At 39.8% G+C, this 136,503-nt stretch overlaps 2 protein-coding genes and 1 long non-coding RNA gene across 7 annotated transcripts; 2 read left to right on the top strand and 1 right to left on the bottom strand.

Moving 5' to 3' along the window:
• The first annotated feature begins 23,582 nt into the window (after window positions 1-23,582).
• fgf8a (fibroblast growth factor 8a) lies at window positions 23,583-37,166 on the top strand. Of its 2 annotated transcripts, none has more exons than XM_088421919.1 (5): window positions 23,583-24,206; window positions 24,284-24,320; window positions 24,882-25,029; window positions 35,424-35,530; window positions 36,135-37,166. In XM_088421919.1, the coding sequence occupies exons 1-5, from the start codon at window positions 24,178-24,180 to the stop codon at window positions 36,417-36,419; spliced, it is 606 nt and encodes a 201-aa protein (XP_088278045.1). In that variant the 5' UTR covers window positions 23,583-24,177; the 3' UTR covers window positions 36,420-37,166. The 2 variants fall into 2 exon arrangements, with proteins under 2 accessions (XP_088278045.1, XP_088278044.1); XM_088421918.1 differs by having other exon boundaries at window positions 24,849-25,029.
• A 1,913-nt stretch (window positions 37,167-39,079) lies between these two features.
• Window positions 39,080-54,789, bottom strand: LOC148420532 (uncharacterized). 2 transcript variants are annotated; one of them, XR_015866441.1, is made up of 3 exons: window positions 54,743-54,789; window positions 51,566-51,714; window positions 39,080-41,385 (listed from the first exon to the last, which is right to left on the bottom strand). It is a non-coding gene; the product is annotated as an uncharacterized LOC148420532 (long non-coding RNA). The 2 variants fall into 2 exon arrangements; XR_015866442.1 differs by lacking the exon at window positions 54,743-54,789 and adding an exon at window positions 53,209-53,417.
• Window positions 54,790-54,817: 28 nt separating this feature from the next.
• Window positions 54,818-129,410, top strand: fbxw4 (F-box and WD repeat domain containing 4). 3 transcript variants are annotated; one of them, XM_088421643.1, is made up of 10 exons: window positions 55,007-55,155; window positions 56,057-56,201; window positions 56,341-56,436; window positions 57,629-57,814; window positions 58,848-58,980; window positions 59,147-59,232; window positions 104,927-104,992; window positions 124,815-124,955; window positions 127,997-128,138; window positions 129,242-129,410. In XM_088421643.1, the coding sequence occupies exons 2-10, from the start codon at window positions 56,110-56,112 to the stop codon at window positions 129,377-129,379; spliced, it is 1,080 nt and encodes a 359-aa protein (XP_088277769.1). In that variant the 5' UTR covers window positions 55,007-55,155; window positions 56,057-56,109; the 3' UTR covers window positions 129,380-129,410. The 3 variants fall into 3 exon arrangements, with proteins under 3 accessions (XP_088277767.1, XP_088277768.1, XP_088277769.1); XM_088421641.1 differs by lacking the exon at window positions 56,057-56,201 and having other exon boundaries at window positions 54,818-55,155; XM_088421642.1 differs by lacking the exons at window positions 56,057-56,201; window positions 104,927-104,992 and having other exon boundaries at window positions 54,818-55,155.
• The last annotated feature ends 7,093 nt before the right edge of the window (window positions 129,411-136,503 follow it).

The raw sequence follows: 136,503 nt of genomic DNA, 5'->3' as shown, positions 1-136,503 counted from the left end.
CTGCTTTTCCCTCCTGAGGTGCCTCATGATACGTTTGGGTCTACCAGGTCTGACTGGCATCCTCGGTTGTGATCAAATGAAAGATTCGCCTCTCTTATCGATGGAGTATCCAAAACATGTGGCCGCAAATCCGATGATAATCGATCATTGAAATGCAGCCTAGGGTGTCCTGGTACCAAAAGAACATATGGACACCTTTGTGTTTAAACATGGTTTTCTTTATGGACAATCGTTGATGAGCACATAAGTCCAGTAACAAAGCTCGCTTGGGTTGGGATTGGGGGAACCATTCCTCCCAATCAAGTTTATCCAGGTCACCGTCATTGTCCAGGTGAGCACTGAAGTGTCCCAGCAGAATGAGTTCCCAGAGGGAGTGTTCCCCAACAACCCCCCCAAGCACTCCAAAAAGAGTGGGTTCGCTGAGTTGTTGTTTGATGCGTAAGCACAAGCAACAGTCAAGACTTGTCCCCTCACCCAAAGATGTAGGGTGGCTACCTTTGCAGTGACCTTCAATGTACAGACACTGAGTTGGAGGCCAAAAAATATGCCCACACCTGCTCTGCACCTCTCACTGCGGGCTACTCCAGGGTGGAAGAGAGTCCAACCACTCTCAAGAGGACTGGTGCCAGAGACCAAGCTGTGTGTAGAGGCTAGTCCGACTATATCTAGTCTCAACTTCTTGATCTCGCATACCAGGTCATGCTTCTTTCCCGTCGGAAAGGTTACATGTCCCTAGAAGCTAGATTATGTAGCCGTGAATCAGTGCGCCAAGGTCCTCACCCTTGGTTGCCACCCAACTCTCTTTGCACCTGACCCTTTTTGCCCCTCCCACAGGTGTTTAACCCATGAGAGGGGGCAAACCACATTGCCTCATTGGGTGGTACCCAGCCAGAGGGGGGCCCTGGTGGTCCGCGTCCAAGCAAGGGAAAACCTTATCCAATAATTTTACTCATCATATAAAATCAGTGAGCTGTGCTTAGTCTGGTCCGTCACCTAGGACCAGTTTGCTATGGGAATCCCTACCAGGGGCATGAAGCCCCAGACAACTTAGCTCCTTGGATCATTGGGGCCCCTCCACCATGGTAATGTGACAGCAAAAGGAGGGATACAAATGTATCTTGATCTTGAAATGAAGGAATACTTGAAGTGAAGCAAAAGAAATAATAAAACAATTGGTAACTACTGATAATATATTTGTAAATGAACATTTTTATGACCGGTGATGTGGACTTTTAATTCCTGAATAAATATTCTTTTTGGTTCGTTAAACATAATGTCTAATATACAATAAATAAAAATAGAAATATGATATATAATATGAATATGAACTCACGTTTAGCTGCAAATAAACTCCAGTGCCATCATCATGGTCTATTACCACTTCTCTGAGCACAGACATAGTCAAACTGTTGACCGCTTTTCTTTTCCTCAGAAAACATGCAGTAAGTATCGTGGCAACCTGACAAGTGTTCTGCATCTGCAGGTTTGCCTGAGCCCATGGCAGATGTCATAAGCACTGTTCAGGTACTGCGCTCAAACTCTAACTACAAGCATGACATGTGGTCAAATCATCACAGCTAGCATCTCTTTGAAGGAGGGGGCAGAGGAAAACACAACATCTCTGAAGATGATGATATGTATTCCTTTTCAAGCTTTTCTCTTTTTTCTCTTGCCCTACTCTACACTCTGGTTTTTCACTTTGTTTCTCCCTGTTTTTTTTTTTTTTTTTAATTCTCACTCCAAACCTGCAGTTAAAATCTGCATTTGGCCAGTGGTAGTCACCCTAACCCTAATATGAAAATAACTGGGGCTCATTTTTAGCTGTTAACAACATTATGTTAGTTACATTAAGTTTTGATTTTACTTCTAAATTACATCACACTCATAAAAGGTCCACAACAATTAAGTAATATGTTGCATATGAGGAAAGTACTAAACACTGTGTGTCCATGTGTGTGCGTGCGTGCGTGTGTGTGTGTGTGTGTGTGTGTGGGGGGGGGGGGGGGGGGGGGGGGGTTGTTCATATGCGCGTGTGGGAATACACATGTTGCTCCACTCATCACCATGCCCATTTGGTGGTTGGATGTCCAGGAATTTAAAGACTGCAGTCCCCACGAGCTCATTCTAATGTCATTGTCACTATGCACCATCTTTTAAAGTTACACATTGCACCAAACTACAAATTCTGGAGAGAGTATGCAATTCCGTTCTTATGTTTGTTTATTAGTTGGATTTTTGTCATTATTGTTCATGAACGGAAATAGCATTATACTTTTAGCGAAACAAGTTCAGTTTCACTATGGTAGTTCATGTTCTTGATGACACATAGTTTTCAAAAAAGATTGTGAGACTACAAACTACATTTTTTGTTTGGACTGTAAGTAAAGAAAACGTACAAATAATAGCTTGACACTGACAAGATTGAAAGTTGCTCGTATGATAGATTCACGTAGACAGAGAGACCTTTGGGCCAACTTTTTTGGTTTGTTTGTTTTAATTGGGATCCTGCTCAGTTGTTCAACTGTAGGCTATCAATTTGTTCTTCCATTCACACTACCACAACGTTTTTCTATGTTCATATTCAGTATATGTTGCAATTACAACAAGTACAAAATGCTGCAGCCACACCTCTTGACTGGGTCTAGAAAGTTTTTCATTTTTCCATTAGCCCAGAGATAGCCTTGCTTGGTCCTAAGTGGTTGTATTTCCTTTAGACATTTTGTGCGGCTAAGCAGTTATATCGGAAACGCTTTTCAAACCAATCTCGATGGTGATTCCAAAGCAGGGATTGCAAACTTTTTGATGTGCAGGCTACAATAATTTCTAAAATTTGGCTAGGAACATTTCAATAAAGCATTTCAGCCAGATAAACTACATCAAAGTGAGAAACCCTTAAATTCTCTTATGGGTTTTTTAAACACGTGCAAATGTACAACCCAATTTAGAACAATGTGCGATGATCTATAAAATCTGAAAGTTTCATCTGTAGTTAATATGTTTAAATTGCGCTGGTCTGATTAGTCCATATTAATAATGAAATATACCGGTAAATAGAAAAAGAGCCACGACCTGTACACGCGCCATCTTGTAGCACTATTTACAGGACAATACAGAACTGTATCATAGCAAACATTTAACATTAAAAAACGTTTCATATAAGATTCAAACATTTGAAGAGGAAGTCAACCCCCAAATGCTTATTACCTCCCTACTAGTATTAACCTGGTATTCTGATTAAAATTGTCCATGGAATATGAATCACACATCAAAATCCACCTGTTTTAATTCATCTGGGGAACAGCCATTTTTCATGGCTCAGGTCGTGAATGTCACAGGGCTTGAGTCCGCAATCAGGTGTGCCATGATTTGTCATTTACCTGAGTCCTGAGTGACTGTGATCCAAATTTTTGTTGGCAGCATGAAGCAAAATGACAGTCTGAGAAAAAAAATGGTTGATTTAGCCACAATTCATATAAAACAAGCGCAATAACAATTACAATACTGGGTTGTTGTATGGGGTTGAATGGAACATATTTTTGTAAAATAAAACTTTTTGGGTTGAATTTCCCTTTACAGAGGAAAAACAAAACAAAACAAAACTCCAATCTACCAAATTTAAGATGCATCCGTGCTTAAGATGCACCCTTAATTTGGGGTGCAAATTCTGATATTTTCTATGTTACCATGTAGAAGACGCACCAACACGCAGCAATGTAAAAACTGGAGCAAAACAGAATAAACTGAATAAACAGAATAACAGAGTAAACTCTTCATATGTTCTTGTGTTTAGATCTGTAAGTTACATATTTGTTGCGTGTGTTCCATATATTCATATATTGTCTTTCCTTTTCCTCATTATGCAGTTCAAGTTAATTTTACCATAAATCACTGCAATTAAGCTTTATCCGCGTTGGACTTATCGTATTTTCCAGACTATAAGGCGCACCAGTATATAAGCTGCAGCAGCAAAAATTGAGCAAAAAAAAATATCATCTTTTAACATGGATGAGCAGCACTATAGGCCGCAGGTATATGGTGGTAATATGAAACTTAAAGGTTCTTTTTTTTTTTTTTTTTTTTTTTAATTGTCTACAAACTGCAACATCCTCTCTTCAACAGACTGAACATGCCTTCTATATTTAGTTCCAACATTATATTTATAGAAAATAGATTGATGGGTATTACCAACAGAATACTGCAGTGTTAAATAGCAGTTCAAACTAGAAATCAATACATCAATAGCATTCTGTCTCCCGTTGTTTAATTAATAGATTGTTTTAGTGGACATTGCACACACTGAAAATAAATAATATATACAATCATAAATTTATAAATACAACCATGTATACTGTATACCGTATATCAAATTTCTATTTTGTTCTATTTCATAGTTGTTCCATAAACTGACTCCTTGACAACACATTTGGTTGATCAGTGGGAAAAACAAGCAGATAAACCGCACTGGACTATAAGCCACAAGGCTCAAATCATGATGAAAAAATCGTAGCTTATAGTCCGAAAAATACAGTAGTTTATGATTGTGTGTATATGCCAAAAGAACACAATTAATAAACGTGTCAAATGAATTACCTTCCCGTGTTCTCCTGCCAGTGGACTCTTAATTGAATTAGCTGGAGAAGTCATCACTTTTCCTCTCGGTTTGAGTAAGTGTGAACAAGGAAGGACTCGGACATTGGTTAAGTCTGCCCACTTCTTTTTTTGAAAAATAATGCCGTAAGAACCTCAGCTAACACGAGCTGCTGTTGTTGCTAACAGCCAACTAACCCCGCCCCCCCACCCCAGTAAGATCTTTCCATGAAAATTCTATTGGTTCCAGTCACACTCCTAATGAAATTCTAAAAAAACTTTTAATTGAAGATTTGAAGAGGCTGTGATATTATGGCCAATGAATGTTTTTCGCCTTCTTTCAAGAAGGAACTTGGACTGAGGTCATCTCCAAGTAAGTACTCAAGTCGTGAAACATATGTGAGGCTCTCTATAGAATCTTTGCAGACCTTTGTATCAACATGACCCTCTGACATCATTCCTGGCTACATGAATGCGTCAAAGGACAGCTTCCGAGACCAGTGTGTAGGTCTGGATGTGTAATTAGATGAGTGTGTGCGTGACAAGGACACTGTGGTGGTCATCAACCCCCATGCCGTAATTTGATGATACCCACACATTGGAAAATCATTACGAGCAATTAATTCATTAACAAATATGTTACTTCTTCCTCATCAACAGCCTAAGAGTTGATCTGTCATAATGTTGACATGGTGAAATTGTGGTAGATTTTTTTTTTTTTTAAAGAAGGAATTTGATCTTTGTACTTCTAATTTGACTAGTAGGAGGGTAAATCTAAGTCCAACATTTTCTGGTTGTAAATGTTGTACATCTCACAAAATATAACATGGGATTTCCTTTTTGTATCTTGACCTTGTGGAAGCATTTAGAATGGAAATTATGTCAATAAATTTGAGGTAACAAAGTCATATTAAAAGAAACCACAGACGGAAAAATCTCATTTGATTTAAATCATACACCTCATGCATCTGTCTAAATTGTGTTGTGACTAATCTCCCTTTATTTAAAAAATATGCTTTTGTAAAAAAAAACATAAAATAAAAAAAATAAAAAATATACAACTTTAAAACAGTCTCACCATGTTTACAATAGTTGAGATCAGTGGTGAACCGTCAGGGCCAGCAAAGCCTTCTCTGCTAGCCTTATATACCCTGACATTATCATAACTATAAACTATAATAATTAAAGTAACTATAATAAAAGTCAATTTAATTTTACATTTACTTTTACTTTATATATATATATATATATATATATATATATATATATATATATATATATATATATATATATATATATATATATATATATAATTCTTTTTAATTCCAACAAGTGCTGCAGTTTTAGTGTAGAGTTTTTAGCCAATTAGAATTCAGCTAACATGTGTCGCCAGGCAGACTTCATGTCTGCCTGAGCCCGAAGGTGTTGCACATTCGCTTGAACAGTTGAAGTCTTCTGTGCAGTGTGCAATAACATGTTGTGTACGGGCCCATCATTTTTTGTAAGACAGCTGCAATAGCCAATCGAGTCATAAGATCACCATCTAGAGGCCTCACGTGGACACTCACTGCAGGAAGGCGGTGCTATATTGATCCACCAAGTTTAATGTTGGAAGCAGTTAAATAAAGTTATTTCAGAAAAAAAATAAGAAAAAAAAGAAAAAAAGGTGGCCCAATCAGCTAACGTTGGCTCGTGCGCATAGCATACATAGAAGTCAGACCCGCGGACGCTTATTTATTTATTTATTTAATTTTTAAACCCGCAATAGCTGAAGAAGAGCAAAATGGAAATTGGACTCACACGACTTTCAGCATTGGCGTCCATGTCAATACAAAAGGATTTATCATTGGAAATGAAACGTGAAGACAAACTCTACAAGCAAGGCAACAGCCGTTTTGGGTGAGTTCAAAGGTTTTTGTCCTTTTATGTCATTCATATTCAATTTTCATGCTTAGTTGGGTTTGGTTGTTTTGGGTTAAGGGGGTTTTGTTCATGTTTCTGCTCCACTTTATTCCCTTTATTGTCTGCGTTATTGTTAGTTTGATTTGGTCCACGTCTTTGGTGAAACTATGTCCAGTTTTGCTCCCGATTCAGACCTTCCTCATTTCCTTGATAAAATTTCCTTTATGGAGCCACATATTTCTTAGTACAGTGAGCCGTCGCTCTATCACGGTTCATCTTTCACGGCTTCGCTACGTCATGGATTTTTTACAGTGTGGATATTTTTTACAGCGCATTGTGCTCTGAAGCTTGACGTGACTCGTAGGCGTGCCGAGAGCAAACGCACACACTAATGTAGGCACACAGACAGCAACAGAGAAATGCACATCTTTGGAAATCTGACTTTAACCTAGATTTCTTTTGTTATAAGTTAAAATTTCAAGTGTATTGTTATAAAAGGCTTAACTTCACTTCGCTATAAACGAGGGATCACTGTATTCCTGCATTTTTTGGGTCCACTTCCTTCCTCCTCCCAACTCACCATGCCCAGACGCAGTGGCGGTCCATGACTTTCACACGTCCACCTTCTGTGATGTCTCTCGACTCTCGAATAAATACCCCGAATGCGCACACGTATGCATTACTGGGCTACACAGGCTATTTTCGGGAGCTTTTTAATGTCAATAAACCCACATCAGCCATTAAAACTTGTCATTACACTTGATGCTATCAAAACATAAAAAAATTAATAAATTAAAATAAATATCCACAAAAGTGTCTGAAGACCAAATTACAAATCGCAGTTTAATATAAAAACATGTTTATTACTTGACTATTAATTGGATACAAATGAAATAAAATAACACGAAACCATAAACAAAGAAAAGGCTTGCATTCACAAAAACAAACAGTGGTCACAATCGATCAGTCTTTCAGTATCTCATGATTTTTCTTGACCTCTTCATGCTCTCTTTCTCTTCGCAATGAGATACAGTGTATTCACTGGGGTGTTCCCAAAAGTTTTTTTTAAAAGCAGCATAGCGCATTGAGGAGCTCTCTTTACCTTCAAACTGAGAAGTACAATACTGTATATCCACTCGGGTGTACCCATAAGTATTTAAAAGCACCGTAGCATGTGTGTCCAACCGTGCTTTGGTGTCCTGTTCCTGCCTTGTTTAACAATTTAATTTTGCAAATCCAGTGTAGCTCCAAACACCAAATCGATCCTTTGCTAACAAAAGGCATTCCCAGCAGAACCATTTGCCAGTGTTAGTTGTACAGAGCTTGGTAGCGTGGTAGCCCAGTCAGAAGTACGGCCAAGTCGGAACAGGTTAGCTAATAGCTACGCTACGCCTCTAAAGCAATCAGGCAAAGCCAACACCGCGTAGCTTGTTGGTTGAGCATTGCACCGCCTTCCTGCAGTGAGCATCCACTCACGTCACGTTCGATGTGAGGCCTCTAGATGGCAATCTTATGACTCGGTTGGCTATTACAACTGTCTATTAAGTCATACAGGCCGTTCACATATCCATCTGCGCTTGCACAGAAGCCCGCAACGGTTGACGCGAATGCCCTAGTGCCTCCGTGAGCATGCAGATTTCATACAGCCTGGTGACACAAGTAGCTGAATTGGCTAAAAACCCCAACGTAAAACTACAACACTAGAAGGAGCGTAACAAAATGGATATGACACGAAAAGAACAGAATATGGAGAATAGTTTTATAAATAAAAAATGTATAGTAAGTATATTTAGTAAAAATTAATTAAAAATAAATTTGACTTTCATTATAATTAATACAATTATTATAGTTTATTATAGTTATGATAATGATGCCAGGTTATGTTAGGCCACCACTCCCCAGACTTGACACTTGTATTAAATTGTCATTTGTAATTTAGCGATCAATCTTGTGAAAGCTTGCCTGTTCTTTGTGGACGTCATAAAACTTTGTGGACAAAAAGTGTGAAATTATTATTACTTATTATAAGTTTTAATTGCTGATGTGGGTTTATTGATGGTTAAATGCTCTGAAAAATAGCCTGTGTAGCCCAGTAATGCGGACGTTTCCTCTTGAGGGGTCGAATCACTGAAGGCCTAAGTGTGACATGCACGGACCGCCACTGGTAGAGATAAACACTCTACACTACCACCATTAATCCAATTATTATCTAAATTATAGAGAGAGCTGATCTGGCCCTTGAATGTGGATTTGTTGCTTTTGACTTAGTAGTCCATAAGCAAGTGTATTGTGACCACCAAAGAGCCTATGTTAAGGTGCTAATCACGTTGAAAAATCAATTCTACCCTGACAAAATTAGCAACTGCTCTGCAAGGATGATACAGTTGTTTCCTAATGTTGAGTATTTACTGAAACCTTGGATCTGCACTACCGGTTATGACCTCACCACCAAGGTTGATTTTATCTATTCGGCCTTTTATTCCAGTTTCCTCCTCAGTAGGAGAATACATTGTTCTAGCGTCCCTTGCTACTCTCTCAAAACCGATTCAAGTAACTCTCTCATCAGGTTACACAAACCTGGCAAACTATCACCACATCTCCAACCTGCCACTTCATGCCAGCGTTCTTTACCTTTACTCATACAATCTGATTCATCAATTTAAATCCAGTTTCCACAGAGCACACAACAGTGTACCAGCTCTCACGAGGAACCAAACCACTGGTGACCGCTAACATTGGTTCACACTACCTTCTTGTTCTTCTTGAGCTCTCCACTCGAAATGGTGTACCATAACAGCCTTGTGCATTGGCCCCAGTCCGTGGTGACAATCTCAGGCCCCCTCCTCAAGTTGTTCCAGTATTATAGGTAGAACAGAGAGTGTCTCCAGGGGGTGACTCAAAATCCCAGCTCCACAGTCACCTATGGAGTGCCGCAGGGATCAGCTCTTAGCCTAGTCCATTTTACCCTTTACAGTGTTAGCTCATCGGTAGGCACAGTGTTCAATATGAACGCTACTCTAATTTCATTCAGATATACCTGAAAGTGGACCTTGCATTCCCCTGAGACAAAACACCTGGCCTCCCTGCCTGGCTGGAGGAGTGAAGGCTTAGCAGAAAGCGCCAAGAGAAAAGCCAGACAAATACAGCCCCAACATGATACTCAGTCCTCTCCCATAAAATGTATCTACAGTTCCAATATTTTCAACTGTAACATCAAAGAACAAACAAGTTACCGCCAGTCACAACAATAAATACAGGATCCAGTATGTCTGTAGTATCAATACATTCTATGTTGTCTGGGTTTGCTTTAGTAAAGAAAAAAAAAGAAACTTAACCACATTGTGACTTTATTCTTCTGCTGTAAAGTTAATGGGAACAATATGTTACAGAGCAGAAGAATGGGATTGGATATAGCAAATATAATGTGGCTATATAATGTGTTTCAACAACACATGGAGTAGAACACAAGTGTCAAACACCAGTACTTGAGGGTCAGTGTCCGGCATGTTTTTAAACCCTCTCTCTCAAACACACCTGATTCAAATGATTAGGATAATTTTCAAGCTCCCGTGGAGCTTGCTAATAAGCTAATCATTTGAATCAGGTGTGTTTGGGACAGAAACCCGGAAAACATACAGGATACCGGCTACAAGGACTGGAGTTTGACACCTATGTCAGTAGAACAGGGGTACCAAACTCATTTTTGCCGTCGGCCACATTGTTGTTTTAGTTTCTGTGAGAGGGCCGGAAGTACTGTGAATCAAATGGATTTTAAGTGTGTTCGTCACACACTTAGAGAACTTTGGAAAAGAGGCTGGTAAAAACTGTTCCAAAGAGAGACTGGAGAGAAAATAAATGGTTGGTTTTTCACCCCGAACATTTTAAAAGTTGAAGACAACTTGCAAGGTTGGTATTTTAGCCAGAAACTTGAAGGTAAATCAGCATTTAGTGGGCCACATAAAATGATGTGATGCAGTGGTCCCCAACCTTTTGATCACCGCGGACCGGACCAAGGTTGGCTGCTCTAAAAACCGCATCACAAACGTATGAACTGTTATGCTACGTGCACACTGAACGCCGAATCATTCGCCAAATCGCTACACTCATTCGCGGGGCTTTTTTATCACTGTTGTACTTTTTGTTGCGCGAGGAGAGAGGAGGAGAGTGCACCGAGCTTGTTGTGTGTGTCATATCAACAGCGGCCAGAGGCGCCGCCAAAAAAACAAAGATCAAACACAAACGCAAACACAAACGTATGAACTGGAATTATGCTACGTGCACCACGAACGCCAAAATTTGCGTCACTACACTCATTCGTGGGGCTTTTTGTCGCTGTTGCACTTTTTTGTCACGCGAGGAGAGGAGAGGGGAGGGGAGGGGAGGGGAATGGAGCGGAGCAAGCTTGCTGTGCACTTTACGGTAGATCCTGAAAAAAAAGCATTGCTGAGAAGTTTCACTTTTCTGGGATGTGACAGAGCCAATATTTTCACCGACAGCACCTTTATTCTTTGCGGCACTACTCGCCTGCCAAAAAATAAAAGTTTCAATGTCGCAATCAAGTGGCCGGGACTGTGCTAAATATTGTGCTTACAAAGCTGCACTATCATTAGCTGAGCACAGTAACTACAGTTCAACAGCTGTTAAGTGAAGCAAATGCTGCACATACCTGTTGTCCCATGTTCTCGCTTCCGCCTTTCTACAAGCCAGGTGAGTGCTCTTGCTTGGCTCTGTTTTGTATTGGAAGCTCAGCTGGTCATGTTGGATTGCTCCCGGTGACCGCAAAGCGGCCGCCATGATTCATTCCTGCCCCCTGCGTGAGCCGTTGAATGTTCCCGAAGTTGATTGGCTGTCGCGATGGGAAACGCAGAAAAGGTGAAATTTCGCTTCTCGTGACCGCGCGCGGCCATTCGCCTCGCTTCTTTCGTGTCCATCGCGTCGCCCAATGTGCATTTGCGCCCAGTCACGCGACAATTATCTCCAAAACATTATTTCGGGTGCAGCCCACGCGGCCCGGTACCAGTTGATCCACGGACCGGACCGGGGGTTGGGGACCACTGATGTGGTGGGCCCGATCTGGCTTGAGTTTGACACCTGTGGAGTAAAACATTGATACTGTAATTACATTTTGATAAAAGGAGGGTCCAGTTACTTTTGTGCAGCAGTAAAAAGTTATTAGTTTGTCTATGGTTAATTTTAGGCCTAACTTGTTGATCAATAGCATAAAAAAATAGTTGCCACTTGCTGTTGATTGAAAATGACATCCCATGTGCTGAAGGGTCAGGTACCTGCTCAACTTATGAATGTCTCAATACCATCAGGTGGGTTGTGATAATTGCTACCCAAGCAATGAGCAAATGTGTATCATTTTCAGTCGACAACGAGTGGAAAAATGTGTTTTTAAAGATATTGATTGTACATGAAAATTGATTCAGTCAGAAAATTAATTACAGACATAATATAAGCTTTATACTGCTTAAAATGGTTAAAAAAAATTGACTCTGTGTGTGGATGTGTGTGTTTTTGATGAATGGTTTGTTCATATTTGATCAATAATAAATAGTTGATGAATACTGTAAACTATGATCACTCAAGATTCAAAGAATGCATGGCAATGTAACAGTAGCTACAGTTGAGTTGTTGATGCTGCACAATCTTTGAGTAAAGCAGGCAGGCAGCACAGTGGAAATCACACCAGTGTGAGGCATAAAGAACAGAGGGAGGTGGCAGATGGCTGCACTTAGGTAAGTGAGAGCACATAAAAAAGATGGCACCAAAGCCGCATTTCAAGATGCACTGCCCCATGTTAACACTATCTGTATTTTTGTATGAATTGGATAATTTTTTTCTGGGCTTCATTCTAAATTTTGTATTATTTTTCACTTCAAGACACCCCAATTCAATAATTTTGATGCTAGTAATTTTGAGTTGGATAGGGGCTCCATCAAAGGCCACTGGCAAAAATCAAGGGTTAAGATGATCAAAACTGCAGTACGCATTTTCCAGGTACACTGAAAAAATAAAACATGAGCCTAACTTAAAAATAAAACTGAATTTCATTCATTTGAAAATCAATTTCTTCTGAAATAAGATTTTTATTTTATTTTATTTTGTCATGTCTGGATTTCTAACCAGAAAGGGAAACAGCTTGTTCAGTGAAAATCTGCCTCTCACGATCTGGCTGCCACACTCTTTATGACTTCAGTCTAAGGTCGACCACTATGACAAAAAAACAACAACACAAGCTAATGTTGGAGCAATCGTTAATTGGAGTCAGAGACTGACCGAATGGAGAAGCCAAAACTAGAAAAGATTAAAAATAAAAATATGACATTGAAATAAATTGGAGTTGCCAACAAAGCAAAAGATGTGTCAAGAAAGCACACAAGCAACATTCAAGTGGGAAACCAGTATTCATAACAACAGTTCTGTCTGCCTAACCAGATTTTTTTTATTTATTTTTTTATTTTACTGGTCTAAGGTGGGTGTGACTGTGGGTGTGACTATTTTATGTGGGAACCAAATGTGTTCCACTTCACTCATCCGGGCTTGAACAGGGTTCTGAATGGGTCTTAACGGGGGTTTAGCTGGGTGAAGTATAGGTGATCCTGGTAAGGCCACATTTCAGTTTCCCCATTATGAGCTCCATCTGGTTTTGCTCCTAGGTTCGACAAGGATGCTACATGTCAGCCCATATGGGCTTATATGAGTTTCTGACTGTTGTTAGGTGAGTTCTTAAGGGGCAATGTTATGTCCGACCAATGTCTTCCTCAAGTGGTTTTGCTTATAAGGGCTTGAACTAGCATCTGAAAGGGCCTTAACTGGGTTCTAGCTGTGTGAACTTCATGTGACCCATGTACTGTAGGCCACAACTGTGTTTACCCATTATGGGTTCCATCTGGTTCTGTTCCTGGGTTCCACCAGGTTAAGACACATGTCTGCTCATATGAGTTTATGTGTCCCCTCTCCTCACACGACAAAAAAGTATAACAGCGGCAGGAAGCCCCGCGAATGAGTGTAGTGACGCGAATTTTGGCGTTCGGTGTGCACGTAGCATAATTTCAGTTCATACATTTGTGTTTGCGTTTGATCTTTGTTTTTTTTTGGCGGCACCTCTGGCCGCTGTTGATATTACACACACAGTGAGAAGGATGATGTGGTTTTTAGAGCAGCCCCCCCCCCCCCCCCCCCCCCCCCCCCCCGTCCGCAATACAAATCTAAGGCGTTGTCCGGTCTGTGGCGATCAAAAGGTTGGGGACCACTGTTCTAATGTGAGAAGTCATGGAAGGCTCAAACAGTAATCTATGTTTCGAGAAAGAGTGATGGCGCCTTCCCAGTTAGGGTGAAGGCTGTCCTTCTTTAGCAGGTTGGCCGGCCCCAGAAAAAGGGCCAATTATCGACAAACTGGAAACCTTGCTGTCTACAGAAACTAGCCATCCACCGATTAAGCGAGAATAATCTGCTAAATCTCTCATCATTGCCTTTCGCAGGCAGAGGGCCAGAGACAATTACTTGATGCCGACTCATCTTTCTAGCCAGATTGCAAGTCTTAGCTATTTTCTTCTTTGTAATCTCAGACTGCCTCATTCTCGTATCGTTGAAGCCAACATTTATCATTATGTCTGAGTAACTAGTATTGTTTGCACTATACTGGTGTCTAGGCCTCTTGCGTGCCAGCTCTCTAAGACTAGCTTCAATGTCGGGTGCTCTGGACCCAGGAATACACATTACAGTGGCTGGCGTTTTAAGTTTAATGTCATCGGTGATGGAGTCCTCTATAACTTATGTGCGGGAGCCAGTAGACTGAAATGGACTGTGCCTAACAAGGGCGATAAAACAATTATGCCTCTGAACAGGCTCACCACAGCCAGCAGGCTGCTTAGAACTAATGCTAGCAAAACTAGCAGGTAAGGCGACAACCAGCACTAGCCGACGCTAGCGGCATAGGGATAATGCTGACTGGACTAGCGGGAGGGCTAAGGCCAGCACTATCAGCTGTGTCTGCCTGATCTACGATTAGCAAACTACTCTGTTCTAGCAGACGGACACTTCTCTCCAGGAAAGAATGCCTATCCATGAGAATGGTGCAGGTGTTGCAAGTGACTGATGCGGTGGTGGTGCATGAAGCTATTCTAAATCACAAACTAGTTCCTGAAATCAGTCATGTGCTGCAGCGAGGCTTCGTAAGTCAAGTCTTTCGGCCCCTCCTCCAAACGAATCAAGACTCAGCACATGCCTCGCCGAACTACCCACTCCATTACTCGACGCAGGTTTTGAAGCCCCGGGACCTCGTAACCACTACCGAGTGATGTGTCTTACCAAATTTTTTGTTGTAAGTTTATTTCGTCTTTATTTGTATTTGTTTTTAATATTTTGGTTTATTACTTCATTCTTTTGGACTTTGTATTTTGGACATTTTGCTTGCCTTGTTTACCATGTGTTTCATTAAATGACCTTTTCCAAGAACTCCCTGCCTCCTAGCTTTGCTGCATTTGGGTCCTCAGCCCTGCACCCTGACCTTCATATGACAAACAAGGCCACATTATTTACACTGTGCATTATCCCAAACACAACATGTAGAAGTGTCTAAAATATAAAAGAAAAGATATGTCTATTTATTAACAATATAAGAAAAAGAGTCTGAAAATATTGCTTCAGAAAAAAAAATTAATATAGGCATGTGGGACAATCAATGTCATTTTTTAACATCAGGGAACCAGTGTTGTGTAGGTTACTTCAAAGCTGTAATGCCTTATTTATTACTTATTACTGTGATTTCAAAGTAATTATTTACATTGCAGTATGTCTGCATTTGAAATATAAGGCATTACACTACTATTGCATTGCAAACTTGGTCCTCGAAGGCCACTGCTCTGCATGTTTTCTAGGTTTCTTTCCCCGACACACCTGATTCAAATGATCAGGATCCAATATGCAGGGCAGCGGCCCATGAGGACCGAGTTTGGAGATCCCTGCTTTGCACTCAATTCAAATCATTTACTTTGTATTTTATTGTAAACCTTTAAAGACATGACACAGTACAAAAACTTATTTTGTATTTGAATCCCTTTTTTCCCCACCAGTCAAGCAAATGTGCGTATCTGCTCAAGGTGTCAGTTTATGAAACAACTATGAAATAGAACTGCAAAGATGTGAATCAATGCTTTTTAAATTATATTATTAAAAATATTTTTAAAAAATGTCTAAATTGAATAAGGTTATTCTGCCCTTCAAAATGCAGTACCACCTTTGTCGTTTAAGATTTGTACATAGACTTAGAGCACCCTCTTCTGGTTACTTCGAAATATTGTTTTCTCAGTAGACATGAATGTGACAGCATGCAAAGATGATAGGTTAATGTTCAAGGATTGTTGATCTAATTTTGTTTTGCCTTGGACGAGAATTGTCCGTAAGTACACAAGTTGTCAAAATGATGATACTGTTCATCTGTTTTGTTTATCGTTAGAGACATCGGAAAGAAGAGTATTTTTTTCATTGTGCAACTTGTTTGTTAGCTCGAGAGGTGCTATGTATCATTAGCGATTTTATTTTTCTCGTTTTAAGGCGACCTAAAGAGGGTAATGGTCTATGGCCATTGTTCAAATAAAGCAGAGCAAAAGGAAAGACAATCTGGTTGTTTGAAACGTCATTATCCAGTCGTCTAGCTGGCGAAAAACCCGACGCATCGGAGTGAGGACGGCATAAAGATCTTGTATAAAAGTTTCTGTTTGATATACAATATACAGTATATATGATTGTATTTATAATATTATGATTGTATATATTACTTAGGTGCAGTGTGTGCAATGTTCACTAAATTCATCTATCAATTAAACAATGGGAGACAGAATGCTGTTAAAGAGAGGATGTTGCAGTTGGTAGATGATTTAAAAAAAAAATATAGATAGATAGATAGATAGATAGATAGATAGATAGATAGATAGATAGATAGATAGATAGATAGATAGATAGATAGATAGATAGATAGATAAAAAGAAAACTTTCATATACCATCTTTTTGCATAAATATCTGATATTATGACCTGCGGCTTATAGTCCAGTGCGGTTTATCCATGGCAAAATATGGTTTTCTTTTGTATGTAATATGTAATATGTTTTTGCTGCTGCGGCTTATATACCGTTGCGACTTATAGTCCAGAAAATACGGTAAATGTGTGACGCTTATATTTCAAATTTATTTGACTTCACAGTCATAACGGCCCTCCGACAGAAATTATAACTACAATGTGGCCCACAATAAAAATGACTTTGACACCCCTGCTTTACAGTTAGTTCTTATTTGTGTACTGTATGTGTGATTTGTCCTTTTCCACTATACAATGTTTCAATATTCATGAGCAATAGTTGATGTGTAGTAATAATGTTTCACATTCACCATTATTAATTCATTCTGTACTATAATAAACCAAAAACTACACCATTTATGATAGTGTTTGGTTTCTGAGCTTTTTCAAAAAATATAGAGAGTCCAACGTTGTTGATTTTAGTGCTTAGGATATCAATCAATCAATCAATCAATCAAATTTTATTTATATAGCCCTAAATCACCGAAGTCTCAAAGGGCTTCACAGAATGAAAAGAGGTCGTACAGAGACATCTTTTCAGTATAGGGTACACAACAGCATCCCCTGTCAAAGCTCCCAGAAGGGGAAGGAAAAACTCAAAAACCCCAAATTAGGGGAAAATCAGAAACCTCCAGAAGGGACCACAGGTGGGAGGAGCCCCCTTTCAGGCCCACAGGTTGAAGTGGATGCTGCATGTACCAGACACAGAAACAACATAAATTACAGAAAACATAATGTGCTATATAGTGCAGTGATGTCTTGACAGCAGGCAAGGCCATTGGGCAGGAACCATCCCACATTCCAGCCAGGTGGACTGCAGACGGCCGAACTCCTAACCCATGATGGTCGACCAACGCAGGACCCAATGGAGGCGGTCAAGTCAACCCTCACCATCTAGCTAGCCCCCTCCCCCAGCCGGAAGAGGGGTGCAGGAAAAAAGAAAAAGGAAGAAGGCTACAGACAGGCTAAATTAACTAAATGCTTTTGAATATAAATGTGTTTTTAGTCGGGATTTAAAGATTTCTACTGAGGTGGCTGCGCGAACTTCCATAGGTAGGGCATTCCATAGTACTGGCGCGCGAATGGAAAATGCCCTTGATCCCGCAGACTTCTTTTTAGCCCGTGGGGTCGATAGCAAACCGGCATTTTGCGATCGAAGTTGTCGGGGCGGAACATAAGGTGATACTAAGTCGACGAGATAGGAAGGAGCTAAACCGTGTAGAATTTTATAAGTAATTAACAGCACCTTAAAATCACATCTCACGTGTATTGGAAGCCAATGCAGGTCAGCTAGAATCGGAGTAATATGATCAAACTTTCTCGTCCTTGTCAATAGTCTCGCTGCTGCATTCTGTACACACTGCAGGCTTTTAATGTAGGACATGGGAAGTCCAGAAAACAAAATGTTGCAATAGTCTAGGCGCGACGTAACAAATGCATGAATTAATGTTTCTGCATCGCTAAGAGAAAGAATAGGGCGAATTTTAGCTATATTGCGGAGGTGAAAAAACGCCGTTCTTGTCATGTTATTAATATGTGTTCGAAAGGAGAGAGTGGAGTCAAATATCACGCCGAGATTTTTTGCAGAACTACTTTGGGAAATAATACAGTTTTCTAGGTTCAGCGTGGTATTCTTAAGCAAGTGCTGATGATGAGCAGGGCCAATAACTAACATCTCAGTTTTATTAGGGTTGAGAAGCAGAAAATTGGAAGACATCCATTGTTTAATCTCGGCAAGGCAAGCCTCCAGTTTACTGCACTTGCACGGATCCGTTATTTCTAGGGGCATATAGAGTTGGGTATCATCAGCATAGCAATGAAAACTAATAGCATGTTTGCGTATAATATCGCCGAGAGGAATCATGTAGATGTTGAACAGTAAGGGACCAAGTACTGACCCCTGCGGGACACCACATGAGATGGAGAAAGACTCAGAGATCGCATCACCATAAGAAACACTATGCGTCCTTCCCAGGATGTAAGATCTGAACCAAGAAAGTGCTGATCCCGAGATACCAACACATGATCTAAGACGTTCTATAAGAATATGATGATCAATAGTGTCAAATGCGGCACTAAGATCAAGGAGTAATAGTACTGATGAGACGTTGAAATCCAAGGCTAATAGAAGATCATTCGTCACTTTTACTAGGGCTGTCTCAGTTGAGTGGTTGGCCCTAAAACCTGACTGAAGGAGTTCAAATCTATTGTTGTCTATCATAAAATCGCTAAGCTGTCGTGCTACAACTTTCTCAAGAATTTTGGCGATAAACGGAAGGTGTGACACTGGCCTATAGTTAGCGAGATCTTCAGGATCTAGGTGAGGTTTCTTAAGTAATGGTTGAATGACAGCCATCTTAAAAGTCTCAGGTACAATGCCAGAGGAGAGTGACATGTTGATAATATTCAAGACAGATGACCCTAAGACCGGGAATAAATCTTTGACGAGTTTGCCTGGAAGCGGGTCGAGCATGCAGGACGTCGGCTTTGCTGCATTAACTAGTTGTGTAAGACACTCCAGGGATACTAAATCAAACTGGGACAGGGTAGCCAGACTTTCATGAACCTGATTGTCCGAACTAGCATCAACACTCATAGTCGAGGTGGTGAGCGGCGCTGCCTTTTTTATTTCTTCCCTTATTAGCTGAATCCGCTGAGTAAAGAATTGCATGAAATCGTGTGCTGAATGGAGGGAATTATGATTAATCTGCTGCTGCTGTGTTAGCTGCGCTACAGTCTCAAATAAATACTTTGGGTTGTTTTTATTAAGACTAATCATTTTGGAAAAGTGATTGGTTTTTGCTAACCTAAGAGCCTCTTTGTATTTCAGCAAGCTATCGCACCAGGCCTGACGGAAAACCTCGAGTTTAGTTGTTCGCCATTTACGCTCAAGTTGTCTACTTAACAATTTACACATACGCGTTTCCTCCGTAAACCACGGAGTGTGCCGCTTCGGACGAGTTTTAAGTTTCAGCGGCGCAATAGAGTTAAGGGACTTTAAAAGAACCGAATTAAAATCATTCGCGAGATTATCGACTGAGCCAGTGAAAGACGGAAAGGCAGCTGTTGCGGAAGGTAGTAATTCATAAAGTGCAGCAGTGGTTAAAGAATTAATATCACGGCTCTTAAAGCCTTGGTTGTGGACAACAAGACCACACTGAGCTAGGACTTCAAATGTTATAAGGTAATGATCAGACATAACGTTAGAACGCGGCAGAATTGTGACGTTTGAGGCAGTTAGGCCATGGGTTAGCACTAAGTCTAAGATATTACCATTCTGGTGTGTTGCTGCTTTTATTATTTGTGTAAAACCAAATGCATCGATTATTGATTGGAAAGCTACAGTAAGTGGCTCTAGTGGGGAGTTCATATGAATATTGAAATCACCCATAATTGTGCACATGATGTCTTCGTTTATACTTGTTCTATCGAAACCTCACTGGATGGTGGATGATTCTTTGTTTTCTGTTTTGTCTGTCAAATATGAATGATTCAATAATTTATTTCCATAACTCTGCTGGTGGAACCTGGTCATGTGTGGAAAGAGACTGTAAGGTAGCCGGAGAGCAGTAGCCGGGGGGAAGGGCATACGCCCCCTGCCAGGCTGCTGATGGATGCAGGGGCTCTGGGGGTTAAGGGGAGGGCAGCTAGACCCTGAGCAAAGCTACAGAGTGGCAGCTACCTGCTGCTCATCTCTCTCTCTCCCTCACACACACACACATGCACGCATACAGTTTTAATCTTAAATTGACACACCCACCAAATGTCTCATACAGTGGTTTAATGTCAACTATACTGTACCACGATAGACAGAGGCATACCTAAAGATCTAAAGATACATGTACCTAAATACATTAATGAAACTGTATCATAATATCTAAATGTGGAGTTGGCCTCCCCCCTTGAAAGTGTATGTCTGTGAAAACAGACAAATTGAATTTGTGGGGTCAAACATCACTCATTCTAGACAAGTGGCTTGTCTGGTTCATAATCTTACTTTGAGTTCAAATAGTCAAGTCTAGCTCATTCCATCAGCCATTTGAGTTATTCAACGCCAAACACCTCCAGCCAGTCATCCATCTATGAACCTTTTTGTGTAAACCACAGCAGAGTCATCCTGAAACAGAAAACAATCATTCTCACATACTATACGCAAAATTCCTTGGTAAGGTTAAGAAACATGGATTGTGAGGGAAATTACATTTATTTGGAATGCATGCTTGTGGGAAGAGTGTGTTTTAGTAATTGTGTCGACATTTACAGAATCCTTTTGAATTAATTTTAAAATCATTTTAATTAACTTTTTGTAATTTTTGGAATTCATTGGCATATAAAAATTCCAAACATTTGAATTAGCTTACTTAAAAGCGATCTTTAAAAGTCCAATAAATTTTGTTTTATATTGACTTATTACATGTCAATGAAACAAAGAATTGTTTAAAATCTGCTAATACATATTTATTTTGAATTTGATCACAATTGCATCATCTATTCAGCATGAATAAATCTAACATGCTTAAAATCCTCAAGAATGGCTGTATCCATCCATTTACTATAAATAAAATCAATGTTTTGAAAATAATTGTTTACAAGAAGTAAGTTTAAAAAAACACAACAGGAGAACGAACAATAAATAATATTAATCCTAAAACATGTATCGTAATTAGCAAAAACCAAAGCTGTCAAAAGACCTCAACTATTTACAAATGCAGCTAGGCATGCAGGGAAACAGGTTGCATTACCATTACCTAATTTTAGTGGAAATGTAAAAAAAGACAAAAATAGATATAACAAAATGTTTCTGTGCACCTGTCCCTTTTGGATAGTGGAGCAGGCCCCATTGCGATAACCCCAGGGAAAAGAATTTGTTTTGCCATGTGAAGTGTAGATGTGATGAAAGAAGAATTGCCATTTTCTTTTCAGGCACTTCAATGCACTTAGGTATTTTTCTGCTGATCTTTTTAAATGCTGTAAAAAAAAAAAAGTAGTTAACAGTTGTTGAAAGTTGGTTTATATTGTTTTTGTTTTGTTTTGACAGTGTTAAAAAGGATAAAATTTCAGTATGCTTATACAATTTAATTAGATAATAACCTTATTTATGGTCGGCTTGGCAAGTGGGGTGGCAAGAAATGTTTTCTCTTTCCGTTGGGGGGGGGGCAAGCAAAATCTATTTTAGAAGCACTGCTGTACAACTATATAACTATAACTAGAAAATGTTCTTGAGAATAACATGTTCCATGCAGTCCTACTAGGCTAAACAGTATTCTGAAAAATAAATCCATCTGTGAAATATTGATTGAGCAGCAATATCGAGTCATTTTTATCTCTCTTAGAGGGTTTTTTTTGCCACTTGCTGCCTACTGAAAATCATGTCGATCTAGGTTCACACTTAGCTGTTTTCTGTGTTTAGCCATGGGATGCTTGTAAGATGAGCTCTTTGTAACTGCTGACAGCAAGTTGCAAAATTGCCAGCCCAAAGAGGGATAAAAAAAAAAAAAAAATGGTGGATTTTGTTGCTTCACAAACAGTTTCAACCAGAACACAGTGTTCAAACTTGTGGGGCCGCACAGTACATATTATTGTAAAGACAAATTTTGACAAGTCAACAGCAAGTGATAAAATGGCCACCCTTTAAGACAGATAAAAGCGGGTGGATTGTGCTGCTTAACTGATATTCCACAAATGCAATATTAGTCAGAACACCATATTTAGACTAGTGGGGGCACATGGAACATGGAATGGGCAATCATTTTTGGTGGTTGACTTCTCTTTTAAGGAATCTCATGAAAAAAATCCTAAACACTGTTTGAGTTACCCAAACAACTGATCAAAATTCTAAGCTAACTCATTTTTCAGAGAACATGTTCATTCTACCTGAACAGACAGTTGTATGTAACGGAAAACAAAATAACCTGGTGAACTAAAAAAAAAAAAAAAAAAGCTTTCGGTGAGGACGGCAGAATCACTACAGCAATCATTCATTGTTTGGTCACACCACTTCAGACCGTCAGGACCACAGAGGCACAATTGCACATCAGGTTCTCCTCTCACCAGCCCCCACTGGTGGCCACCCTGCTCAAAATAGTCTCACTGGGATGTGTCTGGCAGAGAGCCAAAAAAAAAACAAGCGATGTTCGTCCTGTTTGAACGAATCATGTAGAAAATTGAACGTTCTTTCAGATAGTTCTGTGCTCTTGATTTTGTTCCATTTCTCACTGCTGACGTTTGATCAAGCTCTGTATGTTGGTGCATGTATTGCTTTTTTGGTGGCAGCTCAGAATGATGCTCGGTGATGATGCAAAGTTCAAATTTGGCTGATTGAATGACAAATCCTGACTGTGATTGAAGCGCAGTTTCACCTATAGCTATACAGATAACGGCGTCTGCGTGGTGGCCAAGCTAATTATGGTGTGCAAGGGAAAAAAAACTGATGATTCGTATACATGAAACCAATTTGGGCGTGGGGAGGGCAAATCGCAGTTAGTAATCGCGCGTCAGATTGAATCGTAATTAAATTCCTTGTTTATTGTCAGCAAATTATCAACAAGTCTGTTAGTTTCTTCTCTTCGCCGCATTTACAAATGAAAGAAGTGTCTTTTAAACGCCCTAATCTTTTGTAATCCTTTTAATGTCTGACACGTTGCTTTATCAATACACAAAAGGGAGCATTTCAGCATCCCGAAACTATAGAGAAGCGATGACGGGTGCGCAGGGCCAAACGGGGTGCATTGCTTATGGATCGGGACGGCCTTGGGATGGTGTTCGCACAGGGTTCGGGTCGGCATTGGCATCCCGTGGAGTAAATGCCCCCCTATACTCCCTCGCAGTCTCTCATGAGACTTGGGCATTTCTCTCAGGTAAAGAGATGTTTCAAATCAAAGGGGGTGGGAGGGTTTGGCGTGGGGGGGGGGGGGGGGGGGGGGTGTCTGCTTTTGTTCTGAAGAAAAAAGGGGCTTGCTCTTAGCGGATCGCCTGACATTTTAACCGGGAGGAACGCCGAGTGAGACGCCTGACAGCGTGTGGGATGGGAGCAAAGATTGTGGAGAAGGAGCGTTCCGCGTGCATTTCGACCACAGCCAAGTGGATCTAGGTCCTCGAGTCTCTCCGAAACTTGTGACGGGACCGAGCCGGCGCAGGATCGCTCACACCTGGAACGGGGAGGACCTTCGCGTACGGGGATTGCAAAAAAAAAAAAAAAAATCATAATAAATAAATAATCGGATTTATTTCTATAAGACTTTCTGGTTTTAAAAGTTCAAAATATATCCACTCAACCATGCCGCGACTTTTACAACAATTCAACAAACATTTCTGCTTCTGCAAGTGAACTTTTCCCAACATACTATTTTAAACGACCAGTTGAAGTCATTAATCAACTATCGGATGTGCTCAATTGAGCATCAGCGGACTATGTCCGTTTGACTTTGATATGGTAAAAAAACAAGTCTGCTGTGGGTCTGTGAGCCCCTGCCAGTACCCCTGACTTTTCTGGATTTGGATCAGCTCACCTGGAGCTTGATCGATCGATTTCCTACAAGAACGTCTCGACTGACAGCACTGAAAATTCCTTCAAATTTCCTGAAAGAGCTTTTCTCCTACATCCAATATGCGACTCACCAATAGATGCAGCTACGTGTGAGTACCTGCTCTTTTTCAAAATTATTGTCATGTGTTCCAAACCGCTGACTAAATCTCATTCGTAATATTTACAGGTTTATACACTTTTACGCTTTCTTCTTCTACGCGCAGGTAAGTTGCATGTATTTTTATTTTTATTTATACGCTCTGCATATATATATATATATATATATATATATATATATATATATATATATATATATATATATATATATATATATATACACACACACACACACACACACATGGGCGTGCGGGTGTGTGTGTGTGTGTGTGTGTGTGTGTGTGTGTATTTATTTATTTTTTTTAGGGATATTCATTCAGGGACTTCAATTTAAAATAAATGATCTGTGACCCGCATCCAATTGGATTTGAATATTATGTGAAATCTGCAGCTGAACGGACGGCCCACCGATTTGAATACGCTCTTAATTAAGATAGATAGATAGATAGATAGATAGATAGATAGATAGATAGATAGATAGATGGATAGATAGATAGATAGATAGATAGATAGATAGATAGATAGATAGATAGATAGATAGATAGATAGATCGATCGATCGATCGATCGATCGATCGATCGATCGATAGATATACACGTAGCCTACTGATTGTGATGACATCTAATTTTTGACAGGTAACCAATCAGTCCCCGCCTAATTTCACGCAGCATGTAAGCGAGCAGAGCAAAGTGACAGACCGCGTGAGCCGCAGGTTGATCCGGATCTACCAGCTATACAGTCGGACCAGCGGCAAACATGTGCAGGTCCTGCCTAACAAGAAGATCAATGCAATGGCTGATGATGGAGATGCCCACGGTAAGGTTCACATGTCCCTATAAAGGCATTTTGATGTTTTTTGACCGATGTTAGAGAATTTACAATTATTAAAATTTAGAATTGATCCCTATGAGTGAAATTTCAAATGAATGAACATAGCATATCAAATTCATATTTTACATTTTCAAATTTGTTATATATATATATATATATATATATATATATATATATAAAGAGTGATTTCGTTTAAATTCATTCAATGACAAATTTTAATTTCTTAAATGAAAGACCAGAATAAAGATCAATATTGCACTTTAGTATCATTGAAATAAGGCAGCATGGAACAGTTTTTTGTTTTGTTTTTTATTTCTATAGCGACACATTCTGTCATCTTTTACTCATTGAGCTGGGTAATTCATATAACATTTCACACATAAGTATGAATGAAAATTTCACTAGTCACAATTTCAGGTGATCTTTTACATCATTTGGATTTGTTCAGTTTGGACAAGCAAAAGCTCAAAAAGAGTAATTTTGACTGGGGTTGGTGCTGTACATCCTCCAGAGATTCTCTAAATCTGGAAGAACCATTTAAGGGTTACAGCAACCGCCCAAAAGCTTCCTGCATAGTTCTACTCCAAAAATCTTCTGAATTCAAATAAGTGCAAGTGGTTCTTCAGAACATTCCCTTGTAGTTTTAGTTATTTTAGGATAGTGTAAGAGGTGTCAAGGGGGGTGTGAGGAGTGAAGCGTGACTCGTATAAAAATATGAATATAACTGAAAATATATATACCCCCACAACACCATGTTGAAGGTGAAAATCATAGTGTGGCCTGCATAGGCCTGCACAAACTAATAATTCACCCATCCATTGTCATAACTGCTTATGCTCACAAAGGTCACAGGCATACATTTATCAGATTAGAAAAATTATATTGGCAAAAGGAAATACATGTTGGGGTCTTGATAATAGATCTGTATTCAGTTCAACTATGCTCCACAGGTTACCTCCAGTTTAATTCCCCACCACTCAAGTAGTTGAACATGGAATAAAGCTACCATAATTTTAAGACAACATGGATCACTCAAATTTTGTACAGTTATGATGAGACGATTCTTTTTCAAATACCAAGCGTGTAAAAAACTAAAAAGGGCCTGCCAACATAACTATTTCTTTGCAAATTCACTCAGCTTTATAAATCCAGACCTTTTTCCCCATCTGGTTTAAAAGCAATCCATATACAGGGAAGCCCATTGTACAGCCTTTGCCTATAGGCTGGACAGCAGGGCAACTGGATAAGTTTTGTTTTGACGCGTGCGTCAATCAAATAATTTCAATAGTCTCTTTGCGTTGCGTTGGATATGCCAATCCGTTTATTTCGTCCACATTCCTTTTCGTTCAATATCTTGACAAAACAATAATTCGGGTTACAAACCAAACTTAAAGACCACTCACGTTCGCACGTTCGCACGTTCGCAAACTGTTTGCGTCTTGCCCTATCGCACCTGAGTGCAATCACCAACTGGCACGTATTTATGTAACCATGGCAACCATGGTTCCACCCACCATAGATTGGCATGTCTTCAGACAATTTGTTTAACTTTAATATAAACAAATTAGAATATACAAAAAGCTTTTTGGCTCCAACACCCATCATTTCTTAGCAATACTGTACTTTTTGGCCTACACAGATGAATGTGAAGTTTCACTTATGCAGATTTATTTGAAAATAAATTTCTGATGGAGATGATGGGGCTGCCTCCTTAAATTGAAAGACACCTGGTTATATCATTTTGAAGGAATTTCAGGAGGCATAAATCCATGGGAATGATTTCACAGATTCGTGTGTTGTATGTGTGGATAAAGAAGGGAAAAGAAATACTTTGAAAAGCTTTTCTGTTTCTGTTGTATATGTACACATCACAATTCTCAAAATGAGCGCTTTAGCTTATAAATTGTGAACTTCGCACATGGGATCACTAAGAGCATCATGCAGCCACTGACTGTTCTAAATGGTTTTTGAACTAATATACTTAGTTCGTTTTTGAACTAATGAACTAATCCCTGGTAGTCATTTGACATTATCAAAAATTAGGGTATGTGAGCTCGTTTAAAACAAGTTTTCTGTCAGTTTGAACTCCAGCCCGAGTCCGTGAATAAGTTGCACTTCTGATCCTTCTAACCAAGCGATGCTGAGATTGGATGGAGAGAAGTTATGCTAATTGCTAAGCAAATTTCAAATTGGTAGAGCGAAGTTGTTCACACAGAATTAAGTGCTTGTATGATGGACTTTGTTTTTCACAGACATGTGCCTGGAACCACTATAAAGCAGAGAATATCCAACAAGGAACAGCGAAATGATCAGGCAAATTAGTTAGAGCAAAGGTTCTCAAACTTTTTGGAGACAAGGACCCCTTTAAGAAAGCAAATGTTCTGACGACTCCCTCTGCAAATGTTTGTGGAAACAAAACAAAACATTAAAAAAAAATCATAATCACATTAAGTAATTCAATTTGACAATATGTATATTTGTTACTTTTCAGCTATACTGAAGTTTAGAAAATGAAAATTGCAAATTGCATGCCTCCCTAAAACAAACCAGTTAAAATTTCCCCTAACAGGTTTCTGCCTATTATTTAGTCAAAAACAGCATTGTAAAGAAATAAAAAATGCCGCTTTAGCTTTGCTATCTTCATTGCCTTGTTGGCAAGCATTAATAGCCACAAAACGCATTTTGAAAAAATTCAAAATTATTAGTTTTAATGATATATTAAACTAGTTGATTGCTTTATTATAAAGTCATGAATATTTTCACAATTAAATGTAAAATAAAATGAAATGTACGCAAATATATATTCTTTTATTAATAACCCAAATGATTTCACAGACCCCCTGCAGTCAGGCCACGGACGACCTCGCTATGAGAACCACAAGTTAGAGAGGGGTCTTTAAAAAAGCACTGATTTGAACTGAAAAAGAATTAAAAGTAGTACATCATGTGTCAGCAAGGAGTCACAGCCCATAAGATTAAACATATTTTAACATAGTAAGAACTATTTAGGATATTGATGTACAGTAATTAGGATATCACTTATGTCATTTGTTCTCACAATGGTCCTCAGTTTTTAAATAATTGTTTTTCGTCTCCTTATTTTTAATTGATCTTAATTCTCAGGCATTATCATTTTTAATTTAAAAATAAGTAGTGTGTTAACTTGAAAATATTTACGTAAAATAAATGAAATGCAGGATGGTGAATGAATGGTTCGTCGGCCTAACAGTGCAGAGGTGTCGTTTTGATTCAAGCTCCAGCCTTCCTGTTTGGATACTGCATGTTCTCCCCCGTGCCTGAGTGGGTTTTCTTCAGGTACTCCGCTTTCCTCCCACATTCCCAAAACATGCTTGGGAGGTATATTGGACAATCCAAATTGGCCTTGGGTGCATTAAGGAGTGTGAGTAGTTGTGTGGGCCATGCGGTTGTCTGGTAACCAGTTCAGGGCACACAGCTTGGGTAGGCTCCAGCAGGCTGCAGCGCGTCTGCGCCTCACGTGAGGATAAGCGGCTATGAAAATAGATAAGTGGATGGAAATAATTCAAGATTTCTTCCCTCCCTTGCGCTGACTGAGGGAGTAGTGTACCACCACGTGGCAAAGTGGTGCTCTCATTGTGCTGAAGTTCAAAACTTTTTAATTCAACATTTTTTTTCTAAATCACATTAATGATTCATGTGATTTATAAAAAAAACAGCACAATCTTCTATTTCTATACCTTTTCATCAAGTTAAGTAAGATATTTTGTCTTGATATTCCACAACAATTTACATGTATTCATTGTTTATTCATTTATTTGTTTTTCAGCATTAAATGGGTCAGTTGGTCAAAATTGTTTCTAGTTCGAATGTGGATTGACTTTTTCAGGCACTTTGATACAGTTTAAGCACTCTTTTTGGGACCGCTGTAATTTGTGTAAAATACATAAAATGTTAATTAGTGAGTGAAATTGCTCTTTTCCTTTGTTCGTGTAAAAAAAAAAAAAAAAGATATACAGTATTTATACAATTTTCACCAATAATCATTTATAGTTACTGCACTGGGGGAGTGGGGGACATAAAATGTTTTCTCTTTCCTTGGGGGTGGACTTTGTATAAAATAATTGAGAAGCAATTAAAGCCCGAGGCAGGTAAACAACAACAAGCAATGCACGAGGCAGGTAAACAACATTGAGCACCCACATCATTTTCTTGACAAAGTTTATGAAATGACTGAGAATAGTTACTTAGCATCTTTAAACTAAAATATAAATGTTTCCATGTACCACACTGCAGTGTCTGTACCCATACATGGGAAGCACTGCAATAGATCATATCTTTATTATCATTATTGTTGTTATTGTTTTTAAAGCAATTTCGATTTGTTTTTAGATAAGAAATTATAATTTGTTGCAAACTCTGTGTGATATTAAGAAAGCTGAGCATATAAATACAAAACCCAATTGTAAATAATAACATATAACTATTAATAAGAAGCTCCAAGAAATTCTCTGAAGTTAGAAAGTAAGTCAAATTAAGTAATTGGCTCACAAAACTGCTCTGCAATAAAGGGTCCACGGGTTACAACATCTCGATTTATGGTATTTCAAGGTTAGGAACGCGCGCCGTTAACAATTGTAAACTAGTTTCTAGCATGCAACGGATGGATACTCTACGGCAGACATGTCCAAAGTCCGGCCCGGGGGCCAAATGAGGCCCATGGTCAATTTCCATCCGGGAAGAGGCCTGCTTCATAAAATCAATAACGTCTGGCCCGCATGGAGAATTAATACATTTGGCAGCAGCGCTTTTACCTGCGTGCGCTAAATGCTGCTATCTATAGGCTCAGTTAGGAACAGCAAATTAGTATGTGAGTAATTGACTGTATGAGCCTCTAATTTTCTAAAATGGCGACAATCAACATAAGGAGGAAGGTTGCGCTGCAGTGTGGAGCTGGATAAGGACAAGTTCCGAGAGATTCAAGCATTTGGTAAGAAAATGTGAAACTTGTTCGGGTCGACGTATTCCTGTGAGAAGATATTCTCGGTTATGACCTTAAATAAGAACCGTGTGGCACGGCTATCGGACTCTCACTTATAAGACATCTTGCGCATCCATACTACTGCCATAGAGCCAGACCTTATTTTAAATGAGTCCTGCACTTGTTGGTATGACTATCACTTGTTCATTTCTCTGTTTTTGTGTTAAAAAATTATATAAATAGTAAACTGACGTGGTGAGATTTTTTTTTTGTTTGTTTCTAATGTAATTCGCACCCAAGAGTACTATTACTTCTGTTCAACTGTTACAAAAACGTTAGTGTTAAAAAAAGTGAAGTTAAGTGAATATTCAATTTCAATATTTAATGTCTATTCAATTTTTATATGCATGTTTCAAATTAACTAAAACTCATGCTTAAGATAGCTGAAATGAAAATAAAAATGCAAATGTTAAACACAGAACGGCTCGCTGAAATGTATCTAAATTAATTGCTGTTATGAGTAAAAAAACGCCAGCCAAGGTTGGCCCCCCTACATTTTTAACACACCAAATCTGGGCCCCTTTGCAAAAAGTTTGGACACCCCTGCTCTAGGCGTCTCTCAGTCTTTTTTTCTCTCTCTCTCTCTCCCGTGTTTGATCGTTTTTTTGTTGTTTTTTTTAACTTTTTGCCCTTCATTATAGCTCCAAAGCGTAAGGCAGATTCTTCAGAAAAGAAAAGCCATCATGATCAAAGTGAAATGAGATATTATTAGGCGTTTCTTAAACCATTTTTGCCGGCCGTGGGTATCACTTGTTCGTCCGCACTGCTTGTTACAGAATAACCCCCGGCGAAAATGGCTGCTGCGCTTTTCCAGTTGCTCGGCCCTTCAAAACAAGAGTTATCTACAAAATAAAATGCGGTGCAAGAGCAAAGTTTACCCGACGAAACGGGGGCAAAAAGGGGTAGAACAATAGTATAATACTTTACAGTACAGTATGTATAGAGTAATTTTTTTATCTTTTTTTTGTTATTATTTGTATGGTGGTGCAACTTTACACCGCATCTCAACGGATCCACGTCATAAGTCGAGGACCCCCCTGTAAACGTATGTACAATACGATACAATACAATACAATACAAAATTGGGAGCACTGCTCCAATTGGTGCATATTAGTAATATGAACAATAAATAGAATAAATAATATATAAATAAAGAATAAATATTTTTACTTTTATGGGTTTTTTTTCTAGTTTATTTGAAAACATCAATGTTTTACTCTTAAAATAAATACTAGGAATATATTGCAATTCATGTAATACTATAAGTGATGGAACATTCAAAATTGTCTTCTTTAGACCATTCTTTTTTTTTTATATGCATCACAAAATAATCGTGCGGGCCAGATTAAACCTCCTGACACTCCTGACCTAGTCATATAGAGGAGTCTAATAAATAAACATTCAATAACTTCGTATTGTCTTTAGATCATAAATGAATAGAACATAAATAAAGATAAACATACATAAAACATTGTATCTCAAATGTTTTGAAAAAACAATCCTGCCATCTATCCAGCGGTGGTGCGTTAGGGCCAGCAAGGCCTTCTCTGCTAGCCTAAAATAACCTGATATTATCATAATTATAATAAACTTGAATAATTATGATATCTATAATAGAAGTCAATTTCATTTTACATGTACTTTTTCTATATACCTGTATATATATATATATATATATATATATATATATATATATATATATATATATATATATATATATATATATATATATATATATATGTACAGTGGGCCCCCGGTTTACGAACCCCCTGTTTTACGTATTTTTCATCTTATGACGTGGACCGCAGCGTATTTCTTGTCCCCCTCTTACGCACAAACCTTTCATCTTACGAACCATCCAACATGCCGGTCAGTGTGTCCGCACTATTTTTTTCGCTTTGCAGCATCAACTAAAATAACTTTTCTCGCATGTGACGGAAATGCCGATATGCTATTGGTCGATTAAGGTCACAGTCACGGTCTCAGTCACGGAGATGTGGATATGCTATTGGCCGGCGTCACGTCAATCACAGAAATGCCGATATGCTATTGGCCAAACGCCCTCATCTAGCTTGATGGCATGAGCTGGTCAGTGTGTTGTGAAGACTTTGCAAACTTTATCTGTTAGACATGGCTTCTAAAATTGCAAGTGGCGGCAAAGGAAGAAGTATAAGAGGATGATGACAATAGAAACGAAGCAGGAGATAATAAAAAAATATGGAGGCGCACGCATAGTTAAACTTGCTAGTGAGTATGGCCGTAACCACTCAAGCAAGTCTTCTAAGGGCAAGACTTTCCTTGTCAGGGGACGGACCTCGGTCAACAACAAAATGGAGAGACTTCTTCTATTATGGATTAAAGAGGAGGAAATCGTCGGTGATATGTTCTCGTTTAAGAAAAGTTCTCATTTAAGAAAAAAATAAAATAAATTCTGCGGGTTCATCCCTGCTCCCCTCCGCCTCCACCCACCATCAGCTTAAGTCACGTTGCCCCAAAGGTAAATGTCATTTTTCCTTTGTATATTTATGTTATTTAATTTGACTGTACAGTAGATTATGTTACTAATTTTTAATATGTGTATAAAGTCGTGATGTTTTTACCTAAGGTTTTTGCACGCGTTGCACGCATTCACTAATTAACATAGGTTTGGATTGCCCGTTGTATAACGGCCAATTCGAGTTACAAGTCTAGCTGCTGAACGGATTAAGTTTGTAACACGGGGGCCCACTGTATAAATATAGTATAAATATATAAATATAATATATAATATAAAATATAATATAATATATATATATATATATATATATATATTATATATATATATTATATATATTATTATATATATTATATATATTATATATTATTATATATATATTATATATATTATATATATTATTATATATTATATATTATATATTATATATATTATTATATTATATATATTATTATAAATATTCTCCATTTTCTGTTCTTTTCTGTCATTTTATATCCATTTAGTCACGCTTCTTGCAGCGCTGTAGTTGTTAGTTTTTAGCCAATTAGAATTTAGCTAACTTGTGTCGCTATGCTGTCTGAAATCTGCCTTTGCCAGAAGGTAGGGCATTCGCATCAACATGGCACGGGCTACTGCGCAAGCGCAGATGAATATGTCAGTGGCGCTCATGCTTAATAGTAGAAATAGTCAATCGAGCCATCTAGAGGCTTCACGTTGAACGTGACATGACTGGATGCTCCACCATGTAATATATAATATATTGATAAAAAAATAAATAAATAAAAAGAAAATAACATGTTGCTCAACTGTAAGCTAACGGCAACTATGAGGCTTAGCGTACATCAAAGCTAGACCTGCGGGCATTTAGCAGAAAAGTCAAATCTACTTGCTTTTTTTTTTTTTTTAAACCCACAATGTCTGAAGAAGAACAAATCGGAAATTGGACCAACCATGTCAATGCAAAAAGATTTATTATTGGAAATGAAACGCAGAAACTCTACAAGCAAGTAATTGAAGTCTTTCTGAGGAAAGAAAGAAGAAAGGATTTTGTATTGAAAGAAGTGGGAGACACATTTTGGTGAGTCGAGCATTTGATTTATTTTTTTCATGTTTAATATGTTTTCATAATTTCATTTTGTTCACCTTCAATTAGTGGTCAAGAAATAAAATGATTTTCTTATATTAAAGTGTGATTTGTAATTAAGCGCGCAATCTTGTTAAACCTTGCCTGCTTTGGTGTCACGTTCTGTCTGGGGTTTTCCTGTTGTGGCTTTATTTTGTGGAGTTTGACATATTTTGCTTTTGGGTTCATATTGTTTTTACCTGGTGTCTGTCGTTATTGTAATTTTTGTCACCTGTCATGAGTGTGTGTTCCAGCTGAGTGTAGCTCTAGTGTTTCTTGTTTTGCCCAGCTTCTGCGAGTAATTCTGCCTCCCTGCATTTTGGATCCACCTTCCCACATCCGTCACCAACATGCCGCACTGACATAATACTTGGTGGACTTCATAAAACTTTGATGATCAATAATTTAATATTATTTTTCATTATTTCAAGTTCTGGTAGTATCACGTAAAATGATAAGTTTCAACTGATGATGCGGGTTTATTGATATTTAAATGCTCCGGAAAATAGCCTGTGTAGCCCAGTAATATGTACGTGTGCTTCTGTGGGGGCCGAATCACTAAAGGCCTAAGTGTGAAACGCACGGACTGCCACTGCATCCATCAAATCTAGTGCGTAGCCACTCACACTTACACAAACTCACAGCTTGTCCGCTCCACCTCTGTCCCTCATTTACTTTTCACTACAGTATGTCTCTTGTTGTTGTTTTCATTTGCTCGAGAGCTAAAATTCAGAAGCAACGTCCGAGGCGGGTTGTGCTTTGACGTTACCATACAAAGGAGGAAAGTCAACTGTTCCGTCCTCATTGAAAGCAGTCTTTGTCTCCTTTTGTTAACTTGTGTGATGGACAAATTTGTAAATGCAACGTTTCACTCCGCTGTTAACGAATGGAGTTTGACTGTCACAGATCTGGTAAATGTGTAAGGGTTAGGGTTTTTAGGCTTTTCCCTATCGCGGGTCCCAATCATATGATACATATTCCTGTGCGGCAGGTGTTGTTGATCGATTAATATAGCAGCAACTACACAACGACTATTCGAATTAACACGAACCAGGAACTAATATTAATACAAGAACAGAAAGCAAATGGTTGGTAATCAACACAATACCAACCTTGAGAATGTCCACAAACCAAAATAAAATAAAACAAAGCAAACTCCAAATTAATTCACACACAAATATTATAACATACATGTAAATGAATGAAAATACTGTGTATACTGTTCCAAATAATGTTTGTGACTGCTAATGCTCCCGATATGCTTAGAGATGAACAAACTGGCACGCGTTTCATGCTTTGCCCACAATCTCCTCTCAGTTTAGTTGCTCACTTGAAAACGCTTATTTTCAGATCTTGTTTGTCATAAATGTACCGAGAAATATGTATTTACATATTTTTCATTTGGGCAAGTTTTTCATGTATTTTTCATGTCTATCTATCTATCTATCTATCTATCTATCTATCTATCTATCTATCTATCTATCTATCTATCTATCTATCTATTGTATAAATGTGTGTATGTGTGCGTGTGTGTAGGGGTGTGTGTGTATGTGTGTGTGTATCTGTGTGTATTTTGAGTCTTGGCATATGTTATGAATCAGTTCAGTCAATTACGCAGGTCACATGAGGCGGATATGAGAAATATGATTAAAAGTGTGTTAGATCATCATTCATGCTTTCTCATTATACTATGTCAACAGACCTACAGTACATTTGCCAATGGTGACCTTTTCTCTCTTTTTCAGCGAAACTAATTGTGGAGACAGACACATTTGGAAGCCGTGTGCGCATCAAGGGTGCCGAGACCGGCCTCTACATTTGCATGAACAAAAGGGGGAAGCTCATTGGGAAGGTGAGAGGTGTTACTATCGTGTGAGTTAACTATTTCCATAACAATATTTCCTTACAGGAACAGCGTCAAAGGTGCAAGATATTTAGATAAGAATAAGCAACATATTCACTTAACATGTAACAATGTCATGATATCAAAAACAGTTCTATAGAATATCTGTAAGGCGAGAATATTATATGTCAAATTTTACCCTTTCATCCCCAGCCTTCTCAGCACACACATAAACACACTGCCCTGTGTACACACCCACCTAGCACCCTGCCTCGAATACCATCTGTCCATATCTCAATTACAGCATGTCCACGCCCCATGAGTTTTTGTGTAAAAAGATACAACACAACGAGTATTTTGGACATACCTGTTCATCATACTCATTCTTAAATATTTAGAGCATAAATGTTCAGTCTGCTGCCCCTTCTTGCCTCCATCCCCCTCAGTGAATTATCACCAGTTGGTAACTGAACATCCCTATTTACCTCCGCATTTGTAATGTATATAATATGAGGCTTCAAGATCTCTGTGAGCATGCAAGTTCATATTTTGTCATTTTATTTCGAAGGAAGCAAAAACCATGTGTGCGTTACTGTGATGTTGGGTTTTGCAGAAAAATGGACAAGGCCGTGACTGCATCTTCACCGAGATTGTGTTGGAGAACAACTACACTGCACTGAGGAATGCCCGGTACGAGGGATGGTATATGGCCTTCACCCGTCGAGGACGGCCAAGAAAAGGCTCACGGACACGGCAGCATCAGCGTGAGGTCCATTTTATGAAGAGACTACCAAGGGGTCAGCAGGCTGCACATCCCAGCCACCACCGACCATTTGGCTTCATTCACTACCCTTTTAATCAAAGGACTAAACGTACACAGTACACATCAGAGCGCTGAGGAATTGAGTCGAAAAAAGATGATGAGGCAGAAGAGAAACAGACTGATCAATTCATCATTGCTCTTTACTGCTCCTGTTACCTGAGCAACACTATATCTTAATATGTAGTTGTATCATTTTTTGAGTGAAAGACTGTAAAAAGACAAAAATGAGACAAATGAGAACTCTATTTTTGTACATCAGTTTTTTAATTCTTGACTGGAAAATCAAAAATGAAAACTTATATTTTTTTAGATACACAAAACTCAAGGACTTATTGTTGACAGAGTGAGAGAGTGTAGAATGATTTTCTTAAAGCTCTGTTTTGCTATTGGGGTCTTTTTTGTACACTCTTACCCGCTGCTCAAGAGAACTTGAACATATTGAACTTTTAGAATCACATTTCTCTTTGGAGTGAAGTTCATAACCACGGACCATGTTCCTGTGGTGACACTGGCAGATTTCCAGACTACATATCTTGGGTTGCCCCTTTTCCAGACTACATAGAGAAGAAAATACTGTGATGACACAATTCAAACAAAGGAAAATTCTGGGGAATCTGGTGTAACAAAGGCAACTATATTTGATTATAACATATCTCTTACACTGACCGTGTTTTTGGGCACAAAAGGCGTTCGAAAGAAACCTTGAACTTATCCCCCCCAACCTTCTTGTGCTTTGCCCCCTTGTATGTCTGTTTTTATACATAAAAAATGTCTATTATATTTGATGTGTAAAACAAGTTTCAGGATGAAATATTTATTTAAATGTGCAACAAAATACTGATAATAAATTCTTGTTTGCTAGTGCTTGGATTTTAATCAGTTTTGCTTTGGAAGATTGATTTCACTAAGAACAGTTTTTCAATTACAGGTAAACCAGCCAGGCAAACTGCGGGATTTAAAATAAAGATTTATGCAAATCTTTTTTTTTATAGCATAACTTATAGTGTTTTTTTTAAAAAACACAAAGAAAATGATTAAGAACATTTTAATCAAAAGACAAGTCCAACATTGGGCTCACATTAAAAATTTAAGGTAATTGTTCAAGGCCGTCTGTGACCCACCCAGAATTGACCCAATTTGGGCTTTCAGGGTTTCCCACGGGATGTGGCTTTGTGTTCCACTTCTTTTGCAACTTATCTTTTATTTTATAAAACAGGTAAACAATAATACAAACATTCAAAGGCCTCTGAAAGTGATGATGATGTAGAAATCCCCCTGACGTGGAATCTCCCTCCCTCTCCCACCTAAAATTTGTTTTAGTACATACAGTATAAAAAAATGCTTAGAATACATGCCGTAGTGCAACAGCCACTATTGTAAGACCTTTATTTAAAAAATACATTAATATTTTAAAAAGCCATCATATAAATAAGTACATTTTTGGTTATACAAATATAAAAAAAACAAAAAAAATGACAACTTCATTTATAACTGTCTCTTCAGTATTAAGTTAATCACTGTTAATTGTACAGTGTTAAAAAAAACAAATACTGTGTTGTAGTGTGCGTTGTTCTTGACAATTTTTTTTTTCTTCTCTGCACGCCTTTCTAAGGCTGGCGGAAGTACTAATAAGGCTAACGAGAAAGTACTCCACATCCTATCATGTTAATTTTAATAGAATGTGTAATGTGACACTTTCAAAGCTGTAAATTTTTGCAACATATAAAAATATTCACTGAATAACTGTCATAATGGATTTAAAGTGTAATGAAAAAATTACACACTGCTTGATGTATTTCCAAGAATGCAATACGCAGCCACCTACAATATATTTAAGGTTTATGAGAGAAACATGCAAATACATTAACAAAATAATTTTTTGTTTGGAGTTTGCATGTTCTCCCTGTGCTCACGTGGGTCTTAAACTCCAGTCTCCTCCCACGTTCTAAAAACATGCATGTTATATGTATTGGACACTCCAGAGTGCCCTTATGTGTGATTGTGAGTGTGAATGGTTGTTTGTCTTGTGTGCCCTATGATTGACTGGCCATCAGACCCAGATGTCCCCCGCCTACAGCCCTAAGACGGCTGGGATAGGCAACAGCAAGCCAACGACCCTGGTGTGGATAAACCGCTACGGATGGATGGATGGAACAATTATAGCCCATTAATATTGCTTAACTGAGATGTAAAATTTTTCTTCTACTTAATTGAGATGAAAATGTTTGTTGCTGTTCTTCTTAGAATAATTATATTATTACATCATCAATCATTTGTTCATTTACAAAAAATTTGCAGTTGTAAGTTTGTTTGTTTTTTTTCTCACGTTTGCCTTGCACTAACACCCTTTCAGTAAGAGAAGGAAATACTATTGCCTTTCACATCACCCCAGATGCAACCTGAACAGGGAAAGCCAACAAGGAGGGTATTCTTCATCTGACCTCAACCAGGATAACAAAGTCATTTCAATTTGCAAAGATCACTCCCTCCTTTCTTTTTAGCACATAGCAGCATGTCAGTGTCAGGGCACTTTGCTGTTGTTAGGACGATATAGCAATGTTTGTTCACAGGCTTTAGCTTACGCCGGGCTCCATTGTCATTCTTTCATCTACTGGCTTTTAACTCCTCAAAGTTTACGTGATTGACTAATCACCACATGTAGAATACCAAGTGTGAATGCAGGTATGGGTGGAAAGAATGTGTGAATGTCACAAAAGAATACATCTGAATCTGAATCTGATACTGTACGGATAGTTTATTTATCAACATCAAATGAGATATTGTTAAAATGATCATAAACAAACCAAAACATAATTTATACAGTATGTGTGAATATACCTTTGTTGATATCTAGATGGTGAGTTAATTTTTCTCTGTTGGACAGTCTGTTTGTATTTGTTTGCCAGCAGGATAGCAAAAAGCTTCTCTAAAGCTGATTGAAAGAGCTTTGCTTGCAGTTCAATTCACATTGACTGACGTCACATTTGGGATAATGGCGACAGATTCAGCCCTAAACTGATGTTCATTATATAGCAATGGGACATTTGGGTTTTTAAAGCAAGGGTTCTCAAACTTTTTGGAGTCAGGGACCTTTAGAAAGCAAATTTTCCAAGTATCCCCATTGCAAATGTTTGCGGGAACAAAACAAACAAACAAACACAAAAATCAAGCCAAACATAAGTACCCTTTTTATTCAGCAACATATTCAATTTGACACCAAATATATTTGTTATTTTTCAGCGATACTAAAGTTTAGAAAATATAAAATGCAAATTGTACACCTCTTTATGACAAACGATCTGACACATGATATCATATGATCTGACACATTTGTAGGTTTAATAAAAACAAATAAAGTAAACAAATAAATAAATAAAAAGGGTTTTAATTTTGAAAAGCCATTTTTTCATATAATGCCTTTTTGTTTTGTTTTTGAATAGTGCCATTATTTTTTGTTTCTTTTTCAATTGATGTAATGAATTGGACTGGTGAACATCGCACTTTCATTGTGGAAAAGTTTATCAAAACAAACATTTCTTTAACTGCAACATGAGCGTTCTGTTTGCACTTCAGACTTGGTAGACGTGATCCAGTCCAAGCTCGTAACACAATCTTGTTATGGGTTACCAGCTTCAGAGCTACTGGATCTGTAATGAAATGAAAATCAAGGTGCCGGCCTTGCACTCCCAGAACTCCAGAAAATGTGGTAGCAGTAAGAGCTTTTTGAAAATAAAAACACTTTTTTGTTTCTTTATCTTGTTTGTCTTTTATTAAACCTACAAATATGTCAGATCATTTTGCCTGACCCTGCATAACTGAATTACAAATATTCCTTTCAATGCAAGGCATTAATCACATGCAAACAAGTATGAATATCAATGCAAAACATTTGCATTTGCTAACATTTACCAAGATGAAATACAAATGAGCTAAACGTATACAAGGCAACACAATATAACATGCTGAAGATAACTGTCAACAGTCACAAGTTGGACCAACAAATGACTAATTTTGGGCATATTAGCATAAATGACAACATTCCAACAAAAAAAACAACATGCGCCAGAAGTGGGGCTAACAAACAAAGAATAAGCCAAACAAGGCACAAATCTGTAACTGTTAAAAGATCAAATAAATCAGTTCCAAAACACCCAAATTATTTCACGGACCCCTGCAGTCAGGCCGCAGACACCAGGGGTCCGTTGAGCCCACTTTGAGAACCCTTGCTTTAAAGGGAAACTGTTCATTCATGAACCATTCACTGAACTGTTAGCTTGTTAATGTGTGTTTTTTTTATGTTTCTTTTAAATCATCAGTTTTACTCAGAATATAAACACTGCGATTAATGATACATCATAATTCATGTCATACTTGAAATGTTAGCTTCTAAAATATTGTAAGTCTTAAGTTGGGAATTGCGCCCCACATTGCATCATTTTGACTGGATTTCCAAAAAAAGAAACATTCATCTATTCGTATTCTGATTAAAAGAGGGGTGTCAAACCCAGTTCAATCATGGGATGAATTGTACCTCTAGTTTCTGTCGGAAGGCCGTTATTACTTTTTAGTCAAATTTTAACTGAGATCATCACTCGTTTACCTAATTTTGAGATGCCATTAAAAACTGTTCAAAAGGGGGTTAGAAACAAAAAAAATGTTTGTTGTTTACACAAAACCCGAAAAAATCCAACAGAAAACGTCAAAAAATGCCACAGGCACAGACCGGGGTACGCCCGAGGTGTAGGGCCTAGAGGACCGGGCGCTAGGCCCGATGAGCCCAGTGGAGCGAGTCTGGAGAGCGCCCAGAACGCCAGATGAGGTGAACCTGCCGGGGCGAGTCCGGAGGGCGTCCACGATGCCAGAAGAGAGGCAACTTTCAGGACCAGGTACCGCTGCAGACTGGCTGATGTCAGGTTTTGGGTGGAGAACCAGGCAGCATCAGCTAGATGCCAGCGGAGGAGGAACCGGGCGGCGGCGGCTTGACACCGACAACTGGCGAAGATCCGGGAGGCGTTGGCTGGATGCCGACTGGGACCGGCCTCTGGGGGCATGTCACATACAGCAGTGAGTTTATAAAACTGACCTGGGGAGGAGGCAACAGTCAGCGGCTGACTGGCTGCTGTGGTGTAGGCTCAAGAGACTGCGGCAGTGCCGTGGCAGGTGGGTCAGGAAGCTGTGACTGCAGTGCCATGGCAGGCAGCTCAGGAAGCTGCGGCGGGGCCTTGACTGGTGCCTCTGGAGACAGCTGCAACTGAGCCATGGCTGGCGGCTCTGGAGGTGGCTGCAGTGCCATGACCGTCTGCTTGGGAAGCTGCAGCGGCGACGTGATTGGCTGCTAGGGAAGCCACGGCGGCGGCGTGACTGGTTGCTCGGGAAGCTGCAGCGGCGTCGTGACTGGCTGCTTGGGAAGCTGCGGCTGCTGGGGTGCCGTGTATGGTTGCTCAAGGTTAGGGGCGTGGGAGAAATCGGAGGTGGATGTTGAAACTTCTTCTGACAGGGGACTCTGCCAGACGTTCCCGGGCAGACCCTTACGATACATTTGGGCCTGCCAGGTCTGACCAGCATCCTCACCCACCATTGGAGCAAACACACCACCAGGTGGTGGTCAGTTGACAGCTCCACCCCTCTCTTCACCCAAGTGTCCAAAACAAGGAAAAATGAGCAAAAGGAGGGATGCCCCAGAGGGAGCGCTCTCCAGCACACCGTCCAAGGACTCCAAAAAGGGTGGGTACAGGCGCTGAGCTGGGGGGCAAAAAGTATGCCCACACTTGCTCTGCACCTCTCACTCTCAATATCTAGTCGGCACTTCTCGGCCTCACACTCCAGCTCAGGCTCCTTCCCTGCCAGAGAGGTGATATTCTATGTCCCAAGAGCTAGCTTCTGTAGACGGGGATCGAAGCGCCAAGGCTCACACTGCACCCGACCCCTATGGCCCCTCCCACAGGTGGTGAGCCCATGAGAAAGAAGACCCATGTAACCTGATCACTAGGCACTCGCCAGTGAGCCTCAGGTTTTCAGGCCAATAGTGTCTTATTCAGAATTATATTACTCATTGAAATAATTCCTAGCAATTTACATGGACATGAAAACTTCGTTTGCTAGGGATACTAAATGTGAGGATGGAATATATATATATATATATATATATATATATATATATATATATATATATATATATATATATATATATATATATATATATAAATATTTGTGCAAACTGCCACTAGCCAATACTTTAGAATCAATTATTCTATTGATTATTCCATTGAATAGGTGGATAATCAGGAAAAAATAAAATAGCAGGAAAGTGTTTCTCAAAATAATTTTTCACTACTCCTGTTCATTAATACATTTTTCGTTCTTTGTTATTTATTGTTGATGATTCTTTAATAATTAAAAAAAACTAAAAAAAAAAAAACTACAACAATCAACTAATATAATACGAAAGGAGATGAAACCAAGTCTGTTACTGTTCAACATTGTTTTACAAAGCAGACATTTGCAAATGTCCTTTTATATATATATATATATATATATATATATATATATATATATATATATATATATATATATATATATAAAATCAGTCTCCTTCCCTTAAGAATTTAAAACAAATCAATGAATAGTTATTTTTGAGAGGGTGAAATGAGAGGATTTGGAGAATTCTAAGTTTAAAAAAAAAAAGATTATTTGATTATTAAAATGATGCTGATTAATTAGACCATTATTCAGTTGTTGACAGGCAGCCAGTGAGAAGGTATCAGAGTGAAGGGGCAGCATTTTGGACATTATAGATAACATTGAATATCTTGAGATTGCTTAGGAAGCTGAGTTGGGATCATTCAAATACCAAATACAGTTCTAATTTCCATCATTTTGGTCAAAAGTCAGATCAAAATTTTTGAGAACAGTATTTTGGTCCCGAGCCCATCCCGAGCCAATCAAGTCCATTGCAGTGAAAATTTCAAACACTGAAATCAATTCTGAGACACTGGTTTACCTCTTTCTCTTGGTCTGGTTTGCAAAAAAAAAAGAAAAAAATGTTTATATTAGAAAATTAAATGGAAAAATTCTTTTAATATTATTAACAAACATACAACTGTATAAGTGAGAAAACCACTGTTGCAGAGAGTCCAAACATCCGAAAGTTTGAATTCTTACAGTATATAATAGAGTGTTATATTACAGTAATGAAATACAATGGAGAAATGAAGCAGTTCCTCAGTAATTAACCTACAAAGCCAGTCTGAGCCAGCTCCTTGACTAAAATGGTCCTGACAATACTTGACATTAATCTCCTTAAATCCTTCCACATTGGATTAGCACAGTGTTTTCTTTTCATACGACTTTCAATTGAAGCTGCCAGACATAAGAACACTTAAAATTCAACCCTTGGTATATCTTAGTCATGTAACCCGACAACCTTGAGCATTTTTTTTTTTTTTTTTTTTAGTAATGAGAAAATTATGAATGACAGTCCAATGCGTTTATTACACTAGTGCTTAAATTTGCATGCACTGGAAAGAGAGCAGACTCTAAATGGATTAAATTAGGGTATTGGTCTAGCTCTATTGAACCAGCTTGTGGGAAAAATCACACCTTCTGTGTTGCCATGCTGCCATGCAAATGTGGAGCAATTCCGGTGCAAAAAAACGGGGGTAAGATCACTTTCATCCATTTTATTGAGCGCAACTACCAACCCTAAGAATAAACAAACAAAGCTAGCATTTTCATTTGCTTAGGGAGCAATTTAACCCCTTGCCACGACCCCCCCTGTGGAGGCCGTAGAATAGCAGGGGTGAACAGGGAACGTGACCCTGCCTCACTAAGCAGCTTCAAATGCCACAAGTTAACACAACTGCTCTAATCAAAAAGCACTTGCAGCCTCTAACAACTTGTTGCATTGGCTCTGAAACTTGTAGTTACATGAAAATTTTGCAAGGGAACAAACAACTTTTGTTGATGCACAATAGGAGTGAGATGCTCATTAAGGCTTTTCTTGGACAATCTCGTTTGGCAATATTTTTGATTGAGGATTAATGCAATTCAAATGGATATCTACTGTACTTAGCCCACATGTTTTCAGGAAATTCAAATACATTGTCCTGGAATAGAAATAGAAGCAAATGGAAAAAAAAATTCACCCTTAATATATGGTGAACTGGGATGGGTGAAGAGTCTATATTCTTCAAGATCCAGCTTGGTTCTGGACCACAAACGGGTTTAATCCGATACGTGAGATGATTTTGTTTTTAAAGTATACAAATGAGCCAAATTTGTTCAATAAATTAAAGACTTAAAACGTTTTATGATTAAGAGTATTGTTCATTTTTTATGATTAATAGGGATGCTTGCACTATTTTGGACAGTATTAAAAAAAGAATAATAAATCTGAAGTTGTTGTTTTAAAGTTATAAATATATAAATACCATGATTTTATTGGTCCTATCCATTAGAGGATAAATTTTCCTCTATGCAGCCCGCAACCTAAAACGAGTTTGACACCCCTGCTATAAATAGATAGAATGATTCATATTTTTCTCAGTGACCACGAGAATAACTTTTTTATGTCGAGTCAACTTAAATTGTGTTCTTGTGCATCTTTTAAAATTTTGCATTTTGGCCAAATTTGTGAGATGTTGAGATGTAATCATTTTGATAGATGGGTGGATGTATTTAAATGTGCATTGTAAAAAAACAAACAAACAAAAAAAAAACAACATAGGATAATTCTGACCAGCCCATTTTATGTGTAAGGTTAACATAAGCCATTGGTTTGACCAGCCTGGATAATTGAAACGCAAACAACTGATCAAAGTAGAGATCCATCTCAACAGTTTCATTGTTTATGTATGGGCCCTGTGTGAGACCTGTTGACTTTTCCAATTGGAGCTGTAAACCTTTGTTTGTCCATGCATTTCTAAGACTGATTGTCAGTCTGATCTGAACAATTAGTGGCTAAATGTGTTTGCCAGCTCAGAACCAACCCTCCCACCCCCACAGCCTTTGCCCTAAAAAGATCAAAAGGAAAGACATACACCGCACCCCCAAGCCTCAAACGTTCCCCTTCACTCCTGAACCCCCTTCAAAACCCTTCATTTCCTTTTAACCATGACAGTTCAGCTGGAAACCCAACCATAAATGATTTTTTCCGATGGCCTGGTGTTTGGGAAATGGCCTTTTTGAGCATAACACGTTCAACAATTCCCTTATAAAAACTGAATACAAGAAACAAGGAAAGACAAATGATTTGCATATTTCAATTATTGTGAGTTGTGTTTAGATGATCAAAGCTCTGCTGGAATGTCAATTGTAACGGAATGTGTAAGGGCCCTTATGATGTGAATGAGCACAAATTGATGCTACTGATGCTAAACGGTTAGGCGCCTCACAAAATGTCACAAGGTCAATCAACTTTTGATAGTCATTTGAAGCAGCTCATAGCTCATAGCAGCTCTGATGGCTGCACTTGGCTGGTTTCTATTTTCATTCAACTTTACTACGTCTGTAATATGTACCTAATTAAAAGAATTATATATATGCATTCGATCGTATACACATTCAGTAGAAATGCCATCTTAAATATTTATTTAAATAACTTACAAAATTGCCAAACCTTTGTATTTTACAATACAGTATACGTAGATATTTTGACTCTTGATATCAGTGAGGCTGTTGAGTAAAGACATTTTTTGAATGTATGTTCAGCCTTGCTGGTTAAAAATACGTACCATTTTAAGTCAATTGTTTGTTTCAGTCAATCTCCAGTGTTATTGCAGAATTTTATTTCAAGAAACACTTTAAATGTGTACCAACTAACCATTTCCTGCTCATCCTCATTAGGGTCGCTGGCTTGTTGGTGCCTACCCCAGCTGTTTGCAGGTGGTAGGCATGGATACTCTGAGCTGGTTGAGAGCCAATTGCAGGGCACACAGGGACGAACAACCATTCACTCACCCAATCACACCTAAATAAAATACACCTATCATGCATGTTTTTGGAGTGTGGAGCAGGTCGAGGTGCCCAGGGGAGAGCCCAGGAGGCCTCGAAAAAAACATGCAAATTCCTTAGGAAGGACAGAGCGAGCTGCAACTGAACACGGGACTCTGAAGTATGAGGCGGATGTGCTGACCACTGTTCCACCGAACTACCCTTAAATGTGTACCAAACAATACATTTTACCCTGTAATACAGCCTTATTGTTTATTGTTATCTCTGTGTCACAGCCAAATATGAATATGTGATTTCAGTTTAACAAAGTTAAAGTTTAAGTTTATCACAGGAGATACACAGTGCCACCAATGTAAAAGACAGAAAAGACTGAACCGGTTGTCAATAACAAGTAAATGAATGGATATTGAACCCACATCAGCTGCATGATTGTTAAGCTCTGTAAACGACAGGGGTCCCCAACCACCGGTCCATGGACCGGTACTGGTCCATGGATCAACTGGTAGCCGGCACCCAAAAATGAACTATTTCCATTTTATGTATTTTTAATATCAGTCTGAAAGCTATTTTATGATTTATATTGCTGTATAAGGTTTAATAATTTATGATTTAAGTACCGGTAAATATGTGTACTGCAGTAGTTCGACGTCCATGGCAAGGGCATTTATAGTTACCTCGTTTGTCTGGCATGCTGTCATACAAGAAATACAACCTGCGATGCACTGAGGGGGCGATAGACCATATAGAGTGTACAGTATATCATAGTTTCGATGTGGAATACACTCTTTAAGGCATTTATCCTGCTTTACGATAACATCAACAACTGTCAAAACCCATGGGGTTGGTTGTATTTGTTGTTTTGCCTCCCTCTTGAGGCGTTTTGGGTAATTGCTCTTATTTTCTGTTGGTGTCAAACTGCTTCCGCTGCAACGCGTCACTACAATGCAGGTCTGCTATTGGTCGACGTCTCGACTTCCTAAGATACTGGTCTACTACTGGTCAACGTGATGGGGTCACGAAGATACTGGTCTGCTATTGGTCGGCACACTGGGTCACAAAGATGGCTGCCTAAAGACTTGATCTCGTGTGAAGAATGCTTTCAATATCGTATTTATTATGCATTTTAGTGCTTATTTCAACCTTTAATTTGTTATCCATGAGGCCCAAGATTGCTAGTGATGTCAAAGAAAGAATTAAGAAGATGATTTATATGGAAACGAACATGGATATAATCAAGAAATACAAAGAAAGCTAAACTAGCCTAGCCTAGGCTACCCTTACTAGGGAATATGGCCATAACAAGCGTCACTCAAAGGTAAATGAATCCTTTATATATGTTTTTATTTATGATGTTATTTAATTGTATGCATGCATATTACATATAGATACTACTTACTACACTATTTTGATGCCAATTTTTGATATATATATATATATATATATATATATATATATATATATATATATTATATATATTATTAGCTGGGGTTTTACATGCATTAGCTAATTAACATTGGTTTGGATCGAGCGCCATATGCAAATTCGTGTTACAATCCCAACCACGAAATGGATTAATAGCGTAAACCGGGGGCCCACTGTATATATATATATATATATATATATATATATATATATATATATATTTTTTTTTTTTTTTTTTTTATTTTATTTTTTTTTAATATGTATATACAGTAGGCCCCCGGTTTATGAACTCCCTGTTTTACATATTTTTCATCTTACGAATGTGGACCGGGGCGTTTTTTGTCTCCCTCTTACGCACAAACCTTTCGTCTTACGAACAATCCAACATGCCGGTCAGTGTGTCCGCACTATTTTTTTTCGCTTTGCTGCATCAACAAAAATAACTATTGTCGCATGTCAACCCCGATATGCTATTGGTCTTATAAGGTCACAGTCTCAGTCACGGTCTCAGTCACGGAGATGCCGATATGCTATTGGTCGATTAAGGTCACAGTCACGGTCTCAGTCACGGAGATGCCGATAAGCTATTGGCCGGCGTCACGTCAATCACAGAAATGCCGATATGCTATTGGCCGAACGCTTTCATCTAGCTTGATGGCACAGCTGGTCGGTGTGTTGTGAAGACTTTGCAAACTTTATCTGTTAGACATGGCTTCTAAAATTGCAAGTGGCAGTAAAGGAAGAAGTAAGAGGATGATGACAATAGAAACGAAGCAGGAGATAAGAAAAAAATACGAAGGAGGCGCACACATAGTTAATCTTGCTAGTAAGTATGGCCGTAACCTCTCGGCACTCTTCTAAGGGCAAGACTTTCCTTGACAGGGGACGGAACTCGGTCAACAACAAAATGGAGAGGCTTCTTCTATTATGGATTAAAGAGAAGGAAATTGCTGGTGATATGTTCTCATTTAAGAAAAGTTCTCATTTAATCAAAAAAGTAAATACATTCTGCGGGTTCGTCTCTGCTCTCCTCCGCCTCAGCCCACCACCAGCTCAAGTCACGTCGCCCCAAAGGTAAATATTATTTTTCCTTTGTATATTTATGTTATTTAATTTAACGGTACAGTAGATTATGTTACTAATTTTTAATATGTGTATAAAGTCGTGATGTTTTTACTTAAGGTTTTTGCACGCGTTGCATGCATTCACTAATTAACATAGGTTTGGATTGCCCGTCAAACGAGCAATTCGAGTTATGAGCATAGCCGCTGAACGGATTAAGTTCGTAACACGGGGGCCCACTGTATTTAAACCCCTAATGTTTTATCATGCATTTCCCACAATTTAATCCTTTCAATGGCAACTTGTGAACGAGGCGCAATTTAAATTTTTGGGTTGACCACTGGCAGTCAACATATGACGTTTTCATTCCTTTCAATGAATTCGATGATTGATTTAGCCTGAACTCCCATAATGCAAAAGTCTTCAAAAGTCATAATACTCTAATTATAACAAATTAAATAATATTTATATTTCAACTTCATAAATATATAAATATACAGTGTAGTTACTTTTACTATTATTGCATTTTTACGATTTCTGTAAATAAAGGTAAGGTAGGTGCCCTAACCCTAACCCTAACCCTCCAAAAATAAAACGTGGGGGAAATTCTGCCGGAGGTGGGGGACATTGAGTCCGAGACACTATTTGTCTATAGCAGGGGGTGGCCAAGTCCAGTCCTCGAGCGCCACAATCCAGGCTGTTTTCGATGTTACCCTTCGAGCAACACACCTGCTGCAAATCCGGGTCATTATCAGAATCCGTGAAGCAGGCTGATGAGCTCACAATCTGAATCAGGTGTGTTGGGTGTAGGGAAAGATCGGAGGCTGGATTGTGGCTCTCCAGGACCGGACTTGGCCATCCCTGGTCTATAGTCTGTCCAGGTTTTTTTTTTTTTTTTTCCTTTTTACAAAGCTACTGTTAACATTGAATACATTTTTTTTCTATAAATTTATTGTTTTAAGTTAGATAAACCCTCCCGCGTATTTCATTCAATAATCTCCTGTATGCTTCTTCTTGCTGAAAATATTTAAACTTGGTGTTAGAATAATTGTAAATATAGTGATTATGCATTTGCTCCAAAAATGAAATGCATGCAATGAAGAAATGCTTCAGTGTGTGAACGATTGTGGTATAGGATTACAGAGACTATAAATCTGCTATCAAATATAATTGCTTGCAAAGAAGAAAAGGTATGCTGTGAGAATGAGTGTGAGAAAAACTGTCTTGGTATTGTTTTGTCTCAAGCAGAAGGAAGGGCGCTCAAGCCTGCCAGTTGGAGCGCTCCCGCAGCTGTGACTCTTATTGATGTCTTGCTATGCATAATATTTTATCTTGCTACGTGTAATATTTTATCATACATGCATTAGTTTCTCACCCACATGCTCACACATAGAAGGACAAGTACACAAGGTTCCGGCCATATACTGTACATACATTTTTTCCTGCCCCTTGAAGTCCGGGACCTTCATGTTGTTAGGCATCTCTGTATCAAATAAAAGTGAGAGGGGTCAGAGAGACTGGCAGAGCGCAGTAGAATTGTCCTTGGCCAGTTCCTCTTAGCTCCCCTCATGCATGAGTTGGGAAGATTGCCTTGTCTCCTTTTTTGTGTACAGTTCTTACAAATGTCTGACAAATGAACCTGACACTTGGTGACGCAGATTTGTTAATGTAAAGCGGGGGACCCGCGTCTTACTGATGACTGTGATCAATGTACTGTAGTGTGTGTGAGAGAGAGAGACAGGGAGATGTATAATTTCTGTTTTTTATGAAGCAGAAATCAATAATGGCTTGCCAGACCTGTGGAGTAATTAACAAATTTAAGAATTCCAATAAATGTCCAAAAATTAACCAAAACATTGCATGCCTCAGGATGAATACATTTTACATTCATCCATTCTGCTTGCGTGACCACTAATAATGGAACTACAAACTTCTCCTAATCAAGTCATGATAATTTTATAATACTGAGTCGAAATGACGGATTTTTGTCAGAGTTGTCTTACATTTTACTGGTTCTAATACTTAAACAAAAAAGGTGAAAATTTGAGAAGTACACCCACCTCTCAAGGGAGCATTACATCACTGGGCATGATTGGTCATTAGTCACTGTGTGCCCTGGCTAGCAACCAGTTCAGAGTGTACTCCGCCCGCTGCACAAAGACATGAGCTGGAGTAGGCCCCAGCAAGCCCAAAACACTTTATGAGGACAAGTGGGCAAGAAAACGAATGGATGGATGGAAAATATTTATGGCGATTTCATCGTTAAAATCATGGTAACGATTTGAGTTGATTTGAGTGACTTTTGGGTCTTAAAAGGGAACCCAAAGCCGTTTAAAAGACTGGCTCTTTCAGTGCTGTTCCTGTTTGTTGGTATTTGTTGAATTTTTGAATATTTTAAGACAATTCTTAATTTTTTTACTCATAAAATAACCATTGGAATTAGTGATACATTTCACTTAATGTCATACTTTAGTTTTACTTTGCTAGATTTTTTGACGAAAGATGTCACATCTATCAAGTCATGCCACTCACCACTACTTGTTTACAAGTTTAAGCTTGCCCATTTTCTTCACACAAACTGCTGTTTTTACCCCTCCCTCTCTCCTGATGCTCTTTGACTTGGTGTGTTCTAACTTCTTCTATTCCTTGGCATTTAAGCATAAACAGTGCACTACACACAGGTTGATCAAAATGGGTGCCCACCTGTTTAAAATCCACCACTTGAGAACTCTTCCCAAAAAAAACCTAGTAACCTGCCTAAACGACTTCCGCCTCATTGCACTAACCTCAGTAGTGATGAAGTGCTTCGAGGAAGTAGTCATGACGCATAAAGAAGGGAGTCCCCAGACACAGTGGATCCTCTCCAGTTTGCTTATCCTCAGAACCGCTCCACTGACGATGCCATCAACCCACTCATCCATGCAGCTTTCACAGGCTTTGAAAAAAGGACACCTATTGTATTCTCAAAGGCTGTTTATAGACTGCAGTTCAGCATTTGACACAGCCATCCCAAGCAGGCTGTCTCAGAAGCGGTTCAATTCCGGACAACCCCTGCTGCCTTAAGAGACCATAAGTCAGATTTGGTACCCAGATATCAGATATCAGAATAGTGAGCACAGGGACACTGAGGCTGTGTGTTCCCTCCACTCTTGTATGTATATTCTCTACATCCATGACTGCATCTCCTCCAAGTATGACAGCAGAGGCGTAAGGCTCGACAGGGCCACAGGCCCTATTTTAGTGTTCCCCAATCATCAGTCCATGATCAGTTAGCAGCCCAGTAAGTACCAGGCAAGACAAATCAAACAATAAATAAAATGATCTGTCGTGAATCATAGGTCACAGATCTGAAATGTACGTTATCACCACGGCATGAAGGTAGCATATTTTAGTCAATTCGCAAAATATCAGTCGGACTATTTGGTCTGTGATGGAAAAAAGGTATGTCCTACACACAAACACCTACAATACATGTACAAACAGCTTCAATCCTACTGTTCTAACTAAAACAACTACTTGTAAAATTAATTAATTGCAATAATAACTATTTTTAATTACTGTATTTCTCAGAGTAAAAGTAGATTTTTTTTCCCTTCATTTTCAAACCCCATATTAGAGGGGTCGACTTATAACCACAAAACTCAAAACAAACCCATTTTTTCCACATATCAGTATTGGAATAACATTATGTTGAATGTGAAATAAATATCATGTCATTTACAAGGCTTAAATATGTAAGATTTAGACCGTTGTTCATTAAAAATGAAAACATTGAATTATTATAAATGTCAAAATCTTGAAGATAAATGTGTTCTTAACAACCAACAGTATGTTTTAAATATAATCATAGGTCTAGTTATCATTAAACTATGTTACATGGGGGGGTGGCACTCCTCCGGAGGTTGCCATGTCTGTTGTAGCTACGGACAGCCGGAGGAACTGAGTATTGCTGTATTTACTGTAATGCCCCTAAAGCTCCCAAGGGCACATGCAAAAAATTACATGTACTCCCTTTAAAATTATTATATATACTAATTCTCCAAGTATAAGACGAGTTATTTTTCCACAGTATCGACTTATAAAAACATTACTTTTTTAATTCAAATGCAAAATAAGTAATATCATGTCATTTACAAGGCTTAAAATGATTATATATACCGGATTTCTACGAGTACAAGTCAAGCCTTATAATGAAGGCAACCATGCTGTATGTATGTAGGCGATGCCGCCTTAAGTTTAACTTCATTACAATATTAATGAATTATGGTTCATTGCTTTGGTGAAGATAAAGAAAGCAGATATCTGAAGTTTTTATTTTAAGGATTCGCAAAAAAATCAAATGGAACTGCATAACGTGCACAAGAGAGTGGGCAACAGAGTGCAATAAAACGCAGCCTGCATTTATGAAAATAAAACATCAGCCACATACCTGCATAAACGTGTAGTCTGTTCAATATCGATTACATCACACATCACAGGCAACTGAGTATGCTGGCACTGAATTCATACCCTTGATTTGTTGATCGGTGATGTTGCCTGCCATTTTAATCGCTCTTTCCTTCACTGTCTTAGTGGAGTCTAAGCATATAGCATGTCTTTTTTTTTTTTTTTTTAATCCCGGTTTTGTTTATGAAGTCTGTAAATAGGTGTTCTCATATGTTGATGAATGATTCCTTCATGTCGTCACCATCTGTGAACAGTTTGCCACGTTTTATTATCTCCACATTACTCATTTTGTTATTTGACAACTTCTTGCTACAGAGCAAACATTCAGGTACTACTTCCGTATTGACAATGAATGCAAATGATTCAGTCCAAGAAATGCTGAATCCTAATTTCCTCAGTTATTTTTCTCTTTTTCCCTTTGGGATGCATGGCCCATCACAGCCGCTGGTTTGTTTACAACGGCCACTTGCCTGGCATCCCGCCTTGCTAATAGAAACGCGTGTCGCAGGCTTTGACGTAAATCTTCGTTGACAGAAATGTTGAAACGTAATACTGTATTTATTCTACACATTTATAGAGAATTATAAAACTTTAAGAATGTTTCTGTCATATGTGTCCTCCTACAGAAACCATATTAAAACAAAAAAAATTCTCTCCCCCATTTTTTTACATCCTCAAATATCTTTGAAAAAGCTCTGGGGAGCCACTAGGGCGGCGGTAAAGAGCCGCATGCGACTCGAGAGCCGCGGGTTGCCGACCCCTGATCTAGAAGGTTTAAAATGATTGTATTTACTTCTAATTTGATAAAATACGCATCCGTTTTAGAGTGTTTGCTTAGAACATTTCTATACGCACTTCAGTCAAGCGCCCCTTTATTGTCTCTTTGTTTATCAGGCGGACTTTGACACATTATGATGTCATCAATGTTTTTATATGTTGAGTCTTGAACATCAGAAACAAAGCAGGATAAACAAACTGAAATACCTCTTCAGCCTTGTATATGAGCACTCTACCCAACAATGAAAGATCCCTTTGAAGCCATAGATCAAAAATAATTTTTGCTTTCTTTAGTTTGGTAGAAAAATTATGCTGGCTATCTTTAACATTTTTACTAATATGAATGCCAAGATAAGTGACTTCCTGCTTTACAGATTTACAACTCAAATTGTCTTTGCTCTGAGCTGAACACAAAATCTCACATTTCGATTTATTTACCTGTTATCCAGATGCCATTGACAATTTTTAAATCAAAAGCAAAGCATTTTAAACCTGCTGTTTATCTCCTAAAAAAATAGATCTGTCTCTGCTTGTTGGGTCACTTTTTTTTTCTTGCAAAAAAAAAAAAGATACCCCTTTATGAATTGGATTATACGAAACATGTATAATACACGTTTAGAATAATCCAATTCTTATTGGCAATACACGGTGTATTGCCAATAACTCTGCAACAATCAAAAATAAAAAGGGAGAAATTGAACAAATTTGACGACCAGGTCTTAAAATACAACAGTACTCACCTAGTTTTAGCATAAAGCGGCGCCCTACGTCATCACGTAAACTACGTCACGCCGTCATCGCGTAAGAAACCTCACGTGACCTGAACGGGCTGTTGTCGTCTTCCGGGTTGATCCATGACTAATGTGCTATTTTCACCAGTTTTTATGTATTTATTTTGATTTATTTTTTTATTTTTTACCCCGAGTCGTGTGTGCGGAGAGAATCGCTGCCTGTTTAAAGCTCGCAAAATGCTGCTGTTCTATTTACCAGAGGATGTTTTGTATCACATATTATCTTACCTAGACGCCAAAACACTGAGTCGTCTCGCTCAGGTTTCTAAAGAAATTTGCCATATTGTGAGCCGCGATGTAGTGTGGAAGAAGATTGCCAAGGAGTTGTTAAACACTGGAATAACCCCATATTGGACAGACATGTAAGATAAATCACGTGAGCGTGTTTTTTTATTTCACCTTCAGTTTACACAACCCGTAATGCTGTGATTGATTGAATGAACGAGCTCTCCGCTAAGTAAAGTAATCGTTACCTGGATTTAAGACATACAGATTAAGCCACTTTTAAAAGACAAAAGGGCATACTTCAATGTGCTTTGGTCCAAAAGTGTATACAATACCCGTATATACACACACACATACATGTGTGTCTGTGTCTTGTTACCTTTGGCACAACCGGTGGTTATAAATATTTTACATACAATTCACATACAAGTTGTGCCAGAAACATTCCAGGACTGGGGTCACAAGGAATATATTTCAAATCAAAACCCTCACTGTCCCCTACTCAAAATATTGCCACAGGAGACTAATGCACTTCACTTGTTTTCGCTCCCAATTCTTTTTGACAAGCCCTAGATGTTTACCAACATAATTACAAATTGTAATCGAGACAACCATCCAGCCCCTATACCAGTAATTCTTAACTTTCTCGAAGTTATTGAACACATGACCCCCCCCCCCCCCCCCCCAAAAAAAAAAAAAAAAATCAAAACCTTGTCTGTGACATTTTATTAGGGCATAATTGAAAAAAAAAGTCTCAATGAAATGTAAATGTGCATTGCTAATATGATAGACTTGATTCATCCACTGAGTGTCTTGGCCTTTGCTGCACACTTTAGATTAATTCACGAAGTTCTTGGGATATTATTGAAAACAGGTGAAAAACTACTTCCTTAAACCTACCCACTTTCTTTGAATGCTGTTGCTGTTCATTTTTGACTGACTTCTAACTACCCAACAGTTCCTGAAGTCTATATCTCTAATGTGGGTAATGTTACTGCTGTACTTACATGTTATTTTCAAGTTTTACCATCCCTACAGATTGAAAAATATAAAACACTTATTCTGACAAATGGGTTGAAAGAAACTTTCAAATGGAGGAAGATAATGGAGAAAAAAAAGAAGATCAGATGAACATTTACTTTAAGCAGAGATACCTTAAAAAGCTGGAAAAAATGTGCTTCAGGTAATAGCTGTGGACTGTAACTTATAACTTATCTAATTTATTTTAGATAGGTGGTTCACAAGTAATACTGCCCTTACACTCAACAATGACAAGGTCTATTAATGACAATAATGATATTCTATTATCCCTTCTACTGCAGATATCCTCACATCCGGCTTAAGGATCGAGTGAAGATTGCTCAAAACTGGTGTAATGGTGTTTGTAAAAGGACTACGCCTGTTAAATGGAAAACAAAGTATGTGACGACTTAAATGTTTGTTGCAAGTTTGTGTGAATGTTTTTGTAATTTATTGTAGATGTTACACATTTAAAAAATACATGGCCACAAGTTGTGGGCCGTGACAGAAAGAATGAGATCCTAGATACATGGGGCGAAATGAGTTTCCTTCGTGGGGTGTCCGGGCTCTCACTTAGAGATAAGGTAAGAAGTCCGGTCATCCAGGAGGTGCTCAGCGTCGAGTCATTTCTCCTCCGCATTGAGAGGGGCCAATTGAGGTGCTTTGGGCAACTTGTTGGGATGCCTCCCTTGTGAGGTGTTCCGGTCCGGGCATGTCCCACTGGGAGGAGGCCCCAGCTGTCTCTCAGCTAATCTGGGAATGGTTGGGGATCCTTCCGGAGGAGCTGGACGAAGTGGCCTGGTAGAGGACAGTCTGGGCTTCCCTAATGAGGCTGCTGCCCCCGCGAACCGAGCCCGAATAAAGTAGAAGATAATGGATGGCCTTTACACTCTGTTCAGTTCGACTACAATGCCCTTGCACATTTTGTTTTCAACTTACTATAAATATACATATTATTATCTCCTAAATGACAATACACCTTGCATTCTTTCGTAAATATGCTGCATACTGCGGATGGGATCACTCATATCACCACTTGAGTTGGTTTGAGTGGTCTATGGCTATGCCATGCTCAAGTGCGCTTTAACTGTTGTCAGGAACCAGACTGCAGACAACAAGAAGACTATCTACTTTATCTGTTGAATATTTTTTGTACACATACGGCTTTTGTCCATAGGGCTCAGATTGGTCAGACAGGTTAAAAATGAGCAAAAATAGAAATGGATTATTGCACTGTGTGTTTGAAAAAAAGAAAAATTGGGCCCTTAATATAATTTATAAAGAACATTAATCAACAGGTTACCATTACTTTCACTTGTATACTCACGCTGCGAATGAAACGGTTGGCTCCTGTCACACTCCACTCTAATAATTTAAATACATGTTGACAAATGCCAAACAATGAAGCAGTAATTATTTTATGATGAGAGAAATTGTAGTGACCCTCAAAGGGAGAGACACTCACTGCTTAAGAAGATGAAAGGCTCGAAAGTGAAACGTTTTTTCATCATGACCAGTTAATATAGTAAATATGTAATTTAAAAATGTGATAGACAATGTAACTAACTTCACATGAAAATGTTTCTATAGATTGTTGCCATGGTTGCAGCTGGATGGGGACACACTTTTTTTGTCTCAGGCTGCAGAAATAAGAGCCTACCTTCTGCGTCAAGACTGCAAAAAGATACGGCATACCCCTCTGAAAATCTACCCTGGTCACCACGCAGATGTCTGTAGATTTGTTCTTACTGACTCTCACCTGATCAGTGGTGGAAGGTAGTGTTTACATTTTTTAGTCTTTTCTTGACTTTTATCATATCTGTAAACAAGGTGTATTCATCACAATTAGGGCTGGGTATTGAATATTAAAAGTGTATTGCCATATATTGGGCAATGTTTGGTTAAAAGAAAAAAATCTATGGCACATATATATATATATATATATATATATATATATATATATATATATATATATATATATATATATATATATATATGACAGTAAAAACTGAAGGAAATCATAAAAATAGACGATTTCTCTTTATTTTTCAGAAGCCACTCATCATTGACATCGCTGAGCACACATTAAACATTCTTTAAAAAAAAACAAAACAAAAAAAAAAAACATTTTTTTTTTTATTTCAAGCATGTTCTTGTCTGTGTTATTATGTCCCCAGCAGTTGGGAATACTCTTTCAGATGACAGTCATGTGGCAGGAATACACTGGTATCATTTTGCCACAAGTTCCAGCACAGGATACTAGTGACAGTGCTATCAACCGTAAATGAAACAGTTCTGTCATGTCACTCATATAAAAATATAATATATAAAAATACAACAAGGAGAAATCTTTTGTAATTTATCAAATACAGTGAAACTTTGAGACACGGTCGCTTCTGTATGTTTTTTTTCCCCTTCATATCACAAATTTTCTTAGCATATAAAAGAATACAAAACAAGATAAAACAAAACTTAAAATCTCAAAATTCCCATTCAATATAAATATAACGGGATTCTACTGCTCGTAAATATGGCTGCTCAGATATTGTTACACTTCTCGGGAACACATACAAGAGCTTATTGCGGACAACTTGAACAGGAGAGTTTTCTGTTTGTCCACCTAAACAACTTCCTCTCCTGCCATGAATACGCCTCCTCTCTCTCTCTCTCTGAGAGAGAGAGAGAGAGAGAGAGAGAGAGATTAAGGTGTATTGTAATCTGAATGATCTTTCTGAAACATCTTTCAGCTCCGCTCCATTCTTCCAAATGAGAGATTTGTCATTGTAACAACTCGCTTTGTCTGTTTTAGTGATGGCAAGATTGTGGTCCACAGTAGACAAAGTGACAGCTCAATGAAGTTATTAGGTCATAATCAGGAAGTAAACTGCATCGACTCAAAAAATGAACTCATCATCAGTGGATCAAGAGACCAAACAACCAAGGTCACGGCACCTTTTCCATTTGTATTGCACATTATAACTTAGGTAGCATCAATTACGGTATAGTTGACATGTTACTGCATTTTGTGTAACATGTAATTTTATCTGTTTATGGAGAACACATTGCAGGGTTTGCTTAATGGGCTTCTAACTCCAATTTCATCTCTAGATCTGGACGTTGGCCTCCTACTGCCCCAGGGATGTAATTTCCCTGTTTGACAGAGTTTGGTCTATTGCAATTAATCCTGCATTAAGGTAAGAATTTGTGCTTACCAATACCAACTTTCAAAAAATAAATTTGACTAAAATTACAGGCAATATTTGCCATGTCACACAAGCCGCACTGTTGATTTTGCCACGGTACTGTTCCAATGAATTAAACAAATTAGATTAGGCAAGGAAAGCATGCATGTAATGCAAAATTCCTATACAGTGGTCCCCCATGTTACAGCGTCCCTGGCTTACCTTTTTTCATGTTGCAATGTGGAATACTGAGTTTTTTTGTCCCCTCTTCACGGTATTCTCCTGGCTTTGCAACAAAAACAACTGTCATGACCCTAGGGGATTGGCTGTATTTGTGTTGTTTTGCCTCCATCTGCTGGCGTTTTTAGGTAATTTCACTTATTTACTATTGCTGTCAAACTGCTTCCATGCAACGCGTTACTACAATGCTGGTCTGCTATTGGTCGGCGTTTCTTCACGGAGGTGCTGGTCTGCTATTGGTCGGCCTCGCTTGTTTCAAAATGGCGGAACGATAAAGCTTTGTTCTATCGTGAGTGGTTACAAAACTGTATTTATTGTGCATTTTACTGCTTAATTCAAGTTGAATGGGTTAGCCATGTGTCCCAAGATTGCTGGTGACGTTAGAGAGAAGTAAGAAGATGATTTATATGGAAACGAAGCTGGAGATAATCAAGAAATACGAAGCTAGGCTACCCTTACTAGGGAATATGGGCATAACAAGTGCCACTCAAAGGTAAATAAATCCTTTCTATATTTTTTATTTATGATGTTTTCTGATTGTATTCATTTATGTTATATATAAATACGTAGCACTCACTGTACTATTTTGGTACCAACTTTTAATATGTACATACAATTTTGATGTTTTTACCTGGGGTTCTAAACGCATTAGGTATTTAATATAGGTTTGGATTGCCCGCCATAACCGCGGAACGGATTAATCTTGTAACACGGGGGCCCACTGTATAAGGCATTTTAAAGAGCTTGAAAGCTGCATGAAATTACAAAATGGGGTCATTCCATGCCAAATCACCAAGTAGGTTGACTCATCCTGAGTTTTAGGGGGTGGCATGGTATTTTCAACTTTCTAGTGAAAAGTATGCATATAAATAATGACATTTTACCTTGACACATTGTTGGTTTAACTTCTAATGAAGTATGAGTTTCTTTGGTAGTGACTGCTGTACCCGTTGTTGTTCTAAAGCTGACCAACAACAAAGAATAAAGATAACATAACCTTGTGTTATGTTAACTTATGTGAGCAGCTGTGGTTTTACAACGTTAAGAAACTCAAATAGATGTAAATACACTGCTCACAAAAATTAAAGGAACCCTTTTTTTTTTTTTTAATTGGGCCTGGCATTAATTGAATTAAACTCATCTGATAATTTTCTGGTTGGTTAAGCAGCTGAGGTCCTGGTTAATCAATTTCAGCTGTATTGGTGTTCATGGAATTAACAACAGGTGCAGTTTCTGGCCATGTACTCCCAAGGACACATTTTTTCCACTGGCATTTTCTAAAACTTTAATTCAAAAATGTTTGTTGTTTACTTGGCTGACATTGCAAACTAAGTATGCCTTCAAAATAACACAGAGACAACACAAAACCAATATAATTTGCACATTCAATTTTAATTTACCATCACACCAAACCCCTGAGCTTGTTTCTCTACATCAGTGTTTCTCAACTATATTTTGCCAGGCCCCCCCTTGAAAAGAGAAAACTTTTCGTGCCCCCCCTCCCAGTTGATGCACTGACTATAAATAAGATTATTATTGATGAAAATTGTTTAAGTACACCTACAAATGTATTCTTTTTAACATTGACAACAGAAAAACGCAATATAAATCAACTTTCAACAACTGTTCATTATTTTTATCGCGTTTATACGGGTTACAGCTTAGTCTAAAATGGAAAAAATGAAGCAAGCGCACCAAAGTGCCTGAAACAAAAAGAAAGTGATGAAAATGATTACTTTATTGCAATTGCATTCCACATGACAAAAACAAATCCTTTTTCCTGGGATCATCCACGGCCCCCCTGGCATCACCTCGCGCCCCTCCAGGGGGGCCCGCCCCACTATTTGAGAAGCACTGCTCTACATTAAGCCAAGTCCACCTAGGAGTGATGAAAGCCATTGACACCTTAAGTGTGGCTTATATCCAGTCGACTTCATTGTTTTGTCTTTGTAGCAGTCACTGCAGAAAACCCCACCTCACACAAATTTTGGAAATGGCATCAGTTTTTTGAGTGCTGTGACGGCGACCTCAGTGTATTCAGTCATGACTTGAATCCAGAACACCGACAGAGTTGTCTCATAGATACTTACAGTATAAGCCTGCTGTCATTTACTATCTCCAGCAATTGATCATCTTCTTGCATAGACGTGCTAGGCTCACCTGGTTTGTTACCAGATATTGCGGATCCATCCTGGCCAGTTTGTGGGTCCTTTTAGCTTGAAGGTAGTGCTCCCAACTCCTTCCAGTGATGAATCATTATTTCAAGTAGGATTCCTGGTATTGCCTGTACAAAGCTTTATCCCGCCGTCGCTGGTTTCCTGGTGCCGATCCCAGCTGTTTTCGGATAGTTGGCGGGGGAAACCCTAAACCGGTTGCCAGCCAATAGCAGTGCACAAAGGGATGAACAACCATTACAAAGCTTTGTTTTTCTTCAAATTTGTTGGCTGTATTATCAAAAGAATCTGGTCAGTTTCCAAAATAAAATGTTTTTCTAAATAAAATATCTTTCAGACTCAGATAATACATAAAACAGAAATAATTAATTATTTCTTGTGCAGCCTGTGTGACCCAGTACCAACTGATCCATGGACTGGTACCAGACTGCAGAACAGGGATCGCGATTGATGATTCAGCTTCCTTGTTCGATTCTCCTTCCAACCTCATTTGTGAAGATTGAGCAAGTAGTTCATACTGTATATACAAGGGTGCAAAGAAATGCAGCCACACTCCTTTTTGCCAGAAATGTCCAAATTTGGCAAGCCGTAGCCCTCAATCGCATGCTCTGATTGACCTAAAATATCACATTTAGTGTTGTGCTAACACTATCACTGCATCCAGTTTTATCAACATCTAAAATAGCTGAATAGAACTGTTTTCAGCCAAACTGAACTTTGTCAGAATTAAGACCCTCCTGTCATCTTCTGGAAGGCTGTCCCAAATTTTAACATCAGGAAGGAGGACCACTCCTTGGAGTTCTCAGAGCCCAAGGCAGTGCATGTGACTTTTCAGAGATTGTACTTGGCTATCTTGAGGGGGCTTGTATGCAAGCAGAGTGGTTTTGGTCTATATTCTGAGTGACATGAAGCCAGTTTAAAGACCGGAGCACTAGGTTTACATTCATACTTGCTTGTTCACTCGAGCTGGTGTACTTAGTAGTTTATTGCAGTCTCTATTTGTGGCTAGGTTGCTGACAAATGTTGTTATTTGTAATATGACAAGGCATTGTCTATTTATAAGTCCTGTTGAGGTCCACTAGTTTTTGTTCCTTTATTTCTTAATTCATAGAAGATTTAAAAAGGTGTGTGCTCATACGTAGACAATACTGTATTTATCCAGTGAACCATTGACACATGCTGCATTTGGATGCTTCCTCCCACCTCCTTAATCCACTTTTTTTTTTCAAGTTATATTAACTCAAGCTGTGTTAGTGAGGCTTTCATGTAGCAGAGTGGAATAACCAAGGCAGGTGCATGATAATCAACCCCATCTTTTCCCTGCATGTGGAAAGGGTGAGTCAAATACCCTTCAGAATCCCTTTTCCACTGAAATAGTTTAGAGAGAGCGCTCTGTAGATCTTGTTTACACTCTCGTTGATTGTCTCCCCGTCTCTTTTTCTTCCCCTCTTATATTTTTTTCTGGCAGCCCTGATTTACTGAAGTTTGGTAACACATAATTTTCTGGAAACAAATAGTATTTCCTTGAAATTTTTTTAAAAATTAAAAATAAAAACCCAGGCCTATATACATGCTTTTTTTCTGCAAAATCACAACTGGTTGTTGTCAAACTCTATTTTATTGAATATTTTTGAATGATAAAATTATTTGACCACTTAGTCATTGTAAATTATTTCATTTTTTTATGTTTATGGCAGTGGTGGTCCATCAGCAATGTTCCCTAATTTTCAATGTGTCTGAGCATTCAGACAAACTTCCTGAGCAGGCTTTGGACCACGGTGAGCAACTTCAGACATCCGCACAGTGAGTTGCCGGGTGCATATCTGATGTGACTCCTAAAGTGACCAATATCACATAAGTCACATTTTGTCAATAATGAGCAAGGAAAGAGAGGGGCTCTGAGTATATCCAGGGGCTTCGCTGCGGCCCTGGACTGAGCCAGCCAAGTGGGCACATTCGCGGCTCGAGCTTTGATGTTGCAAGGCATCTTGGAACTCCAAGATTTAATGTGAACAACACCACATGAAGATGTCCAACAACTTTTAAACATATGTGTTGACTGGTAATGTGCTTCTGGGTACTAACCCCGTGGTTTACGAGGGGATAGCTGAGGTAACAAGTGTCATCCAGCACCAATACAGGAGAACGATTCAAGAGTTTTTATTTCCATGTGCATAGTCATGCTACTCAGTGAAATTCTTATTCTATATGTATTCTGAGCAGAATACATTCCATAATCAAGCAAATAATGAAGTAGACAATAAAACAAAAACAAAAGAGACAGTAATAGAGCAATAAGTGCAGTAATAATGAACCACTGATGAATGAATAGACTTACATTCTGAGCATATGGGGTAGATAGAGTGGAAGAAACTTCATCTATGATTGCCATGTTGCTTGGCATGGCTTGGCTGATCTGCATTAAAGGCGTAGCTGATTTATTGATTTTTAAATGGAAATTCTGAGGGGTATTTATTCGAGTCGAATGACTTAAAGCATAAGTGTGAAACGCACAAATCGCCACTGGTTTACGGTCATACTCAAGAAGTTTTGTTTTCTTGTTCTTCTATTACATACTGTAGTCTTAGTGATGGCTTGAGGAGTAGAGCTGTCAACATTATTTTATTAAAACTGATTATTCTGACAATTATTTCATCAAAAATTGACCACCTCCCCCCAGTAAATTAAAGCAGATTTTATTTATTTATTTATTTATTTATTTATTTATTTTTAATAATCTACTAACATTGAACGTGAGTTGGAGTGGCTTTACTGTAACTACTCATTCTTTATTTGTTATTGTGTGGATATACTGTAACTATGCAATATTTATTATTGTGTATTAAAAGTCGCTTATGCTAATTGCTTAGCAATCGGGAGTGCCATTAGCTCACTTGTGATTACCATTCAAGGTCAACAAATGATAACTAGTAGTTCATACATACATATACAGTATGTATGTTACTCATGTAGTGATAGCGTCCTTATCTTATGTGTAGATGATGATTCAACATTATTCCATGAGTAAACTTGCAAGTAGAGCTGCTCGTTCAGGGTTAAGTTTAAAATAGGCTCTGAATTGATCACACTTCAGGTCTGCCATTAAATAATGATATTCACCTTTTTTTTTTGTGTGTGTGTAAGGGATTTAACCATAATTGCCTTTATCTTTTGTAGAGTTCAAAAAATAAGAAGAAAATATTCTCAGTCTTCATACTGGAATTATTTACTGAAACTGCTGTGTTTACAATATAAACATTACGATCAGTTGAGAGGAGACAGTTGAGGTGGTTCAGGCATTTGTTTAGGATACCTCCAGGACGCCTCCCTGGTGAAGTGTTCCGGGTATGTCCCACTGGGAGGCGACGCCGGGGACGACCCAGGACACACTGGAGACATTATATCTCACAGTCCTCCTGGAGGAGCTGAGCGAATTGGAAGAGGGAAGTCTGGGCTTCCCTGCTCAAGCTGCTACTTATTGGTCCACTGATTAAAAATGGGACTGTTTGGTGGCACAGTGAATAACACGTCTGCCTCACAGTTAAAAGAGTTCAGGAGTTCAAATCCAGCTGGTTCCGGTCTTCCTGTGTGGAGTCTGTTTGCGTCGTGGCCATGGGCGACAATAATCCGACAAGGTTACCCTGGTCCCAGCTGCGTATAAAAGGCAAAGATTGGAAATAGCTTGCATGTGCGCTGCCCAGGACTCGTGTTTTTTTAAATTTTTATTTTTTATTATTATTATTTTGTTTACTTATTAATTTTAATTCATTGTTATTATTTGTATGTATCCAGACTTGCAACCTTGGTTATATACTGCTTGTTTAAAAAAAAAGGCAATAAGTTTGACCAATCATGATTTCAATGTTGACCAAAATGATTTTATTTTTTATTTTGCCATAACCGTGCAGTTGGACCTGCTGCTGTCGGACCCTACTGCAGTTCCTCACAAAAAGTGGGCCACGACCTGATGCCAGGGGAAGTGCGGATGACCCCATTATTATTTCAGGCATTTGTATGCACTTGGTTATTTTTTTCCCTGTTTTTAGACTATAATAAACATGTATAAACACTGTTAAAAATGTAGTTAACAGTTGTTAATTTATTTTTACTTAGTTAATTTATATATTATTTTTAATGATAAAAAGGATACCGTTTTAGTTATACAATTTTTATAGATAATGATATTAATTATAGATGGTGTGGATAGTGGAGGGTACGAAAGGTTTTCTCGTTGTAAAATACTGTACAGTTGAGAATACTACCCGACAGGAACATGCCTAGCTAGCAGCTCGTTACAATATTTGGATATCTGGGGTTAAGTGCAAAGATGATGGTGGACCATTAAAGGAAGACAGGCTCAACTAGACCTTAAAGGGACAGTATGTAAGATTTAAACCATTTTTCATTAAAAAGGAATAAGTTCAATGATTGTAAATTTCAAATTGTAAATTTTCAAATGAATGTGTTCTTAATGACTAAAAGTATGTTTTAAATATAATCATAGGTCTAGTTATCATTAAATTATAGTAAGCGTTGGTGGCACTTCTCCGGACGCGGCCATGTTTGTTATAGGTACGGACAATGGTAAATGCAGCACCTGCAGCACCTGTCCGAAATGAAAAACGCTCTAAATCTTACACATTATCCCTTTAAAAAGATCAGGAGTCAGACATCAAGCCAGGCTGTAGGCTTTCAAATTTCAAACACAACTAGAGCTGTGAGGAGCTATACAGGGTACTTGCAGCTCTGGTCTTGTTGGGATAATGGCATAGTAGAACTGGATTTTTTTTTTCACAATGACATACCGTACATTTCCTGCCTTATGTCAATGTCAGGGTAAAGCTTTATGCTTGATGTGTGAATGCTCTGCGCAGAAATGAGATGTGCAAACTCTTGCCAGCACGACCTTTCCAGCCTCTCCAACATTCTTCGATCAGCTCCTCGTACTTGAGTCGCTTGCACTCATTAGCCTCTTACATGCAGTGCTCCCAAGGCACTGTGAGTTCCAATGAAAGGACTGAATGGAATGAAAGATGTCAGCACCACGTCTAGTCTCAGAGAGGTTGATGTTACATATTCCGGGAACTTGAACTGCCTCTCCAGGTCGACTCGTACTTCCCAGTCTGATGCCGATAAAATAAGACAGGCCTCTTCTCTGATTTCATGAAAGGTATTGACTTGCAGCTGTTGGAGTGCTTGTTGTTGGCCACTGTACTGAATATGGTTTCAGACACCATCTTCAGCATCTGATGGTGTCTCCAGCGGTAATGACCTTCTTCAAGAGGCGTGGGAAAGCTGCACATGATATGCTTCAGTGTGCACTTTCCTGGACAGAGTGGGCAAGTTGAGCTGTCACTCTTTCCCTAAAATGTGCAGGTTACCTGGGTGTGGTAGGACACTGTTGACTACGTAAAAAGTGAACTTGTCTCCGGAAGTTTAAAAAACTGTGGCTATTTCCAGGTCAGCTTCCTCTCCAGCACTCCTTCCCACCTCATTGATGCCCTCCTTTCCCCGCATGCTTACAATCCTGCTGGTCCTCACATGCCGCACCTCTCCACACGTCTTTCTTTGCCCTGGGCTCTGCCGCTTTGTGGCTGCGGGATGGCACCCAGCCCTGCTTGACCAATTGCCACCGTGCCCACCAAGGCCTCTGCCAGCTCCAACCTCTCCTGAGATTTGAACTTCCTGTCTCTCCGAACCACCTGCCTGTTGAAGCCACTCTGGTATCACTGGAGTCTCTGGTAGACTAGCGCCTCTCCTTACTAGGGCTTCCCTTGTGAAACTGCGTGGCAGATCCAGTCACCTTCTGAGGTAGGCACTGATCTTTCTCTTCAAGGTCTCTACTGTGGACATCATCACCTTGTACACCAACAAAGGCCAAAGGTTGTGAGGAAGAATGCAATGCCGGAACAGCCAATGCCTTGAATCTGCCTGGTAGACCTGACTTGTCTACTGTAGACAACCACGCTTCAAATTTAGTGATGGAGGCACAAAGTGTCTCTGAGATTAGTTATGATCCCTTTCTCGAAACAATGCCAGCCAGATGTTACACATCCTGATGAAACTCTCAACTTGAAGTTCCCATAGTAGTTCAGGATGAGGTCCTTGATCTTGTAAGGAATGTGATGTCAGTTTAGGGTGGCTTGCAGAAACTTGTGGGGGATGGACTCATTTGCATTGGCAAAATATAGCCAAAGCACCGCCAGGTCTCCACTCGTGCCTCCCTGATTAGCTGCGTGACCACTCCAGTATGTTTCAGGCAACCAGGGTCTCCAGAAATGCCGGTCTTCTGTACTGCTGTGTCCATGAACTTGTTCTTAAGGAAACAATTGGTCATTCTCCTGGCGAGAACTCTAAAGAAGATCTCGCCCTACACGCAGAGGAGGGCTGCATGATTATGGCCAAAATAATAATCACGATTATTTTGGTCAATGCTGAAATCATGATTATTAATCACGATTATGCATCATGATTGGTCAAACATGTCTACATTATTTATTGCCCTTTTTTTAAACCAGCTGTATATAAACAAGGTTTCAAGGCTTAATACTAACAAATAATAATAATAAACTCAAATAAATAAATAAATTAGCTTTGGTTTTAAATGTTAATATCACAGAGTATCATCTTAAATAATAATGGGAGCCAATATTGTGATCCCAATTAAAATTCAATTAATTGTGCAGCCTCAACACAGGATGGAACTGATCCAACTTGGTGGAATTTTCCTCTTTTGGAATCTAAATTCCCTAACCTTGCCTCCACTGATTCGAGATGGTCCCCCTACACCAAATCACTCGCAGCAGCATCAATAGGATTCTGAGGAGGTCTGGACAGCGTTTGTACACCTTTGAAGGCAAATGGCTGGGACCTGAAGGTGAACTTGCTCTGCAGATGTTACTGCCTCCTGGACTTCCTTCCAGGTGGGTTCTGTGGTATTAAACTCCACTGAAAGGGCTGGTATGGATTGCTGGTATTGAAGAGGTACTCGTCTACTTCTTTTTTGAAACTTTCTCCGTGCCTGCTACACTTCTGTCCCAGCAGCCTCTTTGTAAAACCAGAGGGGTTCGCACTGAGGAAACTCCATTTTCTGGCTCTTCCAACCCTTCGTGTCGTATGCCTACACAGTGTCATGAGCGTTTTCTGAATGGTCTGCCTCTGTTGCTGCTTTGAACTGCTTTACGAGTGTCCGCAGCTGACAAATCATGTCTGCCCTAAGGTTGTTAGTGTAAGAGGATTTGCTGGACATGGGCTCCTCAACATCACATCTTTCATAGCCCCAAAACTTATGATGATGGTAGTCAGATTTTTGAGTTGTCCCTCTACATCTCCTTTTACCGTTGCCTATCCAGAGGTGCTGTCCCTGATGTCCATGTGATGTTGCAGAGGCGTGTCAGCCAGGATAGACCTACAACATACAGAGCCTTTAGAAACTCTAGGCGGATCTCATCCACCCCAGGGGCTTTACCATCAAAGAGTTTTTTGACCACCTCAAAAATCCCATCTTCAGCCCCAAAGATGGGAGAGCCCACCTTGGAGGTTCAAGACTCTGCTTCCTCAGAGGAAGACGTTTCGGTGGGATTGAGGAGATCTTCGAAGTATTCTGCCCACCAGTTCAAGACGTCCTGAGTTGAGGTCAGCAGAGCCCCATCTCCTGTGTTAATGGTGCACTGTTTCCCCCAACTGGAACACCAGATGGTGGACTACAATCTCCTCGAACCTGTCCGAAAGTCGTTTTCCTCCTCTGTCCGAAAGTCGAACTCCTCCCACACCCAAGTTTTTGCCTCGGCGACCATCGAAGCCACACACCGCTTGGCCAGTTGGTACCCGTCAGCTGTCTCTGGAGTCCCATAAGCCAAAATGGCCTGATAGGACTCCTCCTTCAGCTTGATGGCATTCCTTACTGTTGGTGTCCACCAGCGGGTTCGAGGTTTGCCGCCACGACAGGCCCTGACCACCATATGGCCACAACTGTGATCAGCTGCCTTGTCAATGGAGTTGCGGAACATGCTCCACTCGGACTCCTGCCAGAGGTGAGAGTTGAAGCTCCTTCTGAAAGGTAACTGCCAGTCGTTTCCGGCAGACCCTCACGATACATTTGGGTCTACCAGGCTTTCTCACCATCGGAGCCAACACACCACCAGGTGGTGATCTGTTGACAGCTTCGCCCCTCTCTTCGCCCGAGTGTCCAAAACATGTGGCCGCAAATTTGATGACACGACCACAAAGTTCGATCATCAAACTGCAGCCTAGGGTGTCCTGGTCCCAAGTTCACATATAGACAATCCTATCTTTGAACATGGTGTTTGTTATCGACAATTTGTGACGAGCACAGAAGTCCATCAATCCAATAACAAAGAACTGCTTGGGTTTAGATCGAGGGGACCGTTCCTCCATCACGCCTCTCCAGGTCTCACTGACATTCCCCATGTGAGCACAGGTGATAAGCCCATGGGAAGGGGGACCCATGTTACCCTTTCCGTCTGAGCCCCATGGGTGCTGCTCCAGAGGGGGGCCCAGGTGACCCGCATCCAGGCAAGCGAAAAGCAAGATCCAACATTTTTAATCATCATAGGGGATCTATGAGCGTGCTCAGTGTGAACTGGGGAAACTTGTTTATTTGAATTCTCCCCTCAATAGCTACATTTTGGGGTTTTAAATGATGTGCTGCATAGTGGTAGCTGACCTATAGCCTTCCGTGTTATTTGTTTACTCGTAGTTAATGGCGCGCTTCGCCTTTTTGACGTATGCGTAATAGTAGTTATTGGGGTGTGTCAGCGAATGCGGAGTAATTATTGATACACGTCTGCATATATATATATATATATATATATATATATATATATATATATATATATGTGTGTGTGTGTGTGTATAAAGGATTTATTTAACTTTGACTGACGCTTGTTATGGCCATATTCCATAGTAAGGGTAGCCTAGGCTAGGCTAGCTTAGTTTTCTTCGTATTTCTTGATTATCTCCAGCTTTGTTTCCATATAAATCATCTTCTTACTTCTCTGTTTGACATCACTAGCAATCTTGGGACTCGTGGATAATCAATTCAAGTTCGAATTAAGCACTAAAATGCATAATAAATATGATATTGAAAGCCCTCTCACACAAGATCAAGTCTTTAGGCAGCCATCTTTATGACCCCGTGTGCCGACCAAAAGCAGACCAGCATCTCATGACCCCATTATGCTGACCAAAAGTAGACCAGCATTGTAGTGATGTGTTGCAGCAGAGGCAGTTTGACGCCAACAGAAAATACAAGGAATTACCTAAAAACGCCTCAAGAGCGAGACAAAAGAACAAACACAACCAACCCCACAGGTCATGACAGTTGGTGATGTCAATCGTAAAGCGGGATAAATGCCTTAAAGAGGGGACGAAAAAACTTCAGTATTCCACATCGTAACGTAAGCCAGGGACGCCGTAACCCAGGGGTCCACTGTATATATAAAGGTGAGGTTTGTGTTCTTTTTACTGGTATGAACTGTTTTTATTTTGGGGTTTTGAGTGTAATCTTTCCTTGTCTTCTGCCGCTCCTTACTTTGTGGTTGTCTTTTGAATGGAGTACAGTGTTTTCTTTCATTTCTTTTGGTTTGGGGATCTAAGTGGAGTGTGCGATCGTTTGACACATATTCATACGTTTAAATGGCAGCAACTAACAGTTTGTTTAAAATTGTGAATCTGCATTTTTACGCATATAAAATAGCACACAAAAAAGCATATTTAATTAAAAAGACATTATGATCACACCTTTATTAATAAATGAACTCCATGCGCCGGTCCTTCTGAACGAACTCATCGATGACCTGCTTGTAGAAGTCTTCCTTTTGTGCCTCTAGTTTTGAAAGTCTCTGTCTCAATGGAGATCGGTGCCAGGGAAGAAAGTTGTCCATGGTCGGTCCTGTTCTGACTGTATGTTTCAAGTCTTTTCAGAGCTGAACTTGACCTCTCCACTGATGCTGTAGTTACTGGAACCGTGAGCACGAGTATGAACAACATGGTTGCCTCAGGAACAGTTTCAATTTGATGCTTTTGGGCCAAAAAGTCAAAGTCAAAGTCAAAGTTTGCTTTATTGTCAATTCTACCACATGTGCAAGGACAAGCAGAGAATTGAAATTACGTGACTCTCTAACCTTAGTGGGAAGTAAAAATGAGCTAAAAAAAAAGTAAATATATATAAAAATAGACAACTGTAAAATCTGACAATATCTATGAACAAAACACAAAATAAAAACAGGTGTGCATGGTTGTGCAAAAAGGGATGGTTATACAAAATGACTAGATGACTATTTATAAATGACTGTTATAAGTGACTATAAAGTACCTGTTATAAAGTGCCTATTGTAAAGTGACTGTGAGTAAAGTGACTGTTGCTTATGAAATGGAGTGGGACTGGGAAGTCAGAGTCCAGGTGGAGTGGATGTGAGGAGCGAGGGCAGAGCAGGGAGAGAGTTGAGCATCCTGACAGCCTGGTGGATGAAGCTGTCCCTTAGTCTGCTTGTTCTGGCTCGCAGACTCCGCAGTCTCCTGCCTGATGGCAGCAGGCTGAAGAGGCTGTGTGACGGATGGGTGGAGTCTCTCGCGATGCAGAGGGCTTTGCGGGTGAGGTGAGAGGTGTACAGCTCTCCGAGAGAAGGGAGAGAGGTACCAATGATCTTTTCAGCGGCTCTCACCATGCGTTGGAGGACTTTCTTACAGGAGCTGGAGCAGGCTCCGTACCACACGGTGATGCCGCTTGTCAGGATGCTCTCAATGGTGCCTCTGTAGAAGGTCCGCATGATGTGGGCCGGGGTCCTGGCTCTCCTCAATTTGCGGAGGAAGTAGAGGCGCTGGTTGGCTTTCTTTGCCAGTGATGCGGTGTTGGTGGTCCAGGAGAGGTCCTCAGTGACATGCACCCCCAGAAACTTGGTGCTGCTCACCCTCTCGACCACAGCACCGTTGATGGTCAGGGGCGCATGCTGAGGGCGTGTTCTCCTGAAGTCCACAACAATCTCTTTCGTCTTCTCTACGTTTAGAGAGAGATTGTTGCGGTCACACCACAGGGCCAGGCGGCTCACCTCGCTCCGATAGATGGTCTCGTCATCGTTGCTGATGAGGCCCGCCACAGTTGTGTCATCAGCGAACTTGACAAGGAGATTGGAGCTGTGCAGTGCTGTGCAGTCGTGGGTCAGCAGAGTGAAGAGGAGGGGGCTTAACACACATCCTTGGGGTGCCCCAGTGTTCAATATGGTCGTACTGGATGTGTTTTTGCCGACCCGGACTGCCTGAGGTCTCCCAGTCAGGAAGTCCAGCAGCCAGTTGCAGAGTGATGTGTTGATCCCCAGCTGGTCCAGTTTAATGATGAGCTGTTGGGGGATGATTGTGTTGAAGGCTGAACTGAAGTCGATGAACAGCATTCTGACGTAGGAATTCTTATTGTCCAGATGGGTGAGGGCTGAGTGGAGGGTGGTGGTGATGGCGTCGTCAGTCGAGCGATTCGACCGATACGCGAACTGGGTTACGATACGCGAACTGAGGGGTCCATGGAGGGTGGGAGGACAGTTTTGATGTGTTTCAGCACTAGCCGTTCAAAGCACTTCATGAGGATGGGAGTGAGTGCTACCGGACGGTAGTCGTTGAAACTTGAGGGTGATGACTTCTTCGGGACCGGGATGATAGTGGTGGTCTTGAAGCAGGTGGGAACAACAGCTTGGCTCAGGGAGATGTTAAAAATGTCTGTGAAGACATCTGTGAGCTCTCCAGCACAGTCCTTCAGAACACGTCCCGGGATGTTATCAGGACCAGAGGCTTTGCGGGCGTTGACTCTGCTAAATGTCCTTCTCACGGCGTCAGGGGACAGTGTTAACACCTGTTCGCCAGGAGGAGGTGATGTTTTCTGTGCCGACGTGTTGTTTAGTGCCTCAAAGCGAGCGAAGAAGTCATTTAGAAGATTTAGCAGAGAAGTGGAGCTGTCACAACTCTGTGATGGGGGCTTGTAGTCCGTGATCATCTGTATCCCCCGCCACAGGCTCCGTGCATCCCTGCTTTCGCTGAAGTGAAACTGTCCTGGAGAGTTGCTTTCATCTCTTATTGTTTGTCAACTACATAGTCCAACAAAATGTGCCTTTCAGTTTTTTTACGAAATCAAAATATTTGGCAAATTTTGACATGCTCTGCATTTTTTTTGTCATCAAAGCATTTTGACATTTCCCTGAATTTTGTGCATTCCACCAAACCAAGGAAAGGTAGCTCACCAAAATGATCAAACCTAGCCTTCATTTGACAGCTACTGTCCAAAATGTTGCAGAACACTTGTTTTCTGTCAATTTTGATTGACTCTCTGGCTCCACTCTGTCAGTCCAAGTTGACTATGTTTATTCTCATGTGTCATGCACTCGAGAGATGCAACAGTGTCATGAATGCATACAAGACAATATTCAATGTCCAACACTTTGTGTGTGTCAGTGTCGGTAAGTTTTACTGAAAGCAAGGTGATGCTTTTGACAACCACTGTTCGTATCCTGCTGCCATCATCAGTGTGTCATTATCCCACTTGTCTGGATTCTCTAAAATGATCTCAAATAAAGTGTGCAGATCCATGTGGTGCATGCTTATTGTCTGCACCAACCTTGAGTTGGAGCTCCGTCTTGTAGGTGCTGCTCATGGTAAACGACGCCTGATAACATCATCCAGTAAGTGAGTGTGCATTGTGGAATGGTTGAAAATGATGCTAGTCTCTCAGCTGTTTTGAAAAACACGCGGCACATGGGCATGCATTTTGCTGAATGCAACCGTACCAAATTCAGCGTGTGTGCAAAACTGTGTGTAAAAATGGCTTCAGGTACTCTCTTTAATCCAATCTCTCTTTAATTTAATCTCTGAGGCCATCTGAAAATATAGTGGATGTCTTCACATGTCTAGCTCGCCTGTCATTTTTCGTGGCAAAAGCATGTAAGAGTTCACTATAGTTGGCACGATTGCAACCATTTGCATGAAATTCTAGCTGCTGTTTTAGCAAGGTGGTATTAATGAGATCTTTTGAAATCTCTTGGTTCTCACTTTAGCCTTGTGGATGCTGATGTTAAATCTTTGTTCATCCAAAGCCAAGTCAGTCTTTGCCATTCCAAAAGTTTTTTGAGCGATCTGGCTTTGGATGTGAGTGGTGGACTGCTCATGGCGAAAGATGCTTCGTTGTAGATTTTTAAATTCAAAATATGTCATCTATGTCCTGACACGACATGATGCAAAAAGAAGGCAGGAGAAGCAGAAATGGCGCTTTCTTAGTGGATATCCACACAGCCAGCCTTTTCTTGTATACTAGTCTGTGTCAAATGAGCGGGGCTCTCCGATCCGTACACTGAGGCATGTCTCCTTGGTCCATCATTGGTCTACCTTTAGATAGTATTACCTTCTTTGTGTTGAAATCCAAAGATGAATATTGTTGAAGTTTATAAATATAATTCATGATTACGAATGTTTGAAAGGCCGCAAGACGAGTAGAAAAAATAGAATACTGTGCACTTGAGTTACACGTAAATTTCTAATTGCACTGCCACTCCCTGTCACCATTACTGCCCCCAACAGGAGTACTGAAAATCAGTAGAAATTAGCCTCCCTAACGCACCGCTTGTAAACCAAGATTGTACTGCAGTTATACAATCATTGTATGGCACAAGAAACACATTCCAGAAATATAGTTGACAAAAAAAAACGAATCATTATGTCAATCAGCTAAATTGAAAAAACGAAAAATTAGTTCATATGGTAATCGTATTTTAATACTAAATGATGATATAAAGAGCGCACACAGTAGACCAGGCCAAATGAGTGCACCCAGGCCTCCAGATAAGGGCGTTGCAGCGCTGTGTTGCGCCACAATGTTTTAGCTGTCGCACTGTGTATGTTGCGTAATCTCTTCGTATTTAATTGATGAACATGAAAATCAAAATACAATATAAAAACAGCAATTAAAATATACTATAAAAAGGGCATTGTTATTTTATAAAATCACTGGTAAGATACAACTATTTAATTCATTTTTCGATTTTATTTTATTTTTTCCATGATGGCAGAGGAGGCCCCGTATCCCCTGCTTCATGTGACCGCACGTCACTGGTGTGAACTATAGTTAAACTTCAGTGGGCCCCCAGTTTACGAGATTAATCAGTTCCATGGTTGGGATCGGAACGCAAATTTGCCGTATGGCGGGCAAGCCAAACGTATGTTAATTAGCTAATGCGTGTAAAATCCCAGGTAAAAACATCAAAATTGTTTATACATATCAAAAATTGGTATCAAAATATTATACTATGTGCTACGTACATCTAATATACATGTATACAATTATTTAACATCGTAAATAAAAAATATATAAAGGATTTATTTACAGTACCTTTGAGCGACGTGACTAGCTTATCATGGCCGTATTCCCTAGTGAGAGTAGCCTAGGCTAAGCTAGTTTAGCCTTTTTCGCATTTCTTGATAATCTCTTGCTTTGTTTCCATATAAATCATCTTCTTACTTTTCTCTTTAACATCACTAGCAATCTTGGGACCCATGGCTAGCTAATTAAAGTTTGAATTAAGCACTACAATGCACAATAAATTTCATATTGAAAGCACTCTCAAATGAGAGAAAGTCCTTAGGCAGCCATATTTGTGACACCGTGCACCGACGAATAGCAGACCAGCTTCTTCATGACCCCATGACGCCGACCAATAGTAGACCAGTATTGTGAGAGCCTTTGTCCTCTACGGAGCTCTCGAGGATTGAGACGTGGATGGACCTGTTTGACGCGCCTTTCCTCCCTGACTGGTGTTGTGTATCAAACAATTTGACACTTGACAGGTGCACTGTTGTGTCCAAGAATTTATTTCAGCGGTGGTAAGTAATGATGTGACATGGAAGAATCTGCGTTCTGTGTGTTCAAAACATTAACCAAATTTGAATATTGTGCAAATAAAACAATTCACCCCAAATGTTTGAAAGTAAAACTGACCTGCGGTCAAAACCATTTGCCCTTCCGGTCTAATCCTCCCTCCCCTCACCCGTGACCTGGCACTTATATAGGCTATAGCACCACCCCATTGACGCAGGTTGTATTTGGCCCTTACAAGTATCTCAGGGAGTCGTAACGCCGACCAATAGCAGACCAGCATTTTTGCGACGTAAGCGGTGACGTGTGTAAAGACGTATGAGCGCACACTGACCATCATGTTGGATGTGTCCACTGTATTTGGATAGAAAGACAAATGCTTTTATTTTGTGGACTGAAATAGAGCACTTTCATTTTCGTACGTCAGTCGAGTTCCGGCCAATCCGGCACGTTTGGTAGATGTTTGTTTTATTGCAACCAACGTGAAGGAATAATGGCATAAACATCTGCTGAGGACTGTGTGAAATTTTAGTCTGTCATTATTTTTATCCCACTTTTATAGATCCTTTTGGGCCCTTTTATTTTTTTAGCTTTTTCTTTTGAGATGGGCAGTGGCTTTAAACATTTAAAAGAGATGGTTAAGTAACAGAATAGATTTTACAATTTGACAAACGTTGCACAACAACATTGGCATGTTGTCAGGTTGTGTTAGTTTAATTTTTCTCCTAGTTGTTTTTTTCCTGTTACCTGTGTGTCAGTGTTGTGTTAGTTTTATTGTGTCCACGTCTTCCCTTGGGTCAGTCTTGTTCATTGCCCTTGGGTCAGCCAATCACCATCCTGTTTGATTACTTCATTACTTGGGTTTCTCTTTTGCAGAAGATGCAGGTTGGTCCGCTACCCCATCCTGCCCCGGTTGCCATCTATCCACGCTGTTGCCTGTCTCTCCGGTCATCATCAATCTTTCGCAGTCGTCACCCAGCCTGTTCCTGGGGTTCACTGGTCAAAACAGCAAATAGATATTGTAGTGTTTTCAACATTGATTGTTGGTGACACCAAGTTAAACCACAAATAGAATCCTTCTTTCACGTTGCCTCGTTTATTGTGAGTTTGTGAATCCTCGAATTTGTGGTGAAAACTGAAATAACAAACAAAAGGTGCATCGATCGTTTTACAAAAAACAACTTGACAAAATATATCTAAACATCGACTCATACATAAGTAAACTATAATAAAATAAGACTTACGGCGTTCCTGCCTGATAAATTCACCCCAGATGCCGTCAGATGAACTCAATGCCGCACGATGGGCACGATCATTTTCCCTTTCACCCGCGACCCACACCGGAAACGGAAGTAGCCATCGCAACCCGGAAGTACGTCATCATAAACCGGAAGTACTTGTCGGGATTAACTCTACTTAACTCCGGGATTAACTCTGCTTGGTGTACAAGTCTTTCTCTGTGAAGTTTCCAGTTGGAGGTGAAAGCCCGGATTTCTGTGTCAGGAGTGTTGATGGAGACAGAATGAAAGGATTCTCTGGATCAGACGAAACTGAGAGAAGTGGTCTTGAATTGATGATGGCTGTGATTTCGGATATGAGTGTGCACAATACATCGTGAGTCAGTTGTACTTTGTCTTTCAGTAGCATGGAGTCAAGGATCCTCCGGGCAATGCCGCTCATGCGCTCCCAAGATCCTGCCATGTGGGAGGCGTGTGGAGGGTTGAATTTCCAGCTGCAGTCCTGATCGGTTAGGTATTGCTGAATCGACCTGTCCATTCCCAGTTCTTTTGAAGCACCAATGAAATTGGTGCCACAATCTGACAGCAGCTGTTTGTCAGGGCCTCCCAATGCAAAAAAGCGGCGGAGGGCATTTATACAACTGGATGTGTCTAGAGACTCGATCACCTCGATATGTACAGCTCTCGAGCTCATGCAGGTAAACAACAAAGCCCACCGCTTACCTTCCGCTTGTCCGCCCCTGATGCATCTCGTTTTTATGGGGCATGGACCAAAGATGTCAAGTCCAACATAAGTAAAAGGAAGGCAGGCTTTGGTTCGCTCCAGTGGTAAATCTGCCATGCGTTGCTGTTCTTGTTTACCACGTAATTTGCGGCACGTCACACATTTGTGAATTACTGAATTGACAAGTCTTGTTCCTCCTATGAGCCGAAGTCCAGCAGCTTTGATTGCTCCTTCCGTCAAGTGACGGCCTTGATGTTTTACACGTTCGTGATGGTGCAGAGTGAGCAGAACAGAGATGTGACTATCTTTGGGTAGAATGACTTGGTTCTTTTCAAAGTCCTCTATTTCTGAGTGTCTGAGCCGGCCTCCAACAGAAATAAGACCATTTTGTAAAACTGGGTTAAGTTTATGTAAGGCGCTTTGGTTTGTGACTGGCTTGTTGGCAATCATAGTAGAAATTTCCCTTCCAAAATGTGCTTTCTGAGCTTCTTTGCGTATAACATTCTTTGCTTTCGCCATCTCGTCAGTTGTTCGAGGCAGGCGACATTTGTGCCAGCCTTTACATTCAGTGTTAATGTTAGTGCCATTGAAGCTTTTTGCGAAATGAATGAGAGTAGCAACTGCTCTGACCACAGAACTAAAAGTTGAAAAGCGCTCAAAACGTTTACTGAAAGGCTGTTGAAGGTGTGTAGCGTATGCTTTAACCTGTGGCCTAATTTCACAATCATTCTCTGGTTCATTTAAGTCAAACAGTCCACTTCAGTCGTCGCTGCAGGATGGTGAATGAAGAGTGGCCCGGTGAGCCATGTGGATTTTAAGAGTTGCCTGACTGACAAGGATCTTGACGCATGATCTGCTGGGTTTTCCTCGGTGCGCACATAATGCCATTGCTCGGGTCTTGACGACTGGTGAATACGCTGTACTCTGTTGTGGACATATGTATAGAACCTTTTCGATACATTGCATATGTAGCCCAGCACCACCTTACTGTCTGTATAAAAATTTACGGCATCAAACTGTAGATCCAACTCATCCTGGATGAGGTTGGCCATCTCTACAGCCAAGAGTGCTGCACAGAGTTCAAGTCTTGGTATTGTAGGCTCTGACAAAGGAGCCAGCTTTGCTTTTCCCATTATGAATCCAACTTGAACTTTTCCATCTGTCTGAACTGCCTTTAGGTAAGCTACAGCGCCGATAGCCTTCGTTGAAGCATCCGAGAACAGCCAAAGCTCTTTGTGGAATGCTTTACTGAGTGAGGTGCATGTGTAGGCTCTAGGAACATGTAGTTGTTTCAAGTCCTGCAGGGAATTTCTCCATGTTTCCCATTTGCTTTGGTTTTCCTCTGGGAGAGGTGTGTCCCAATCTGAACATTCTGAGGTGAGCTCTCTGAGGAGAGATCTTCCTTGGATTGTGATGAATGCTAACAAGCCCAATGGGTCGAAAATACTGTTGACAGAAGACAGTACACCTCGTTGTGTGAATGGTTTGTTTGCAGTAGCCACTGAGAAAGTGAATGTGTCAGCGTGTACTTCCCAAATGAGGCCAAGGCTTCGTTGAGATGGGATTTCTCCACCACCTAGATTCAAGTCTTTGATGGACTGGGCGCAGTCCTCTGGCTGGAATGCTTGCATAACTGCCTGTGAATTGGAAACAAACTTATGCAAGCGCACGTTTGAGTCAGCGAGCGAGGCTTGTGTTCTTTGAAGCAAGTCGATAGCTTCAGCAGAAGAGGGCACCGATATCAAGCCATCATCCGCGTAAAAATGCCTCTCCACAAAGTTGACAGTGTCAGCGCCATAGTTTTCTGCACCTGCATTAATGGCCCTACGAAGTCCATAAACAGCTACAGCCGGAGAAGGTGAAATGCCAAACACATGAACATGCGGTAGTCGACGACTTCTTTGTTCATGTCATTGGCCTTATGCCACAGAAAGCGAAGGAAGTTGCGGTGATCCTCATGTACTCCGAAGCAGTGAAACATTTGCTGTATGTCGGCCATGATGGCGATGCTCTCTTTCCGGAAACGAAGTAGAACGCCAATGAGCGTATTGTTCAGATCAGGACCAGTCAGTAAGACGTTGTTAAGCGAAATGCCAGCAAATCGGGCACTTGAATCGAAAAGAACCCTGATCTGGTTGGGTTTCTGTGGGTGATAAACTGCAAATGTTGGGAGGTACCAGCACTCTTTTTCCTGTTCTAGTGGAGGTGCTATTTCCGCATGGCCATTGTAGAAAATCTTTCCCATGAATTGCACATATTGCTGTTGCATTTCAGGTTTCCTGTTTAAGTTGCGTCTTAGAGATGAGAACCTACTGATTTCCTGTTCCCTATTATTTGGCAATTGCGGACGAGGATTTTTGAACGAAAGTGGGGCCACCCAATTATTATGTTTATCTCTGTACATAGATTTGTCCATAAGTTCTAGAAAGAGAGTGTCCTGAATTGACAGAACTGGTTTATTGTCCTTATCTGTTTTATTGAACACTGTTTGTCCAAGTGTCTGTTCAGGTGCCTTGCCTGATCTATCTGTGTGTTGTCTTTCTTTTAATTGCAAAAGACTATTGCATGGTCTGAAAGCACTAGTGCGACCATTTTCCAAAACTACCTACCGTCTTGAGAGAACTGACTGTCGGCTTGTGTACTTTACCTAAACAAACGTCACCGACGACAACCCAGCCTATATCTAACCGTTGGGCAAAAGGCGCATTGTGAGGACCATTTATCCTCTGCCTGACCTTGTGTACCTACAAAACATCACCTCCTAATAGCAGAAGTACATCGGCATTTGGATCCAGGTCTGGGATATACTTTGCTATGGACTGAAGGTGTGGCTGATTGAGTACTGTGCTAGGAGTTGCGATTTCACTCCTATTGTTTGGAATATCTCGACACTCAATTAGCGGTGGTAGAGGGACGACTGCTGACCCATCTAGTGATTCGATTTGAAAGCCTTCTGCCACTTTGCCACACATCTCTACCATACCAGAACACGTTTTAAGTTTGTAAGAAAGCAGTTCAGTTTTGATGTCAAAATGTTCAAAGAACTCAGGCCTAGCTAAAGAACGGTTGCTCTGATCATCCAATATCACGTAAGCTTTGATAGCCCTGTTCTTCTGACCTCGAGGAAACACCTGTGCGAGACATATTTTCAAACATGAACGACCCCACTGACTTGGGCCGCATACGGCTGTGCAGCTTGTTGTGACATCGCCTACATTTTCTCCCTCCCCGCCATCCTCTTGCGCGGGCGACGGAGCCTCATTGTCCTGTGTGGAAGGACCATAATGCATGGCTGCGACATGATTGGTTCTGTTGCATTCAGAGCACTTTACCGTAGATGTACAATCTTTTGCCAAATGAGTATTTGAAGCGCAGCATTTAAAGCATATTCCTTTCTCTTTAAGAAAGGCCTTTCTTTCGTTGTGTGGCTTGCTCCTAAATGTTCTGCAATTTTCAAGACGGTGTGGTTTATTATGCAATGGGCAATTCTTTTCGAGGTCTTTGCTAACGGATGAAACGTTGGTTTTGTGTACAGCGATTGATTTGCTGGCCTTTAATTTCCCCGCATAGGTTTTTCCTGATTTTGTCTGCATTTGGTAGTTTTGCTGAACGAAACTTGGATCGTTGCACTTCTTAGTTTCTTTGCATATGAAATTGCAAAAATATTAAAAATGTGGGAAACGACCTTGATTTTCCTCTTCATACTGAGAGCCGTGTGACAGCCACCTTTCCTGGAGTCCAAATGGGAGATTGTTTACAATCGGGCTAATACTGTTAGACGTGTCGAGAAAGAGCTCCATCTTCCAAAATGGTTGACCCCATTCTAAATGGAAAACTACTTGATGGCTCTTTATGAAACTAAAGACACTTTATGTAGAACGTCATAAGTTTTATTGGTTAAATTTACAAAGAAAAGTACTTATATTTGTTGGTTCTTTGACAAACTTTCATAAATGTTCAATATGAGTGCCGCCTGTGACTCTTCACACGTTGATGGCCGTGCTGGCGATTTAGATATGCATAAAGAGCCCTTTTCATGAGATTTATGGTGCCAAGTCCTATTATTTTTTTAAGTTGGTGCCTTCTTTGCAAAATTTGGCACGCTGCACTGTCTTCGGTGACTCTTCAGTGAGTCTGAGCATACTCTAATACGCAAAATGCCTTTTCTTTTGAACTGAACGGCATTTCTTAACCTGAAAAGATAGAACTGCCAAATGTTACACACAAAAATATGAAACGTTCCTACACAAGCTATGCAAATTTTAGGTCATTCCAACGAAAATTGTCAAAATTATTGGCATACAAAATGGGGTCAAACATTTTGGAACATCCTGTATTCTTCTTTCCCTTCTTTGCAATTAAACAGACCACGATGGCCAGGAATTGAAATCAAAAGTCTGTTTTATATATTACTAGGAGCAAATATTTACATTAAAAAATATATTTTAATATAATCAAATAATAGGAAAAAAAATGAATTGAGTAATAAAAGAATTTTTATGGCAATGGCAATCAGACCATTGTTGACTTTATCCCAGTAAGCAATTAGGATACATATGAAAATCTTTACCTCAGCTGTCTGTGAATCCGGGAACATAGATTTCACTAAGTCATAGAAGTGGTCAGCAGCCATAAATGGGATATTATGCTCCGCAAGAAAATGGCAGAAGACAATTTCTGCATTTGTAACTTTGTGAAATGCTGCTGGATCAGCAGTAGAGACAAAGTGCTTGGTCAATGGAAATGTAGCGAAAAGCAAATCACACGTATTGTGTGATTTGCTTTTCGCTACATTTCGCAAGTATTTTGCAAATACCTTTTCACAAATAAAATAGTCTTTTAAAAAGGCATTTTTTTAAATCCTTGGGTTGTTTCCAGTGTGATGTTATTCTTGGTTTTATAAAATGAAAATTAAATCAGGCAGGCGGTAAACTTACTGTTTCACAGCCATGTTTATGACTTCTTTGCAAATGAATACCCTTTCTTTGCCTCAATGTCCTGTTCCCCATTCTAAGTCCTTTTCTTGAATCCACAAGACTTCTTTTTTCACATGACTATTTTTAGAACTGACTAATGTCATCTCATCAATAATGCAAATTCTTTTGAGATGCATGCAAATATCTATTGCTGTATTTGCCACCTTGCCTTGAAGAATACTTCCTTATGTCAATCATTAAAGACCAGAAACATGAGGTGCAAAACCTTTACCTACTTTTTTTTTCTTTTTGTGGCTCCTCATTTTCCACTCATGTTTATTTGCAACTTATTTTCTTTAAAGGTTTTAGTAGCAGCTCAACTGTTTCTGATTCAGTGTTGCGCCATCATTGTAATATGACAGTTGCAGTTAAAAGGGATGATGCTAATTACATAACATTTTCATAAAGACAAAGGTGTTCCATAATTTTGTGGAGGCGGAAGCCTCCAAATTTCCTATTTCTACATGCAAAAATAATGGTTCTCACATCAGGAGAACCATTATTTGTTAGTTTAGCTTTGATGATCTCTTATGTCGAGTAGCCAAAATCCAATTACGTCTTCACATTATTCTGTGCCACATTCTTGCAAAACTAGGCGCTGCCCCAATTTTGGGTTTGTGTGTGGGTTTCATGTGAGATGCATGCAACACTGACCATTAGTGTAGGAAAAAGGGGGCCTGGGCTGGAACCAGTGAAGGGAGAAGCTACCCTGAAGAGAGGTGAAAACAGGAAGGGGGATAGAATTGTTTTGTCTCGAATTCCTCAAGCACAACTACAAAGATCTTTCAGGGGCCAAAAGCGCTTTTGAACATTTTAAAAGAAGAAAATGATTGTTGGATAAACCGTCAGCTATTCGCCACTTTCTCACCAACACCAGGGGGGATGACCTTTGACATTTAGTATCAAAGTACAGGCTGACGCCACAGCAGCCACCCAGCCAGCCTGAGTCTGCCTTCTATGAGTGCTCCTCCTCCACCACCACCCCACTCAACCTCACACACTCCAATTTCACCCCCACTGCTCTGCCCCACTCAACCTCAAGAAAAAGCCTGAAACTAATGTCTTTCTCATTGCTCTCTCCCAAGACGTCCCTGTGGCTCAGGAGTCAAGAATTCAATTAGTTAAAAAAAAGGAAGAAAAAAAATAAAAGAGAGAGGCTGTAACAATGCAATAAAGGGGCAGAATGTGCGTTCCCACAAGCTAAAAACAGGGCAGCTTCCCTGGGGCCCATAGGGCCAGAAGATGCACACAGCAGGAGGTGAAAATAATCACAGTTCACTCTGAACTCCCTCATTACAAATACACACTCACCTTAAATTACTTCAACGCATGGTGAGCTACATGCATTACAGTCAATCCATTGAAGAAAGACACACCTCAACAATGATTCTCAGAGCTACATCAGACAGCCACCACATACTCACAAAACCGTATATACACATACTGTACATACAGTACACACCAAATATAATATATGCGCTGTAAACAAACTCAATGTAGTTGGGGCCTTTTGCAACACAAAACGAAAACACTACAAACATTTGCAAATATCCCTCAAAAGCCAGGACAGTGCATGTTTACCTCCGTGTTATATAAGCTTTTCCTTTGAACAATATTCAATAAGCCTGAGGGGTTGAAGGTCACGAGCAACCAATATTGATTTTCAGCCTAACTACTTCTATGCAGTGATTTCGACAGATTTTCAGAATCTGTTGGTGAGATTATAGTAAATATAGTAAAGTCCCTGATTTATATGGAGTAATAAATTGAGAAATAATTTTTCGAAATACTTCGTCACAAAATCGGTGACAGGGTGATTGGCATTGCACCACCATTGCTAATGAAAAACGGAGCCTTTAGGAGATGCTCTTTTTTCCCCCAAGCCAATAATGACAGCATGGCTGGTAACACACATAAAGACAATCAGGCTCTTTTTGTCTATCTTTTACCCCTTCCCGACCAAGGGTGACAAACACCAGGCCATCTTAGTATATTTTGTAAGACTGTTTTACAAAACCTTATCTGTGAGGTGTATAAAGATGAATTTGTCCAAAACCAGTAGCCTGGAGTAGCCACCAGCAACACTTGATCTGCAAAAAGCAGGGATGCAATGCTGAGACCACCAAACCTTAGCCACTCAACGTTTCGGCACTGCCAAGAAATTCTGTCTGTGAAAGTAATTAACAAAATTTGTGAGGTGAATTTATGTTTCTGTCATTACCACTACCACCACAATGACTCCCATGCACCCACAAGGATCCTGTTAGGGTGAAGAGCTTTTCCAATGTTCCATGGCTGGGACGAAAACCACAGTCCTCCTGAAGCTGAGATGCGACTTCTTGACAGCAACTCCAAATAGACCTTACCGGGGAGGCTGAGGAGTCTGATCCCTCTCTAATTGGAACAGACCCGCTGGTCCCCCCTTCATAAAAAGGGGGACCACCACCTCGGTCTGCCATTCCATTGTCACTATCCCTGATGTCCACGCAATGTTGCAGAGGTGTCTCAACCAGGACAGCCCTACAACATCCTTTGCCCTCAGCTCATAGGAAATCCGGGCGGAGCTCCTCAACACCTTGGGTTTTGCCACTGAGGTGTTTCTTAACCACCGAAGTGACTTCAGCCCCAGAGCTAGAAAAGCCCACCTGCTTCCTGCTTCCTCAGTGGAAGACGTGTTGGTGGAAATTAGGAGGTCTTCAAAGTATTCTGCCCACCGGCCCACAACGTCCTGAGTTGAGGTCAGCAGCACCCAATCTTCACTGTACACAGTCTTTCTGATGCACTGCTTCCCCCTCCTGAGACTCCGTATGGTGGACTAGAATTTCCTCTAAGCCATCCAGAAGTCATTTTCCATGGCCTCACCAAATTCCTACCAAACCAGAGTTTTTTTCCACTGCGATCGCCACACTCTGCTTGGCCAGTCAGTACCCATCAGCTGTCTCCGGAGTGCAACAGGCCAAAAAGGCATGATAGGACTCCTTCCTCAGCTTGACAGAATCCCTTACCGCTGGTGTCTTGGATACGGAGATTCCCACCACCGACCCTCTCTTCACCCGAGTGTGCAAAACATGCAGCCACGAATCCAATGATACAAATACATAGTTTATCAGCCAAATTGTCCTAGGGTATCTTGAAGCTATGTGCACAAATGGACACTTATATGTTTGAACATGGTGTTTGTTATGGACAATCCATGACAAGCACAGAAGTCCAATAACAAAGAACTGCTTGGGTTCAGGTCAGGGAGCTGTTCCTCCTAATCATACCCACTAGGTCTCACTGTCATTGCCCACTTGAATATTGAAGTCCCCCAGTTGAACAAGTGACTCCCCAGAAGGTGCGGTCTGCAAGCACTCCAAAAAGGGAGTGTACCTCTACCCTCTCATCCACTGGGGTGTACCCCAATGTACAGGCACCAAGCTGGGTGTCAGTAAGTATGCCCACACCTGCTCTGCGCCTCTCTCCGTGGGCAATTCCAGAGTCAAAAAGAGTCCAACCCCTCTCAAGAGCATTGATACCAAAGCCCAAGATGTGTGTGAAGGTGAGCTCGACTTCTATATCTAGTCTAAACTTCTCAAGCTCACACACCCAGCTTCTGTATCAGGAGATTGTTGCGGCAAGGTCTCCGCTCTCCCCGCACCCGACCCCTTTGGGCCCGTTGGTGAGCCCATGGGAGGGGGGACCCACGTTGCCTCTTCGGGCTGTGCTTGGCCATGCCCCATGGGTGCAGGCCCGGCCAGCAGGCGCTCGCCAACAAGCCCCAATTCCAGGCCTGGCTCCAAGGGGGGGCATTGGTGACCTGCGTCCAGGCAAGGAAAAATGATATCTGTCATTATTTGTCACAACAGGTCTGTGAGCTGTGCTTAGTCTGGTTTCTCTCCTAGAACCTGTTTATCATGGGTGACCCTAGCAGGGGTATAAAAGACAACTAACCTCTTAGAATCACATGCAAACCCCAAAACCACGGTGTGAGCTTACAGAGGAGTACATTTGTTTTCACACAGATAATAAATGCAATGACATGTACAAATGGTAATGTTTTAGATTTTGATTCTCCCTTTCACACCCCCACCTGCTGAACTCTGGCCCTTGGTGCCCCCCCTCTCCCCTCCTCCTCCCACACACACACACCAACCCCATACCTATCCACCTATCCGTACCTGCTGTTGTGTTACTGTAATGTTGCACCACTGTTATATTATTATACTGGTCATACTGTTTATTAGACATACCGTACTGTATATATTGTTTATTAACTCATAATCACTGTAATTAAAATATTTATATAGCAGTGGTTCTTAACCTTGTTGGAGGTACTGAACCCCACCAGTTTCATATGCTCATTCACCGAACCTTTCTTTAGTAAAAAATAAAATGATTTTTTTACTGGTGCTCGAAATGAATTGTGCATTAATATCACCTTGTTCAAATATCAAAACCAACACAGTGCATGGTAGGAAATCTGAGAACATGACGCTTTCAATGACTGTGCCCACTAACTGCAGACTAGACTGAGGGGTGGACCTCTGCGGCGAGGGCTCCACTGAACCCTTGAGACCGACTCACCAAACCCCTAGGGTTCGATCGAACCCAGGTTAAGAACCACTGATACATAGTAATTATAGCCTCATAGTCAATAACCTGTTATAATCTGCACATCATCTCTATTATCATATATACTTGTACTGTATCATAGTCATAGCCTGTTATAGTTGTACATACCTGTTCCATAGTCATTTATATAATTTATACTTTGCCCCTCCATGCCCTTCCTCCCATAGCCATATATGTAGTGTATACTTTGCACTATTATATTGCTATATACTGCTAAATACTCGAACTGTATCAAAGGCATAGCCTGTTATAGTCTGTACGTATCTGTTCTATAGTCATTTGTATAATTTATACTTTGCATGTCCATGTCCTTCCTCCCATAGCCATATACAGTCGGCCCCCGGTTTACGAACACCCTGTTTTACGAACATTTCGACTTACGAGCGTGGACCACGGAGATTTTTGTCCCCCACTTACGAGCAAACCTTTCGTCTTACGAACAATCCGACATGCCGGCCATTGTGTATGCAAATATATTTTCGTTTAGCTGCGTCAACAAAGTCAGCAGTTGACGCTTGTGACAGTAACGTGAACGCTATTGCTCTTACAACGTCACAGTCACTGTCCCAGTCACGGTGTCAGTCACGGAGTCAGTCACGGAGATGCCAATATGCTATTGGTCGATTAAGGTCACCCAGTCTCACTCACATAGATGCTTTTGGCCGGCGTCACGTCAATCACAGAAATGCCGATATGCTATTGGCCGAACGCCTTCATCTAGCTTGATGGCACAGCTGGTCGGGACGGAAGGAAGGAGAGAAAATCAGTCAAAAACGGAAGGAAGGAATGTTGTTAGGACTTTGCAAACTTTATCTGTTAGACATGGCTTCTAAAATTGCTAGTGGCGGTAAAGGAAGAAGTAAGAGGATGATGACAATAGAAACCAAGCAGGAGATAATAAAAAAAAAAAATACGAAGGGGGCGCACGCATGGTTAACCTTGCTCGTGAGTATGGCCGTAACCGCTCGGCAATCTTCTAAGGGCAAGACTTTCCTTGCCGGGGGATGGACCTCGCTCGACAACAAAATGGAGAGGCTTCTTCTATTATGGATTAAAGAGAAGGAAATGACCGGTGATTGTTTTAGCATCTCTGTGACTGACACCGTGACTAGAACAGTGACTGTGACATTGTAAGAGCAATAGCATATCAGCATTACTGTGTTAACTTTGCGGGTTGGTCTCTGCTTCCCTCCGCCTCCACCCAGCTCAAGTCACGTCGCTCCAAAGGTAAATGTCATTTTTCCTTTGTATATGTTGTTTAATTTAACTGTACAGTAGATTGTTACTCATTTTTAATATGTGTATAAAGTCGTGATGTTTTTACCTAAGGTTATTGCACGCGTTGCACGCGTTCACGAATTAACATAGGTTTGGATTGCCCGTCATACGAGCAGTTCGAGTTACGAGCGTAGCCGCTGAACGGATTAAGTTCGTAACCCGGGGGCCCACTGTATATAGTTTATACTTTGCACTAGTATACTGTTATATTCTGTTGTACATAAGTACAGTGGACCCCCGTGTTACAACATTCCTGATTTACGTTATTTTCATGTTGCAATGTGGAATACTGAGTTTTTTTCATCCCCTCTTTATGATATTTTCCTGATTATGCGACCAAAACTACTGTCATGATCCAAGGGACGTGGCTGTATTCGTGTTGTTTTGCATCCATCTGCTGGTGCTTTTAGGTTACTGCACTTATTTACTATTGCTGTCTAATTGCTTCCATGCAACGCGTGACTACAATGCTGGTCTGCTATTGGTCAGCGTCTCCTCACAGAGATGGTGGTCTGCTATTGGTCAGCCTCACTCATTTCATGTGTAATGGTTTAGCTTTGTTCTATCGTGAATGGTGACAAAACTGCATATATAGTGCATTTTACTGCTTAATTCAAACTTCAATGGGTTAGCCATGGGTTCCAAGATTGCTAGTGATGTTAAAGAGAGAAGTAAGAAGATGGTTTATATGGAAACGAAACTGGAGATAATCAAGAAAAACTAAGCTAGCCCAGCCTAGGCCTCCGTTACTAGGGAATATGGGGATAACAAGCGCCACTCAAAGGTAAATAAATCCTTTCTATATTTTTTAGTTATGTTTTCTGATTGTATACGTGTATATTTCATACACGTAGCACTTACTATACTATTTTGGTACCAATTTTCAATACGTATGTACAATTTTGATGTTTTTACCTGGGGTTCTAAATGCATCGTAACATAGGTTTGAATTGCCCACCATACGGGGAATTCGCCTTACTGTGCATACTGAAAGCCGGTTTGCAGTAAGGCTGCCTCCTAGGTAGACTGAGCCTGCGCACTGCAGACGTTGTGCTCTGGGGCAGCAGTCCCCAACCACCGGTCCGCGGACCACTACCGGTCCGTGGATAAACTGGTACCGGGCCACGTGGGCTGCACCCGAAATAATGTTTTAGAGATTATTTAGTTTAATGCTACGTGTACACCGAACGCGAACGAGGTGAAAAAGCGGATAGTTTTATATTGTAGTCAGTGGAGTTCACGCGACTGGGCGCGAATGCGCGTCGGGCGACGCAATGGACGCAAATGGAGCGACGCCAATGGATGTGCACGGTCACGAGAAGCGAAATTTCGCCTTTCGCGTGACGTTAAAATGTTTTAACTTTTTTTGCGTCGCGACAGCCAATCAACTTCAGGAACATTCAACGGCTCACGCAGGGGGCAGGAATGAATCATAGCGGCCGCTTTGCGGTCACAGGAGCGATCCAACACGGCCGGCTGAGCTTTCAATACAAAACAGAGCCAAGCAAGAGCGCTCACCTGGCTTGTAGAAAGGCGGAAGCAAGAACTTGGGACAACTGGTATCTGCAGCGTTTGCTTCACTTAACAGCTGTTGAACCGTAGTTACTGTGCTAAGCTAATGATTGCGCAGCATTGTCAGCACATTATTTAGCACGGTCTCGGCCACTTGATTGCGACAATATAGCTGTATTATTGTTCGGTTTGAGTATTCTAAATCTTTATACTGGTATTATTTACTGAAACCAGCCAGTCAAATCTGTTGTAAACTGTCGTAAAAGACAGCAACTTTTGTCGCTGCCTCGATTGCGACTGATTATCGCATCTGTAGTGTGTCGAGATTGACTTGGAAATGATGATGTTCACATTTCTTTCTTTTGTCACCTTCTGTTTATTAAGCCCATAAATCTGAGATACTATAGGATAGAATTGTTTGTAGTGACAGGTTATAGTCTCAAATAATACAGCCGTTGTGCTGTAAGTTCATAAGGGTCATATTATTCACAGCATCTTTGTCAAAGTACAGTTTCACTTTGAAATAACATGAATATTGACACATTACACAAATTATACAATTAAACAGCTACAAAAGATCTTGTGCCATAACACAAATGCACAATATTACTATAAAGGACTTATTATTATTATTACTGTATTTTTTAAATGAAAATTAATATTTTGATACTTTTAAAGACAAAAAAAAATTGCGAAAACAATATTCATTCATTCATTATCAAAACATTTCCATACATACTCATTTTTTTTTATTGTCTATTTTATTATTTGCTCTATTGTGTGGAATCTAAGTCTGCTCAAGGAAGTGAACAGAATAAGAATTTTATTGTGTAGTGTTACTATGCATATGACAATAAAATTATTGGATCTTGAATTATTTATTGAATTATATATTTATTCAAATAATTGTGTTTCACTTCAATTGTGTTAATTTGTGTTTTTTGGTTTTTGAATTTTTTTTTTGTTTGATTTGGAACTGAACAATTAATGTGGATGACTGTCCAAAATCAGCCATTTCATATTAGCATGGTGTCCACTGTGAATGTTCCAGCTGGTTGAACAGAGCTGAGGGGCCAGTTAAGGAATGTCCTGGTGACCTTAAACACAAACAGAATCCAAAAGGGCCACGGGGGTGGGTGTTAACGCAATGTGTATGGGTATGTGCATGTGTTAGTGTGTGTGTGCATGCATGGGTATGCATGCATTTGTGCGCACATTTGGATGTGTATCTCCATGTACTTTTGTGTTCATGCAAAGCAGTGTGAGAGAAAAAATGCAACGTTAATGTGGATGTCCAGAAATTGTCTCTACCTACCCATTTATTAAAAAAAAAAAGAACATCAACCTGGATAACATCAACCTGACAAAAACGATAAATATAGAAAATAAACAATGGTGTACAAGTTAGTCCTCTTAAATAATACATTATACATACTCCCACACATACAGCATGTACTTTCATGTATTGGTTTACATGATATACAATTTATGAGCACAACTGTACACCTGCCAACTAGTGGTGAATGGTGATAATGAATTGTGATGATAATTTTACACACCCCTCGGATAGGGGTCGCCAGGTCCAGTCCTCGAAAGCCACAATCCAGCCTCTTTTGGAGGACGTCCTTCAACAACTTGCACGAGAACTCTCTGTGTAGCTAGAATACGACAACCTTGACAAATAAGTGAGTTCTGTAACACAGACATAGACAGTCGGCCCCTGGTTTTCGATGTTATTCCGTTCCGCGGTTGGGATCTTAACGCGAATTGGCTGCATAGCGGGCAATCCAAACCTATGTTAATTAGCTAATGCATGTAAAACCCCAGGTAAAAACATCAAAATTGTATATAACTATTAAAAATTTATATATATATATATATATATATATATATATATATATATATATATATATATATATATATATAATATGTGTGTGTGCGTGCGTGCGTGCGTGTGTGTGTGTGTGCGTGTGTGTGTGTGTGTACCAAAATAATATAGTAAGTGCTATGTATATTTAATATGCATGTATACACTCAAACAAATAAAAATAAAAAAAACTGCAGGTTTTACTTTGTGTGTGCGTTTGTGCATGTTGGGTGTGTGTCTGTCAGTCGGGGGTCACTTGCAGCCTGTGGCCATTGTCTCACTCGGTGCCCAATATAAAAGCCTCATAACCCTTTCAGGTCAGACATATTTAGACAACAGATAAAAGCACCTTTTACAAACTGGATACATGTTGGCAACAAAGCACGGGGTCAAGCTCAACAAATTAACAATCTAATTACTGGGGGGGGGGGGCTGACCCTAACCCTAACCCTTCAGCTCACAGTCATCCAAATTTCAACACTACTTACACGATTTTTTTTAGACCACAGATCACAGTGTCAGTTCACAACTTTCACATTTTTGAATATGTATCAATATATTTATTAACAACTTAGATTTATTTTTAAGCAGTCCTGTGTATTTGTATTTTCCATAATTATCGTAATTCCCCAGATATAAGATGCACCTGTGTATAGAGCACACCCTTAGTTTTAGGGTCAGATTCTTTAGGATGCACCAACAGTTTGGTGACAATGTAAAAACATATAGCAAAACAGAATAAATCTTATCTTTAAATTCTCCATATTTTCTTGTGTTCATATCTGTAAATTATATATTTGTTGTGGGTTAATTGTGTTTCATATCTCCCACATTGTGAACGCTGCGCCAGTGTAATGTTGAATGTGCTCGAAGCAGTTAGGTTTTTTCTCTTTTCTCCCTACGCAGCTTGAGTTGCACACCATCTGTGTTGACCAAGTGTATGATTGTGTGTATATGCCAAAAGGCTGAAATTAATAAATGAGTGATATGGAATATCTTTCTGTCTTCTCTAAATGTTGCGCATTGCTCTATACATTACCACTCGTTATTGAATCAGCAGGAGACATCATAACCCTTACGTGATCCTCTCTATATTAGTAATATTCCTGTGCATGAAAAAGGATGGGCATCGATGTCTGCTCGCTTCTTTAATGGAAAATAATGCTGCTCCTGGCTGCTCTAAAAGCCACATCATCCTTCTCACAATGTATGTAATATCAACAGCAGCACAAACGTATAAACTGTGAAACTAAATTATTTCCAAAACATTAATTTGGGTGCAGCCCACGCGACCCGTTACCAGTTGATCCACTGACCGGTACCAGGCCGCCTACCGGTGGTTGGGGACCACTGTTTTATAGGACTTACCTATACTTTTGGCCTTTAGTTATACTGTATATATGTGATATAGAAATTAAGGCTAAATTTACTCTTTATTCTTGGACTGCAATTTGATGACACAATTTCATTGATCAAAACCTGTAAATTGTGATATAAAGTGTAATATGACACCAACTCATACTTTATTTTGAATGTAAACGTGATGCCCTTGTTTTTGTGACAGTTCGTGTATGCATGTTGAAACAAGGTCTCTGACTTATTTTTTATTTTTTTTTACCTTTTCTGAGGCAAACAATGCAAGCTGATGGAAGTTAGTAGTGACCAACTAGGTTTTGTTAATGATGTAATGTGGAGTCAGGAGTTGAGACACATTGGGGCTGTAGAGGATACTTCTTAAGAGACAGTGTGTTCAAGGTGGAAACCCACCCTGAATTAAGCAAGAGAGGCCCTGACCTTAGCAGCTATAATATCAGTACAAGCTCTGACCCTTATTGAGCTTGTTGGGTGCTTAAAATGCATGGTAGAGAGAGGAGACATGAGGATGTACCAATTCTACCCTCGTAAGGCAGGGCTGTTCCACTTCCAGAGCCATCACCCATTGAGGGGTGAGTAATGTGAATAATAGAGAGTAATGGGATCCAGATAGTGATTGTGACCATAACCCTATTGTATCTTATGTCAGCAAGGTCAAAGGTTACCCACCATGCATACTGGTCCTGGCCTCACCCGACCCATTTTGGCCCTAAATGAGTTTATCCAACACTAATTACAAGGGGTTTGCTCATGCGCCATGTTGCCTAACAGGCTTGACAGCTGCCATTATAGTCTTCTCGCCAACAAGTCCTTTATTCGCATACTTACACACTGTCAGTCAGACTATAATTTAAACAGTTACTGTATACACATGCATTTTAGTGGTCAATAATGATGTTATATCATATCAAAACACATTTTTCTAATTACTTATTACTAATGTTTTACTCAACAATGACTAGCATTAACAAGCTGTTATAGCAGCACAATACGCTTACTACATACTACTAATTTGCACAAAAAAATCTAGATTGCAGGATTAGATTAGATTAGATTAGCGATCTCTGTAAATCCCCAAATATAGGATGCACCTGTGTATAGGATGCACCCTAAATTTTAGGGTCAAATTCTGGTATCATGTATAGGAAGCAACAACATTTTTGCGACAATGTAAAAACAATAACAAAACAGAATACCTAATCTTTCAAGATTCAAGAGTTTTATTGTCAAATGTATAATATTATAATACCACAAAATGAAGTTCATATTCTGTTCACTTCCCCGGCATTTGACTAAATTCCATAATCAAGCAAATAAATAAATAGTTACAGTATAAAATAACAAACAGAAACAACTGTGCTAATAATATAATGCAAAATATCATGTAGTGCAAAATATTATTTATGCATGCAGTAAGAGGCAGATTAGTGTGTGAGGGATTTGTTGAGAATCTGGATCTTGTGGGTAGAAGCTGTTTGCCAGCCTGGCAGTCCTGGCCCCTCAGGCTCCTCGAGCATCTGACTGATGGCAGCAGTTCAAACAGATCGTTTTGTGGGTGTGTCTTGTCCTTGATGAGGTTGTTTGTCCTCTGCAGAACCCTGGTGTGGTAAATGTCCTGCACTGATGGTAAGGCTGCTCCACAGATGTGCTGTGAGGACCTGATCACATGATGGAGAGCCTTCCTGTCTTGTGCTCTGCAGTTGCCATACCAGACTCTGATAGAGGTGGAGAGGACACTTTGGATTGTACATCTGTAGAAGTTGTTGAGAATCTTTGCTGGCATGCCAAATTTCTTCAATCTCCTCAGAAAATACAGTCTCTGTTGGGACATCTTGATGATCTGTCGAGTGTTCTGGGACCTGGAGAGATCCTTGCTGATGTAGGTGCAGAGGAATTGGAAGGCTTTCACTCTCCACCTCTGTCCCATAAATGAATAGTGGTGGTTTGTGCGGCTCCACCTGCCGCCTTGGGTTTATGATCAGTTCTTTGGTTTTGTCCATGATGTGGTGGAGATTGGTGCTTTGATACCAGGCCACATGTTCTGTCACCTCTTTCCTGTAAGCTGTCTCAACCCCACCAGTGATCAGTCCGATGACTATAGTGTAGTCTACATACTTAATTATGCTGGTGTTATTTTGGGAGGCGACACAATCATAAGTGAATAGTGTGTAAAGCATGGGGCTCAGCACTCAGGGTGTCCCTGTTCTTACAGTTCTGGCGCTGGATGTGCGGTTGTGGACTCTACCTAATTGGGGTTTGCCTGTGAGGAAGTTCAGCACCCAGTTGCAGAGGCGGGGTGCCAGACCAAGTGCAAGGAGCTTGTCCGTCTGTTTGTCAGGGATGACTGTGTTGAATGTTGAGCTGTAATCAGCGAAGAAATTTTTTAGATACGCGTCCTTGGACTCTTAACTGTATGAGCGCTGTGTGGGGATGGCGGTGTAGACTGCATCATCCGTGGACCGTTTCTGTCGATATGCAAATTGTAGAGGGTCCACAGTGTCTCGAATGGTCTTTTTTAATATGCATGACAATCCTCTCAAAACACTTCATTGTGATTGGGGTGAACACTATGGGATGGTAGTCATTCAGGCAGGTCATGATGTGTTGCTTGAGGACAGGCACTATGGTTTTCTTTTGTTTGTATCAGAGAAATATGTATGTTTTGTGGGTTAAGTGTCTTTCAGATTTCCCACAATGTGAGCGGTCAGTAAACACAGTGCCAGTATAATGTTGAACGCGCTGGAAGCAATTGGTTTCCCTTTTCCTCACTATGCAGCTCAAGTTCATTTTGCCAAAAGACCACAATTATTAAACGAGTAAAATAGAATACCTTTCTGTTTTTCTCTAACTGTAGCACTCCGCTCCATACGCAACTCTTAATTGAATCAGCTTGAGACATCAAAACCTCTACACAATCCTCTCCGTTTTAGAAATACAGTATTCCTGTGTGTAAAAGAAGGACCAGATGGACCTGTACATTGGTTCAGTCTCCTCGCTTCTTTTATTGAAAATAATGTTGAAAATAACAACCTCAGCTAACCTGAACTGATGTTAGCTTTAATATGAACTGGCTGCTAACAGCCAAATGACTTCCACCCTCTAGCTCATCCTGTTACAGCAATTATCGTTAGTAAGAATACGGCTGATATAAATGTGCATCTTGGCGTCAAAACAGGGTTTATGTGGCTGACCAATCATCTTCCTCGAATGGTGTCGAATTAAAAAAAAAAACCTTGAGTTGCTGTTACACACCTGTACTTTTTGCCTTAATTTTTTGAAAAAAAAAAAAAAATGTGCGTCTTATATCTAGGGAATTAATGTACTTGAGCAATGCCCAATACACATTACCCAGTGGACAAGACATTTACTCAAATCTTGACACTCAATTTGAAAGTGTGATTGGAAAACAAGTGCTTAATTGCCTGAAATACTTGCTGATTTTGTTCTTGAAATGCTAACTTCATATTTCTAAAATATTATAACTATCACCCTAGGGCTGCACAATTACAGTATGTCAAATAATAGTCACAATAATTTTGGTTAGTATTAAAATCGCAATTATTAATCACAATAATTCATAATTTTTGGTCAAATATAACTATTGCACGTTTTTTTAAACAAGTAGTATATTAACAAGGCTTCAAAGTGTGATACCTAAAAATAATAATAATAAACTAAAATAAAGTAAATATCAACTTGAATGAGGCAGTCTGAGATTACAAAGACAACATAGCTAGGACTTGTAATCTCGCTAGAAAGATGAGTCGGCATCGAGTTATTGTCTCTGGCCCTCTGCCTGCGAGAGGCAATGATGAGAGGTTTAACAGATTATTCTCGCTTAACCGGTGGATGGCTAGTTTCTGTAGAGAGCAGGGTTTCCAGTTTGTAGATAATTGGCAATATTTCTGGGGCCGGCCCGACCTGCTAAAAATGGATGGCCTTCACCCTAACTGGGAAGGCGTCATCACTCTTTCTAGAAACATAGATGACTGTTTGAGCCTTCCATGACTTTTGACATCAGAGCATGTCAGGTCGCAGGCGAGTAGCGAGCCTGCTAGAATGGGTTTGGAGTCGTTAAGGCTAGTGTTAACCGGCACTAGGCTGGACTGCCACAACACACATTGCAAACTTAGTCTAGGTCAATGCAATCCACACACTGTTTCAATACCTAATGCTGAATGCCATAGTGATAAGATTTCTGCTGAGGTGGTGTTGATTAAGGAAAATAGCCGTGCCTCCTTAACCGGTCGGACTAGTGACATAGTACCTAGGCGGGATATTAATATTAATACGTGCGCTGTAGCCGTCAACAATCAAATTCCTACTTTACTAACATTGCGACAAGGTTTTAATTACTCAAAATACAAACCAAGCCCCAGCCATCAAAATCTTGTTAGTATTAGTACTACCAACATGAAGACTCAGAATAGTCCAGGAAAAATTTCCCAGTTTAAATTCGGATTCATAAATATTAGGTCACTCCCCTCAAAAGCCCTTCTTGTAAATGATCTTATTACAGATCACTTACAGATTATTACACAACTGGTTAATGCAGCAAAGCCGACGTCCTGCATGCTTGGCCCGCTTCCAGGCAAACTCGTTAAAGACTTATTCTCGGTCTTAGGGTCATCTGTCTTGAATATTATCAATCTGTCACTCTCCTCTGGCATTGTACCTGAAGCTTTTAAGACGGCCGTCATTCCACCATTACTTAAGGAACCTCATTTAGATCCTGAAAATCTCTTTAACTCTTGGCCACTGTCACACCTTACGTTTATTGTCAAAATTCTTGAGAAAGTTGTAGCACAACAGCTTAGTGATTTTATGTTAGATAACAAAAGATTTGAACTCCTTCAGTCAGGTTTTAGGGCCAACCACTCAACTAAGGCAGCCCTTGTAAAAGTGACGAATGATCTTCACTTAGCCATGGATTCCAACATCTCATCAATATTATTATTGCTTGACCTTAGTACCGCATTTGACACTATTGATCATCATATTCGTAGAGAAGGTCTTAAATCATGTGGTATCTCGGGATCAGCACTTTCTTGGTTTAGATCTTACATCCTGGGAAGGACGCATAGTGTCTCTTACGGCAATGCGATCTCTGAATCATTCACCGTCTCATGTGGTGTCCCACAGGGGTCAGTATTTGGTCCCTTACTGTTCAAAATCTACATGAATCCTCTTGGCGATATTATACGTAAACATGCTATTAGTTTTCATTGCATGCTGATGATACACAACTGTATATGCCTTTAGAAATAACAGATCCGTGCAAGTGCAGTAAACTGGAGGCCTGCCTTGCCGAGATTAAACAATGGATGTCTTCCAATTTTCTGCTTCTTAACCCTAGTAAAACAGAGATGTTAATTCTTGGCCCTGATCATCATCAGCACTTGATTAAGAATACCACATTGAACCTGGAAAACTGTACTATTTCCCAAAGTAGTTCTTTAAAAAATCTCGGCGTGATATTTGACTCAACTCTCTCCTTTCGAACGCATATTAATAACATGACAAGAACGGCGTTTTTTAACCTTTGCAATATAGCTAAAATTCAACCTATTCTTTCTAGCGATGCAGAAACATTAATTCATGCATTTGTATCGTTGCGCCTAGACTATTGTAACGTTTTGTTTTCTGGACTTCCCATGTCCTACATCAAAAGCCTGCAGTCTGTACAGAATGCAGCAAGCAGCGAGACTATTGACAAGGTCGAGAAAGTTCGATCATATTAATCCGATTCTAGCTGACCTGCATTGGCTTCCAATACACATGAGATGTGATTTTAAGGTGCTGTTAATTACTTAAAAAATTTTACACGGTTTAGCTCTTTCCTATCTCGTCGACTTAGTGTCACCATATGTTCCGTCCCAACAACTTCGGTCACAAAATGCCGGTTTGCTATCGACCCCACGGGGTAAAAAGAAGTCCGCAGAATTAATGGCATTTTCCATTCGCGCGCTAGTACTATGGAATGCCCTACCTATGGAAGTTTGCGCAGCCACCTCAGTAGAAATCTTTAAATCCCAACTAAAAACACATTTATACTCAAAAGCATTTAGTTAATTGAGCCTGTCTGCAGCTTTCTTCTTTTTTCCTTTTTCCTGCCCCCCTCTTACGGCTTGGAAAGGGGGCTAGCTAAATGGTGAGGGTTGACTTGATCGCCTCCATTTGGTCCTGTGCTGATCGACCATCGCGGGTCAGGAGATCGGCCGTCTCCGGTCCACTTGATTGGAACGTGGGATGGTTCCTGCCCAATGGCTTTGACTACTGTCAAGACATCATTGCACTACATAGCACAATATGTTTTCTGTAATCTATATTGTTTATGTGTATCTATTTGTCTGTATTTGGTACATGCAGCATCCACTTCAACTTGTGGGCCTGGAAGGGGGATCCTCCCACCTGTGGTCCCTTCTGGAGGTTTCTGATTTCCCCTTAATTGGGTTTTTTGAGTTTTTCCTTCCCATTCTGGTAGCTTTGACAGGGGATGCTGTTGTGTACCTTACACTGAAAAGATGTCTCTGTATGACTTCTTTTTTCGAAAGAAGTCTCCACATGACCTCTTTTCATATGTGAAGCCCTTTGAGACTTCGGTGACTTAGGGCTATACAAATAAAATTTGATTGATTGATTGATCGAATTAAAACATCCACCCAAGACATGGCAAAAACGTGGCACGAAGTGTCACGGGGTGGCGATGCAGCAATATAGGATGGCGTGAATGCAGAGGTAGAGAACCGAGGTCCAAGGAGGCTCCAAGGCAGAGAGTGTGTGGCGTTATCCACATTTATTAATCTAAGGGCTGGCAGGAACAAAAAGCGTAAGAAAAAAGAAAGGCAAACACTCCAAAATTATAGGGGCGCAGTAACACGGAAAACACTAAAGGGCAGGTTGGCATGGGGAGACACAGACAAACAACGACTGGTGACACAAGACTGATGACATATGACTATGATCTGACAACATGCAGGAACAAAACCGGGGCTTAAATATATACACACAACTAGACAGAATGTGCTGGGAGAGAGACAATAGGCAGGGGGAGCTGATTGGTAGACACACAAGGGGAAGGTGGACCAAATTAACTCAACGTGGGGTGAGATGAAAGGAGTCGAAGCATTTTATCTATGTCGTTCCCAATGGGAGACAGTACCATTCGTTCTCAATTCAAAGTTTATCTGTCAGACAGCAAATGGCTGCTTAGTATGGCGGCTAAAAAACCAGACCAATGCCGGAAGAGTCCGTAGTTCGACCCCAGACCGGAATTCACACTTTCTTCACTTCTCGGGTAAATAAGTGTTTTTCTATTTTGATACTTCCCGTATCAAAATTTTGATACGGGAAGTATCAAAATACTTCCCGTATCAAAATAGTACAACCCTAACCCTAGTCTACATATTCACTAAAGGACTGCATGTATTTTTCTTACTCTAAGTTTTCCCACAAAAACTCATTTTCTATTTCAAAAAGTCCCATTGTCTTACATTGGGCACATTGACATTTAACTATAAACATATATCTAAAGACAGTTTTGACATTGTTGACAGTTTTGACATAAGCTTATTCATTAGATTTAATACTTTACAATCATTTGTCATAATTTCTAATTTATTAGGTCAAGTGACGCCCCCAGTATACACTAGGTCAGTTCAGTTTGTCAACAGGGTTGCCTGCGGAGATTTTTATCATCCAGCAGGTGTCAGTATTTGATGACACAATATCAACACAGTATCAACACAATGTGTCAGTGTCTCGACACGCTCCATAACGCGGGTTAGGGTTGAAATGACTGAAAACTACATTTGAAATGCAATTTTCAGTCATTTCGAATTTATTCCAATTTTTTGCCAAACGCATTTTCCGAAATAAGTGTCAATTGACAGCATTGTATGGCTAGCATGGTATATTACGACATGAGAAAAGCAGACGCTTATGTCATGCAAACATGTGAGAAACATTACCATCTAAAGGCTTTAAGGTTGAATTCAAATCTCAAATCTCGGGAGCACACTAACAACGCCAACTTCGGCGTCGTCATCGCGTCCCACTCTCCCTGTTGCCGCTGCTACATCATTTGCTCCCTTGCTATTTCTTAAGCTTAATGAAGTCTTAACCTTGCATTTGCCCCCTGGTGGTAGGATGGCTGAAAGTGCTTGGTTTGACATGTATGATGCCAGCTTTCTAAATGTTAATATCGCCGAGGATCAGTGTAATTAATTGAGGCAGCCAATATCGTGATCGTGATTAAAATTTGATTAATTGTGCAGCCCTACATCCATCCATCCATCCATTTTCTAGAACCGCTTATCCCCACAGTGGCCGCAGGCTTGCTGGTGCCTATCTCAGCTGGCTTCTGGCAGTAGGCGGGGGACACCCTGAACTGGTTGCCAGCCAATCACAGCAGCCCTACATCACCCTAATAATTAGATTTTATAAAGGTCATTATTATCTTCTCGCCTCTTCATAAACAAGAGCAGACATGGGCAAACTATGGCCCGTCCGGCTATTTAATACTATCTGCCAAACTTTTCCAACCCCCCAAAAAATCTAAATAAATTCAGTCATTTCATCATGTCCCTGCAATGCTTGTGTTTCTCAAATAGATGGCACATTGGGGGACCTTTTTGGGAGTACAGCGTGTTTGTCACACAAGCCACACTCACTGTTTTTCTGCGGGCAAGAAATGGGCCGTCAGCCCGCCATTGACAGCAGATTGGCCTGTTTCAAAACAAACCACTTGATTTGATTGCCATAACATTACAGAGCTATCAACATACAGACTCAAGCTTTAAAAAAAAATCTAATTCAAACGCTATTTAAGGATGTTAAGAAATTGCTTATCAATATAGTGTGTATGTGATGCATTCAAATGAAGTCGGACATTGCCAACTCAGACAGAAAAAATATTTGTCAAATGTTTAAATAATGTGGGCTTCTTATAAATCTATAATAGCTGACATGCTGTAAATCAAGAAGAATTATGGGGGTGAAATTACTTTTTTTTTTATCTTTAATCTTAATCTTTTTTAATCTTAATTTCAGTAAATTGACCGTCTAGTCACTTGGGTGTGCAATTCCTCATGCTATAACTAGGTTTCTGTCTTTCATTATAGTGGTTGGTATGTCAATTAACCCAAAATAAATAAATAAATAAACCTACCTTTGTTGTATATAATTATTGTAAAATTTACTGTAGAAAAACTGGAGCACAATAAAATGTGTTGCCTTTAAAGGGTGTTAAAACACTGAAGAAAGAATAATATTCAGAGATGTATTATGCAGTTTTATTGATTGTTCATCAATCATTTTCAGAATTGTGCAGGACGCTGCGTGTGACATTACTGTCAATTCCCAAAGTAGAGTAGCTGCCATAAGTGATATGCAAAGAAATTACCGGTATGTTTTTTTTTCTTTTTCTTCTGGTGTTTCGGTTTTCCAGCCAATCGTTTCTAGTTTTCGGTTTTAGCCAAACATTTTCATTTTGGCCCTAGCAACAATATATTTTGGACCTTTAAAGTCATGTCATATTGCGTATTTTCCAGACTACCATACTACCAGCAGCAAAAATTGAGCAAAAAAATATCTTTTACCACCGATAAACCACACTGTACTATAAGACGCAGTTATATGATGGCAATATGAAACTTACATTTTCTTTATATATTTTTTAATTGTCTACCAACTGCAACAACCTGTCTTTAACAGACTGCGTATTTAGTCCTAACAGTATAGTTATAGAAAATGGATGGATGGATATTACCAAGAGAATACTGCAGAGTTAAATAGCAGTAACTCGAAATCAATACACCGATAGCATTCTGTCTCTCATTGTTTAATAGATAGATTATTTTAGTGAACATTGCACACACTGCAAATAAATAATATATACAATCATAAATTTATAAATACAATCATATTTACTGTATACCGTATACCAAATTTACATATAATATACAATACAGTAATATACAATATACAAAATCTTATTCAATTTGGACCTTATTTTAAAAAATATTTTTAATAACATATTTTAAAGCTCTTTTTGAGCACAGTCATTGATTCACATCTTTTCAGTTCTATTTCATAGTTGTTCCACAAACCGACTTCTTGAACACACTTTTGCGTGACTGGTGTGAAAAACCAGCAGATAAACCGCACTTGGACTATAAGCCACAGGGCTAAAATCATGATGAAAAATTTGCTGCTTATAGTCCAAAAAATACGGTATGTGTGTTTATTTAACTCTGCACCTTCAATTGAAATTTATTTGAACGAATGCAATCTCCAGGTTTCATAGTTCACTGTATATGTCCATCTATCTATCTGTCATCCATTTACATGTTCTCTTCCTTTTCTTCCAAATCATAAATAAATGCTGCATCTTGCATATTCATTGACACAAACATACTACCTGTATGAGAGCTATTTTACACATTTAAAAAGTGCCGTTCTCAGTGCATGCTATTGGTAAATCGTGTCACAGATTTATATGTGCATGCTGTGCTATGTGGTTTTCATGCTAGATAAAATGCTTTAGTGTATCTTGCCCAAACGCTCTAGCCAAACGTTTCCAACCCATCCCCTCTTTGAAATTTTCAATTATTGAAGTGCATGGAAGCTGGCAAAAATGACATCTTGAATCACTTCTGAGTTTTTATTGAGCTAGTATTTTGTTTAAACTTCATTTTTACATACTGACCTATTTTATATACAGACCCATTATACTAGTGTGAATGCTCAACCCAACAAAGTCGCTCTTTAACATCTTTTTATTTTAAATTGTGTGGTTTAAATACATTTGGTCACAGTTTTGTCTTTCTGTGTTTGTGTGTAGTTCTTTTGTAACCGGCACAGCTTGTTGTCAGAACTTCTCCCCTCTTCGCATCTGGGATGTTGAACGGTAAGGCAGGACTGCAGACAGCCAACAACAGATACACATACATATTGTAACACACTACAGAACTCCCTTATTTCTGTAATTTACACAGTTTTTCGTGGACTGGCACTCAAAATCCAGCAAGCATTCCTCACATCTATAACAGCGCCTAGATGGCCATATTTTAGTATATGATGTCTTTCAGTATTAATGTATTTTTATAATGCAGTTACCATTATTTGTGAAAGGTTTGAATACCATACAGTAAAAGTATCTTCAAAAATCCTATCAAGAGCATTCCCAGAAGTGTGAAATCTGTTGGGAGAGAATATTTATCTTGATTTTGTTCACTAATATGTAATGATTATATGTTCAAGTTGTTGTTTTTCCCCTAAAAGTGTATTCATATGGTAACAAATGAGTTCTTTCCACGACCAATTTCGGAAATCAATTTAATGTGTTAAATCAGTTTTTCCCCATAAAATTAAATGTCATGAATGAGTTTGCAGCCCTCCCAAAAGCATTACAAATTTGAAATCCTGAAACATCACTCCCAAACATTTCCGTCTATTTCATGAGAAAGGAGGCACCCTCTTTAGAGTCCAGTGCTATGATTGCACACTCAATCCTGAAAAAATTGTCTCAAATGCCTAGATTGGAAGCACTTTTATACTGTTTGCAGCAACATTGTCTTTGCAGTACACATTTTGACAACAATTGGTAGTATGTGATTATCGTTCTCACCAGTACTCTCTTTTCAACTCCAACTCCAAAAATATTGCACTCTTTATGTTGTGAGCTTACTGCGACTTCGTGCAGGGTAAATAAATTGGGTTGACATGCATAAGGTTGGGAATGTCCCCTCTATTTGTTTTAATGAGTAAAAACCACAGCAAGCCACTATTTCTTCTTTTCAGACATCTTTTGACACTTGTACTTGTTTCCCCGTGCCACTCCATGCTTCTAGACTTCAGCCTTAACATAGCTTCTGACCACTTTTCTCACAAAACACACACAGACAGTGCTTTTAATCAGCAGCCCTTGCACCAGATAATGGCTTTAGCCGTTTCCATTTTTTTTCTTTTCACAATTCATTAATGATTTCTCTTTTCACAAACTGTGTGTGTGGCCCCTAATACCAACACGGCCCCTGCAGTGAGACTAGACAGGCTTAAATCAGGACATAGACCCTGCGTGTCACACAGCCAGTAACCCCCTCAAGACAATCACAGTCCGTACTTGCCACTACCCCATGTGCTTTACAAAGTAGCTTATATATTATATTTCCAACTGTTTTCTTTAAATTTTTTATTTTAATTTTTATTTTTATTTTTTTACCAAACCGGCTGATTCATTTGTCATAAAACCATTGAATCTGTAACCAAGCCAATCTCATATTTATTGCTATTTCCAAATAGTGAATGAACTACTTTTTAATTTAGGCTTATCAAATGTCATAAAATGTACTGTATGTAGTGTTCGTATGTAAGACATTGCGCTCGGCAGAAATGCTCATAAATGTAAACAAAATTCATCCTTCCTTGTTCGTCATGCTGATAGTGTTTGTCAGTCTAAAAGTGGCAATTACTGTAAATCCTTTTACCTGGCAAGTACACTGTCAGCCAAGTTGGGTCCTTCATGCTATGAGCCGATACCTTAGATGGGTGATATGAAGAGTGAAGGAATCATACTGTCTCAGATATCACCTAGGTCAACAGATCAAATTTATTTGTATAGCCTTAAATCACCACAGGGCTTCACAAGTGAAGAAAATCACAATAAACATCAACAAATACACAACAGCATCCCCTGAACATAGCTCCCAAAAGGTCAAGGAAAAACTCAAAACCTTACTTGGGGAAAAAAAAGAAACCCTGAGAAGGGACCGCAGCTAGAAAAATCCCCCTTTTCAGGCTCATCAGACTGCAATAGAGGCTAGTGCTAAGATAACACATTGTTCCATATTGAGCAATATGTCAATTGCGAAGATGAGATGATGCTGTAAGACGGCTTCAGGTAAGATGCTCCTCATAATTAGGCCCGGCCAGTCCATCTCCACAGAAGGGCCTTTCCTCGGGTGGCACACCTTTGAATTCACTCCGGTCGGTCAGTGCAGATCCTCACAGCAGCATTCAATTAGTTCATCGCCAACTAGTCCCATCTCGAAGCCAAGAGAAGGGTGCAGGTAGGAAAAAGAAGAGAGTGGTGGTCAAACAGTTCAGCTAAATGCATCAGGATAAAAATGTGTCCTTAGTCAGGTTTTGAACATTTCTACAGAGGTAGCGGCTCAAACTTCCATGGATAGAGCATCCCAGACAACTGCCGATTCGATAGAAAATACCCATAATCCTGCTAACAATTTTGGCTCTGTGGGTCACAAACAATCTGGTATCTTGGAACCAAAGGTTTCAGAACATGTGTGTGTGTGTGTGTTTGTGTGCGTGTGTGTGTGTGCGTATGTGTGTGTATATATACAGTACATATATATATATATATATATATATATATATATATATATATATATATATATATATATATACAGTGGGCCCCCGGTTTACGAACTCCCGTTTTTACGTATTTTTCATCTTACCAACGTGGACCGCGGCGTTTTATGTCCCCCTCTTACGCACAAACCTTTCGTCTTACAATCCATCCAACATGCCGGTCAGTGTGTCCGCCTTATTTTTTCAGTTTGCTGTATCAACAAAAACAACTTTTCTCGCATGTCACAGAAATGCCGATATGCTACTGGTCAATTAAGGCATTCACAGTCACTGTCTCAGTCACGGTCTCAATCACGGAGATGCCGATATGCTATTGGTCGATTAAGGTCACAGTCACGGTCTCAGTCACGGAGCTGCCATTATACTATTGGTCGATTAAGGTCACAGTCACGGTCTCAGTCATGGAGATGCGGATATGCTATTGGCTGGCGTCAAGTCAGTCACAGAAATGCCAATATGCTATTGGCCAAACACCTTCATCTAGCTTGATGGCACAGCTGGTCGGTGTGGTGTGAAGACTTTGCAAACTTTATCTGTTAGACATGGCTTCTAAAATTGCAAGCGGCAGCAAAGGAAGAAGTAAGAGGATGATGACAATAGAAACAAAGCAGGAGATAATAAAAAAAAAAAAACGAAGGAGTTGCACACAGAGTTAACCTTGCTAGTGAGTATGGCAGTAACCGCTCGGCAATCTTCTAAGGGCAAGACTTTCCTTGCCAGGGGACGGACCTCGGTCAACAACAAAATGGAGAGGCTTCTTCTATTATGGATTAAAGAGAAGAAAATTGCCGGTGATATGTTCTCGTTTAAGAAAAGTTCTCGTTTAAGAAAAAAAGAATTCTGCGGGTTCGTCTCTGCTCCCCTCCGCCTCCACCCACCACCAGCTCAAGTCACGTCGCCCCAAAGGTAAATGTCATTTTTCCTTTGTATATTTATGTTATTTAATTCAACTGTACAGTAGATTATGTTACTAATTTTGAATATGTGTATAAACTCGTGATGTTTTTGCACGCCTTGTACGCATTCACTAATTAACATAGGTTTGGATTGCCCATCATACGAGCAATTTGAGTTACGAGCGTAGCCACTGAACGGATTAAGTTCATAACACGGGGGCCCACTGTGTATATATATACACATACACACAGCAACCTCCCAGAACAAGAACCAGTAACCATCTCTGATGAACTGTTAAGTCAGTGTCTCAGGCAGCAGAAACCTGAGGAGGGTGCAGAAGAAGAGGAACAGACAACCTGGAGGGACAAACTCACATGGCACCGTCAAACAGAGGAAGTGGCTGATATCAAGAAATCCTACCAGTGGCTGGATAATCCAGGGCTGACAGACAGAACAGAGGCACTAATCAGAGTACCAGAGTAGACCAGACCCAAGATGCAGACTGTGGACAGAAACCCCTGAGACAGTCCAGCACATATTAGCAGGGTGTAAGCTTGCTGGATCAATGTACATTGAGAGGTGCAACCAAATGGCTGGGATAGTGTGCAGGAATATCTGCAACCAGTATGGAATAGAAGTACCTAAATCCCGATGGGCCATACGACAGAAGGTGGCTGAGAACAAGGTGCTGTGGGACTTCAGCTTCCAGAATGATAAACAGGTCCTGGCTGACGCCAACATCAGAAAGAAGGCATGTGAGAAACTTGAGAAGTATCAAGGGTTGAAAGAGCAGCTGGAACGGACGTGGAAGGTCAAGGGTTGCATTGTAGTGGGGGCACTTTGGGCAGTAACCCCCAAACTGCGTAAGTGGTTACAGCAAATCCCGGGAACATCTGAAGCCTCAGTCAGAAGAGTGCAGTCCTAGGAACATCGGCTTGAGGATGACTCGGATACCACCCCGTCTGGGTGATATATATATATATATATATATATATATATATATATATATATATATATATATATATATATATATATATATGAGAGAGAGAGAGAGAGAGTTCAGAGTATCCACATTTTTGGGATTTCCTTGGGTGTGTGCTTGTTCTTCTAGGGAACTTCAATGATCACGTAGGTGTAACCCTGGTTAAGATGGACCTTCCAAAGTAAAAGTCTATTAATAAAATAGTCATAAATTACTTTCCTGGTAAACACAAAATAGATTAGCATGACTGAAAAGCGTGTTAAAAGATTAAAACATTCCAAATATAATTTGGTACGTATTATTATTTTTATGGTCAATTTAAATGATTAAATGACCCTTAATTTTTATTTTGGAAGTCGCGTAGCAGGATGGGCACGTGACCATGATTGCGCACTTGACTTTCTTTTCTTAGTTCTGGCTATTGGAGAAGTCGCGGGTGTATTTGTATCACAGCGAGAAGTTTTTGAGAAAACACAGAGAAAAAAGTCAATGGAACTCTTGTTAATTCTTTTTGCCACGACAAAGGATTTTTGTACGGTTCACAACTTGTCTTCCACATCTTTAAATCGGTTCAAACCCACTGAACGATATATTCTTGACGGTGGACTTCCAAGTTGTGCGATTCAGGATGGCGAGCTACCCTGAGCTCCGCGGATTGTGCCTCGTGCGGGAGAAACAGAACTTGGACAAAACTGAACATTGCTACGAACCTGGTAGGATCGACCCATTTTTTCCCTTCACCACTGTGGATTACAGTTATAAGGATCGAACATTCAGGACGTCCAGAAGAACTATAAATCGGGATTTAATCTTGGAACCTTAGACAACGAACATTTGACGTTACGCATTCGCGAATTGTTGGACTTGAACGTTGTCACTTGTATTTCCCATTGTAATGCTGTGAAGTATTATTCTTTTGTAAAACAACAATAATACTAAATGGTTGAAATTAGAGTGTAGTCAAAACAGATTAAAGACATAAAATTCAAATTTAATAATATAACAACCCGGGTTGAGAAAGAAGTCAATTTAAACTAAATAAGTTAAAATAGACAAGGTAGTAAACCAAAATCAACAAAAGAGGGAAATAGTATTGTATTTTCTCACTCTCATGTTGACTTCTATGTTTATCTGTGTGTATGTTGCTGTATGTTAATTGTGTGTTTTCTTTTCAACTAAAGTAAGCCGGCTGTTCAACTTATTTTCCCTGGTCCGTGATCATTTATTTGGTTTTTATTTAATCACTTCTCTAGTAGACGAACTTAGCACTAGTCCAATTATTAGAAATTACTGTAAGCACTTAGAAAGTGTTACAGAAGCAATGACAGTGAGAACCAGCTTTTGAGAGGAGGGTCCTTCAGTAAGACGAGCTTCGGATTCAGAAGGAACAGTGTGGTTTTCTTCTGACCGTGTTCCTCTGGGATTTCATTGGGGTGTTCAGCCAAAGTATTGAGGGCGTCCGGTTTGTCTCAGCATTGCATCTCTGGTATTTGTGGATCATATGGTGCTTTTGGATTCTTCAGCCCGTGACCTCCTACTCTTATTGTAGCAGTTCGCAGCCGAGTGTGAAGTGGCTGAGATGAAGACTATCTGAGACCATGATAGGAGACAACGACAATAGGCATTTCAATTTGTATTATACACATTTGACATAGACATAAACATGGCCGTAACCGTATCACCGAAGGGACAAACTTAGGCAGACAATACATAAAATTACTTTCCTCTTAGCTTTGATGTACTCTTAATAAAAGTCAAGAGTACATCAATGCGATATTTTCCTTCAAAGTCCCTGCCTCCATCACATGAACATAATGAACATGAAATAACATGGCTGAACTGGATCTTTGGCCTGAACTACGGAGAGAGGGTAGACTTCCTCAATCCAGACTGAACCCTGGGAATTATTCTGCCCCACCTGTAATGGGTTACTTCCTACACTACACCTGCAATCTGTCAGGAGGTTGATGGTTTCTTCTGGGATGAGTACGACCTGTGGGTAACTCATTTAATGGTTCTCCGGGTGAGGACTGAGCAGTTTCTGGGCTGGTAGCGATGTCCAGCGCAGAACTCAGAGGTGGGGTTGCTGCTGCTCTCCTAAGAACTCAGGTTGCTTCCGACGGACTTCCAGTTCGAGAACAAAGGATGGCTCCTGAGATGAGTCATCACATGAACCAGACGTCTGGAGCAACTGATCAACATGTCTTCTCCAGATAAAATGATCGTTGGTTTTCACGGTGTACGAAACAGGACCTGTTTTGGCAACAACGGTGACAGGTGTCCACTTAACACATTTGTAATTGCGGGCGACCACCTTGTCTCCAGCAGTAAAACCTCTCAACTTTGCTTTGCACCGTCGTTCCATTTGAGCTCTCTGTTGACAATGAACAACCTCTTTAGTCTTCTGTGATCTCAGAAGGTCCAGTCGAATGCAGAGCTGTCTCTTGAGCAGAGATACCTTTGTTGTGGGATGAGGTGTATTTCTGAATGACAATGAAAATGTACTGAGTTATTGATTGAGGGATTGTGTGCCTTTAGAGGACTTGAGAGCTTGCGTCATAGTTTGTAAAAATCTTTCAGCGAGCCCGTTGGTAGCTGGATGATAAGGTGCTGACTCATTCTTTTCCATGAATGCCTCAAATTCTGCCGATACTAGCTGTGGTCCATTATCACTGACAAGTTGTTGTGGTAGACCAAAATGGATGAAGATAGATCTTAGATCTTCGATGGTTTTCTCTGAAGAGGTGCTCTTCATTGCAACAACTTATGGCCATTTGCTATGGGCATCAATTACCACTAAGAACATGTGGTCTTCCAACGGTACTGCAAAGTCTATGTGGAATATTTCCCATGGCTCTTCAGGCCAAACCCATGGATGTAGCGGTGCGAGCTGTGGGAGGTTCTTTATTTTTTGGCAGGTTATTTATTTTTTACTTTCGAATTTTAAAGTTTTTAAGTCTTACTACTGTCTGATAAAGAAGAAAACAACAGATTTTAAACTAGACAGAACGAGTTTTGTTCAAGAAATGATGTTCCTCTTATATTAAACTGTGATTTGTCATTTTGACTTCATAAAATTTAGTGTATATTTATTTTAAATTCTTATTGTTTTAGGTTTTGACAGCATCACATATAATGACAAGTTTTAATGGCTGATGCAGGTTTATTGACATTTAAAAGTTCTGGAAAATAGCCTGTGTAGCCCAGTAATGCGTATGTGTGTGCATGAGGGCAATTTATTCTAGTCTGACATCACGGAAGGCGTACGTGTGAAAGTTCCCACCCCCCACCCGGCATAAGGCAAGGCATCACATGCCAGCTGAAGTGGCAATTTTGGGTCAAAGTGGGCGAGAGCCTCACATTTGGCAAGGGCTGTTTTTACATCTTTGAAAGCCGTCTCGCATTCAGCTCTCCATTTCCATGTTGATGCTTTGTTGAGCAGTTTATCTAGTGGCTTCATCTTATTGGCGTGGTTAGACACAAATCTAGCAGAGTCATTGAGCAAGCCAAGGAAAGACCTCAGTTGACTCACGTGTTTGGGGGACGGAGCCTCCAAAATTGCCTTCACCTTTGATGGTGCCTTGCTGGTACCTGTGCTGTCAATTATATGTCCTAAGTACTCAACAGATGAAAAACTCCCACTTTTCTTTTCTGACTTTCCGACCATACTCCTCCAGTCGTTGTAGTGTTGCCTCCACATTCGTTAAGTGCGACTGCTCATCTAATTCCTGTGATGAACAATGTCATCCAGGTAGCATTGAACACCTTGAAGCCCACTGAGGATCTGATTCATTGCTCTTTGAAACAAGGTCAAGCAGAGGTGATCCCAAAGGAGATCCTCTGGAACCTGTACTGTCCTTTGTGTGTCACTATAGTCAACAGCTCCTATGACTCATGCTCCACATGCATCTGAAGATATGCTTGGGATAAATCTTTCTTTCTTAACCTCTGTCCTCCAGCCAAAACCTGAGAAGAGGCCATCAATTAGAGGCAATGGATACTTTTCTGTTTCCAAAACCATGTTCACAGTTACTTTGAAATCGCCACAGATTCTTGGAGCTCCATCTTTTTTCGTGACAGAAACAACTGATGTTGCCCATTCACTTGTGCTTACTGGTTCTAGAACTCCAATCTTCACTAATCTCTCCAACTCAGCCTCAACTTTTGGCCAGATCGCATATGGAACAGGCCTAGCTTGCAGGCATTTTGGCGTTCTACCGGGTTTAACTGTCAACTTAACCATGATGTCTTTCATGCTGCCAAGTTCTCAGTTAAAAACCTGGGAATACTTCTTCAATATGTCCTCCAGGTAGCTATTTTCTCCCTCCTTAATCATGAACACTTCTTGCCAGTTCACTTTAATTATTTTTAGCCACCGGCAACCTAGCAGGGCTGGACGGTTTCCCGAGGTGATGTACAGAGGAAAAGTCCTCTTTTTGGATGTTGTATTCCACAGTCACAGTTACAGCTCCCAATGCTGGAACAGGCTCACCAGTGTATGTCCTCAATTTCAGCTTTGTTTCTCAGAGAGAAAGGTTTTTTCGCTTCTCTTTATACACAACTTCTGATACCATGGATACACGTGTACCTGTGCCCACCTGCATCCGCACTAGTTTAGTATCCATCGTCATCATTTTCCATGACAGATAAAACATGGACGGCATCTTCATCAGACTCACTATCACTCTGTTCATCTGGTTCTTGTTCCAATTTATTCACATGCTCCTTTTTGTTTCGGTGTCACTCACTTCTCTTTTCCTCAACAAACTGCTTGCCTGTCTGAGTCTTCTTACTTCCGCATACACGTTCGATGTGACCTTTCTTGCCACAGTTCCTACAGGTTAAGTCCTTGTACCAACACTCTGGTGCCTGATGGCCAGTTGCTCCTTTCTTTGAAGATTCGGTGGACATCTTATCGACTTGGTTTGATATACTTAACTGTTGCGCTTCTCTGGCAGCCATCTTTATTGATGAGCTAATTTCAATGGCCCTCTCCAGCCTCAGGTTAGCTTCTGTCAGTAACCTTTTCCGAATAGCCTCGCAGCACAGACCAAACACCAGCTTGTCACATATGGTGTCATTTAGTGAAAGTCCAAATTCACAGTGTTCAGATAACTGTTTGAGTACAGCTACAAACTGTGAAACAGATTTACCTTCTTCCTGGTTCCTTTTATGAAATCTAAACCTCTCTTCAATGATGAGTGGCTTTGGTGAATAGTAATCCATTAATATTTTCTAACATTTCATTATAAGACTTGCCTCCCGGTTTGGCAGGTTGCACTAGACTATGCAGCAGATTGAATGTCTTTCCTCCCATAACACTTAAAAATGTTTGGACAATAACATCAGCTTTAACGTTGTTAGCAAGGACAAAATACTCAAACCTTTTCATGTAAGAATGCCGTTGTTCTGTGTTTTCTTCAAATGGACCAATATGTCCAACCAGCGCGGCCATGCTGAGAACTCTCTTTCAGCAAATGGCCTTATCCCGGTGCTAATTTCTTCCGGTTCGCTGTACTTATTGCCATTTTCCTTTTATTTGTTTTTCGTGACTCACTGCATTAGTGTCCTTCCCTCATGCCACAAAGGTCCTTATTCGTCCGTTTTCTCCCGTTTCTTTCCCTCGCAGCAGCGCTGCCCTCCGATATAGTACAGACCGTCCACACTTTAGCAGTTGGCTGGCACGGCAGGTAGCCACAACACTATGAGATACAAGCGCGAATCCAACACACCGAATTAGACTTTACGTCGAAAAAACAATTAATGGTGCTATCCCATCCTCGTCGCCACTTTGTTCTATTCTTTGTGGTGTTGTAGAAGGGCAAAAGATGAAGAAATAAGAGACAATGACAATAGGCACTTCAACTTGTATTATACTCATTTGACCTAGACACAAACATGGCTGTAATCATATCCCTGAAGGGACAAACTTAGGCAGACAATACACAACATCAAGTATCTTGGGGTCTTGTTCATGAAGAATGGGAGCTCTACTCGCGAATCATTACTGTGTCTGCTGTGATGAGAACTCTGTATTGGTCAGTCGTGGTGAAGGAGCTAAGCCCAAAGGCGAAGCTTTCTATTTACTGATTCATTTAAGTACCTATCTTCACCTCTGGTCGTGAGCTCTGGGTTGTGACTGAAAGAGGGAGATCCTGGATACTACCTGGATACAAGCTTGGTTATCTGGAAGGGGCTCAGAGTTGAGCTGCTGCTCCTATCCCAAGTTGAGAGGAGCTAGGTGAAGTGGCTCAGGAATCTGGTTTAAATGCCTCCTGAATGCCTCCCTGGTGAGGTGTTTCGGGCATGTCCCACTAGGAGCAGGCCCAGCTGATGCTGGAAAGACTATGACTTGGCTAGCCTGGGAAGTCCTGGGGATCCCCATGGAGGAGCTGGATGAGAAAAGTTTGTCAGAGAGAATAATTATGTGGTATATGTCACATCTAAGGCAAATTTGATTGATGGGTTTGAGGTCACAGAGGTCAAGTCCCTTCCCGTTCTCACTGTCAATTAAAAATGATGGATGGGTTAAAGGTCACAAAGGTAGGTCACTCTTCCCTTCTGTCCAATATGTCAATTAAAAACAATGGATGGGTCAAAGGTCATAAAGGTCACGCTGCTTACAGTCAAATAGGTCATGAGAAAGTTGTCTGCCATCCGGTCCAACTGTCAAAAACTATAACGGATGGTCAGTAAAAGTTAAATTAGACAAAGATTTATGAAGGCAGCTGTTGCAAGGAGTATCTGATTATTTATGGCTGTAAATTTATATATGTCAGAATTGTGTGATCAATGTCACAATTTACATGACATTTATGTGAAAATTCACGTGAAAAGCTATGGTTATGAACATCAATGACTTAAGTAACAAAATAACTATAACGAATGGTCCATAAAAATGTCATAAGACGAAAATTTGACTGCAGGCTGTTTTTAGCTGTAAAGAAAGAGACAGAAAGAAAAGTCACATGTGCCTTGATCGAAACAAGCAGAGTGGCACTAAAATGTGATGCATATACATGTAAAGCACATAGTTGTATAGCATTTTGCAAATTCAAAAGCTACACGGCAGCAAATGTGAATGCTCTCTCACTCCACTTTTGCCCAGTTGTGTGTGCCCAATGTCTGATAATGGAGCACGCCAAATTTGAAGTTGATCGGGTTAACCATTTAGGAGACATCAAGAGGTGTTTGGTACCTGCAAATATCCAAAAAGGGGCCAAAATGGTTACAAAAATTCATAATTCTGGTTTTGTACATCGTATCATATGGGCCGCGCTGGCCTTTTGTAGGTCTTGAATGTCCTACATATGCCTAAAAAATTTCATAGCTCTAGGTCCCATATGTCAAAGTCAAGGCCCGCGGGCCACATCAGGCCCACGAGAGGGTCTTTTCTGGCCCCCGTGATGATATTATTTTTTATTAGATCCGGCCCGTGGGCCGCTGCAAATCAGCAGCCCGCAGATATAATTTACGCACCAATACTACATTTCCCACAATGCAACGGGGACGCGCAGAGTGGGAGGCGGTTTCATTTAATTATTTATTAGCACATTATTACACATTATCACATTAGCATAACAGTAAATGTTATCTTACAGATACCCATAACAATGGCAAAACGTAAGGTGGACCATAAAAACAAAAACAAGGTGGGAGTTAGAGTACATGTTCGCAGAGGTAGCTGGAAAACCCGTGTGTCTTCTATGTGGAGAAAGTGTGGCGGTGATGAAAGAGTATAATATGAGACGGCATCATGAAACAAAACACGCGGACAAAAACAAGATTATAGACATGGAACAAAGGCTACAGAAGGTTGCCTCAAATCTTGACAGGGTCTCTTCAGAAAAGCCAAGTCACAAAGTGAGGCTGCTGTTAAGGCAAGTTTTATTTTAGCAAAGGAGATCGCTAAATCAGCCCGGCCATTTACAGAGGGCGATTTCATAAAAAACTGTATGCTTAAAGTCTGTGACGAAGTTTGCCCCGACAAAAGACAGCTCTTTTTAAACGTCAGCCTGAGCAGAAATACCATTGCCGAGCGAGTAGACCTATTGTCTATTAATCTAAAAGAGCAGCTTGTTAACAATTCCGCATATTCCTTGGCCGTGGACGAGACCACGGACATTTCTGACATTGCCCAGTTGTCAGTTTTCATCCGCGGAGTGGACTCCAGCCTAAACGTGACAGAGGAGTTGTTAGCGTTGCGTCCTATGCATGGCACCACTACAGGACATGATTTGTATGAAGAGGTCTCAAGATGTGTAAACGAGATGGAGCTGCCTTGGGACAAACTTGTGGGTTTGACAACAGACGGAGCACCTGCGATGTGTGGACATAGGAGTGGACTGGTGGCAAAGATTCCAGTTCAAGTCATTTGTGAGCAAGTTAGAAACGGAGCATGGTGATTTGCCCTATCACACTGAGGTGCGGTGGCTAAGCCAGGGAAAGGTGCTGCATAGATGTTTTGAGCTTCGTGAGGAGATTTGTCTGTTCTTGGACAGCAAAGGGAAAGACACAACACAACTCCGAGACGAAAGGTTTTTGTGTGAAATGGCTTTTCTGTTTGACATCATGACTCATCTGAATGCAATGAACCTGCAGCTGCTGGGTCGGGCTCGTGTCATCTCTGATTTGTACAGTACAGTGAAGGCGTTTCAAACCAAACTGACTCTGTGGGAGGCACAAATGCGGAAAGAAAACTTGAGCCACTTTCCTAGCTGTCAAACCATGAAAGATAAGCTATCCACCAATGTTGTCCCGAGCGCAGAGTTTGCTGATAAAATTAGTGTACTTGCCGCTGACTTTCAGCGCCGATTTGCTGACTTTGAAGCAAAAAAAGCAGGTTTGCACTGCTCAGTAATCCATTTGCAGTTGATTTAGAAAGCTCACCGCCAAACCTCCAAATGGAGTTGATTGAGCTCCAATGCAATGATGCGCTGAAGGCAAAATACGCAGCAGTGGGTGCTGTGGAGTTTGCGCGCTTCCTCCCCGACACAATGCCGCAGCTGCGCACCCAGGCTGCTCAAACATTGTCTATGTTCTAGCTGAACAAAACATCACACAGAGGTCGACTTACTGATGAACACCTTCACTCAGGTCTGAGGATTTCCTCAGCTCAAAGCCTGACCCCAAACATTGATGAACTTGTGCAAAAGATGAGACACCACCAAGTATCAGCCTCAGCCTCAAAGAAGTGAACATTACTGTGCAATTACATATTTGGAGTTTTTACTCTGTTCAAGTTTAAAAGTTAAATATGCACATATGACTTTTCCTCAAAGAAATTCTTGTTTTTGGTTAAGAGATTTTTGCACTTTATTTGATTGTATTTCGATGCAATATTTTTTTTAATTATTTCAGTGAGTCAATGATAGAAAATTGTTGTTATTATTTATATTTGGAAGTTGCCTAAATTCAGCCCACTTTTGCTAAATGAGAGAACATACTGATGGTGCCTTGAATAATATCACTTTATTCATTTAATGTTCATGTTATGAGTATTTCTTTATAAAGGACATTTGTATTTTGTGCCTGCTGAAATTAAAAATTACTGACAGTCATAAGAAAATATTGCTTATTTTATCCAATCATATTGTAATATGTTTGTTATGTTTTCAGTAGGTTCAATTTTGTTTTCAATTAAGATTGGACAGGCCGGCCCTCACCTTGTAGCAAAATGTTTTATTTGGCCCTCCGTCCATTTGACTTTGACACCCCTGCTCTAGGTGAAACACGCCGGGACCCGTTTTCGACTCTAGGTGGCGCCAAAAATCTTTTTTTTTAGATTTTATGTATGAATACACCAAAATATCACATTTTACAGCAGGCCCGATAAGTGTGAAAATAACTGTGCCCTCAAAAAAGCAATTCATCTCGGAGAATAATAATAATCTAGAGAACAATAGGGACCTCTCAGCAGTCGCTGCTCGGGCCCTAATAATAGTAATAATAATACTAAAACAAAAGGGTTCTTGCAGCGGAAACTGCTCGGGCCCTGATAATAATCTGGAAAAGAACAAGAGGGACCTCACAGCAATCGCTGCTCGGGCCCTAAAAAATGCATCATAATTATACGCTCTTTGAAGAGTCAATGTAGTTTGAATACATAGCACATACCCAAGACACGCTGGAGAGACTTTGTCACTAGGCTGGGGAGCTGGAGAAAGTGACCGGGGAGAGGGAAGTCTGGGCTTCCCTGCTCAAGCCCCCGCGACCCAAGCTCGGACAAAGCTGTAGCTAATGGATGGATGGATGGATGGACATAGTGTCTCAGTACTTAGGGTGGAACTGAATGGCAGGTCATTATTTGGTTATGTACTAAGACAGGGGTCACCAACTCCGGTCCTCAAGGGCACCTATCCAGCATTTTTTCAGCGTAACCCTCATCCGCTGATGAATTCATCAGGAAGCATCAGGAGCACGATAATGAACATGATCATTTGAATCAGGTGTTGCGGCGGAGGGTTACACTAAAAAAATGCTGGATCGGTGCCCTCGAGGACAGGAGTGCATGACCCCTGTACTTAGATGTTACTTAACTTACAACTAGTGATGTGTTTTGTTTTTTTGTGCATATGTGGTTGCTGGGGTGGCAACCACATATGCATGTGCTAAACTGCTTGATTTGAATGTTTTGGATAAAATGAGGAGGTGGTGGAGGGGCACTCTACTCATAGTTTCCAACTCAGCCAAATCAAGGAGTCCCCAAGTTTTTGCTATGAAACCCAGGCAATGAAAAAGCTCTCACTCAATAAGGCACCCTGTGGATAGGGTCCTAGTCCAATAAGGTAGCCTCCTAGGGTAAAACTGAGGGATTACCTGACAGACCCTCTGGATTGAGCTTCAGAGAAAGGAGGGGAGGCAAGTGTCTGTACAGGGCTGCTTGCTCACCAAGGCTAGCCAGACTCCTTTAAATGGTTGCCACGGTGCAAGTATCAAATGTGTGAAAGTCACACACGGTCACGGTCACAGAGGGTATTAAATGGCAACAAAGAGACGGTTATAATGCAATAATATGCACTGCTGACTGCAGGTTTTTCTTCAATAATCAAGAGACCTGTGGCAAGCTGTACAGAGCTGTGATCACAGGAGCATGGTGCTACACTGTTGGACTGTCACAGGCATTCACACAGGTCACAGTATATAAAACTAGCAGTTCATGCATCACTTTAGCAAAATTACTCCCACTGAGTTGTGTTGAGTGTGTCTCACCTGAGTTCATTCAGCATGGCATGACTTTTGGAGGTTTTCACTTGCAATGGTGCAGGTACAACTGCTGCTTCTGCATTGACAAGTGTCTTAAAAACTTAGAAAACATGGTCCCAGGTCTGTAGCACAAGTAGTGCTTGGATGTGAGTGTACTTCTATTAACCAAGCGTTTTCATTGTGGTCCTCTGTTTGACAACATCAAAAATTGCATCAGTTGTTTATTTCCTTAACAAAAATCCTCACCGCATTTCAGTGCGATCTTAAGGTGAGCACATCTGCAAAGCAAGAATCCAATTAATTGGAACAGAAAAATTATATGGATCAAAATACAATCAGAGGAAATGTCCTGTCTATCTGATGTGAACGTTTTTTTTTTTAATCCTGTAATGTTCTACATACTACAAAACAGACAACTTACATTTGATCAGTTATGCAAATGCATTAAGACTGGTATAATTTCAGTTAATAATGAAAATTCCATTCACAAACGTAATCCTAAGTAACTGTGATTCAAAATTTTCATAAGATGAAGCAATATTTCCAGTTAAAATGAATGGAATAAGGATGAACCTGTTCCAAAACCATAAAACCTTTCATTTTCAGCTGCTCCTATTCCAGACATGACTGCATTACTGTTCTCCCCTTACCTTTTCTATTAAGCTGCACCAAAGAATTGGCAAATATCATTTTTTGGGGACAGCTCAAAGAAACACAATAACAAGGCTGCTTGTACATTGTGTTGCATATGGTTGAACACAGCACACACCTCTCTAGATTCTATGGACAGACAAAAAAGTATCAAGTCTTTCTATTGTTTATGCATTCGGTAAGTAAGATTACAAATTCATATTATTATTATTATTATTATTTATTTTTATTTTTTTAATTGTTATTAAATGTTTTTTTCTATGAGCTGCGTATTCATGAGCAACTATTTACTGTTCAATGTTGCCAAGTAAATTATTTATCAATTTGAGTGTCATACGTGACCTATTTGGAAGTAGGAATTACAGTACTGTGTTCCATTTACATTTATGTACAATAACCTGTATGTTCTAAACAGAAACCTTTTCCAAATCATTTTGTTTGTTTTGTTCGACCTGTTTAATAATATATTGGCTGTATTAATTCTACCATGTTAATACTTCTAAAGAACACAGGACAAAGAACAGGAAAAAAATAGATTATTCTTTAACAAAGATGCAATGGCATTGTAAATAGCACAGGGCCTCAGTTTTAAAACCTTGACGACAATGCTGTGGGAAGTCATAGTTTTAGGCATTGCCAGTGTTAGTAAAAATTGAATAGAATAGAAATAGAATTTCTTCGGCTGATTTTGCAACAGCTGCACTATTTAACAGATATAGGCTAATGTACTCGACTTTTTTGGTTCATTGGGACAACACAAAAAGATTCTTGCTCAGATAATTCACAAACATTTGTATACTGTATTGATCTGTTTTTCTGTCTATCTATGATTTTGCAAATAAAAGGACTCAAAGAGAATGACACCCATCAATCTTAAATTCTGAGATGCTCAGTGACAATTTGTTTTGCACATTTTATGTGAGATTTCCATGATAATCGTCCATAATTACACCAAGAAATTTATTTTCATGAACCTCTCATAATGTCAACCCCATCTAACTGTATTAATGCTCGAATGTCCCTCTTAGAATTCCCAAATAACATAAATTTAGTTTTGTTTAGATTTAACGATAATTTGTAACTTGTGCTACAGACCTGGGACCATGTTTTCTAACTTTTTAAGAAAATATGACTTTAATGTTTAATGACGTTCAACGTGAGGCCCCTAGATGGCGATCTTATGACTCCATTGGCTATACAGCTGTATATTAAGTTAAAGGTGTAACCATAATATACATAATATGACATGAAATGAACAGAATAAGAAGAATAATTTTATAAATGAAAAATATATAAACAGTGGGCACCCGGTTAACGAACCCCCTCTTACATATTTTTCATCTTACGACGTGGACCGCGGCGTTCAGTGTGTCCGCACTATTTTTTTTCACTTTGCTGCATCGACAAAAACAACTTTTGTCGCATGTCACGGAAATGCCGATATGCTATTGGTCGATTAAGGCAGTCACGGAGATGCCGATATGCTATTGGCCGGCGTCACGTCAATCACATAAATGCCGATATGCTATTGGCCGAACTCCATCATCTTGCTAGATAGCACGAGCTGGTCGGTGTGTTGTGAAGACTTTGCAAACTTTTATCTGTTAGACATGGCTAAGAAAAAAAATTACAAATCTGCGGGTTCGTCCACCTCCACCCACCACCAGCTCAAGTGACGTCGCCCCAAAGGTAAAAGTCATTTTTCCTTAGTATATTTACGTTAAGTTAACTGTACAGTAGATTATGTTACTAATTTTTAATATGTGTATGAAGTCGTGATGTTTTTACCTAAGGATTTTGCACACGTCGTACGCATTCACTAATTAACATAGGTTTGAATTGCCCGTCATAGAGCAATTCGAGTTACGAGCATAGCCGCTGAACGGATTAAGGTTGTAACACGGGGGCCCACTGTATATATATATATATATATATATATATATATATATATATGTATATATATGTATATTTAGTAAAAATGAATTTAAAATGAAATTGACTTTCATCATTTTTATTATATTTATTATACCATATTTTTCAGACGATAAGCCGCGACGTTTTCCTCATGTTTTGAGTCCTTCCACCCTAAGTTTTATAGTCCAGTGCAGCTTATCTGTGTGTGTGTGTGTGTGCGTGCGTGTGTGTGTGTGTGTTTTTTTTTGCTAGCCATCTACAAGCAAATGTGTATCTGTTCGAGGTGTCAATTTATGGAACAACTATCAAATAGAACTGAAAAGATGTGAATCAATGGCTGTGCTCAAAACAAGTTAAAACAATATATTATTAAAAAAAACATATGTCTAAATAAATAAGAGAATGTATAAAATATTGGGTAAATTTGTGATGTGTACATTTTATATGCAGTACACAGTCATACATATGACTGTATATGAATTATATAGAATGTGTTATGTTCACTAAAATAAACTATCAAAACAAAGGGAGACAAAAAAGATGCTATTGATGTATTGATTTCGAATTTGAACTGCTATTTAACGAACAGATATCCATTTTCTATAAATATGTTGGGACTAAACATGCAGGCATGTTGTGTCAAAGAGGGGATATTGTTGTTCAAAGACAATTACAAAAAACTTAAATAACTAAAAAAATGATAAACTTCATACACCTTCTTTTTGCATAAAGATCTGATGTTATTACCTGCGGCTTATAGTCCAGTGTGACTTATCCGTGACAAAAATCCATTTTTTGCTCATATTTTTCTGTTGCAGCTTATACAGTATACCAGTGTGGCTTATAGTTTGAAAAATACGGTAGTTTATTATAGTTATGATAATGATGTCAGATTATGTTAGGCCAGCAGAGAAGGCCTTGCTCGCCCTGACAGTCCACCCATGGTATATTGTGGCCAGGGCAAAATGGACAAAATGTGGGCACTAAAAGAAATTTTATTTGGAGGCCTCGCCCTACCCCATCTCTAACTTGTCACCACTTGTCACCATCAGTACCTCAGCCAGTTAAATTTTCCAAATATCTGAGAGTTTGTCTTTTAGATTAATTTGATTGAACCCTGTCTGGTTTCCATTGGTTCATTTTTTAAGGTGCTAAGAGATTTTTTTTTTTTAAACTTCATCCCATAACTTTGAATTATTATTAACCAAGTAGTCATAATTAGCGTTCACATTTTTCTCCTATATTTTTTCTGAAAATTGGTAAATGCTATTTACTTGAATTAAATATTGGAATAATTTACACTAATTAGAAAATATCCATCCATCCATTTTCTATAACCACTTATCCTCACTAGGGTCGCTGGCTTGCTGGTGTCTAACCCAGCTCTCTTCAGGCAGTAAGAGACACCCTAAACTTGTTGCCAGCCAATCATGGAAATAAAAAATATATTTAGCTTCAAATACTGTTCCCAGAACTGTCTTTGATCCTTGACTACAACTTTGTTTACCAGCATTTTTGTCTATGTTTTTACATTGCAGCAATGGGCTGCGCCAAGGGTACATTTGGCTAGGCGACACTCCTCATTCAGTCCTTCTACTTACAGTCAATTTTTGCTTGGAAATTGGAGGCGGTTTGCAACCACACATTTCTGAATGATTCACTCTCAATTTGTCCAACCTTTTTCTGTATCCAGGCTAGAGTGTGTCTGCAGTCTGGGTTCAGAGTTTCGTCGAGGGGCTGGTGTGTTGGATATGATGTTTGAGACACCTTTTCACCTCTTCACTTGTGGTTATGACACATTTATTCGACTCTGGGACCTTCGTCTCAGTCCACGGTGAGTACAAATGTCGTGTTTTTTTGAAAAATAAGTTTTTTCGTGATTCCACAGTCAATGGGTGTCTTTATTTTATATTCCTTCCCCTTTGAGCTATGGGGTGCCGCAGTGTTTCATTTTGGGCCCTCTCCTTTTTCAATATATAGGTTACCTATGGGATCCATCTTTAGAAAGCACAATGTCTCGTTCCATTGTTTTTCAGCTGATGTTCAGATTTATCTGCCGTTAAAAATAAATGACCCAGTCTCTGTCCAGGTTTTATCAGACTGCCTTAATGACATCTGGTCTTGGATGGAAGGAAACTTCCTCTCCTTAAATAAAAGCAATCATCTTATTTGGACAACAAAACCTCCTGGATGGCTATGACAGTGTCATTGGGACTCTTAAGTCGACTGTCATTCTTTTACAAGGAACCTTGTTTTTATTTGAGACAGTGATTTTAAATTTGACAAACAGTAGTCAAATCGAGCTTTTTTTCAATTGAGACTCTTAATAAAAGTAAGGGCGTATCGCCCCACAAATAGCTTTGAAAAACGTATCCATACCCTTGTTACAGATTGCCCAGACTATTGTAATTCTTTATTTGTTGATCTAAACCAGTCAGAGCTCCACCAAATGGTCCAAAACGCAGCTGCCCGTTTGCTGACTAGGAAAAAAATGTGTGATTATATGAGTCCTGTCCTTGCACACTGCCCAATCATTTTAGGATCCAATTTAAAGTTTTATTAATTGTTTTTAAGTGATTAAAGGTGTTGGCCCTATCAGAACTTGTGCAGCCGCGCATAGTGCTAGAGCACTTGGGTCCTCTAACCAGTTGCTCCTGGAAGTTACTCGGTCCTGGCTTGTTACACGTGGGGACCGGGGTTTTTTCCGTGTCCGCCCCAAAGCTGTGGAACAGCCTACCAATCCAAGTTAGAGGTACACAATCTAGTGATCATTTTAAATCCTTCTTTGAAACCTTAAAATCTTTTTCCTCTGGCGTTCACTCCATGCTAGGCGGGTAATCTTGGCTCTGTCTGCTTTTACCTTATTATAGTCTAACGCTGTTTTCATATTGATTTTTTACTGCTGGTTTTTTTATTGCTATATTTTTGCTTTATGATTTATATTTTAGTAACTGTGGTAGCTGATAACTGTAGTAACACTTTGGTCAATCATTTTAGGTTGTTTTTAAATATGCTTTATAAATAAACTTTGACTTGACTTGATTAAATTTCTAGTGGAATCCCCATTAACAAACTTAATGCATTTCGTGCGTCTGTGATCCCAATTCTTTGTAAGCCAAAGGTATTTTCCAAATAAAATAAATGGAATTAGAAAGACTGACTCATACAAATTTGTTGTTTTGCCACAAAGCCCTCTCTCAGGTTCACCACCATTGACAGCTGACCTCACAAATGTTGTATTAATTGAATACTCCTCCTAAATTTCTGTAGACACCTTCCAATACCTTGTTGAAAGTTCCAACAAAAAGCAAACATTTTAGAGCTGCCAACTGTTGTAATTTTCAGTCTTCCTTATTACTTAATATGATAATGACACTCTGCGCTATGACATAGTGTTAACTCTTTAATACGATAGCACGTAGTCGTATCAATGTAGGTACAACACATCCATCATGCATTGCGTGACAAAACTACGGGTAGTAATACAGCTCAAAATACATCAAATACACCACACAAACTAACCAACTTCATTCCATTTTATTTTGTATGTGCAGTGACAATTCCCATTTTTGTTTAGATAAGGCAATTTGCTTTTTGAAGTTGTGTTTTAAAAGCTTAATATGATAATACAGTGAGTGACCCACTACTGTTAGAAAGCACTGAAGGCACAGTCAAGTGGGAATAGTGGCATTCACATAGGACAGCCGTGTTTTCTTTGCTATATTTTGGGGAAATGGGGTTCAGTCAAGTTAAATTAATATGATCTGATTGGCAGATCATTGGGGATTTACAAAAGGACAGGGATGGGGTGAAACTTTCATACAGGTCCATTTATAGATATCAATAATTAATAATGTCCACCTTAAGCAGCATCCTAGGGTTAGCTTGGGGATTCAGGTTATCTTGAAATCTGGTCGAACATTAAAGATGTATGTATTATAAAAGACAAATTTTATATATATATATATATATATATATATATATATATATATATATATATATATATATATATATATATGTATATATATATATATATATATATATATATGTGTATGTATATATATATATATATATATATATATATATATATATATGTATATATGTATGTATTATAAAAGACAAATTTTATATATATATATATATATATATATATATATATATATATATATATATATATATATATATATATGTGTATATATATATATATATATATATATGTGTATATATATATATATATATATATATGTGTATATATATATATATATATATATGTGTATATATATATATATATATATATATATATATATATATATATATCATTAGTATTTCATCTATTTCCATAGTGTAAATAGATATGTTTGATTATTATGTAACTGTCCTTACATTTGAACTAATGCTGGAATTGGTCATATGGACAGGAATTTGTTATTTAAAAAATGTACCTTACCTGTATTACTTGTGTTTTCTTGAACATTCTCAGAAGGTCCAAAACAGGGTTGGAGAGTAGCGATTGAGTTCGGTGATCTGGCGCAGTAATTTTTATAAATTTGTTGCTATGACTGACTATTCATTGCTTGAAACTGTTATTGTTTAAAAGCATTACAATGAATTATACAATGGCATAGTCTTTTTATTGATTGAGGTTTGAATTCACAATTCCAGGTGTCACATCTTATCTTGCTTTCCACTGTGATTTATTTAATGTGTATGTGTGTGCGTGCATGTGTGTTAGAGTGTGTTTGTGTATTTGTGTGCACGTGTACTTTCATGCATGGATGACTGTCCCTGGTGGTGGTGTGTAACAGTGAATGTAACAGAGGATCAGTACCTATTGATAGACATTATTTCCGTCCAATTTTTTTCTTTTACCAACAGGAAGAATGTAATGGAGTGGGAGGAACCTCATGACAGTGCCTTATACTGTATGCAAACTGATGGAAATCACATGATAGCCAGCGGCTCCTCCTACTATGGTGTTGTTCGACTCTGGGACAAAAGACGAACTGAATGCATACAGGTGTGTTTTTGGTTTTACAGTTCCCTTGAAACACAATTCAACACGTCTTTCTTCTTTCGTACCCTCCCTGTTTGGCGTTTGTTTTTTTATATAAAAAAAAAAAAAAACTATATTGCAGAAAGATGAGGTGTGAAGGTTTCCTTCCAAACAGACGAGTTGATTGTAATCACACATGTCATGAGCACTCCTACGACGTTGACCAAGCTGACCAAACATGAAAACAGGGAAGCTGAGTTTACACTCGAAATTCCAATTTATTACAAAAGCTTTTGTAACATCCTCCCAACGCTGTCTTTCATCCTCGCCGTACTCCTCCAGCCACGTCTTCTCACTCGCTTGTGAGATTCACAACTGGAGGTGCTGTAGTTAACAGTCAACAGCTTGGACAAGACTGGCACGGCAATCAGTCATTCAGCTCCTGGCCACGCCTACAAGACACATGATTGGTTTCTGGCGTGACATCGACCAATTAGGGCAGGAGTTGTAATCTACTGGTTGATGTCGCATCAGGAGCCAATCTGATCTCTTGTAGGCATGCCCGGTAGGCATGTCAGTAGGCGAGCCAACAAATGTAACTGGTACTAAAACAGTGATTCAACATAGAAATACATATACCTACCTAATATTTTACTTATAATCAGTGTTGGCCAAATTACTTCAAAACGGTAATGCACTATTGCAAACGGTAATGCAAAAGTTATTCCTACAGCCATTCCTCTTTTTTATTCCGCCCGTTTTTTAGGGCGTTTCAACTCATTCCCAGTACATCCGATTCACACCGTTCCAATTTGATATTATTCCAATTAATCTTGTGACGACTGCTTTCATGTTTCTCATTCCAAATTCATTCCAATTCATGTTCCCGTCGAAAATGTTTCCTCATTAATTTTCTCCAGCCTCTTATAATCATTTGTGAGCAAGGTTTCTATAATGTACTGTACATGCATGATAGTTCATTTTGATTTTTTTTTCCTAATATAAATTAGACTTTCTTTTGGAGGCATTGTCTTGTCCCCACTCTCAGAAATTAGTGATTCTTAACATTTGCGTCAAATTGTAAAAGTTGATTTGCTGTGACATCTGTTTTGTTTTTTATTGTGCAGTATTTCCAGTTAAGCTCGGACCTGGTCAGCAGCCCAGTGTACTGCCTCCGTTTCAGCAGTTCTCATCTGTATGCAGCCTTGGCAACTTCACTCCACTCATTAGACTTCAGACACAACCTCAACAGCACCATCAGATGACACAAAAAATAAAAGTATTTGAAATATTAAATGTGTTTTAGATTTTGTTTTCTAATACAGTGGGCCCCCGGTTTACGAACTCCCTGTTTTACGAATTTTTCATCTTACGAACGTGGACCGCGGCGTTTTTTGTCCCCCTCTTACGCACGGACCTTTCGTCTTACGAACAATCTAATATGCCGGTCAGTGTGTCCGCACTATTTTTTTTGCGTTGCTGCATCAACAAAAATAACTATTCTCGCATGTCACGGAAATGCTGATAATGTCTTATAAGGTCACAGTCACGGTCTCAGTCACGGAGATGCCGATATGCTATTGGTCGATTAAGGTTACAGTCACGGAGATGCCGATATGCTATTGGTCGGTGTCACGTCAATCACAGAAAAGCCGATATGATATTGGCCAGCGTCACGTCAATCACAGAAAAGCCGATATGCTATTGGCCGAACGCCTTCATCTAGCTTCATGGCACAGCTGGTCGGTGTGTTGTGAAGACTTTGCAAACTTTATCTGTTAGACATGGCTTCTAAAATTGCAAGTGGCGGTAAAGGAAGAAGTAAGAGGATGATTACAATAGAAACGAAGCAGGAGATAATAAAAAAATACAAAGGAGGCGCACGCATAGTTAACCTTGCTAGTGAGTATGGCCGTAATCGCTCGGCAATCTTCTAAGGGCAAGACTTTCCTTGCCATGGGACGGACGTCGGTCAACAACAAAATGGAGAGTCTTCTTCTATTATGGATTAAAGAGAAGGAAATCACCGGTGATATGTTCTCGTTTGAGAAAAGTTCTCGTTCAAGAAAATAAATAAATAAATTCTGCGGGTTCGTCTCTGCTCCCCTCCGCCTCCACCCACCACCAGCTCAAGTCACGTCGCCCCAAAGGTAAATGTCGTTTTTCCTTTGTATATTTATGTTATTTAATTTAACTGTACAGGAGATTATGTTACTAAATTTTAATATGTGTATAAAGTCGTGATGTTTTTACCTAAGGTTTTTGCACGCGTTGCACGCATTCACTAATTAACATAGGTTTGGATTGCCCGTCATGCGAGCAATTCGAGTTACGAGCAAAGCCGCTGAACGGATTAAGTTCGTAACACAGGGGCCCACTGTACTTCATGCAACTATTTACAGTTTTGTTCATGAGTTTACAAACCTTGGCAAAAATTCAGATTTCTTGGCCATTTTTCAGAAAAGATAAATGTATCTTAATCATAGATTTCAGTATAGTGTCTATGCTTAATGCTCACAATGCAGGTATGAATTACAGTTTAACTTTTTATTGAATTACAAGTTAACTTTTACAGTTTAACTTGACAAGAATTGTCAGGTGAGAAAAATTAGCAGTAACTTGTGAATTTTTATTGCAATTTGTTTTTATTATTTGTTTAACTCAATAACAAAGGAATGATCAGGTATGAAATGTGCAAAAAAAAGCAAATTTTCTTCGACCTGTTTTTTTCCCCACTCAAGCCCTTAGAATAGAAAGTGGCATCTTTTCTCATCACCCCTTCTCAGGTTTGATATTCATGATGTATTCATTAGGGGCTTAATGTACATTCTTTCCTGCAAACAGCAATGCTGAAATTCTTATTAATGTGGAGCCTTTAGAGCAGGGGAGCTCAATGCGTTGATTTCGGTATGACACTGCAAGTCAAGTCAAAATTTAGCCAAAAAAATGAACGTCAATTGAAGGGGGGGGGAAACACACACACACACAGTTGGTTACCGCAGAGCTGCTCTCTGGGAGCTAAAGATAACTAAGTAGACCACTACCATGTTTCAGGGAGGGGCTTCAAAATAAAAGCGTTCCAAGGCTGTCCAAATCATACATTATTTGTTAAAATGCAGGTTATTTTGAAACACTGACTAGTCTTCTCACATCATCTGACTGTATGTATATACTGTATATTCTCATGTATTCCTTGCACTTCTGGCCCAAAATGGTTAAACAAAATTAAAAAACAGTTCTCGTCCTATCCCTTTTAGATACTGCCTGGCAAATGTCTCTATCCTACCCGGGTCAGTTTACTTTCGGAAAATGTTCACTGAGTGTCCTATAGCGATGATATGCAGCCACCTTTCTGCGATAAATTTATGTTCTGAATTAATAGGTTTAGGCACACAAAAGTAGTGCTTGTCTTGTTTTCCCTCTTATTATTTGGGCACCCATACACTTTGCATTGCCCATTTATAGTGTTCATAGACTGGAATCCTGTGCAAGCTGGTGCTGCCTGCTACACTAAATAGCATCCAGTCTTAGCAACGACTCTATGTCACAGTTCGGCCTCCAGGAGCCAAGGAGGAGCAAATATGGCTGCCCCCATAGTGTCTTCGATAGAAAGTTTCTGTAAGCTCTTATAAGAATGATCTAATAAAGCCAGTTTAACCAAAATACAATTGGACGCCATTTTTCCTGATGAACCTTATATATTTTTCTTTTCGGTTGAGTCTTCAATACAGCATAAATTGGACTTGTTAAGCTGCCACAGATGGTTCATTTGCCACTGACATATACATGATTGCATCATCACTAGAAAATGTTGCATGAAATTACTTCACAGAGAAGTCATCAAAACATTACATCATTTATGTGATGTTATTGCATGACATTGATACATGCAAGGCAGATGAGAATAAACGCTCACATTGCTTTATGTGCTGGGCACATTCGAATTGACCCTACTGTTAAGGTATTGGAAGTGTTACTGATGACCTTAGATTGCATTGTTTATGTCACCTGATTATGATACTTAGGTTCAAGGGAGCACCAAGGTTTCTTCTTATTCTTATACTTTTTCGACTGAAGGCCTGTGTCCAAAACTCGCCACGCACCACATGGACATGAAACATTTCTATGATACGGAAAGGCTCTGAAAGCTCGGTGGGGGAAACAATTAAGAAGCCCTCTGCATGGCATGGCATGCTGAAGCCTGCGATAAAGTGTTCCAATAGCCAAAAGTCAGGTGAGGACGCAGGCATGTTTGATGCACATACTGCCTGTAGGTCCCAGCAAAGAAAAGAGCTCAAACTTTTCTTCCCTAACTTTGTGAATGGACTGTCTAAAGGCATCCAAGGTCTTTGAGGAGATTAAGGCATGGTTATCCTCTTGACAAACCCAAGTCATCACACTGGATACACACTTTGGGTGCCCATACATGTGAACCAAGCACCTCAGATCACACATCATGAGGGATTTGCATGTGTGATCCCCCAAATCCACTTCTTACCACGCAACGATACAAGTAAATGGGTTACATTTGCACAGACCCTGGATTATCCACACACACACATTGTGTGCACCTGGAGTTTTAGACTTCAAAGGCATGGTTTGGTGGCCATGTGTGAAGTACAAATGAATTGCTGATTTCTGAATTCAATCAAAATCACATATACAGTATTTACTGCATTGAGGACAATTTGGATCATAGGATATTTGAGATTTAAGTCAAAGCAACTTAATTGCTGTCACACAAATTCTCAATAAATGATCAATCATTCAATGTACTTGCATATGTAGTCAGTCTATAGCCATGCTTCTAACAAAGACCAATGGAGGTACAATTCAGTGTAAATCAAAGGACAATAAAATAAATTCACAGGGTTGCATCAAGAAATAGCAAACTGTTGTTAAACTTTGCTAAACAAATTCACACCGGATCAGCTGCATCTCAGATTCACATTGACCATTGTGTGCAGTCATCTTGTAGCTCTACATACAAACAATACATAACATGTATTGGGTTTTGAAATCAGGGCTCACCTCCGTTTCTTGTTTCTCACAGACATTTAATGTTGTTTTACATGCCATAACATGTCAACAAACCCAGCAATACTGTCAGAACTACACAAAAAAATGCAAACGTAATTAGCACACACATAAAGCTTCATCCGAAACAAAATATGAAATAGCACAATGTTCACCTCATTGGCCACTTTCACTCAAAGGGAATAAAGTTATCTTGGGAACACTTGTCTTCTTTAACAGGATATTGACATTTCAAATGCACCATACAGTGCCTCATGTCCCCTTTGAGTTTGTCAATCAACTGTGACTCTCAGCACCCGTGTATACGAGCAACAAAAAATAAGTTCCCTCTCTTCAACAGTGTTGAAAAAAAAATCAGCTACAAAAAATGCAACAAAAATGTATCTCCTCATTTCATTTCCTTTTAACACAATTAGAACTGTGGAAAAAGATGAAGAAAATAAATAAGTTGCTTTTAACAACAGCGACACTCCCACCAAATCACTTGTGACTTGTGATATTGAGTTAAACTAGGTTGTGTCTAATATTGTGACTGTCTTATGGATCGGTCTGTCCAAGTAAACGTGTATATTAAGTCTCCTTCCATGTTCATCTAATGCTGAGTCACTAATAAGAAGCTGAACCTTATGCTCACATCCATCTTCACTGGGATGCACTGTGGTGACTGACAAGTTTCCAATCATTTCTGGGTGCAGTGTCATCTGGTATGAGCGCTATATCATTGATTTACGCATTTCTCTTTGATTTATGCCTTTTTTATTGTTGTAGGCTTAATATGTATTCCTTTCTCCATCTTGCCAAAACTCATTAGATATTGCACTCTACGCCATTTCTTCCGAAGATACAAGTCCTCTTTCACAAACTCTCTTGGTGGTGGCAGTATCACTAATGACTTCATAGTCAACAGAAGATTGGGTGTAAGAGGTGGAAGTCCTGTGGGGTCATTGACAAGCTGTGGGGTGATAGGTCAACTGTTCACTATCGCCATCTCTTCTTAAAGGTAGGTTCTTAAGGATGAACTGTCTAACGATCGGATGATTGATCCGAAATGGAGGTCAAAACACTTCTTATGGTAAGGATATGTCTCTCCAAGGCTCCACCCATATGACTGGCTGAAGCAGGGTTCATCACAAATTCACGAGTTGCTTCAAGTTTTCTTGGTTCATTTCTTTTACTGCCTTTGGGATATATTTTTTTTTGCTCCTACAAAGTTGGTGCCTTGATCTGACTGAAATTGACGCACATTTCCCCGAATGGCAATAAAAGCTCGAAGTGAAGTGAGAAACGCGTCAGTTGACAAATCGTCAAGGAGCTTGATGTGTACAACCCATGAGCATAAGCATGTAAAGCGCACTCCTTAGCATAACTCTTTTCTTCCTTCCTTTACATAAAATGGGCCAAAAAATCCCACAATATGCAAACGGTGGAGTTGTCTCCATCCTCTCGGCAGGAAGGTTTGTCATTTTTTGCTCTTCCTATCCTATATTTCCTATATTAGACACAATTAAAGATATAGGATGATACGACTTGACTGCATCCAAGTATCCAAATTTCATTTGCTCGCAGTTCATTTATCGTCATGCCGCTTCCTTGATGTCGTATTGTAGCCTATATGCTGATTAGTGGGCAATCAGCAGCCGTGTGATATGCCTGGACTTTGGCAGAATGGGTGGATGCTTAACATTCATATGTAACGAAGCATTCAACCTACCACTCACTCTCAGAATGCCCTTGGTATCCACAAAGGGGTCAAGGCGGTAGAGCTCATTTGTGTTGTCGCTTTATATTGTCACACAGGGGCATGGCGGAGCGCGGAGTTGCGGGATGGTGGACCCACTGATGCAAGAAAGCCAGGAGGGAATGTGCTCAAAAGATGGAGGTTTAATAATAAATTATGCAGGAGTAAGCAGCAAACAAAAACCAGGCAAGGTAGCAACAGAACTAAGAACACAAAATAAACTCAAGGTGACAGCGACCAAGAGACTTGGAAATACGAGATGCGAGTAGGAACATCAGCGAGGTAATACATGCAATGATCCGACAACGGCAACAACAAGACTGTGGCTTAAATACACGAAGATTCATTAGGGAAAACATACTACAGCTGGATGGAAACATGAGGCAGGGGAACCAAATTGGCTAACACACAAGCAGCAGGGACACTCAGACAACAGGTGGACGAGATCAAACTAACGAGACATAGAGAAAAAGTTGACGCGGGGGAAACAAACATGAACTTATAGGCGAAATAAACCAAAAACGCCACAAACTAATCCACCACAGAAAAAACCCAGACAGAACGTGACAGATATCTCTTCGGGAACGAAGCACTCTGATTTCTGTGGAGAAGACTGATCTTTGAACAATGTTTATTATAGCAAGCTCAGCTTCTTGCCTTTCTTTCAGACTCGTGGCTTCATTGGTTATTTTTTGCTTGTTCCTTTACAAATCTGATGAGCTTGGCGATAGCTTTAAGAAGTCTTTAGAGCAGGGGTGCTGAATGCGTTGATCACAGTGGACCGGTATAACACCGCCAGTTAGCCAAAAAATGAACGTCAATCGAAGGGGGGGGGGGGGGAATTACAGTTGTTTACCTCGGAGTTGCTCTCTAGGAGCAAAAGGTAATTAAGTAGACCATTGTCATGACCATGTTTCTGGTAGGAACTTCAAAATAAAAGCGTTCCAAGGCTGTCCAAATCATACATTACATGTTAAAATGCAGTTTATTTTGAAACATTGCCTAGTCTTCTCACAACATTTGACTGTTTTACTATATATTCTCCTCATGTATTCATTGCACTTCTGGCCCCAAATGGTTAAAGAAAATTTAAAAAAAAACAGTTATCCGCCTGATAGAATAATTGTATATATGTATATACAGTGGTACCTCGGTACTCGACCATAATCCGTTCTGAGGTGGTGGTCGAGCACCGATTTGTTCGAACACCGAAACCAATTTTCCCTTAAGAAATAATGGAAAGTATGTGTGCACAAGTAAATGTGCACAAGCAGTACATGATAAAGATAAATAAAGCATTATAAACCATTTTGTATAATTTACTTACGTTTTGGAGAGTGGTTGATGGCATAAAGGAATTGATGTGGAGAGATCGGGAGGGGGGGTTACTCCTTGGAAGGGGAATCCCATTCCATTTTTACGCTAGGTAACTGCGACGCGAGGTTGGACACTCGTACACCACTTTCATATTTTGCTATAATTTCCTTCTTCCATTCAATAGTGGTCCTCACTGTTTTCCTCTTTGCCTTCACCTTATCATTGTCTTTCTTTGGAGCCATTATTAAGGGCTACAGCAACACAAAAAAGTTTAAATCCGGGAAGAAATACTCGAAC

The sequence above is a fragment of the Hippichthys cyanospilos genome, chromosome 8 (genome assembly GCF_059441005.1).
Source record: "Hippichthys cyanospilos isolate Australia breed blue-spotted pipefish chromosome 8, RoL_Hcya_1.0, whole genome shotgun sequence".
NCBI classification, from domain to species: Eukaryota; Metazoa; Chordata; class Actinopteri; order Syngnathiformes; family Syngnathidae; genus Hippichthys; species Hippichthys cyanospilos.
Note: the sequence above shows the minus strand (reverse complement) of the source record. Positions and strands in the feature narration are given on the sequence as shown.

Excerpts from the sequence above, each read along its gene's own strand:
- fgf8a (XM_088421918.1), top strand. The coding sequence starts at position 24,178 with ATGCGACTCACCAATAGATGCAGCTACGT. Across the intron at positions 24,321-24,848 it reads CTTTCTTCTTCTACGCGCAG|GTAACCAATCAGTCCCCGCC; the intron begins GTAAGTTGCATG and ends AATTTTTGACAG. Across the intron at positions 25,030-35,423 it reads TGATGATGGAGATGCCCACG|CGAAACTAATTGTGGAGACA; the intron begins GTAAGGTTCACA and ends TCTCTTTTTCAG.
- fbxw4 (XM_088421641.1), top strand. The coding sequence starts at position 54,971 with ATGCTGCTGTTCTATTTACCAGAGGATGTTTTGTATCACATATTATCT. Across the intron at positions 59,233-104,926 it reads GCAATTAATCCTGCATTAAG|TTCTTTTGTAACCGGCACAG; the intron begins GTAAGAATTTGT and ends GTTTGTGTGTAG. Across the intron at positions 124,956-127,996 it reads GACCTTCGTCTCAGTCCACG|GAAGAATGTAATGGAGTGGG; the intron begins GTGAGTACAAAT and ends TTTTACCAACAG.